The sequence below is a fragment of the Patella vulgata genome, chromosome 4, assembly GCF_932274485.2.
Source record: "Patella vulgata chromosome 4, xgPatVulg1.2, whole genome shotgun sequence".
Lineage (NCBI taxonomy): Eukaryota > Metazoa > Mollusca > Gastropoda > Patellidae > Patella > Patella vulgata.
In genome coordinates, this window is record NC_065882.2 from 71,048,709 (window position 1) to 71,191,807 (window position 143,099).

Here is a 143,099-nt window from a genome sequence, read left to right on the forward strand (position 1 = left end):
CAGTTTAATCTCTGGTAGTTCAGGTAGGCTTAATCAATGGCCACATGTCTGCGTTCAGTTTGCAAAAAATAAGCTAGCTTAACACAACTGGTGTCACACTGATCCGCGGTGAATATTCGCTAGGCCGCAACAATCATTGATAAGGATGACATCGATGCGACTTAATGAGCAACAAATATTAACTTTTTTCCTCCGACAAATTAAATTCTAAAACATTTTTTTTATGTATTAGAAAAATAAATGAAGACGTTTGAAGTATTTGTAGGTAAAAATTATTTCCTATTTTAGTGTAAATGGGTATTAAAATGAGTAAAAGGGGCCAGTCTGCTCGAATCTGTAACGTCTTATGTAAAAAAAAATGCACGCGCCATTGAGCCTATGGTTGACGCCGCGTGATATGACGTCAAGTGTTGAAGACAATCATCTTTTACAGATATATTAGAAGACTTTCGTAATACTCTGTAAAACATATTGAACTGATGTGTGAAACTAGCTTAACTCAGCTGATGTTTATGAGCTAGCGTAATTAAGGTATTTTTGCAATCATTTGAAAGGCAGATAAACAACACTGAAAGGTTTCTGGTCGAACTAGCTCTTTAAATTACTCATCCTGTTACTGTTGATATGCCGATCATGTTATGTAGCGGAATGTATTAAACAGTTTCCATGGGTTTTTTTTTCTATTATGTACATGTATTAATAAATATATCTGTAGCATTTTAGTTTTGTTGTCTTGAATCCTCTACAACCTTATGCTTGATTTCTGAAACTATTTACCTTTGCAGGAAAGTATCTTTAACCCTTGCTCGCTTGTGACGCTTTCGCGCCAAACTAGTGGAAATTTATTGTTTAGAGCAATCTACCTTTGTTTGTGCGATACTCAAGCGTTAATTCCAGGATTCTCTATCAAATACCATTCGTTATCTGGCAAAGGTAAATTTTGTCTAACTGTGCTCGAAACGCATATTTTACAATGACCATTCATAAAGTTGTGATGTCACCTATGAGCCACCGTAGCTGACCGTTACAATGACATAAAACTGCGTACATTAATTACAAACCTGAAAGTTCAAAAATTTGAATATCGGTCACGTGATATTAAAACTATATATGAACGTTCATTACTTAAATGTAATCATTATTTCATTTATAAAGGTGCAAGATTTTACAGTTTTATCGTATCTTTACCTTTGATATATTTTATGTCAAATTTTGTATCCCGCAAACTTTATCGTAAATGGGCGATAATAACGACAAAATCACTGGAAATGTATAATTATTTGGGGATTCCTAATAATTTATTAATTATACATTCAAAATGAAATAACGGTGTGTGTGGGGGGGGGGGGCATTAAATTGCGTCCCATATACACCCCACTAATATGAATTTAGGTAATCTGGAGGTCATGGGGTTCATACCGGTGTTGGCTGCGGTGTCGTGCAGGACGAAGGGTCTGGCAAGGAAGAGCATAGTAGTTCGCATGGGACGAAACCCCGAAGTCAGTATGCTATATAGATATATTTATTTGTCAGAAACATGTACAACATAATAAATGACATATTTCTTTATGGTACAAAAAATTGTTTTTATAACTAAATTGGATTTCCCTTTAATATTGGGGACCCTGGCTGCAGCCCGGTCGATACCCCTTTAATCCGGCCCTGCCCAGATGCAGCAGAAACATGTACAACATAATAAATGACATATTAATTTATGGTACAAAAAAAAATGTTTTTAAAACTAAATTGGATGTCCCTTTAATATTGAGGTTGAGGCCCCTGTCTGCATCCCGGTCAGTACCCCTTTAATCCAACCCTACCCAGATGGAGCTGAAAGTAGGACGATATACCCCATTTTATTTCTTACCATTTTCATCCCCGTTTGGAAATCCAGCATACGTCACTAAATTGATGGCATGTCAATTCTGATTTGAATACATCGCGGGGAGGGGTTGTGGGATTTACAGTGTCACGCTCAGGGGCCTCTGGCACACAGTCCGCTCTACTTGACAGATCCACGAATGAACCGTATGCAAAGACACATTAAGAACAGAACCGAGATTCAGTGTTCGCCACGTTCCTCCTGTAGATCCGAGATTGGTTGTTCACACCCGTTCTCCCTAATGACCTCAGATTTACTAGTTGGAACCACACGATTTATTGACTCTAAATTCATTTCTAACAGCGTCCTCCTTATTGACCCTTGAGTCACTGTTCACGCTGTAAACACCGTTCTACTTACTGACCTTGGAATTAAAATTAGAACCGCCCCTTGTATTGACACTAAAAATCAGTTCTCCTTGTTGATTTTAAATTTCTTGATCGATTGCAGGTTTATAAAAGGCAACGCAGATTATGAATCATTGAAAAGGGTGACGTGCCACAAAGGTGAATCGCAAAGTGGCCTAAACAGATCACCGTACACAGAAAGTTCTATAGTACAAATAAATAATAGCCACTAGATATCGACAGACTAAAGTCTGTGCTGAATCTTATGTTAAAAGGGTGACTGTACAGACTACTGATAAAGGTATGTACTTTATTTAATCAGTTTGTTGAGGAGTTGTGGATGTTTGTTGGAGATGGGGGGGGGGGGGGGCGTGATATGTTATCTGGTCAGTAATACCGTCCAAAACGTATTCTGAACTAAAATCATGATGTTTAAGTATCGTTGGAGTACCATGGGTATAGAATAAACCTGACATGCTGAGGCTAAACCGTTTTCCTACCCAGTGGTGAAAAAAACAACTAGACGGGGGAGGGCAGATGGGTAGACGAGTAAAGTGGGCCCCCCCCCCCAAAAAAAAAATACAGTTTTCATATTCACGAAACGGAGAATCCCATTGACAACGATTTTGGATAATTACTGTCGGTGTTTTCGCCCTTGCTTTAATTGAAAAACTCTTGTGGACTCTCTAGAAGGTGAAGTTATCCGAATCATTTGAAATTTATACACAATGTTTATGTTCATGAGACGTCTCAGCTGTTGTAGACATGTGTTTCGTTTCCTGGCAACCTCTCTATATAATTATTTGATATATAAGACTCATTTGATTTATGATCGGTGTACATTGGTTACACGGATCATAAATCAAGCTACTACAGTATTTGCCCTCACCCCCCACACCCAAAGAGTCGACAGAGGGAGGAAGACTCTATTTTGTTTCAAGATGGTGGCATTACGTTGGGTCAGGGGCGGATTGGGCCATCGGGCGATCGGGCGATCGCCCGATGGGCCGGTCGGACAAAAAACTGAAAAAAATAATTTTGTCCAATTCGTCTAAAAAACCTTAATTAATTGATTTATGAGATATACTATTTGACAGAGATTATAATCAGATATGCCACCAAATCGCATATTTGGGGTTCATTTTTCAAAATTTTCCCGGCCCCAATCCGCCCCTGCGTTGGGTCTGAAGTGTACACGCAAACGAAACTTTGAAAGGTGGAATTCGGTGAGGAGTAGGCGCAAACGCCGCTGTCCGGACAATATTTACCCTCATAGTATACTGCGTGCGTAGAAAATTAGGACGTGACACCCCATTTCATTTCTCTTTCAATTTACATTATCAAGGGATACTAATGATTGGATATCACATATCAGTCTTCTTTATCCCAGTCGGAGCAGAACCGTAAGACGTTAAACCCAATCTGATTAAAATACAAATCAATATTTCGTTTCGTTTTTTATACCTTCGATGGCCTACACTACATGAAGATCTGACAAGTTATAGCGATAGGTCATGTCAGGGGTCAAAAGACCGACTTATGACCCGATGATGTCAGACATTTGATTAACCAATCAGCATTGATGTTACTAGTGGATTACACACAATTCACTGCAAAACACGCCTAAAGCTCGCCGTGACAGACCGTTTCATTGGCTTATCCCTGACACCATTCAGAACACGAGTTAAATAACAACTCTTTCAGATCCAAGTGTAGTAAAGACAAGTAAGATGAAATTTTGAACTATAAAAACGAAACGAAATAGGATCTGTGTTTTAACCAGATTGACGTTAAACCACGTTAAATTCCATTTCGTTTCTTGCAGATATGGTAGCTTACTAGACCAAGCAAATACCTAAAATGGAGAATCTTTCCAGGAAGTTAACGATATGCTGGCGGGTAACAAAGGCACTTTTAGGTTTCATCATTAGTGTGACCCTAATGACCATTGCCTACTTTATTCCACCAATACAACGTCTCCTTAAAAAACAAATGACTTCCATGATGGACGGGGCTAATAAAAAGGATATTACACTGGACTCCTTTTTCGGCTGGAAAATGTTCACAAATGCCTTTCATACAAATATTTTGGAAGCTTTCAAGACAGCAGAACTGAACAAAATGGCTCCAAACGTTGCTCTAGTGTCGTCAGATGGGTCAAAGAAACACTTCCTATTGGATTTCATGAAGAAAGGGCGACCTCTTGTGTTGAACTTTGGTAGCTGTACCTGACCCCCGTTCATGGCAAAGTTACGGAAATTCAACGAATTAGTACGAAACTTTGCTGATGATATTGACTTTTTGACAATTTACATCGAGGAAGCTCATCCTAATGATGGATGGCGTGTAACTTCGGATACAGAATATGACTACAAACAACACGTGACATTACAAGACCGGATACAGGCAGCAGGTCTTTTGTTGGAAGCTGGTGTAGAATCTCCCGTTGTCTTGGATACAATGGAAAACGAGGCTAATGCAGCCTATGCGGCTTTGCCCGAGAGACTTTTTATCATTCTTAACGGGGTTGTCGTTTATGAGGGAGGTCGAGGTCCATTTTGGTATAACCTTGGCGAAGTCGAGAACTGGTTATTAAAATTTAAGGGCTGTTAATTCCGAATGATGAAATTGATATTTTTACTCACTAGATACCCCAATGGATGTATTTAAACAGACCAAACACGCCGAAAGTGGTACATTTTTAAGACTGTTCATAACTAATAATGATAAAGTATTTCCCAGAATTGCATTGACTCTATAAATTAGCTTACTTTAGCATGGCCTATGTTGAGGGACCTGTAAATCTCTAGGGCCAAACGGCTATGTATAACCTCTAGCCTGTGTAAAACCGCAAAATGACAAACACTTATAGATATATTTGTAACACCGTTAGATGTATTGGTAACACTTATATAATAGATAAATTTATAACACCTATATAGTAGATATATTTATGAAGATATTTTAGTAAAAAACGAAACTAATTTATCTGATGACGTGATATCTATATATAGATGTTATATAATTAGGTCATTTAGGATATTTTGATGTAAGTTTTAAATAAATATATTTATATATTAATAAAACACTGATAACTTCGTAGCTTCCAAAATATATTAAAATCAGGGGCTTGTTTCACGAAATTTTAACTAAGATAAAATACAAATTTTAGTAATTTGATTGGATAATATTAGATTGATTTTAGTGCTTAGCCAATCAAAATTGAAGTATTTACTAAAATTTAGATTTTATCTTTAGATAAAATTTCGTGAAACAGGCCCCAGATTTCGTTTTCTTTCAATTTGTTTCCAGATTGTATAGTTTAATGTTAACTCACACCTTTCGATCGATCAGTTAGGGCTAAAAGCTAAGGACCATTGCAGATTTCGTCATAGGTGACGAGATGTACAAAGGGTGAGGACTATATAGGACTAACCCTCACCCTAGCGTACAATCTTGTCAACAATCGCGTGTCCTAACCCTAAGCACATCTCGTGACCAATCTAATTAAAATATAGATCTATATTTCGTTTCGTATTTTATACTTTCGATGGCCTACAAGTTATAGCGGGAGTTCACGGTCTATGACGTCAGGTACCAAGCAAGCGACATTTGACCCGATTACGTCAGTCATTCTATTAACTAATTAGCGACCGCCATGTATTTTTTTTTTATCTACTTTTGCTTTGTTTTCATTTCTATTGCCGCTAGTGTCTACCCACAGTTCCGCGCAAAAAAGGTCAAACGCTCCAGATCCAAGTGTAGTAAAGACAAGTAAAATCGAAATTTTGAACTATAAAAACGAAACGAAATTGGATCTGTGTTTTAATCAGATTGTCTCGTGTGGCGAAATCTGCTATGGGCCTTAGGTTTTAGCCTTTACCCCTGTCGATCACAATTATTTTACCAATGTTTTTACCCAAATTGATCCACATCGAATTTACGACCTACAAGCGTTTAATTTCACGTGTACGCTAACGTGCAGACGGGACCTCTGCCCACTAAAACGACTAGGTGGAGCTTCTTGCAGTTGCATGCCCCCCCCCCCCACCAATGCACCACAGTAGAAACATAGCTCGACAATCCCAAAGAAGAACGTCTTTGGCCAATGCCGTGATTCAACCCGGGAACTCCATAGCTAGTTAGCCAGCGCCTATTCATCAAGCCGCCATGACTGCTAAAAATCGCTTCTATCAAGGACAAATAAAGGAACATAACCAAATAATATTAAATATATTTTTTGATTTGTTACTTTTCAAATATATCCCTTTTCTTTTTGTGTCAGTTACTAATATAATAGTAATAAAACAAAATGTTGCCATGCAAGATACGCCCACATTGTGGAATAAATGTACAGACAAAGTACAGTTTAATCGGAGTGGGGCCCTGGACCTGACTAGAATCGCGCGGCCTCTAACGCGACGAAAAGATTATTTCATATCCTTTTGAATGGCACGCATGTGTAACACAAAATTAAACGGTCTGTAATACAAGAATAATCACATAATATGTGATCACATACGAAATCTATTCAGTCCCGAATGGCATACAATGACGACGGGGAACTATTTATAACAAATGAAATCCCCGATAACCGAGAAGGTTGAGGAATAGTACAGTTTCCGCCCTCGCGCCGCTAGATGGATTTAATTTTATTTTTTTCTCTTTTTTCCCTGAACCGCGGGGCCCTGGGCCTGGGCCCCTCAAGCCCATGCCTAAGCTGGGCTATGTACAGAGAATAAGGTAAATCAATACGGCTCATTCTCTCGTTGTCCTGATTCTTCACATCGAATTAGAAAAAAAATCTGTTAAAGTCTTAGGAACGGAATGTCACAGAACGGTTCATCCCCTCATGACCACAATGCTACACACCAAATTTGAAATAGGGGCCACGATGACTCGGTGGGTAAGACTTTGGCCCGCTAACCTAGAGGTCCCGTGTTCGATCTCCGCGATGACCTATTAAGTTCATCGGGATTTTCCAGCGTGGCCCCCCTTGTCAGTGGTGCAGGACCGAGGGTCTGGCAAGGGACAGCGTATAGTCATTCGGATTGTACGAAAAACCAAGGTCCCGTATACACATTGGCTTTCCGTTAAAGATCCCTTGGCAGTTGGAATTTGATATAAGAGTAGGCCGTAGTGCCGCAAAAGTTCCCCGATAGCGTATGGTCGTCTTCATTAGCCAGTTGGAGCAAAACACTAGGACGTTAAATCACATTTCATTTCATTTCATTTCCAAATCTAAAATTAATCCAATAAAAACTGTTGCCTCTCTCTCTTCAGTAGGTTTTCGGGAAATGACGTAACTCCGGAACGGAAGTTTGCAATATAAGCTCAATATCGATAGGGTTCTTCTTTTGATGAACCAAATGCTTCACATTAAATCTGAAAAAAAAAACATCTGTTACAAACTGTTGCCTCCATTGTATTCACAAGGTTTTCGAAGAAGGGGGCATAATTCTGGAACGAAAGGTTGCGGAACGCTGTTTATCAATATGGTTCGTCCCCTTATGGTCCCGAAAATATAGCCTGTACTGCATCCACAAAGTTTTGGGGAAAAATCCGATTCGATGCGTATTAAAATCAGACTCATCCGAGATCTGTGATCCTTAACACATATGTTCAGTTTTATCTGAATCGGTGAAAAATAGTGGCCTCTGAAAGCCTACAACATTTATACATATTTCACGATTTTCGTAAAAGGCAGGGCTATAGCTCATGCACGGAATGTCCGATGCGTACTAAAATCGAGCTCATTTAAGTACGTTCGATCATTAACATATATTTTAAGTTTTATCTAAATCATATGGCATAGGGCATAACTTGTGCACGGGATTCCGATGCGCCAAGGCAAAGGATCCACAAAATTGGTACGTATTTCACATTTTAAGTAAACGCCAGGGGCCATAACTCTGGCACGGAATTTCCGATCAGTACCAATATTAAACCCATCTTATAAGTTTCGTCTAAATCTGAAAAAATGAGGCCTCTAGAGGGTCCACGACCTTGGTATACGTTTTACATGCTTTTCCGCTATTCGCGTAATGGGGAGCGGAAATTTTGACAGGAGGTTTCGGTCCGATGTTCAAGATATTCGTACTCTACGTGCCAATATCGAAACATATAGAATTGAATTGAATTATATTCATTTAGGATGACACATTGCCCTTGCCCACTGTTTTGATACCCAACACGAAATCCAGCGTTAGTAACCCAAATGAACTGTTTTGATATCCCACAATACATTCTGAAACATACAGAAGCGATAAATAGGCTATTTCGTCTCATTTTGACATTTCATTTGGATTAGCGGAGCCAGTGAAATCGGTAACCTCTCCTTCCATTAAATAAAACAGAAAATCTTTATTTAACCTTTGTGTGTATATATGAAAAAAAAAACCGACTAGGACCGCATAACAAAACAATATCTAATGTTTGAATATGATGGCCGTTCAAGGCAAAGATCTATTCTCAGAGTAGATTGTTCTGTGTGCAGAATCGTAATGCACACGTGGCCATTTGGTCCCAAAATATTATTGTATTTACGTTAAACTCCATTGATCTGCGGGGGGGTGGATGGCTGAATGGTTAGCATGCGCGCGCTGTATCATAAAGTCTGTCATTGAGTCGACTGGCGTGGTTTCGAATCCCCGGTTGTACGTGGCAAGGAGTAGGGTTGCCTGTCCAGCCTCGTGGGTTTTCTCCGGGTCCTCCGGTTTCCTCCCACTGCTAAAGACCCCTACGCGCAAGCGAATTATTGAAATAAAATTAAACAACCATATGTTAGTCCCGAAATGACCTAGTTTGTGTCGAGTGGACGTTAAACCCCATTTCTCTCTCTCTCTCCATTCTTCCTACTTTGACCTTCCTGTGTTTCCATACTTGCTTTAAGTTCGCGTAGGGTCAAAATGTAGGCTTGTTTTGTTTTGTATAGTTATTTGTAAAGGTGATAAATGCCCGAGTGAGCTGTAACAGTTGGCACTTCATGACTTGACAGTACATGAAGACTAGAAGGTTTATAACATAAATTATTAGTACACTAAGGAGATATATGATGTAATGGGTTAAAAATGAGAACGCGGGTATTTGTTTATACGAGTTAGTTGTCCTGTACTTTAGCAGATCCGACCAAGAGGACTGTCCTATTTAACACGTAAGTTTAATTTTATTCTGTAATTCTGTAGATTAAACATACTCTATGCAAGAGCAAAATCTGCCTATTACAGGCCTTTCTTTAGGCCTGAAATGTTATATAAACTATTAAAGATACATTATGGGAGATAAGATAAAGAGATGGCAGTTCTCGCTATAATAGTTAAAAACTAGATAGTGTAAAGGTTATTTGCTGAAAATTTCAGTCAAATTGATCCACTATGAGGCGAGAAAGAAGCGGATGAAATTTTTGCATAGTCTCGGTCATCATTACTCAAATCATTAATTTAAACAGCATAGTCTCGATTATCCACTTTTTCTGATTTAATTATCTTTGGCCGTTAGCGGCATATAGGAATCTAATCCAGCCTACATCGAAGGCTAGCCTTGACATCGAGAGTTTATTATGGTCTGGATAAGTTAATTAATGTCTAATTGATAATTTAGATAACATTTCAGGCCTAAAGAAAGACTTGTAATAAGCAGATTTTGCTCTTGCATAATGCATGTTTAATTAGACATTTATTAACAAAACAAGACCATAATCGACTCTCGATGGCATCGGATACTCGAGATTTTAACTAGATTAAAACTGTTCGCCATTTAAAAATTTAATTTAAAAATGGGAAAGCGAGGCTAAGTCCCGATTATACCAGTGCCCTGGTTACCACTGTTCACACATCTTGTCAAAAATACAAACAATGATAACTTGGCTGTGAATCAAATAATTTGAATGAAATTTTCAATATTTTCTTTTTTCATCATCTATTTTTGAATTATTATAGCAAGAATGACCAACTCTTTATTAAACTCTTAACTAATGTATCTTTAACATTAATGATGCAAGAAAAAAGAAAATATAGGTTTGCAACATAGGCGGATATTAGTCGACGCGAGAACATTTTGGTAAAAACTGGCTGTAAATGGTGCTTACTATGACTGTAGCCTAATTCATACGCGTAATAATAATATGTATTTTTAGAGTTCTTTTATTTGATGGGTGTATCAAGAATACTATGTGTATAAATATATAAAGGTATGCAAGTTGCTGCTGTTAATGCACGTTCACTGGGGCTATTTTGTAATCATATTAGAAATTGTTAATTTTGCTTGAGGAGGGAGGGAAATGGGGCTTCACATCCACCCGACACAAACTAGGTCATTTCGGGACTAACATATGGTTTAATTTTATTTCAATATTTCGCTTGCGCGTAGGGGTCTTTAGCAGTGGGGGGAAACCGGAGGACCCCGAGAAGACCCACGAGGTTGGACAGGCGACCCTACTCCTTGTCACGTACAACCGGGGAATCGAAACCACGCCAGTTGACTCAATGACAGACTTTATGATACAACGCGCACGCGCTAACCATTCAGCCATCCAACCCCCCTAATTTTGGTTGAACATTCACAGAAGTATATTTTTAATTCATATTTTTTCAGAGCCCATTTCTGGTAGTGTGGGACACCCGTCATATACATGATCTTATATAATGGAGCGAACAGTAACGTTATATTTACTCCTGAATTTGATTATCTCCCTTATACGAATTCAATATGAACATAATAGAGGCATAATGTTTATTTTGTTTCATTAAGAAAATTTTAAAGTTTACAAGCGCCTGAAGCGCCTGTGCGCACTATGTTACTTCTCATAATGAAATCTTCAGCTCCACCGAAGTATTTATTTTAAAACGTGTAATAGGGCGTCGGATAATTATTTGGGTTCTCAGAGTCTTCGACATACAATTAACCATTTTGTTTCACTTAAATATATCTGGCATTTCTCTTTCAATTTATTTTTTCAGGTGATGAGTTAAATCAAATCTAAAACTTTAAATGGAGAGTATTTACCGGAAGTTGGCGATATGTTGGCGAGTGACAGTGGCTGTGATTTTTTTGTTCGGTCAAGTGATATTCTTGGCTGTTTCGTGGCTTTTTCCACCGATTAGACGATCCGCCGAAAAACGTATATCAAAATTCCTGGGCAGAGATCCCGATGTTTCAAAATACATTTATTATGACGGCTTTAGGTCTTTGTCTCAGCTTAAAACTCAATACCGAGGCTATATTTTAGATGCTTTTAAGACAGCCGAAAAAAACAAAATGTGCCCCAACACTGTCATCGTGTCATCAGACGGTTTGAAGAAGCACTTTCTGTTGGATTACATGAGAAAAGGGCGACCACTGGTGTTGAACTTTGGTAGTTGCACCTGACCCCCGTTTATGGTAGAGTTACGGAAATTCAATGAATTAGTACGAGACTTTACCAAGTATGTTGACTTTTTAACAATTTACATTGAAGAAGCTCATCCTATTGATGGCTGGCGACTTTCTACAGATCCAAAACTTGAATACAAGCAACACGTGACTTTGAAAGATCGGGTAACAGCTGCAGGTCTTCTTTTGGATGCTGGGATCGAATCCCCGGTTGTCCTAGATAACATGGAAAACGAGGCTAATATAGCTTACGGCGGTTTCCCGGAGAGGCTCTATATTATTTTAGACGGTGTTATTCTCTATCAGGGGAAATGGGGACCAGTTAAATACAGCGTCGATGAAGTACGAACCTGGCTGACGAAATATAAGGGATAATAAAAATAGAAAAAAATACTGACATTACTTGAGATTTTTAACATGCGCGTTTTTTTTTAGATAGAAGTTTGTTGAAATTCTGAGACGCTTTTTATTAATTATGTATGTAACTAATGCTTATATTTGGCTGCTATTCCGACCTCAATTTATTTACATATTTACAGATAATACAAAAATGCAACAAAAATAAAAATACAAAAAATATAAAAACCCCTGGCGAATTCAGATCCCGGGCGAAGCTCATATTCCTGAAGCAATGGCCCGAGAAATCCCTCTCTGTCCATTGCTGGATTGGCTTTTGATACTTGAGCTTTTAAGGGAGTGTGTCTATTCTTCCCGTTCAATCAAATTTATCCCAAGTACAGCAACACGACAGCGCTTCGTTTAATCTGGGGTCTTCCCTAAAACTTTGGACAGTGATTTAAGCTATTAAAAGCGGAGAAGGTCTTGTTCGTCTACATACAATACTTTTTACATTGTATCTGTTTCGATAGCCTCGTTTGTCACACAATTAGTTTTTTCTGCAATATTCTGCTATGCATATTCGTGAGCCATGACGTTATGTAAACATATTTGGTCCAATTTGGGGCTTTGTTTAATGCGTAATTATATTGTTACGCAGTTAGCGATTGGTTGTTAATCTGACTATTGACCAGTCATAATTTGGAACAGAAATCAAACGAAACACTGCGGGGAGTATGGGCGAAGCCACGTATCTTGCTAGTATTACATATACTAGTAGCTGTTTTCCATAATTTCGTGCAAATAGTATTACAATTAGTTGGAGTTCTGTTTCTGGTATTGAAATATCTGTACCATCTAATAATTACTATATTTGAATGAAAATATTGCGATAGCATTTCTATATAGAGAGAGGGAGAGCTTTAGCGTCTATTCCACACAAACTAGGTCATTTCGGGACTAAAGCAGAGAGATGGATGGCAGTTTAAATTTGTTATATAGAAGATATATTTATGACGATATTTTAGTAAAAAACACGAAACTAATTTATCTGATGACGAAATATCATTTATAAATAAATTTATTTACGTTTGTCATCGAGATGGACAGCGTTATCCAATAACAGTTCCTTGATATAACTATTGTACAGATTGTCTCAAACTTGCATTTGGTTTCTTTTTTGTTTTTCAATAAAGATATTTTTACAGAATCTGTTTTAGTCAAGGAAAGTATCAGCATTAATAGCCTATTGCAACAGTACCAACGGCCCCAGAAGCTGATTTCACTACTGTCAGCGGGGTCTAAGAAGGCTTGCCATTTCATTCAGTAAATGCTATCCACTCCATGCATTATTCAACATGCATTATGCAAGAGCTAAATCTGATTATTGCAAGTCTTAATTTAGGCTTCAGATGTTATAGAAATTATAAATTAGATCTTTATTTAAACAACAAGACCAAAATCAACTCTGTAGACCCACCGATGGCTCGGCTACAGCTCGGATTTAAATAGGATTTCACTAATTGATTAAATCAAATAAGGGGTAACCTGATGAAAATACGTCAGTTAGATCGAGGCTAAATGATAGAGTGTACTTAGCGAGGCCGCTGTAAAGCGTTTCCGTATGCCATTGAAAACTTTACTTGATAATCGAGATATGTAGGTGAAGTTAACGCCTGTCAATCAAACGATCGGCGAAGGTGAAGACACATTTCGCTACCATTTCTAGGCAAATATTACAACGATGATAACTATGTTCAGAATAAAGTAATTTGACTGAATTTTTCAATATATTCTTCTTTCATCATCTACTTTTGAACTGTTATAGCAAGAATGGCCAGCTCTCTATAAAAATCTCCCATATAATGTATCTTTCAGTGCCCAGTTGTATTGTGATAAGCAGGTCTGTGGGTATATATATATATCAAAAACAGGACCAAACATCCACAATCAGAGATAATTCGTATTGGCATACTATATTCGCAATTTTCTTTCGAGGAAGGGGGTGGGGGCGCATTTTATTTTCAATAAAATACCATGTCAGTATTGTGCTTCCGTAGATATCTTTAACAATCAAAATAGTTACAGTTTTTACATTCGTGACCTGTTTGTACTCGTCAGTGGGTCTATGGTAAACAGAGCCTAACAAGCATAGTCGAAGATAATTCGTCCTGGTTGTGTTGTACTTAGAAACAAGGTGAGTGTAATTCTTTTATTAATGCCTGTTAATGTCTCCTCGGTACTGTCAGTAGAAGACCTCTTTAACTTCAAGTCGATTGGCCACCTGCTTTCTCCTCCATAACAACAATATATCGTGTTCTATTTCAGCCACTAATTCAGGGTAGCTTTTTTTCAATGTTAACCTGTCCACAAAAAATGCGATGTCAAGGTTTTAACACGAATCAAACAAAAATGAAATTAATTAAGGTTTAACGTCCTACTGTTTTGCATCGACTGGGCTAACGTAGACAGGTATAGAGTATGCAGTGAGGAAGATTTTGCCCGAACAGCGGCACTACGACCTACTTTTATACCGAATTTCAACCGTCAAAGGTTTTTTTACTGGCACGCCAATGTGTACACGGGACCTCGGGTTTTTGTCCCATCCGAACGAGTATACGTTCTACCTTGCCAGGCCCTCTGTCCTGCACCTGTGACAAGGGGGAACCACGCCGAAAAATCGAGATGAGGTTTATAGGTCAACACCGGGGTCGAACACGGGACATCCAGGTTTATGGAAGACCAAATGGGACAGTATTCATGATTCTTGTTTCTACATTCCAGTTTGAACATTTTAGACACGAACGCAACATTCTAAACTAATGATTCTTGTTTCTATATTCTTATGTCAATATTTTATGCACAAAATCAACATTTTAAACAAAAAATTGACTTTATGTTTCATTTTCGGCGTTTTATCTGTAACTTTTATTTTAATCATTAAATATTAAAATTAAAAAAATAATTTCTTAATTTTACACGACAAAGAAATCAATTCATTGGTTTCTGAAAGTTTCTAAAAAAAATCTGGAATTTGAACTCTTATGAAAATATTTTCTACGTTTCAAAAAGTCTTGAAGTTAAAGTCTTGAAATGAAAATGTCCAGAAAAATATAATGAATTATCAACATTATTACACCATACAGGTTAGCGAGTCAACGTCTTACACAATGAGCTACCGCGGCTCCACGAAATAAACAAATACAACAACAACAAAACCAAAACACCGATGAATATCGCTCCTACGCCCCTGAAATATTTATTCTGCCATGAAATTGTTCGAATTATAATTCACTTTCTAGAACACCAAGTAAGGCTCTGGTGCATGGTGTCTATACTACTTTATCCAATTCTATATAAAGTATGTCAGTTACATCTGAAAACAACCATATACCCGAGCTTTATCTCTACCATATACATAATATATATATTAGCCATTGTAACCTACATACACTAATCAAATAAACATTGGTTAAAAGTACATGGTTAGTTGTGTATGTAACCTAATAACTTTATTCTCTTCGATTTCCTTTGACACGCGTACACCATTAAAGGCGCAGCGAACAGGGAGGCGTTTATTTTGTTTAAAAGGTCAACTTTTTCCTCTGTAGTTTAACACTGAAAAAAACGACGTCACTCTTTACGTCCTGCGTCGATCTTTACAAAGGAGCTGCACGCGCGAAGTGGCTGAAATACAACAGGGTAACAACAATTTTTCTCCATCATCTTTACTGATCAAAAATTATTTTATAAATGTAAAATCAATATCCATAAACACTGACAAGTTGTGATCAGTATCTCTATATTTGGTCGATATTTTTCTAAGGGGCCTGTTTTATTATCCTGCATCGATAGTATTTCGGTTGAGGGATATCGAAATGGACTAATTGCATCCTGTTTTTTTTTTATCTGACCGACAACTGTACTCTTTCACGTTATCGTATTTTCTGTTTTAAATAGATTTCATCTGAAAACGGGTTCCAAATAGATACGTAACAGACGATGTTTTCACTCGAATGATTGCGTTTGTGATCCAGGGCCTTGAAAACACTATAATATAGTCTAAGTTGTTATTTCTCAAGACCATTTACAGAACTTAAAAGCATACATACTGCGGAAGTCTGTGCTCTTGATGAACGCATGTAACTGAATTTAAAACCATACATACTGCGGACGCCTGTACTCCTGGTGTGCGTATGTAACAAAACTTAAAAGCAAACAGAGCATTCAAATAATGAGTCCTGGTGGGGTATGTTTTATTATCTGGAAAACAATCTTCTAGTGGGTATGGGTTTTAATATGGTGAGGCCATGCCTGCACTTACTACATTGATAACAATTTGGGGTACTTTTTCAAACTTTTATCGAACAGGACCTTAAAGCACCCCTCGTAGACTAAGGTTATCACCATTTATTTTAACAGTGGTATGCGGTACAAGTAATATAAATGACAGGCAAATAATGGTATCTGTGGCAGTTTAAAAACTCTTACCGTTTTGTACATTTCAGATGAGATAACTCTGAATAAACATGGAGTCCATTATCAGAATTGCGAAACGCTGTTGGAAGATTGCAGCTTTCATTTTTCGTATGGTCTTCCTTGTTATCGTTACGGCACTGGTATGGTTAATTCCTCCATTGGGGAGAATGATAAATCGTAAAATGAGCCACAATGTGGAAGGCAGTCGAGTGAAAAGAGGAGATTTTGAAAGTTCAATGTTTTCTTGGGGAATGCTTACGCATATTTTCCGTGCCAGTTATCTAGACGCCTTCAAAACGACTGAACTTCATGGAAAGGCGACAAATACGACAGTATATTCATCAGATGGACTGAAGAAACACTTCCTGTTTGATTACATGAAAAAGGGTCGACCTCTGGTGTTGAACTTTGGTAGTTGTACCTGACCCCCGTTTATGGTAGAGTTACGGAATTTCAACGAATTAGTACGTAACTTTTCCAAGGAAGCAGATTTTTTGACGATTTATATCGAAGAAGCCCACCCAAATGATGAATGGCGATTTGATAACAACTATGACATTTACCAGCACGTGACATTAGAAGACCGAGTCAAGGCTGCAAGGAATTTACTGGAAGCTGGTGTGGAATCCCCCGTCGTTTTGGACAACGTTAAAAACGAGTCAAGTGTAGTATATGGTGGCTTACCAGAGCGATTGTATATTATTTTGGACAGTGTTATTGTATATGAAGGAGGTCCGGGTCCTTTTGGGTACCATATTAATGAGGTGGAAGACTGGTTGACGAAATACAAGGGAGAAGAAAGTAATGTCCGTGCATAGTTATTGTTACTAGGGGTTACTGATGTTTATTAATAGACGTACTCCCGAATGACGTCAACTGGGTTTTTTTCCAAATTGAAAGTCACGTGACGTGGTACAAACACCGAATCTCGTTATTGCTATTGCACTACGCGCGGCCCCTTTCTTTCAAGTTTAGACTAACAAGTGGCGGCGCCAGCCGTCAGTGATTGGAGGGGCAAAGCTGGGGCAAAGTCCAAGGTTACGGGGGCAAAGGCACGAGCTTCAACTAGGGGTAGGGGGCCTCCCCCAGAAAGTTTTGAAAAACAGGTTGCCGGAAATGCAGCCTGGCAGTATTTCAGACACTGATCGATGAGGGAAAGTGTCAAACGAACGGACTTGCGAATCACGACGAAGCCCACTCACGAGCGTCAAAGTAGGGAGTCCCCCCCCCCCAGAAAATTTTGAAAAATAGACTGCCGGAAATGCTGTCTTACAGCATTCCCAGGGACCGATCGTCGAGATAAATAGATCTGACCAGATACCGTTCGTCGCCTGATCACTATATAGTTTATCCGACTAGAGAACAAAATGTCAAACGAACGGACTTGCGAACCTCAACGAATTCCCCTTGTGAGCGCCAAAGTAGCGAGTCCATTGGGGACCTCGCCAAGAAAATTTTGAAAAATAGACTGTCGGAAATGCTCTACAACATGCAAGTTTATGACTGAGTGGGGATGTGGGATTTATTCACCGTAGAAGGTATTGATTACCGAAACGTATCACGAATACTTTTTTTTTATTTTCTAAAATTATTGGGGGGGGGGGGCAAACAGAGGGCAGACCAGATTAATGGGGGGGCAAATGCACCCCCTTGCCCCCCCCCCCCCTGGCGCCTCCACTGAGACTAACGAATAACGAAAATTAGTAATTATGCCTACTAAATGATGTTTGAGGGGGGCACTGTTTCAAGTTCCCCCACGAATATCGTTTAGTCGGCGTAGTTACCAACTTACGTTTTTCATTAGTCTTAGTATACTTGAAACTGACCGTAATAGCCTACAATCAAAAGCGAACGGTGGTGTTTGTTCCCTTTACTATGGAAGCCTATAACTACCATTCATAATTTCTACTTTTCGCCTCTTCAAAACACGAAAGTCGAAAAGTCGAAGTTACGACAAAATGCCCCGGTTGTACGTGACAAGGAGTAGGGTCGCCTGTCCAACCTCGTGGGTTTTCTCCGGGTTCTCCGGTTTCCTCCCACTGCTAAAGACCCCTACACGCAAGCGAATTATTGAAATAAAATTAAAAACCATATGTTAGTCCCGAAATGACCTAGTTTGTGTCGAATGGACGTTAAACCCCATCTCTCTCTCTCTCTCTACGACAAAATGTGAGGCGACAACACGCTATACAAGCCAAAATCAACTCGAAAATAGAAAATTAAGAAATAACACACAGCGATAATAGAAATTAGGAGAAAACGAGGGGCGCTATTATACAAGCCAAAATGCAAGTCGAAAATAAGAAATTAGGAAAAAAACGAGGGGCACTATTATCGCTGTGTGTTATTTCTTAATTTCCTATTTTCGAGTTGATTTTGGCTTGTATAGCGTGTTGTCGCCTCACATTTTGTCGTAACTTCTACTTTTCGACTTTCGTGTTTTGAAGAGACGTAAAGTAGAAATTATGAATGGTAGTTATAGGCTTCGATACTTTACCCCACTTTGACGTCATTCCGAAGTAGGTTTGTTGTGTACAAGATACTGTATATTTAGACATTTTAGCAAAACGGATATTTTGTATGCATTATATTGTTTTGTATGTATTATAATCTTCGTAGCCGAATATTTACAATTTTTTTCGTGGCGGAGACATTACAATGTGGAAATTGTATAAAAGTTATATAGTAGATATATTAATGAAGGTATTTTAGTAAAAACACGAAACTAATTTATCTGATGACGTCATAATATCTATATATATATATAAGTGTTATAGAATAACTCACTTGTTCAGTGTCCAAGTTAAATTTAAGTAGTGCTTTTTCTAACACCTTATAATGTGTAAATTGATAAATGCGAATTGTATAACTTTTATATAGTAGATATATTTATGAAGATATTTTAGTAAAAATACGAAACTAATTTATTTGATGACGTCATAGCTATATATAAAAGTTATAGAATAACTCACATGTTCAATCTTCAAGTAAAATAAGGTAGGTCAAGACTAAGTAAACAAAACACGAAATAAAAGAATTTTTAACCTTGTAATATTATTATACTTCTTTTTGTTTTCGGAATCGTACAAAAGAAAAAGGGTAAAGCAGGTGGTGGAGCACTGAATATCAACAGAGGTCGTCCTCTCATGTCCGCAGCAATGCTTCACACCAAATTTCAAAAGAGTCTGTTTAAAACTGTAGCCTCTATCGCGTTCACAAGGTTTTCAGCAAAGGGGAGATAACTCTAGAACGGAAAGTCGCGGAACGCTGAATATCGATTGGCTTCTTCTTTTCATGACCACAATGTTTTAAATTTGAAAAAGGTCAGCAAAAAAAAAAACTGTAGCATCTATCGCGTCAACAGGCCCGACGGACAGGGTTACGACAATATACACCCAAACTACATGTGGGCGTATTAAAGGAAACTTTTCGATGGCCGATGCCGTGTTTTAAAATAAAGGCGACGTCGACGTTCTTCCCCATAGCATAACATTGTGAGAGGCGAAGCACGGAGTGGCAGAAACAGATCACCATAGTTTCGTTATGCAGCCAGTTGTAATTGACATACTCACTATATGTCATTGGAGGGGTTAATAAATGGAACGCTCGAGACATTTGTTGCGGGCATAATAAATACTTATATATACCTATTCCCTGATTCGGCTATATACAGCAGCCAAACTAAATCAGCAAATGGAGCCTCTTCACCGGAAGTTCTTGACATATTTGGTATGTTCCGTCGGGTTATATTTATGAAAATAACTTATTTTCTACCGGGGGGTTGGATGGCCGAATGGTTAGCACGTGCGCGCTGCATAATAAGGTCTGTTATTGATTCAACTGGCGTGGTTTCGATTCCCCGGTTGTATGTGACAAAGAGTAGGGTCGCCTGTCCAACCTCATAGGTTTTCTCCGCGTCCTTTAACGCGCAAGCGAATTATTGAAATAAAATTGAGCCATATGTTAGTCCCGAAATGGCCTAGTTTGTGTCTAGTGGACGTTAAACCCCATTTCTCCCTCCTCTCCCTCTCTCTTTCTCTCTCTCTCAATATCATGGATACTATTAGTTAGTTAACCCCCTTAATTGAGTTGAATACCCCCCCCCCTCCTTCAGGCCCTAACATTGCAAATGTGACCATGTACTCTGAAAATGATCGTACAATTGTATTTACGAGACGTTCCACTTAATTCAACCCCACTGTTCAAATTTCTGACTCCCCTGTGCTTCCATACTTGTTCTAAAACGGCCCAAGGTCAAAACATCGACTTGTTGATATGGGTTACAGCTTTTGATGTTATGGTCCTTCAGCACTTGACAATAATCAGAAAACAATTACGAAGTTTTATTAAAAATAGCATATTATGTTGTTCCAAATAATAATGGATTAAAAATGAGAAAGCAGATCACGTGATGCTGCACGTGTTCGTCATAATACATATCAGTTAATAATCTTTGAGAGACATTTAGTAACTGGATAGAGCAGTAAACTATAACACATACTTATAGAAAAACAGCTACGTGTTTATCTGGGCGACGTTTAGAAGAGTATTCTCTCAATGTTATCAAACTAATATCAATTCATGTGTGTTTTTGCACCCGAGATCAAGACAACTAAGCTATTCAGCTACCGTAAGTTTAATTTTATTTTGCAGACTAACATGAATCATATAAGGGCAAGTACAAAATGGGTTTGCAATATAGGCGGGCATGTATTTGGGAGTGGGGGCACAAACAAATAATAACAAAATCAATAATAATCATGAACTTTATGTCCACTTGAATAATGAACAAAACTGTTTAATGGCGAGATAACGATCGGCGAACAACTGTATATAGGAAATGTTTTTGAACCAGCTTACGCATTTTGTTGCGTATTTTGTGGGGTGGGGTTGTGGATGGTGCCCTAGATGTGGACACCCCTATTCACAGCATTTAGATCCACTACTGAACATAGGCGGATTATACCGGAGGTCACAAAATCCGATCATGGTCATTTTTCTCGCTTTGCTTCATTAAGCCTCAGGTGGTGAAAAGTGGAACAAGAACGAGTATAATAGCGCCCGTTTTATCATTTACGTAACGATATACTGGACCGTAAATGATAACACGAACATTATCATACGTGTAGCTCAAAAATAGCTTCAGGCCGTCAAATGTTGGCCAGCCTGGTATTATGAGGACTCCAAGTAACGTGACTTCGTCAAACCTGTGTTACGTTGGACCTTTTATTTACGTGTTTAGTTATGCTATAGCTCAAAAATAGCGTTTTCTATGCGTCAAATTTCGAAAGAAATTTCAGACTCACTCCCCCTAACATTGGGTACTGTAAGTAGACCAACCTAACGATCTGTGCTTTTACGATCTGAGTCTAGTTTGGAAAATAGTGACTGTGTAACAGAGTGATTTATACCTGAAGTTGACGTTTATATTATGTTCGTTATTTATTTTTAATAAGTAACCTTGTGTGACAAAACTGATCTATAACTGAAGTTGACGTTTAAACTCTCAACAACTTCTGTGAAGACACGTTCTTAATAAACATCTAGTTTATTCAAGATGTTCTTTAACAAGCTACACATGATCCGCATGTAACACCAGACTGAACTTCAAAGAGAATGTATTAGTGGTCAGTTCATTATACCTTGACCTGACAATGACTTTCAAAGAAATATGCAGTTTAATTACAAACACCATAATTAATGATAAACAATACCATTATGATTATCACTCTTGTCCACCTCAGCTAATTGTTAGAGGCTTTATAAGCAGACGTTTACTGACAGCAAGTCAGATTTGGAATAGAGCTTCCCCCGATTTATGTCTATTTCATGTTCTCAATAAAGGTCTTATATCCATTATGATCTTCTGTTATCTGTAAGATCAGCTAATTGTTAGAGGCTTTATAAGCAGACGTTTACTTACAGCAAGTCAGACTTGGAATAGAGCTTCCCCCGATTTATGTCTATTTCATGTTCTGAATAAAGGTCTTATATACATTATGATCTTCTGTTATCTGTAAGATAGTGTTACAACTGTTAAATTATCCAGCTGATCGATTTTACGTGGGGATTGTGCTTTTTACATAGGTTTAGCTAGATATTTCAGTTTATAAGTTATAATCTGCTATTTCATATAAACCCGTTGTCTGTATACATATTAAAGATACATTAGTTAAGATATTCTCGGTTGTCAGTCCTTTCGTCTCCGGGAGTAACATCGGTGATTAAACGGTATATGCTAGCTTAGCCTGCCATTTAATGATTTAACTATTAAATGGACAACTGTTTAAATCCAAGCTGTACCCAAGCCATCCGAGGGTCTACAGAGTTGATTTTGGGCTTGTTATGTCAATAAAGATCTAATTAATAAATTCAATTCTATAATATTTGAAGCCTATAGAAAGACTTGCAATAGGTATATTTAGCTCTGTACTAATGTAGCTTTAAACATTTGAAATGAAATGAAATGATATCAAATGAAATGAGGTTTAACGCCCTACTGTTCTGCTCTGATTGGGCCAATGAAGACGGGCATCCGCTATACAGTGTACTATGATGGAAATTAGGCCCGAAAGCTGCGATACGGCCTGCCTTTATATCGAATTCCAGCGGTCAAGGGATCTTTTACGTGCACGCCAATGTGTAGGTACACGAGTTAAACATTTGAAACATGTCAGATGATTGCGTGGGTCTAGAATAAAGGGTTTTCGGAGTCTTCGGTATAGTATGAATCATTTTTATTTGCCAAAAGATATCTGACATTTCTCCTTTAATTTGTTATTTCAGAAGACTGAAGACCAAATTTAAACTTTTAAATGGCGATTTTTTACCGGAAGTTGACGATATGCTGGCGAGTGATGATAGCTACACTTTCTTTGTTCGGTCAAGCGATCCTCGTGGCTGTTTTGTGGCTTTTCCCACCAGTTAGGCGATACGTTGAGCAGAGATTCAAAACAATGACAGAAAAAGAGCCCGAAGTTTCAAAATACCTCATTACCGACGCTGCTATATCTTTGTCGCAGTTTAAAACTCGATATCGAGCCTATATTTTAGATGCTTTTAAAACAGCCGAAGTAAACAAAATGGCCCCCAACACTGTCATCGTTTCATCAGACGGTTTGAAGAAGCACTTTCTGTTGGATTACATGAAAAAAGGGCGACCACTGGTGTTGAACTTTGGTAGTTGCACCTGACCCCCGTTTATGGTAGAGTTACGGAAATTCAATGAATTAGTACGAGACTTTACCAAGTATGTTGACTTTTTAACAATTTACATTGAAGAAGCTCATCCTATTGATGGTTGGCGAGCTTCTACAGACCCAAAACTTGAATACAAGCAACACGTGACTTTGAAAGATCGAGTAAAAGCTGCAGGTCTTCTTTTGGATGCTGGGATCGAATCCCCGGTTGTCCTCGATAACATGGAAAACGAGGCTAATATAGCTTACGGTGGTTTCCCGGAGAGGCTCTATATTATTTTAGACGGTGTTATTCTCTATCAGGGGAAATGGGGTCCAATTAAATACAGCGTCGATGAAGTAAGAAATTGGCTGGTGAAATATAAGGGAGAGTAAAAACTACTGACAAACTACTGGCATTACTAGAGATGTTAGACGTGCGCATTGTTTGTAGGCCCATATCTTCCTTATTATTGAAGTAAGTGAAAGTTTGTCGAAATAGCCTCGTCGTTATTAATTATGCATGTAACTAATGCTTGTATAGGGCTGCTATTCCGGTCCAGTTTACTCATATATGTATGTACATTTTTTTATTGATAATATTAGATACAACAATAATTAATATCCGTTATAATTAGTGGAAGTTCAGTTTCTTGAAGTGAAAATATTATAAACACATTTCGATACCATCTAATATTTGAATGGAAATATTGTTACAGGATTAGAAAATACGACGAGAAGTAGTCAAAAACTTCCAACACAAGTCATTTGAATGGTTTAATTCGAGATAAGAAAGATTCACACTATAAGAATTTAGGAAAATGTAAGCAAAGAGATAAATGGCAGTTTATAATTTTTATATAGAAGATATATTTATGACGATATTTTAGTAAAAAACACGAAACTAATTTATCTGATGACGTGGTATCTGTTTATATAAAGTTTATATAGATGCCAAATTACGTGTGTTTTCGAGTTCCACGTTATTATCCCATAAAAATTCATTTAATTGTTTACTGATTGTTTCAGACTTACTTTTGTTTTTTTTTATGCTGTCGAATAAAAAAGATTTTTTTTTACAGAATGTGTTTCAGTCATGGGTGGTGGAGGTGGGGGGGGGGTATTAATAGCCTATTATACTGGTAATACTGGCTTGATTTCATTCTCCAGACGGCGACTTCTGCGAGACCGAAAAACAGTCAATTCCAAAACTAGCAGTTCATATGAATTTTCCAAATTCCATGAAGACTTAGCGGAAAAGCCGCTTCCAGGGAAACATTCCGCCATAGCACACTGCACGGCGTATGTCCGACATCCCTCTTCTTTTAGCCCAGTTGGTCGAGAAAGGTATTTTCATCATTGCTAAACAATAATAAACATACCGAAAGATATTCCAATCCCTCGCTTAATCCCCCACAGTCGCTCCACTTCCAAACGCTGGTCCTGACGCACATAATGGGTTTCAGATATAAGGACCGTATTTCGACGTGCACTGGCAGCTTACAACGTCAGCAATAGACCTGTGGCAAACTGCATCTTTAACAGGGCAGATTCTGAAAATATTCCTTTAAGGAAATCACATAAGCATTTTTATACGCCCACATTTTCATGTGGACGTATATTGTCGTCGTCCACAATTGTTTGTGAACAGTCTACAGGTCACAATTTTTATCCGATTTCAATGAAACTTGAAATATAGGTCTATCACTCTGAGATCTCGGTTCCTTTCGATATTGGCATGTATGGAGGCAGACCACCATTAAATTTAACCATCTCGGTACCCACGAATTGTAGTTTGTCTATTTATAGCAATTCTCTCTCTCGCTCTCTTTTCTTCCCTTTTGCATGCTCATTTTTGTTGATTGTTTGGTCTAGAATGGACGAAGAGGGTTTGAATTAACATTTTCTGCCAGGTTTTGGTAAATATTCATGATTTTGAGGCGGAAGGATAACAGCGTTATCAGGTTGGGTACGGCGATATGTACGGCAACTAGTTATTTGTTTTTAGTATGCTTTTTCAAGTTTGTGTATCTCAAAATTTTGGTGTTCAACCTCATACAAATTTTAGTGCAAAGACATGACCATTTGTTCCCCTGTCTGTAGTGAAAAGCATTAAGCCCAACGAAAATTTGGGGAAAAGTTGGAGGTGGGCAAAGAGGCCAGAATTAACATTGAAGTCAATGGGGAAATTAATGGTTGTCTGCCTCCTGTATCGGACCGTAACTTCATGGATTATGGCCCCTGATTGTACGAAAAATCACGTTTTTAGCCTGTGAACACCGTAGAGGTCACAAATTTTATCCGATTTGGTTTAAACTTGAAATGTATGCTTATAACCCAAAGATCTCGGTTCCTGTCGATATTTGTGCATATCGGAACGTAACTTCCTGAATTATGGCCCCTGATTGTACGAAAAATCGCGTTTTTAGCTTGTGGACCCTATAGAGGTCATAATTGATAATATTAGATACAACAATAATTAATATCCGTTATAATTAGTGGAAGTTCAGTTTCTTGAAGTGAAAATATTATAAACACATTTCGATACCATCTATTATTTGAATGGAAATATTGTTACAGGATTAGAAAATACGACTAGAAGTAGTCAAAAACTTCCAACACAAGTCATTTGAACGGTTTAATTCGAGATAAGAAAGATTCACACTATAAGAATTTATGAAAATGTAAGCAAAGAGATCAATGGCAGTTTATAATTTTTATATAGAAGATATATTTATGACGATATTTTAGTAAAAAACACGAAACTAATTTATCTGATGACGTAGTAGATCTGTTTATATAAAGTTTATATAGATGCCAAATTACGTGTGTTTTCGAGTTCCACACTATTATCTCTTAAAAATTCTTTTAATTGTTTACTTATTGTTTCAAACTTACTTTTGTTTTTTTATGCTATCAAATAAAAAAGATTTTTTTTACATAATGTGTTTCAGTCATGGGGGGGGGGGGGGTATATCAATAGCCTATTATACTGGTAATACCGGCCTGCGAGAAATCAGGAACTAAAAGAACACCACGTCAGATGAATATTACACACACACAAAAAAAGAAGTAATTGTACCACAAAAGATGATATCACAACAAAATAAGAAATATACATAACAAAAATAATACAGACAAGGAAACATGTCCTTAATTCTGGTTGCTTAGTCATATCCTGAATATATACATTTGTACACCGATTCGACATTTGTTTAATTATATTATTACCTAGTTGCGCTTTTTTTTCTTTTTTTTTTTAAAAATCCATAATGTTTTCCAATGTCTTCTACTTTTTTTTGAAAATGCACATTATTATTTTAGTAACATCAGATGTATAATATATCTAGCAGAACAAATTGTTCAAATACAACTCTTATCAAACAAATTTCTAAATTTCTTCTAAAGAAATACAGCTATATAAAATAATGAAGTGAAAGTATATATAGTCTTTATTTATTTACCGTAAACATAGCAGAATTTTTACTTTTTCTAAACTATATAACTAATAGAGGCAGACGGTGACAACATCTGAACGAATCTGACAGAAGGGTAATTATTGTACAAATGACTGTTGTTCATAATATAAAAACAACAAATATAACCTTGAGCTATGATTACTCTTGGGGTGGGTGGGGTGGGGGGGGGTAAGCGTCCTCATACTTGGTAAACTCATTAATAACTCATAGAAGTTTAATGTTTATTAATGGATCAATGTTGGCCAAAGCCTGTCTGCCAGAACAGTGAAATGTACAAGCCAAGTGTAACAGAGTTCATATGATAAACATATTAATTTCTATCCGAGTAACTCATTATACTCTGAGTAATAATATACCACCCGAGTAACTCATTATACTATAGTAGTGTGAATTTGGACTCAATAGTAAATGTTTAATACATCGTGCTAATCCGCACAGTATTGCTTATTTCAGTAAATTATATTTTAATGGATTTTAATCCACCTTAATTACCCACTATTTATATCTACTTCATATTGTCTTATATATTTCACTAATCACCTGTCTCCAGTATTCTTTGTTTTAAACTTTAAATTGAGCTTATAAATTATAATTAACGTCTACGGGCTATAGCGTTTAGTTACCAAGGTTTCTAGATTGATAGGATTAATGCCCAAGGTTATGCATGGGGATATATAGACCCAAATGACAGAATTTGGAGAGAGCTGGCTACACACGTGTCTTGGGAGATCAACTTAGATCACATACCTAAGAACAGACCTTACTTACCTGTATTTGGATATTTGGAGACATAAGTTTATGTCAATTCCCATATCCACATTGGAGCTTATTTACTATTAAGCATTGGACCAATAATTGTTATATTAATTGTCTGCTGTGATTACTGTTTACCAAAAGAATATAGAGAACAAGCCAACAGTGAGGCTGATGTCCCCCGCCGAAATCCAAAAATAAATAGATGACACATATTTATTAATCGCACATTTATTTTTTTCAAAAGTATCGAGCAATCAAACTATACACTAAGTTTCAGCACTCTCCATCAGATAGAATCAAAGTTATCTTGTCCCAAAGCATCGACTAATGTAAATCATTGAACTCAGCCATGACATGACAGCAGAGAATATTCATTATCGAACTAAGTCAAGGTATTGATGTAATAAAGCTATACACCAAGTGTCCTCACTCTCACTTAATTCGAACTAAAGTTATCGTGTCCCAAAGCATCAACCAATCAAATTGCTTATCCCTGCTTACCCTAAGCAGAAAATTCTCATCTTCAATCTCCATCAAGGCATTCACCTATCAGACACCTACGCCAAGTGTGAACATTCTAACTCAACTAGAATGAGAGTTATTGTGTTCCAAAATCTTGACCAAACAAATTGCTTATCTCTGCTTAACCTAAGCACAAAATGCTCATGTTCGAACTCCATCAAGACATTGACCTAATTAACACCTACACCAAGTTTGAACATTCTACCTCAATTAGAAGGGGAGTTATTGTGTTCCAAAGTCTCGGCCAATCAAATTGCTTATCGCTCTGCTTACCCTAAGCAGAAAATGCTCATTATCGAACTTAGTCAAGGTATTGATGTAATGAAGCTATACACCAAGTTTCATCACTCTCACTTAATTAGAACTAAAGTTATCGTGTCCCAAAGCATCAACCAATCAAATTGCTTATCTCTGCTTACACTAAGCAGAAAATGCTCATCTTTGAACTCCATCAAGGCATTGACCTAATAAACACCTACACCAAGTTTGAACATTCTGGCTCAGTTAGAGAGAGTTATTGTGTCCCAAAAAGTGTGACGGACGGACAGACACACCGATTTTAATAGTCCCCTGCTTTCTTCGAAAGGCGGGGGACAAAAATACAAATATTATATAATAAAGAAGTTAAATAACATTTGCAGGAAAACGGAATATGAAAATCGATTCCCTCCTTCCACTACTTATTTATGAGGGCTATCCAGTTATATATCAGCTAAATTGCGATAAAATAATATTTTATATCAATAATTAGTATAGCTTGTGCCATCGTGTATTCTATGCCGTTGATTGTGTGTCAACCGAATAATTATTATCTAGTTTATATGCTAAAAACTGTATCACCAAAGGGGGATAATTTAGATAACAAGGTATTACTGTAATGAAACTATACACCAAGTTTCATCAATCTCACTTAATTAGAACTAAAGTTATCGTGTCCCAAAGCATCAACCAATCAAATTGCTTATCTCTGCTTACCCTAAGCGGAAAATGCTCATCTTCGAACTCCATCAAGGCATTGACCTAATCAACACATACACCAAGTTTGAACATTCTAGCTCAATTAGGAAGAGAGTTATCGTGCCCCAAAGTATCAACCAATCAAATTGCTTATCTCTGCTTACCCTAAGCGGAAAATGCTCATCTTCGAACTCCATCAAGGCATTGACCTAATAAACACATACACCAAGTTTGAACATTCTAGCTCAATTAGGAAGAGAGTTATTGTGTCCCAAAAAGTGTGACGGACAGACAGACAGACATACGGACGGACGAACCCATTTTAATAGTCCCCTGCTTTCTTCGAAAGGCGGGGGACAAATATTAACAACCATCAACAGTCTTGTCTTCATTTCATCAACGCAACGAATATTCCAGAAAATACACAAGAATCGCACTTGTACAATACTATGAGTGACAATATACATATTATGACAGAGGGAAACTTACAAGTTGAACTATAACCTTTTGAGAAGAGCAACCAATCATTTTATTATTGTTGTTTTTAAAATTATTTTACCCCCAAGGAATAGGAAACAAAATCTTAACAGGTGGTTCTCAAGAAATAACCATTTCCAAGGGATAATCATCTCGATACACTGGACTATACTCATACATATGCATGAATGTGATATGGGATCTTAATTTATTTTTAGTTAATAGTGACATGTGGAGTAAGATATGCCTGGTTGAACAACAGAATTAAATATTCATTTCACACACAATATGTTTGAGTAAATCAATAGAAATGAAGACTACAATATTCGATCAACATGAACGACATGGTCCACTTCATTCATTCCTTAACATATCTAAATAATACCCGAATGGAGGTATTGTTAACAGTGACCATGCTAGTAATTGAGCTGTAAGAAAAACTGTCCGCCAACTGAAGGCACTGTTCGGTATTTCTTTGCATAAAGCGGGTATTATTCCATTTCATTAAAAATTTCACAGCTAATTAACCTCCTGATATGTTCAAAAATAACAGGACATTAACGACAGACATAACAGAAGCATTAATCGGAAAGAAATTCAAAGGGTCACAAGTGAAGTTTGGGTTGTTTTAACCATTGTATTGTCGACATCCGGAAGGCATTGATTTAATCACTATTATTCTAAGGGAGTTTTCAGGGCGACAGCCTTCGGAAGCAGTCGTAGAATTCGGAGCAGGGAAGTGCAGGGGACTATATGAAGGTACGGAAAAACTATTATTCTTTTATCTTGAAATGGGCATTGCTATCAAGTCCAGCAAAATTCTGCTGTCCATTTATAGGCGATGGTGTAGAGCGATGGGGGCTGGGGCAAAATAAGTTATTTTCGAGCTAAAATCAATTGTTTGAGTCATTTAACAGCGATATTTCAGGCAATTTGGCGTTATTCAGTCAAATGCATAGGTGCCTTTGCATGCGCGTAATTATTCGACTTGGTGTTACAGCAAATGCGGTTATCCTTCGAAAAGTGGCCAAGAGTATAAGAATTGGAATCGCAAGGCAAGAAACTCATCCTTATAAGGTCCCTTCAAGACAATCGAGAAACCCTGGACGATATAACTGTGCTTTGTTTTGTTTTTTTCACATACATGTATATTCAGTTGAATCTATATTTCGTTTACATAAAAATGTAGGTGTGTGTTTACATTAAAATAATCTTAGAAACGCTAGACAATCTGGTGGGTTATCATTTAAAGCAGTGGTTCCCAACCTTTTTTGGGTTGCGACCCCATTCAAGAAACAATTAAGCAACTGATCGCGATCCCTCAAAGAACAAAATCATCTTTTACTATGAAACAACATCATTATTTACATTAGTGTTTCACGTATTTGACAACTTATTGTTTTAAATTTTTACACCGTTATAAATATTGAGGAAATATGATTGGCAATGAAATGAAATGAAATGGGGTTTAAAATCCTACTGTTCTGCTCCGATTGGGATAATGAAGACGGGCATATGCCATTCAATGTGCTATGGTGGAAATTTAGCCCGGGCAACGGCACTATGGCCTACTTTTATATCGAATTCCAACTGCCAAGGGATCTCTTACGTGGACGCCGGTGTTTACACGGGGTCCCATTTTTCTGACCATCCAAAAGACTAGACAGCTGTCCTTGTTAGACTTTCCGTCCTGCACCACTGACAAGAGTAAACCACGCCGGAAAATCCCGATTATTGACAGGGATGATTGGCAATGTGGCAATAGATAAGAGATGTGTATGCTTTTCATGAACCCAGGATTTAAAGGGAATTTGTAGTTTCAAATGGAATCATACATATAGGTTCGATTTAAATAAATCATCCTTGTTCTTATTAAGCTGCAGGATCAACCATACCAATACAGTATTAAATATAATCCAAAGTCTGTTTTCAGGATAGTTGCGATGGGGGATTCAGTTGGAGAATTTCCCTTTAACTTCTCCTGGGTGATTGAAGATGAGTTATGTGCCCTTGGTTTTCCTGATACCCCAGGAAATATGCAGTATTTAGTCAACAATAATGTTGGTTATCTCGTTTCCTTGACAGCAGAACGACGTCCAGATATACAAGGATATGAAAAGGGTATTTGTAAATTCTTGTCTTAATTTCGTCCTGTTGATTTGGTTGGTAGCTCTGTAGTTTGTTAAAACGTTTCGGCCCGCAAATTGGGCGTCTCGATAATATTAATCCTCGAAAAAATTTCTCCGAATTTTCTGCATCACCGATTTTGATTGGTATAGGCTGATTAGGAGTCAACCAGTCATAAACTTCATAAAGGGTTTTGATTATCGAGTCGCCAGATTCACTGCCTTGCCACTGTTAAGGACCAAAACGCTTCAGATGTTAATAGCTCTATAGGAACCAAATAAACAGAACAGACATTGCCTTTTTACGCAAAATGTTAATTGTACCGACACATTTTGTGGACCCTCTAGAGCCCACAATTTCTGTCCAGTATAGATGAAACTTCAAATATTTGTTTAGGATCATTTAAATTTGGACAATCTGGTGTGATTGTATTTCAACAAATTATTTTGATATTGCTGATATTGAAGAGAGATTTTTTAGAGATGAAGTGTTGTCAACAAGCGATAAATAAAACCGAACAGAAATGAAATGAAATTTAACGTCCTACTGGGCTAATGAAGACGGCCATACGCCATATGGTGTGCTATGAGGGAAATTGTGCCCGGACAGCGGCAATATGGCCTACTCTTAATTCGAATTTCAACTGTCAAAGGATCTTTTACGTGCACACCAATGTGTACACGGGACCTCGGTTTTTCGTCCCATCCAAACGACTAGACAGCTGTCCTTCTCAGGCCATCCGTCCTGCATCATTGACCAGGGGAGACCACGCTGGAAAATCTGGATGAACTTTCTCGACCAATGCAGGGATCGAACACCCGACCTCCAGGCTAGCGAGCCAGCATCTTACCAAGTTAGCCACAGCGATCCCCTAATACGGAACAAATTCTTGATTGGTCAAAAATATAACTGTTGGAATAGTAAAGTTAATGTACATACACCTTTTGATTTGTTTGTTTGCCATGCTGTCAATCAGAATCAATTGTAAGAATAACTATTTGATATATCATAGATTTACATCTGACGTGTATAAAGATAGTAGACTTTACACCACCTACATTACAACAAGCTGAGGTCTTTCTACAAATGATGGAGAAGGCTAGAAGAAATAAAAAGGTAATAAATTGTTCTGGAGCTAGGTCAAGTGTCATCTCAGACTTGCACAAACTAAGTCTGAGATGAAACTTAGCTTAGCTCCCACACTCTACCCCCCCAAGTAGTTTTGGCGTTTATGATGGTTTGGAAATCGAATGCCAACCTCCATCAATAGTATTTGACCTCATTTCAGAGTTATGTATAACCTCTGCTCTTTGTAAGCAATGTCCCTTAAGAAAATCTTCAGACACTGTTCAATCAAACCGCGGTAGCAAATTTTTTGTTTTAAAAAATGAAAGGTATATGCTGCTAAACATTGGAACAACTGGTGCAATTTGAGAAAGCTGTTTATATCGATGTCTCTTTCAGCAAGTAATTTGTAAGGCCGCAGCAATAAGTTTCTATTATTATTCCAGGCTGTGGCTATACACTGTGCTCATGGAAAAGGAAGGACTGGAACAATGGCGGCCTGTTATTTAATAAAAGAATATGGTTATACAACTCGACAGGCTATAGACAAAATACGTCAAATAAGACCAGGGTCTATAGAGACTAGAGATCAGGAATTATTCGTTCACCAATTCGAGGAATACCAAAATACTTGCTAGAAAATAACGTATATAGTCCATACCAATATCATGAGTATAGGCTCCTGGACCTGTCTACCACTTGGTACAAGAGATAGTCCGAATGATTAACGGGGTGGGTTCTTGGACTATTGCATGGAATTTGTCAGATTTAGTACCGAATTGATCAACAAAATAAAACAACTAAGGGTATAAATTGTTTAAATATAGAACATCACACGACCTAGTTACATATAGCTCCGATACTGGAAATTTGGTGACCCCGCTTGCTATGAGGTCATCATAGGCTCAGATTGTGCATTTAAGCGTAGCCACCTTTCCAACCTTAAAGATACATTATTGGAGATAAAGGCCGGCAGTTCTCACTATAATAGTTAAAAACTAGATAATGTAAAGGGAATTTGCTGAAATTTTCAGTCAAATTGATCCACTATGAACCGAGAATTTAGTGATTGAATTTTCGGCCTAGCCTCGATCATCATTACTAAAGTCGGTGCGATAAAAAAAACAACATAGTCTCGATTATCCACTTCATGATTTAATCTGAATCAGGAATAAAGTTGAACAGCAAATCGGATCCTAATCCAGTAAATATCGCAGACTAGCGTTGACATCAAGAGTTGATTATGGTCTGGATAAGTTAATTAATGTCTAATTAATAATGTTTTTAATATATAGATTGCGTGCACTTAAGACTTTAAAAAGCTGATATTATAGAAATTATAAAATTTGGAACACATGTACATTTATCCAGTTATAATATAATGTAAAGATATTGACCATTACTATAATGGTTGTTGTCCGGGAAGATTCCTTGGTATTTCCTGGCAGTGACTATTAACCTTTACAATGCATCATTATTATGGTTAATTTATCAAGCTATACCTTAGTCTGTACAATATGTTCCAACAGTTTTTATTTCACATTCCAAATAATTTAAATCGGACATTTTTAGCACCAGAAAATAGTATGTGATTATCTAGAGTGTGCAGCTTGTTGTAATCTTCCAGTATATTTAAACACATAGCCTCTTTTTAACAATTCTATCACAATATTAGCTATATTCTTACAATCATCTAAAATAAACAAAAAACATCAAATATTATATCTATTGTATAAAACTGTCACAAATTAAAGAACTTGAAAATCGTCCAACAAAAAATATTTGACAATCTGCAGTTTGCAATCTTCACTGAATTGTATATAGCAGGTGATTTCGCTGTTGCTGGCTATACCATTGCTGGTTATATTTCATCAAACGGTAGTTTCTTTGCTTTGGGTCGAACCAAATTGTCGAATGGGGCTGATACTGCATGTTATATCATATTTTCCAATCGCGTGGGTTTTCTCTGGGTCCTTCGGTTTCCTCCCACTGCTAAAGACCCCTACTCGCAAGCGAATTATTGAAATAAAATTAAACCATAAGTTAGTCCCGAAATGACCTAGTCTGTGTCGAGTGGACGTTAAACTTCATTTTTCTCTCTATCTCATATTTTGTGATGGCGCAAAATCCTTTCCATTCAATTTTTATTTCGGCAGAGTAATAAAAAGGATTATTTCTTAACTAAATAGTTTCATTTCTTACTTAAACAAAATAGGTTATTTCTCGATCTGACAACCCCCAAATAAGATATGGGCTTATCAAAATGATATTCAAGAAGTAAGAGATTAATTTTGTGCGCCGAACCCCACCATCATTAAAGAAATGAAATGAAATGAGGTTTAACGTCCTACTGTTTTGCGCCGAACTGGGCTAATGAAGACGGGCATACGCCATACAGTGTGCTATGAGGGTAATTTCAAGAAGTAAGAGATTAATTTTGTGCGCCGAACCCCGAAACCCACCATCATTAAAGAAATGAAATGAAATGAGGTTTAACGTCCTACTGTTTTGCGCCGAACTGGGCTAATGAAGACGGGCATACGCCATACAGTGTGCTATGAGGGTAATTTTGCCTGGACAGCGGCACTACGGCCTACTCTTATATCGAATTCCAACTGTCAAGGGATCTTTTACGTGCACGCCAATGTGTACACGGGACCTCGATTTTTCGTCTCATCCGAATGACTAGACAGCTGTCCTTTTCAGGCCCTCCGTCCTGCATCACTGACAAGGGGGAACCACGCCGGAAAATCTGGATGAACTTTCTCGGCCAATGCAGGGAACGAACACCCGACCTCCAGGCTAGCGAGCCAGCGCCTTACCCACTTAGCCACCGTGATCCCCCCATCATTAAATAGCAAAATCTTAGGTTCGCCACTGCTGAAAATTAGGTTTTCTTAACAATATTAACCATGAACGAACGGGCACAGGCGTACAGGCTCGATGGCTGTTAGGGGGCAGAACTCGAAATGCACCCCCCACCCCAGGCCCCACAAACCCCACCCCCCAAAAAAGAAAAAAAAATCGGAAAATTTGACAACCGCAAACGCGTTTTCCTACCACTCAAGCCCGTTAATACAATAATTTCAAAGTGGTCTAACAAGCCTAGCTGGCTGACTCGAATTCATATCAACCAATCAATCGTTTACAGTTCACTGAGGCGGGGGTGATCGGGGGAAAATTTTGAAAATTTAACTGCCGTAAACGCGTTTTCCTGCCATTTCTGCCCTTGAATACAGGAACTACAGTGTGGTCCAATATAGCCTACCTGAGGTGGCTGACCCGAATCACAAACAAACAACCAATCGTTGCGGGCCTCGCCCTCCAGAAAATTTTTCTGCTATTCTATCCCGTGAGTTAAGCAACTCCAAAGTTGTCTGATGGTTTTGTAACCGAAATCCCACTCAATGCTGACCTGAATTCCAACCATCCAATCAGATTGGTGCAGCTGCATTCACAAATAATAATCGATGCCCGAAAATGTCGCACAAAGTAGAGCGACTCCAGACAAAATGTTTTAACCCATAGTCAATTCAGTACAAATTCGTGGTATTTAATAAAAAGAAAAGTAAAATTGGTGTTTTATTAGATTTCGGGCACTTTATTTTGCCAACTAGATGAAATAATAATTTTTGTTTTCACTTTACCCGCGAAAAGTCAGATTGCCCGAAAGTTAGGGGCAGCGCCCCTCCCCCCACCCCCTGGCTTGTACGCCAATGCGAATGGGAGGCTCATTAACTTCAACAAGCAAATAGAAATGAAACAGGATTTAACGTCTTGTTTTTGTTAATCTTTTGACCAACATGGGCAATGGGAGCGAGCAAGCAAATAGGGAATTGTTTTAATATATAAACCACAGGAAATATTTAAAGAACCTACCAATACCACTGTGATGTCGTCCTTGGTGTTTTAACTTTAACTGACTTAACATGGGCATCATACCCTGCGGAAATACACTCATCACATCTGAAAAAGACTAATATATAAACAAGATAAAATATGAGTTATCCTTATATCACGTTTATAGTAATTATAATAAATATGGTTTCTGTACAACAATAGCAATCAAATCATAAACTGATAATCCACAATTATTGTTATATAAAAAGGACAATTAAATTCCGCCCATGCCCCACTCGCGACCAACATTAAGCAGTATTCCAATCTATGTTCATGATCGACAATTGTAAATGCGAGGAAGTAAATTCGACGACTAAAGGCACCAAAAACAAACAATCGGCATTGTAAGTAGGACAAACGGAGATTCTTTTAAAAATGAAATTAAATGAGGTTAAACATCCTACTTTTCTGAGATTCGTATACAAAACCAGCAATGGCTTTCTGTGCAATACTAAGAGAAGTCCAGCTTAACGGACCGACTATCCGCATTATAAAGCCATCCATCTATAGAACATAAATGAGCAACTTTTTAGATGTAATCTAACTTAGTCTGCAATGTAAATGTATAGTCAAATCGCGGAAAATCGAAAGGTATTTTTGACAGACAGGATGTTTCTTAATGACCAGCCTGTTGGGTATAGTTAGAGATACCTACGACTGTTAATCTCATATAAATTCACTATCACATTCACCTTTACCTGAAACTGTAATTATATTCGCGTACAGTGGTGTTTTTTTTTTTAACCATAGATATGCGGCAAAAATAATCCAGATTATATTATTTCATCAGACCGATCAGTTTCGTTTAACGTATAGCAAGGAATGTCGTTTCTGTAACTAAATTATAATAAATTGTTCTGGGTCCTGTTTCTCGAAATCTTAACAAAAGATAAAATCAAAATTTTAGTAGATACTTCAATTTTAAATGGCTAAGCTCTAAAATCAATCTAATATTATCCAATTAAATTACTAAAATTTGGATTTTATCTTAGTTAAAATTTCGTAAAATGGTCCCCTGGCAGGGACGCTTGTTTACCAAGACTTCAGTCGGGTCTTTAATCAGGGCCTTTTGATATAGAAGAAAGAGGAGGCTTTCCAGATTTATTTAAATGGTACTGGATTGAAAATTTATACCTTGTACGTGTAAACCAAGGGTGAAACTCTGAAAAGGCCAAAGCAATTTATCCCTTTTGAAAAAAAAAATCATTGTAGGTTTTATATATGAATCTTTGTTTTTCGTTGTCGTTAATGTTGTTGTTACCGGTTGTGATTAAAATAGAAGATTCGGAACTTACTCTTTTAAGATTGATCCATTGGTTGAAATAATCTTCAGGCTTTATATGGAAATAGTCACACTGTTTAGGTAACCTGATAAACAATTATTTATACATTAAACAGTAAAATGGTGGTTTAAACGGTAATCTACATTAGTGGGATTTCAAAGAACCATGCATGGTATTTCTGTACCAAAAGTTCCAAAAGAGAAACATTTTTTGTCCCCGACACTGTAATAACTAATACAAAGGTAACTGTATTTTTCATAGTTTGCTACATATGTATACCTCATCCCATATTAACAAATAGAATAGATGTACAGACTAACCAAAACAAAGAATCTATTTAGATGTGACTAGAAACTTTATTTGTGACAAAAGGCCACCCATTAGATTACTAGACAAGCTTATTTCAATGGGTACAATATATTTATTTCTTATACCGGAAAATGGTTATATGTGGGACCTATTGCAATCTGATTAAAATACAGATCTATATTTCGTTTTGTTTTTTTATACTTTGGATGACCTCTAGTCTCCTGCATAAAAATTTGTCTAGTTGTAACAGGATCCTGTCAGAGGTCATACGAGCGAGTGGCTTTTGACCCTATGACGTTAGACATTTGATTAACCGATCAGCTTTGGTGCTTCTAGTGGGTTATCCACAGTTCCATGCAACTCTTCCAAAAATTCGCCCTAACAGACTGTTTCATTGGCTAATCCCTCACATCCATAGGAATATCGGTTATACAACAACTCTTCCAGATCCTAGTGTAGTAAAGACAAGTAAAATGAAATTTTGAACTATAAAAATGAGACGAAATAGGATCTGTGTTTTAACCAGATTGGAACTATTGTGTTAACTTTCCAGTTATTTTATATATTATTTCAAGCAATTTTGGTTTAAAGGGCATTCACATCTACACTGTACAAAGGTCAATTCACAGATATATCATCATCCTTATGCAACCTTTTTGGTTGCTTTTTTATTTTCTTCCTAGCATTTTATTATTCTAGAGACTTATAATTATCAATTTCAAATACATTTTCCTTCTGGTTAGGCTTAAGGGACAGGTCTCTTTCATGCATATAAAGCTTAAAGTGCAGTCTCAGATATTAGTATTTTCTGTTTAAAAAAGGATTCTGAAAATCTGTTCCTACACTTGCTGAAATCTTAGCCGTAAGTGTAGTTCAAGATTGTTAAGTCACTAAAGCAACTGAAAAAACACAGATAATATTGTAATAATAGAGTAGTGGTTACCAGCTTGCCCACACAATAATTCATTAATATTGAGACTAACAAGAGAGAGAGAGAGAGAGGGGGTTTATCGTCCACATGACACAAACTAGGTCATTTCGGAATTAACATGGTTTAATTTTATTATTTCAAAAATTCGCTTGCGCTTACAGGTCTTTAGCAGTGGGAGGACCCGGAGAAAACCCACGAAGTTGGACAGGCGACCCTACTCCTTGTCACTTACATCCGGGGATTTGAAACCACGCCAGTTGACTCAATGACAGGCCTTATGATACAGCGCACGTGCTAACCGTTCAGCCATCCAACCCCCTGAGACTAACAAACAGGAATGTTCATTTCCATGGACATATACGTAATGCAAGGAGGAATTTTGCCTGGGCAGCAGGTTTCTGCCCAGGTAACTTCGAATTACAACAACCATGGGTTCTTTAACATTGGAAGACTAGGCACACTTTGTCAGCCCCATTGGTGCCCCCCCCCCCCCCCTGAAAAGTAACAATTGGTTTTAAGCATTTTATAGCATCTATAATAAATCTTACATTAGTTTTAAATCCCAATCACCACAAGTTACAAAAGCAAACTTCACTCCTTCATTTAGTAGACCCTCTTGTTTCATCCAATCATCAAATTCCTGATAATAAAATAAAAGATAGGTTGCCAGGCAACGAAACATACGCCCACAGCAACTAAATCGTCCGGGCAGTCAACAAGGGTTGTCGCATATTTTTACTTTTTTCGGTAATTAAACATTTATAATACACTAAAATCTGATTAAGAGCAACAACTCACGAAGTAATTATCAGAAAACTATTAAAATTTGTTTGGTTTTTATAAAGTTCTGCCCCATGCTAACGTTTTGTATGCAAAGCTTTTAATATCATGGATTTAACTGTTCAAGTCATAAAAATTCATTGAAAATCAATATACTTGTTCGTCTCAAGATCTTAAACTCTGTGTATCAATCTGAAGTCAATCGGATGATAACTTTAGCCTTTAGAGCATCACAAGATTTTGCAAAGTGATCAAGGGCCATAACTTTGGCAGTAATTATCGGAAATCGTTGAAAATCAATAGGAATCTGTGTATAAATTTAAACTCAATCGGATATTAACTTTAGCCTCTAGAGCATCCACAAGATTTTTTTAAGTGATCAAGGGCCATAACTCTGGCAGTAATTATCGGAAATCGCTGAAAATCAATAGGCTTCTTCGTCTCATGACCTTAAACACTGTGTATAAATTGAAAGTCAATCGGATATTAACTTTGGCCTCTAGAGCATCCACAAGATTTTCAAAGTGATCAAGGGCCATAACTCTGGCAGTAATTATCGGAAATCGTTGAAAATCAATAGGCTTCTTCGTCTCATGACCTCAAACACTGTGTATAAATTTAAGGTCAATGGGATATTAACTTTGGCCTCTAGAGCGTCCACAAGATTTTTCAAAGTGATCAAGGACCATAACTCTGGCAGTAATTATTGGAAATCGCTGAAAATCAATAGGCTTCTTCGTCTCAAGACCTTAAACACTGTGTATAAATTTAAAGTCAATCAGATATTAACTTTAGCCTCTTTGTGGACGCCGGACCGATGGACGGACGGACGGGGGCAACGACAATATACGACCACATTTCAATGTGGGCGTATAAAAATGATTTTATAAAATAATGCAATTAAGTTTGTTTTTCTCAAAATTTATTTAGTAATACCTTAAAGGAAAGGTTCATGAAATCAAGCAATTCTCTGGAAAATAAATTAATGTATAAAATTCTGAAAAACTTTAATATTACATATAATTATGAAGATAAACAATTTTAAAATAGGTTACATTCCAAGTTTACAGACCTTATTTAAACACCCAAAAGCTGCACATGTAGGCATAACATCTGTGAAGCTAGTGCACTCATGACGTCAACAATTTCACGACATAACTATTAATCTTAATTTTGATTGGTTGAGAAATATCGATGAACGGGAACATGGCAGCATCCAATGTATTTAGATTTAATAAAGTCTTTTGATCAATAAAATTTTATATTTTTTTAATTCTTCAACATAAAAGTATACAGGTCACAATTCTATGGAATACAATTACTGCTTTTTACTGAGCGACGTTTCGACTAGGCTTCTCTAGTCATTATCAAGCTATGATAAAAACTGAAAATATGACAGGACAATATAAGTAGTTTTAATAGTGTATTTATTCTGACTAAGCAATAAGTAAAATAATCTGCCTGGATGAACTTTTCCTTTAAAGACCTGTGATTGTGAGTTGAAATCTGTTCTTTAAAAAATTCTGAATACAAAGTCATCATGTCATAAACTATCTTATATTATAATAACTGATGTTCTTGATGTACCATGTCATGTTTTGGTACTGATCATAATCTATAATCCTTTTTCAGGTTTTAAGTTTAGTTTTTTATATAAAACAGCAATCAATTCCACATGAACAACAACAGGCCAATTATTATCTAAATATTTAAATTTAACAAACAGAAAGGGCTGAAAAGTGTTCTGTAGGTAGTAATTTAGACAGTTGAAACAAAAAAGCTAGATTAGAATCTATATTGAGTTTGATACAGTAACAAAATAATGATGCCCCAATGAAACTAATAGAATGAATGAATATTGTTTAATGGCATGTCAGCTCTAACCGGGCTATATTGTGCCAAATATATAGTGATATTTACGAGACACATTAAATGAAATCACAAAATATTAATATAAATTAATAAAAAAAACCAATAGAAACTAATATGAACTTTAGATGGTCAACACTTAGATTAAGACCTAATCAATTTCAGTAATCTTGGACCACTGTGTATGTTGTTTGGTAAGACTACTTTTATTATGCATTGTAAGAAAATCTATATTTCCTTTTTATTCTGGAATATTATCCCTTTAGAGGGACAATAACACTCTAAGTACTCTAAGTACTAGATGTTTAAGTGTCCTACCTGTTGTGTAAATTATCCATTACATCCTATTTTACTTGTCCAGAGGGTTCGAAAATATTTTAAAATCCAAGTCACATTTGAAAAGGTTTACGTTAGGCTTTTCAAATCATTTAGTTGAATTTTCCCAAATTTTTAAATTAGGTGTGTTAAGATGAAATTTGTATCACCAATTAATTGGAATATTGTAAAATAGTACAATTTGTTGACCAGAATAAAGATTGGGACAGATTATTCAGTTAAAACAAGAGGGGTATTGAGCCTTTAAAAGAAATAATTTAAAAACTATATTATTTTCTTCTTTGTTTACAAAATAAAAGACTACCTGTAAAACTTTTTGAAGCTTTGGTTGTCCATCCACCATATCTTGTATTATACCAGTCAGCTACAAAATACAAGAGTCTTTTTTTTTTGTTTCTCTCAAACAAATTGAAATCAATTCAATTTCAATTGGCACACCCACGTCTGAACTGTACAAATAAGGCAACTGACTTTGTAAGTGATGTGTGTGTTGACAACAGGGCAAACAGTTTTTGATAAGAAAAGGCATCAAAGGATTGTACGGTAGGGAAGACAGGTATGATAACCAACTCTTTTAAAGGCCTAATTCAAGTTTGTTGGCGAGAAAGAAACAACACAGTATATCATAATTTCAGCAAATAAATGTGCCTGTATCAAATATCTAAACAATAAAAAACATGTTAATATTAATTATGATTTTATGCTGATATGGTATTCGATTTATCAGGGTTTGCCCCAAGCCCTTTAATTTGATATGGTATTCAATTTTGAATTAATTTTAACTTTCATTGTTGGATAGCATATCATAATATGTGATAGAGCCTTTTATGTTTGTCTCACTGAATAGACTATTTTGTGTTTATTACAGCGGACATAGGCTAAATAGTGGAGAAGTCAAAATTTGATATCAATTTAAAATCCAATTCCACTCCCACTCCCTCACCCGTTAATGCATGAACATATATTAAAAAAAAATCAATATTTGACTTTATTGCAAATGATAACATATTAATCCAAGAGGTTTTGGGGATAACACCTTTTATGTTGGACTCTCCTTATAGAAATTAAGATTTCCTTTATCTGTATTTATAGGTGTTTCATACATGTACCTCTATACAAAAGGGAGTCAACTCTTTGTGGACTTCAGGACACACATAACGATGAAATGTGGATTCAACATTCAATGTCACAGGATTTACTTTTAAAACTGGAAACTCAATAATTTCCTATGAAAAAATAAAAGGTATTTATTAGTATTATATGGGGAAGTCACTGTTACATGAAACTAAATATATAAATTCTGTGTATATAAATAATTATATATATTGCTATGTATAACTAGCAATAGTTTTTAAGATTTTGTTTTAGTGAGGGGCACATTTACTAAATACTCTGTACTCTGCAAAGCATGGGCTGGCAGACGAATAGTTCAGCTCTGAACGTAGGTCTCATTACACTCGCCCTGTACATTCAGGAACCAGTCTATTGATTCCTTGTTGAAAAAATTTCAGTTCCCAGTAAATCTTACTGGGCAACTTTTACTGCTCAACGGTAGCGTGTCAGTCCCTGTAAATGCCTGTACAATAAAAGGAACATTTTAGTGAGAAAAAAAGACTTTGATTACCTCGCTCAAGTTAGTATGTGTGAAACAACATGCCGTTAAAAATACGTCCCTTCTGCTAAACAGCTTTGCTGACGCCACTGAAATCTAAATATAGGGTAACGCATAAATTTACCCAACTCGGTCATATATGACAAAACGAAATTTAGGTAAGCAGGGGGGAAAACAATTGGAATCTTTGAAAAATTGAGAATCTTCAGTCATTTATTGTTTTGCCTAGCCCAATTACAGTCAAATTTTTTCACAAATTCCAATTTTGATTCACCTGCTTACCTAAATTTCGTTTCCTCCTATATGCCCGAGATATATAAATATTTGTGTGTTACCCTATATTTAGATTTCAATGACTTCTGCCAAGATGTTTAGCAGAAGGGGACGTATTTTTAATGGCATACTGTGTCACACATACTGACTACATGTATAGCGAGGTAAGCAACATCTTATTTTCTCACTAAAATGACCATTTAGCAGTAAAAAGTTACCCAGTAAGATTTTTTTGACAAGGAGTCAATAGCCCGGTTCCTGAACATACAGGGCAAGTGTAATGAGACCTACGTTCAGAGCTGAACTAGCAGATGGATAGTTAGTAGAAATGGTTCAACTACTGATGTCTTCCGCCTTACTCCAGCCACAGTAGTGGTTCGTCCTACAGAGTTCCTTTGCGTAAGTTTTTTTAGTCAAATGACTACAAAAGGTTACTGACCTACATGTATAGCTCCCTTAATTTACACATAAACTGACCCAAAACAGTACTGCACATAGCTTAACATATAATAAAATCAATTCCCATTGAAATAAAGGTGAAGCCTTAACCGCATAATTATATGATTTGATGAAACCCAACTGCTACGCAAAATTTCAACTGGCCGGTGTCATGGCGGCTTGCGTAATACGTCATTACAAGAAACATCGCTATGCAAATGTAGAACGCATAACCTCAAAGAAAAACTGTTCGGTAACTATTTTAGTGGTCCAGTCTTCACTATTTGTCATAGACTTACTTATTTCAATACAAACTGTAATGATATGTGTTGACAATTGTGCATTTGAACCTATTTGAACTTGCGTAAGGAGTCTTAGACTGTATCAATTGTAACGTTACAAGTATAGTAACTAGGATAGTTAGGTGTGATAACAATATATGCTGTAAGGTAGGTGTATAAAATTGATAATGATAAGATTGGTGTACCTGTGGTGTTAATTTAGTTTGGTTATCACATGTGGCTTCAAAATCTAACACTAATAAATAATCAAATATCTGTGGCTTCAACAGTGTAGCAGACGACTCCGCCATGTTTGCCATACTTTTCTTTGACTTCTTGGAATATAATCGTCTCTGGTACGTGAAGATTCGTTCAACAGGTCGAATGTCACATAGTTTGTTTCTAAGAATAGAAAGTAAAACCTGTTTCCTCAACACGTTCATAATTGTCATAATTTACGTTTGTTTACAAACACACATGCAACTTCCGGTTTGCAATGACCTTGACCGAACCCGACTCATCTTCACGCTTCCTTGATATAAGAAGGCTGAATTATTACATAATAAGGGAATAATACGCAATTGCCTTTCTAAAAATACAGAACAGATGTTTCGGTAGTTAAAATTAAAATATATTTGGTCTCGAATCGTGATTACTAATACCTATTTCCGGTCTCGGCTAACCTAAAAATGAAAATGGCGACTGCTAAAATTGTGTAAAAGTTGATCTTAGCCAAATAATCAATATTTCGAGTCTAGATATGGTTTTAATAGGACCTATCCTATTTATATTATAATTTTCGTTTAAGGTGAGTGTTTAAGTAGTAAATTAAAAAGAAAATATGCTGGTAAATAGAATAAGATCGAGTGAATCTGAATGTCAACAAACATTTTTTTTTTTTGTTACTTCAATACTTCTTGTCACTGACGCTGCCTTCTGGTTGCAGTTGCACTGTCTTGATAGTCCATCTGATAGGCCTAAACGACAATGCCAAATGGTTTCAGTTGTAAAGTATGGTTCCTTGTTTTCTATTAAATATTTGTGTCATGATGAAGACCTTGTGAGAGCCAAAGTAACAGGTAGACTTGCACACAAGTCAAAGTCAAGTCCTGTTTTTTGATAATCGACTCATCTGCAATGTGGTCATGATTAAGGGAATTTTCAGGGTCAAGCCATCTATTAAAGTGTGTTCATTCATCCTGGTTTTTTCCTTCATCATTTATACCAGCAAGAAGTTAAAACAAACCTGCAAATAAATAGACTAATTTTTATAAGAATAATTTAGTTATTACAATAAGAAGAATACGTGTAGTTAAGTTTTACAATATAATAAGCAATTAACTGAACTAAATGTGTAGGCTACTGGTATTTGTTATAAAAGTTATCATTAATAAGTGCATTATTAATCATTATTTTGATTATAATAATTTATTGAACTGTACAATGTATAGCAGCTTTAAAATCCAGCTTGTATCTACTATCTACATGTAGCAGTACCAAAATGAAAATCCAGCTTGTAAAGTTGCTCTGTGGCGCTTGTATAAAAAAAGAATACACATGATTATAAAAAATCACACAATACCGGTGTAAGAAATATAGAAATTAAATCTAAAAAATAACTATACTTTATCACAATACAGGAAGAAAAAAAAAACAGTGCTCAAGCAAAGAGTTGCAATAAAGGTTTTATTGGGGTTTTTTTTTTAGAGTGCTCGATCAAGCGCGATCAAGCTCCTGAATCTCAGTCAAGGAGAATTTATTTTAAGCACCTTACAGCTGCTCACCATAATTTCAATATTTTATTTTGTGTCGTTGACAAATGCACAAAAGTCAATGTATGATTGAATACAGAAGATTTATGCTCTATATAGGCAGGACTACAGCCAGGCTCGGATTTAAGGCAGGGGGGGGGGGGTGGCCTACACACACATACACATAAGATCAAATGAGCACCCATGTGAGACTAAGCCGCGGTCCATGGCGACAGCTCTCCCTCAGGCCCAGGCCCAGTCCCAATAAATTAAAAGTTCAGTAACATATTATATTTTCTTGCCAATAGATGGTGTTCAATTCCATTATGTCATCATTATGCATCATTTCTGATCTTCTTGTTCACAAGAATTTGCTCCTAGTAATGACCCCAAATGCCAGGATATTGACTAAAATTTTCAAAATTTTCTGTTCTTCCATTATGCTAGTAAAGTTGCTTTTATTTGTTTGTGTGTTTTGCAACTAAAAAAAAGCTTTCAAAGGCTGTAAACGTATCTATTCTAAAATTGACAGGCAGGTCTCGAGATTCTGTCCCATTTATTATTCTCTCGTTCATAAGAATTTGCTCCCATCAATGAACTCAAATGCCAGGAAATCGATTAAAAATTTCAGACCCAGTCCCCCAAAATTAAAAGCTCATTTACATATTTTATGCATCACTATCTGTCTGTGGTAAAGGGAGATAATGTACCTAAAAGTTTGGGAAATTCAGACTAATCTGCATGTATTCACAGCTTGTAGATCTGCTACTGACAATCATATTAATTTAAGTGTATGGATCCCAGAATAATTTGTCGTCGTCATTTAAATCATACTAATTGTTGAATATACATATCTATTTAGAAACTCTAAGAGTTTAAGCTCCGTTACTTTAAATTTTCATGAATTTATTAAGCCCCCAGTTTAAATCTCGATAACTTAATGTACATATATTATAAGTGGACATTATTTTGATTACAAACTAATTTAGGAGTTTTCAAACATTTTGCAGGTATTTGAGAATATGGATTACTAGCAGGATACCCGGCTTTGCTCGGGGGGGTCATAACTCCAAAACCGGAAGTGGTAGACTAACGCCACCTGGCCTATGCTACTCCCCGGTCCGAGCTACCCCTATACCTAAAATTTCAGACTCGGGGCAGACCTAGTGTAGCCGCCAACCCGAATAGACCGGCTTCGCTCGGGGGTCATAACTCCGAAACCGGAAGTGGTAGACTAATGCCACCTGGCCTATGTTACTCCCCGGTCTGAGCTACCCCTATACCCCAAATTTCAGACTCGGGTCAGACCTAGTGTAGCCGCCAACCCCGAACAGACAGACTTCGCTCGGGGGTCATAACTCCAGAAGTGGTAGACTAACGCCACCTGGCCTATGTTACTCCTCGATCCGAGGTACCCCTATACCCCAAATTTCAGACTCGGGGCAGACCTAGTGTAGCTGCCAACCCCGAACAGACCGTCGCTTTGCTCGGGGGTCATAACTCCGAAACTGGAAGTGGTAGACTAACGCCACCTGGCCTATGTAACTCCCCGGTCCGAGCTACCCCTATACCCCAAATTTCAGACTCGGGGCAGATGTAGCCGCCAACCCCGAACAGACAGATTTCGCTCGGGGGTCATAACTCCGAAACCGGAAGTGGTAGACTAACGCCACCTGGCCTATGTTACTCCCCGGTCCGAGTTACCCCTATACCCCAAATTTCAGACTCGGGGCAGATCTGGTGTAGCCGCCAACCCCGAACAGACAGACAGACAGACAGACAAACGACAGTCTCAAATATATATATATAGATTGTAAGATTCCTCAATAAGTTTGTAGATGGCTATAACATACCAGTAGTAGTATGTTTTAATTTAACTCCATTCAAAGGCTGGACATGATTGGCTTTTATGAATTAATGACAATATTGTCATTAGTATCATCAACATGTAAACTTACTGCATCTATAAATAGCACTTTATAATACAAAAGTAAACAATAGTCCTTTTTTACAAGTCAAAAGTTTAAATCATATTCATCTGGTACAGGAGTGTGTTCATTGTATTGGTTTGTATATCATGTAAATATTTCCTCAACTTTGAGACACAATGTTTCTGCTAGGCTTCTTATGTATGTAAAATTGAGATAAAATGTTAAAACTTTACAAACATGTAGATGTTCATGTGAATGTCTTGACTGAGTTTGGTGATGACATTTTTCTGTTTGTGATAAGCAGACATCTGTCGTTCCTTCACATCTTTTGGATCACAATCACTCTGCTTCTAATTGAGGTGGAGTGATGAAACTTGGTGTATAGTTTCATTACATGTACAGTAGTAAGTACATGTACATCACTACCTTGATTAATATAAGTTAAACAATGAAGAATTTCTGCTTTGGTTATATGAATAGAGTGATAAACAACTTGATTGTTATACTATACATGTAGTTAAATGCTTTATGCAATGATAAATGTGCAAGTAATAAATGAGTGACTGTGATGTACAATAATGTAACTACGGTACTTAAACTTATTCAAGTCAAGGCATTCTTGATAATACAATGAGAGGCATGATAGAGCTGTACAAGTACATGTAGCCTACACTAATAAAAATTACTCAATTATGCTATTATTTTATTACAGTTTATTCCAATGGATTTTGTTGATTTGGATAAAGTTTTAGATGAGTTTGAAGAAGAAGGTTTGTATTTGTCTATACTTGTAGATCTACCCATACATGAATATATTCCATCTGGAGAGTGGATTTTTTGTTACCTCTGTCTCCCTATCCGCCCTTCTTGTAAATGTACATATATTCACAGCCTTGTGCATGATGAAATATATAAGTATGCATGCTCAGTCTTGTGCTTGATGACACATGTTAGCACAAGATTTGGAGTGATATTATTTGGCTTTTGATTATGGACTACATGTATGTCCCAACTTGTTTTTTTGATGCATTTAAAATCTACAACTATTTCAAATGAATACTTTGAATGAGTTATATAGTTATATCTACTAGAGCCCCCAATACCTGCCTTGTCTCATTTTAGGTGTTTAATTATATGTTGTCATCTTATCACTTATTTCCATTGGTGCATCCATCTTCTCTTGTGACCACTCTGCACACTACTGTTCTTGTCAGATCTTTTACAAATTCACAGGGATTATTCATTTTGTCATAAGGAAGGACCTTTTTTAAAAGTTTTTGATTTCACCATTAACATATAACAATATTAAAGCTTGCATTATTATAAAAATTGGGGAAATGAACAATTTCTGTTAAATCTTTTAATGAAAAATAGCCCTTGCTCACATCGTACTATGTAGATACTGGGAATGCTTTAACAGTTGAAGCTGTAACGAGATCTACAAAAGCAGTTTGGTGGCTAAAGTATCAGTGCTGCTTCACATCACCTTTGGAATCAGAAATTATCAGTTGCCTGTACTTTAGTAAACATTAGAGAATCTCAAATTTTCTAGGCGCAGCTAAAAACTTCTTTATTAAAACTCTCTTATCCAGATTATAAAGGGTTGTTTTGTGTGTGTTTTGATTGACAAAGAGACTCTTTAAGCATGCGTAAATGTATGGATCATTGTTAGGGTAACCCACCATAAATAAATATCTCCAAATATCTCGACAATTACGCCACAATATTTATATATATGCCAAGCCTCAAATCAGTTTCACACAATTATAGTCACTAAATAAACGATCATGTTGTACTTAATAAGCTATGACCATTAATCATCTATAAATAATAGACTGAAAATTGGTTCCAAGTTGCGTCCATAACATCCAGACACTTTTGAGTAAAAGATAGGTTACGTGCCCTTGTTTTGAAATTAGTCTCACTTAACCAGTCTATCGACCATTCTACGTCTGATTGACAGGTCGGGATAATCAAGACTACTTTTTTACGAAACATAACAGAAAGCTAGAACAAGAAATTGAATTTAGAAATAAGCACTTTAGACAACTCAACAATTGTTTTAAGAAACTTGTAAAAGTAAAATGAAACTACTGCTGGTATCATGTTCCTGCTAAAGAAAGTGATTCAGAGATAGTATTTGTACTAAACCAAAAGATGCCGCTCTTAACGGTACAGTTAATGATAAAGCAATTTAAAAAATAAAACAAACGTAATTACTAAAGCTGCTGTAATAACCAAGAAGCTAAATTTTACTGCTATTCAAAATCGTCAACAATAGATTTTTTACGGCTGTAATAGTTGATATATTTGTAGAGAATTGCACGTGCCATGGCTATTTATCGACTCAAAGCGAGTGCGGGGTAGTCAGAAATCAGTTCGAGACACGCAACTGAAGCGTGCACATTTAGCCATGTCGAGACCAACTTTCTGTAAAGTGCACGGGTCACCCTATCATTGTGTGCTTTATAAATATACATTATTATAGCTTTAAATTTATGAATAACTATTGCAAGAACTTCTGATACTTATTGCCCTTGATTATGTTATATAATCTTGTGAACACACCAGTGGGTTTGTACAGAATAAAGATTTTGCTTTTTTTCCCCATAGAGTTTCACAATATGACAAACTTTATATGGACTGCTACATGTATAAGACAACTTAGCTGCTATGGCCTTATGTTTTGTTGCCTGTTAGTATATCTTTTTCTTTTGATAAAATAATGTTGAGTCATCAGTTGACATACATGTAGGATACTATAACCTTTTTTAGGTATTATTTTCATGTTAAATAAATAGCTTGTTTTTATGTCAATAGAATAAGACTGGGTAATAAAGAATGGTCTCTGTTTTTCTTCATGTACTGATACTGTTTAAATGTACATGAATTGAGATTGCTGTCAAAGTAACCATCCCTTGCTAATAAATGGACATTTGTATGTATGTTTGCATGAATACTACTCATATAAAACAATAATATTTTACATGCACCTATTTTTATACCAAATATATCTAACTTGGGATTGTGTAAAGTTAGTGAGTGCAACAGTCTATATAATATGATGTATTCAATGTGAAATTAAATGACGCAATAAATAACTCCTTGCTACATGTACAATATCAACATTTTAATTGCTCATAATGGTAGACAATATAGAAAGAATTGACTTGTGAAATTAATATAATTAAGGTGTAACGTAATACCATACAATCTGTTGTTTTCTCTACACCTACATGTACATTTAAATGTGTACTGTACATATATTGTCATGGTGTTTTTCTAGATAAGTGAAATTTGAACAATTTCCGTTACATGTAATTACTTCTTCTAAAGTTATTACCCTTGCTCATTTTGTATGCTGTGGTGCCAATAGTTAGGATAAAATCCAGTGTTGGTCAAATATGTTCCTTGGGATGTACCTACCTAGTTCCCCTTTGTCATGGGTGCAGGATGGAGGGCCAGGCAGGGAAAGCAAATCTAGTTGTTATAATAAGTCAAATAACTAAGGTACAAAGTAGTACTACTTGATGTACATGCAAATGAACCCTTGGCAGTTGGAATTCAAAGAAGAGTAGATTGAACCCTACTGCTCAGGCAAAATTTCTCTCAGTATTGTATACTGCATGACGTGTGCCCATCTGTATTAGCTTGATTGGTGCAGCAACCTCTGATGTTAACCTATTTCATTTGTTAACATAGAGTTATGGCCTTTGTTTACTTTGTAGATTCTCATGAATGCTCAAACTCGACTTCCCACCTCCGCCCCATTCTTGAAGGCCATCAACAGCAACCATTAATGAAAGCATTACCCAGGTGCATGACATGGTGATGACTGATCGACATTTAACCACTCGACATGTTGTGGGTATCTCTCATGAGAGGGTTGAGCACATTATCGCCAACGAGTTAGGAATGACAAAAGTTTCTGCAATCTACACCGTTTTTACTCTCACACACTCCTCCCTAGGTATTCTCCTGATTTTGGCATGAACAATGGTTCCAGCAGGATGGGGCAACGCCCCACACTTCGAATGAATCACTGGAATGGCTTCGGGAGCGCTTTGCTGACCATCTCATCAGTAGAAGGTGTGATCCTGAATTGGCCTCACACTCGCCGGACCTAACCCCACAGATTTTTATCTGTGGGGCTATCTCAAAGATAATGTGTACCAGGACAATCCCCAGACTATCCCTGAACTGTAGACAGCCATTACTGCCAAAATCAGGAGAATCCCTAGGGAGGAGTGTGTGAGAGTAATTGACAATTTTGCACGTTGGATTCAGGTCTGCTTGGAGCGCAGAGGTGGACATTTAGAGCATATCTTGGAACGGACATAAATAAATGATGATCAAACCAAAATCTTTGAAGCTGGGTAGAAATGTCAGGCATAGACTAATGCTTATTTGTACCAATATGAATAAAATGCAAAAAGGGCTTTGCATGTAATTGACGTTTTCATGAGTGGCATTTTTGGGGGGTCACCCGTACATGTACTTGATTTTTTAAAATGGTTCTTTTCTCCTGGCTTTGTGCTCCTCTTTGATACATATACTTGCACCTAATGCATTTACATCTAGATAGTGTAAATTTAAGAAGATTTGATAAAAAGGTTAGTCAGTTCTAGTTAGTCAATAGTCAATATTAGATTATATCATCATCAGTCACTATTGGTATTATTACAGATCAATAGTATTAGTAATAGACTAAATTCAAAGTACATGTACTATAGTAACACATTGATTTAGTCTTTAACAGAATAAATACATTACTGGTACTGATGAGCATGGATTAATAACAATAGTAATATCTGATCATTTATTTGAACTTTTATATAGGTAAAGTAATGTGTTACATATCTGCTTAATAACAATCTTACATAAATAGATGGTCACCTGACACAATTGCTGTAACTCCAAAATAATAGTTTTTATACGCCCAAATTTTCGTCTGGACGTATATTGTCGAATATACAGGTATCACCTTTATACCATAATGACTGTTGAGTTCGAATTTTGTGAAAATCAAATCAAAACTGCCCGACAAAATGGTCGCTCCTTGTAAGCAAATTATGTAAAAGTATGGTATATCAATGTTAACTCTCTAGAGGTCACAATTTTGGCCCAATTTTGATGAAAGTTTAAATTTATGTTTGTATCACAAAGATCTGCGTTTGTTTTGATAATCGCGCATATCGGAAAGGGATTTCCTGGATTTTGGCCCCTGATTGTACAAAGAATCACATTTTTTTGTTAGCTTGTTCTCTGTCCTTCTCTTGTAAAATGTGGGCATATCTTGCATGGCAACCACTTGTTTAATATAATAATAACTTTTCCCTCCCATTTTATATGTATATATACATGTACATGTATATGCACTTATTATCCAGCATGATGTAGACTTCCGGTAATAATCTTACATCTGGAGAAATTGCCTTTATTTTTCCATGTCGTCATATTTAGCAAATTATAGACTAACATGAACAGTTTTAGTGTTACTTTTGACCTCAGTGTGCATTGTTTTGTTTATATTTGCTTTAATTGTACTCAGTCCTGAAGATATGTACCACGTAGTGTACATGTATTAACAATATTAAGATCTGGGAGTATTGGGGGGGTTGGATGGCCGAATGGTAAGCACGTGCGCACAGTATCATGTGGCCTGTCATTGAGTCAACTGGCGTGGTTTTGAATCCCAGGTTGTACGTGACAAGGAGTAGGGTTGCCTGTCCAACCCCGTGGGTTTTCTCAGGGTCTTCCGGTGTCCTCCCACTGCTAAAGACCCCTATGCGCAAGCGAATTATTGAAATAAAATTAAAACCATAAGTTAGTCCCAAAATGACCTAGTCTGAGTCGAGTGGACATTAAACCCCATTTCTCTCTCTCTCTCTCTCTGGAAGTATTGTTATAGAGCTATAGGATGTTTTATGGCAATAGATTGGACACAACATGCTTAAAGATGGGTTCCTGCGTACAAACAGGGTGATTTAATGGTATATATGGACCAAAAACATATTCAAACTAATTAATTCGTCATAATTATGCTTCAGATCCTTCTCAAACATTGTAATTGCAAAGGAATGCCCTGCAATTAAAATTCGATCAAACCAGGTCATGTTTACGTCACGTCTTGGGAGTCCGAGGAGAATTCATTGCATGCAGAAGTTCCTAATCATCGGACTGTTGATTAGGGGAACCCTTACATTTTTGTCCTGTATACGCTCCATGAATGTTTTTCGGGGAATCCAGTATTTTTCTAGTAAGACTGGATATCTCTACTTTTCATATATACCAAAATTGCCATACTTTTATTGGAAATAACCACCCGATAAATACTTTTCTGGGAACCCATCTTTAATATATATACTTGTACATGTAAATCAAAATTGAATATTAATATGATATACCCTAAAATATAGACATCATTAATTATAACTGACAAGTAACAACAGTCACATGATAATGTTTTATTAAATACTGTAAGTAACTAATGTATTAACAATAACATGAATAAGGTACATGCATGTACATGAAACTTAATGTGCACAACAAACTTATAATATAATGCAGCTAGGTAATGTTATTGTTATATTTAAAACAGATTAATTGTCATTTTAAGAGCTAGTAGTATGATGATTTCGGCATGTCTTTTCAGTGTGTATTTCATAAATTTCAACAAAAAGTATTATAATTTAAAATTTTCAAATCTGAGCCCCACTTTAAAAAAATAATACAAATACATACTTTTACATGTTTGTTTTATTTATTTTTTGGTATTTTACTGGAATCTACAAGTTTTATCATTGTGTGGAGCCACGGTGGTTAAGTGAGTAAGATTCGATCCCTGCATTGGCCGAGGAAGTTCAGAAGGATTTCCCAGCGTGGTTTCCCCTTGTCAGTGGTGCAGGACGGAGGACTTGACAAGGACAACTGTCAGTTATTTGAATGTATACATTGTCGTGCACGTAAAAGATCCCTTGGCAGTTGGAAATCAATATAAGAGTAGGCCATAGTGCTGCTGCCTGGGCAAAATTGCCCTCTTAACACAGCACACTGTATGGCATATGCCCGTCTTCATTAGCCCAGTCGGAGTATAACAGTAGGAAGTTAAAACCCCATTTCATTTCATTCATTTTATCATTGTGTCATCTGCTTACTTGTGTAAAACACAACTATTCTAATCACTGATCTATTTATGAACTCACATAAGTCATGGGCATAATACATCTTACTGCAGACATTACATCTTATCAAGTGTTATATACATGTAGAAAATCTGAACAATAGGGACGAAACGGAAACAATGTATAATTTTAATGAGATTAAAAAAATTACAGTTTTATTGACAGATGGTGAAAGCCATTATCTTATTTTATGGTTTTTATACGCCCACATTGAAATGTGGTCGTATATTGTCGTCGCCCCCGTCTGTCCGTCCGTCGGTCCGGTGTCCACAATTGCTTGTGGACGCTCTAGAGGCTAAAGTTAATATCCGATTGACTTTAAATTTATATACAGTGTTTAAGGCCATGAGACGAAGAAGCCTATTGATTTTCAGCGATTTCCGATAATTACTGCCAGAGTTATGGCCCTTGATCACTTCAAAAAATCTTGTGAACTCTCTAGAGGCCAAAGTTAATATCCGATTGACTTTAAATTTATACACAGTGTCTAAGGTCATGAGTCGAAGAAGCCTATTGATTTTCAGCGATTTCCGATAATTACTGCAAGAGTTATGGCCTTTGATCACTTCAAAAAATCTTGTGGACGCTCTAGAGGCCAAAGTTAATATCCGATTGACTTTAAATTTATACACAGTGTTTAAGGTCATGAGACGAAGAAGCCTATTGATTTTCAGCGATTTCTGATAATTACTGCCAGAGTTATGGCCCTTGATCACTTCAAAAAATCTTGTGGACGCTCTAGAGGCCAAAGTTATTACATGTATATCCTATTGACTTTAAATTTATACACAGTGCTTAAGGTCATGAGACGAAGAATCCTGTTGATTTTCAGCATTTTACAATAATTACTGCCAGAGTTATGGCCCTTGATCATTTTGAAAAATCTTGTTGACGCTCTCGAGTCTAAAGTTAATATCCGATTGACTTTAAATTTTATACACAGTGTTTAAGGTCATGAGATGAAGAAGTCTATTCATTTTCAGTGACTTTCGATAATTACTGCCAGAGTTATGGCCCTTGATCACTTCAAAAAACCTTGTGGATGCTCTAAAGGCTAAAGTTAATATCTGATTGACTTTAAATTTATACACAGTGTTTGAGGTCACGAGGCGAATAATCCTATTGATTTTCAAAGATTTCTGATAATTACTGCCAAAGTTATGGCCCTTGATCACTTTGAAAAATCTTGTGGACGCTCTAGAGGCCAAAGTTAATATCCGATTGACTTCAGATTGATACACAGAGTTTAAGATCTTGAGACAAACAAGTATATTGATTTTCAATGAATTTTTATGACTTGGAACAGCTAAATCCATGATACAGTATTAAAAGTTTTGTATACAAAACGTTAGCATGGGGCAGAACTTTATAAAAACCAAACAAATTCTAATGGTTTTCTGAGTTGTTGCTCTTAATCAGATTTTAGTGTATTGTAAATGTTTATTACCGAAAAAAGTAAAAATATGCGACAACTCTTGTTGACTGCCCGGACGATTTAGCTGCTTTGGTCGTATGTTTCGTTGCCTGGCAACCTATCTTTGTAAAAGAAAATGTATTCAGATTCAATATCTTATAATTATTACAACCTGATTTTCCTGAATACTCAGGCTGATACATAAACATGACATTAAAAAATATCAATTTACATCCTGAAAGGTCAGAATACTGAATATGGTATTAAATGGTTAGAATAGTTCCAGTCATAAATAATGGGTGTGCATCATGATGATACATTACTACAGCTTGTACTCTTACTTTTTCATATTAACAAATACCAACATGACTTTCCTGGTTAGATTGCCACACCTTAATTCCTAATATCTGATACATTACCTTTCCTTATAACATCATTACATGTATATTGATGTAGGAATAACAATAAAATACTTTCACTGGATTATGTATACAGTTTTTAACTCTAAGGTACATATACAACTAGAATTTTGAATTCAATTTGCTGTAATTGAAATGTCAATAATTGTCGGGGTGTAAATCTATTTTGAATTTCTGCAGTACTGGAACATGTTACTGAATGTATTATCATTTTATCAGGGTGACATGTTATACATAATGTATGTACTTGTAATTATATAATATTTTAGAGGAAAAAACATTTAACAATAAAACTCATTTAATAAAAACTAAGCAACCAAACCTATGCTATTATATGTAATCTTGGCATTTGCAGTACACTATTAATTTGTAATGCAATCTTAGAGGCCCTTGAATTTTTGGATGTTTTATAATGCAAGCTTGGAGGCCCTTGAATTTTGGATGTTTTATAATGCAAGCTTGGAGGCCCTTGAAGTTTGGATTATTTATAATCCAAGCTTGGAGTCCCTTGAATTTTGGATGTTTTATAATGCAAGCTTGGAAGCCCATGAATTTTAGATGCTGTATCACTAAATTTAACCTGAATTTCACCAAATCCATAATCATCTTATCATTGAATTTCATGTATTTTTATTTTAAGAAATTGTTCAAAAATTTACTTTTATTTATTTATTTTATAGTGGCTAGATCAATTGACCATTAAACAATAATCAACAAAATGCTTATATATGCTTATGAATTTTGTCAAAATTTTTTATTTATATTTCAGAGAAAGCGGCCAGTGATATAAATCCAGGACAGGAGATAAAACCCACAGGTTACGCAGAGTTTGTAGAATCACACCTTGATAAGCCATGGGAGAATTTATCAAAAGCTCCAGTTGGAAATACAACAATAATTACATCAATTGTGGATCAAAATAATGGATTTATTAATTACGATGATCCGTACCATGGTGAGAAACTCAACAAAGTGGACTATATTACATCTAACGAAGTTCCTCCCATGAAACAACTTGAAAAGTTGGGTATTGATAACAAGGATTTCAGTTTTAACAATACAGAACAAAAAATTGCAGATGTGATTGTGTCCAACTACCAGGTTTCTAATTCTCATGGCTACGTTATTAGTGATCATTTAAATTATAGCAAAGATGTTGATTTACAGCCGATGAAAGATGAGGATAAATCAGGACCCAATTCTTTAAAGTTACAAATTAACGGAAGTGTTAAAAGTGAAACAGGCAGTCGTCTTCAGGCATCCCAAGTTACAGCCGTTCAAACGGATGCCCTGTCACCGAATAGCGAACAAGAACTTTCTTCATACGAATATCCGAAATCAGATATTATTGTCGAGGGTCATGAAACTAGTAACTCTTCGTCAGATAATTTGACTGAACCAGTTAATGGTTATTCAATTGTGAAAGACAGTTTAAAATTAAACCCTGAACAGAATTCTAAAGGAGCATTAATGCAAGAAGCTGATAATAAATCTTCTGGAATTACGAATGGATATTTAGAAGGGGAAAAGTCCGCAAACCAAATAGAACAAACTGTAAAAAGTGTATCAGAGTCAGAAAATCTTATTGTTGATAAGGCTGAACAAAAATCCCAAACTGCTGTTGGCTTTGTCGATGAAGATGCTGACATGTCTCTTGGAGATATTGATGATTATCTCAACATGTCCGGTCAAGTGTCAAGCATGCCAACGCAAACATTAGATTCAGCAACTTCCCAAAGTTTGAGTTCTGAGCTTCAGCAGGCGTCAAAGAGTATAGGCTCAGAGTTAGAACAGATAGAAAACCATGAGAATAATGTGCAATTAGATCAAAGTCCGCGACGAGATTTTGGAGATGGACCAGACCTTGTAGCTGATGTGCCGAATGAGGAGATTTACTCAAGTATGGAAGGCGCTGTTGGTCATTCTCCAGAAGCGGCTAGTCTCGAACATCCAAATTTCATCAGAAAAACAGAAAGCAATTTCTTAGACCCAAATTTGAACCGAAAAGGCATTGTGTCAGATATAAACATTTCCTTAAGTCAAGATGGAGATTGCTTGGAAATAGAGCAGATTATAAATGATCCACAGCCTTATGAGGAAAGTCATTCATTTGAGGAGACACTAAGTTATCCTTCAAATGCATCCATCACTTCAGCAAACATAACAAATATGGAGAATAGCTCATCACTTGATTCAAATTTCAGTGGACAGTTTTCTCCTCCAGTCGTAATGAGAACACCAGAGCAGCAGGTTATTGGACAAGGTGCACGACCAAAAGATCCATCACACTTGAAGAAAAGTCGACCGAATAGTCTGCTTGGACTTTCTAAAGTTAATCTGGAGGCACCGTTTCCAGGTACACATGTAATAGAAGATGGTGCCATGGATCCCATAAACCAAAACCAATGGCAAACAGAAATAAATGGAGAAAGAACACAGATGATACCAGCTTCAGAGCAGTTTCAGAAGATGAATGAACCAGCCCTGAATATGCAAAACTCAGATTTGACTCAAAACAGAAACTTGATGGAAGATCAGTTGAACCACAACTTGCAAGATACAGGAGTTTGTCCACCAGTAACAGATAGTTTAACAAATGATCAAGTGGTTAATGGTGATAATGTCGGCGAATTGCCAGTTTTACGCAGAAATTTTGAGGCATCTGCCCAAGGAGGATTATTGGGGTCAGGAGGACAAACAAATCTCCGTCCTCATTCCTGGTCCCCAGCAGGGTCTGCCAGTCCTCAGATGAACAAATCCAAACGACCATCAAGTTTAAATATACCTCCTCGTGGGGAATTTAATCCAGATGAACCGGGACAGAGAACTAGAGGAATGTTGACACCATATTCAACCGAGATCCAGGAAGAATCAGATTCTGCAGGTAAATAATTCGCTTATACATGTAATGCACATAAGGGTCCACTTTGTTTTTCCATATCTCCATTTTCATATAGGGCTGGATTCCTCATGCTTTTGTATGTATTTTCTAAAAGATCAGTTTACTAGCTAAAGGGAGCTGTTAACTCTCCCTGACTCCCTTTCCCAGTACCCTTCTTCACTCCAGCATTAACTGTTATCATACCAACCAAAATACATGGATACTGTCTATCATTGTATGCCTGGTCACGCCATGCATCAATAATGTACTTGTACAAAGATGTATTTTTTTTATTAGTTGCAGAAGAACCGTCAGAAGGTAATGAGGATCTGGATGCTGTAGGAGCTGCTGCAGCTGAAAGTGTTGATGATCCATCATTGCTTCCACCCGATGCTCCCCCACCATCCATTATCCATACAAATCTGGGTAAAGTAGCGCCGTCATGGTTACCAGATGGCCAGGCTATAAATTGTATGCAGTGTCACGCCAAATTCACATTCACCAAACGAAGACATCATTGTAGGGCATGTGGAAAGGTACGTTGTTCCTAGAAGATCTGTGAAAGAATGGTTCCATGTTTAATTCTCAGTCTGGCTTTGTTTCAAGTTGTGTTGAAAAAGGCATTTGATCTATTGATTCGAGGTCTAACCATCAGTACTTCTAAAAGATATTAATGTGACATGGGAAATGAACTATTAACTATGTTGTTTTGTGTTGAGATTAAATTTGTTTTAATTCTAATTTTTGAACATGTAATTTGATTGACAGATATAAGTTTGTGAATTTCACTGCCAGTCACTTAAATATGACTGAACCAAGCAAGGGGTAATAATATGTAATTTACATGTACATGTACATGTAGCTCGATGTGAGGCTCCTCCTTCATTCCAATGGTACAACCATACATCTACATGTATACAGTGATACGAAGTCAATGTATGTACATATAATAAACAGTCTATCTATATGTAAGCATTTTGTTCCAAACAATCTAAATACTCTGAAACCCCTTTTAAATTTTTTTTTTCTTCAGATATTTTGTTCACTGTGCTGTAGTATGAAGAGTCGTCTTGGTTACATGGATCAGAAAGAGGCTAGAGTTTGTTTATCATGTCATCAGATTTTACAAGCAGGTATGTATAAACAAAAGGAGGCTTTCCTACAAGCTAAGGTTACAGTACAAATCTGAGGCATTAATCTAATTTTGCCTGCACTGATAAATACTTGTAGAAAAGAAATGCCACAAAATAGGGGTTAAGATGCTAAGAACTTAGCAAGCGTAACTCCACATTTTTCCATGTTGGGAAATCGCTAGCTCTTCTCTAGATTATTCACCTTAGCCTGTCTCATTCTTGCAGTTCATAAGGTCTGTCATTGACCAATGAGTCAAATGGCGTAGTTTCAATCCCAAGCTTGTATATGACAAGGTGTAGGGTCTGGTAACCTGTCCAATCTCGTGTGTTTTCTCTGAGTCCTCTTGTTTCCCCCCACTGCTAAAGAACCTTATGTGCAAGCGAATTATTGAAATAAAATTGTACCATATGTTATACTCGAGTGGACGTTTAAACCCCATTTCTTCCTCTCTCAGTGTTCTTATTGACTGCCATGAGAATACAGAAATAGCCTAAACCCAGGCTACGTTTCATTTGGAACTAATTTATAGTATTTGTAATGATTTGTCAAAATAGTCTGCTTGAATAATGACTAAAGATCCTGATATACATGTAGAATGCATGAATGAAAAATGCTTATTTTACTGTTTATTTTGAGCATGATTTTATAATACCAGATTTTAACATGATACCAAAAAGACAGCCAAATCAAATTGACTTCCTGAAACAAAAACAAATCTATGAGAGCAAATGGCCTCCAATCATCCAAACATAAACTAGAATTTGAGAAATCTTTTGATCAGGCTATTTTTGGGGTTTTAAATAATATGTATTTTACATGTAAATCTGAAATTATTTCATTTTCATTTAACTTTATTTAAATTTTGATTCATACATGAATGACTGAATGTTACATCTATTGGCCTATCAGTTATCTTTGTAGTTGATTGAGGCAAGCTTTCAGATTGACCTATAAAGAATATTTCTGGCTTTGACTTGTCATATGATACATTTTTATCATTCCTTTCTAAAGTTTTGCCGCTTCATTTTTTTGATCATGAATGGTCATTATTTTTCAACAAAAAAAACTATGCCATACATTATTAAAAATCTTTAGATTGAGACAAAAGAAATTGAAGCAACAAAATTTGTAAACTCTTTAATTCTATCAGTGTTTTTATTGGCTGTTTGTTTAACCTGCTTTTTGCTTGCTCTCCCTAGCAGAGAATAGTGCGGCCCGGGTACCACACCCTAACAACCCCAGCGACTACTGCACAACCATCCCACCATCGCAACAAGTTCATTCACGTACCTCTGTACCGACGGTCCTTGTTCCCTCCGGAGTTCTCAGGCGAGATGGTGAGTTCTTAGTTCATACGCTTAAACTTAGCTTTACAGTTAAAAAATTCCACGTGCTTTGTTTTTACCATTAAATAAGCCTCTCATTAGCTTATTCAAATCTGAGAAATCAATAAGTAAACTTCTTTTCAAAAAGTAAGAATCAGTTTTTCTTATATAAAGCTAATTATAGCATCTTATTTATTTGCATGTTGGACATTTTATTAATTAAACTAACAGTGTAATTAAAATTAGGTCATCTTACACTGATATATTAAAAGCAGGGTGCCTAAAGGTACATGTAACAGCATCAAGACGTCTACAATCGGCAAGTCATCCGTCTGTTACCATAGTGATTATGTCTGTGTCTGACCAACAAAAAAGACTGGCTATTGAACTACCCTTTTTTATGGATATGGATATAGCTGAATTGATAGAATGCTGGACTGTTGTGGGCTACAGTTAGGTGGTGTAGGTCAGGGTGTTGAATTCCATCGAGCGCAAACCCAATACTTTCTCTCTCTATACATGTAAGCAGAAAAAATTAGATTGTGTGATGTAAGTTCAAGTATACAGGTTTATATAGAGAAATACTTTGAGTTTTGTCTGCATAGCCTACGATATATCAGCGATTTCTGACTGAGCTACCTGTACATCCTTATCAGTTAAAATGAAGGGGTAGTTGTCAGCCAGTCTGATTAAAATACAGATCTATATTTCGTTTCGTTTTTTTATACTTTCGATGGCCTACACTACATGAAGATCTGACAAGTTATAGCAATAGGTCACGTCAGGGGTCAAAAGACCGGCTTTTGAACCTATGGCGTCAGACATTTGATTAACCAATCAGCATTGATGTTACTAGTGAATTACCCTCAGTTCTGTGCAAAACACGCCTAAAGCTCGCCGTAACAGACCGTTTCATTGGCTTATCCCTGACATCATCCTGAACATATCAATGATAACAACTCTTCCAGATCCTTGTGTAGTAAAGACAAGTTAAACGAAATTTTGAACTATAAAAACGAAATGAAATAGGATCTTTGTTTTAGCCAGATTGGTTGTCAGCGTATAAAAATTGAACGTAAGATGACCTAATTCATTTACATGTATGTATAAAGATATATTATTAGTGTATACAATAAAACAAGAAATGAATGCATTGTGAAATTAATACGACTGGAAGAGGGAACTAACATAATTGTACAAATATTCTGTTCTGATCCATTTAAACATGCATTATGCAAGAGCTAAATCTGCCTATTTCAGGTCTTTCTTTAGGCCTGAAATGTTATCTAAATTATTAATTAGACATTAATTAACCTATCCAGGCCATAATCAACTCTAGATGGCTGCGCTATCCTGCGATCTTTAGTGGATTGTAAGCCAATTTACTGCATAACTTTCCTTCTCATTAAACGATTAAATGGATAATCGAGACTATGCTGTTTATCGTATTGACTTTAGTAATGATGACCGAGGCTTATGGGAATTTCAGTTGCTTAGTTCTCGGTTCATAGTGGATCAATTTGAATGACATTTTCACCAATTTGCCTTCTACCTTATCTAGTTTTTATACGCCTACATTGAAATGTGGTCGTATATTGTCGTCGCCCCCATCCGACGGTCCGGCGTCCACAATTGCTTGTGGACGCTCTAGAGGCTAAAGTTAATATCTGATTGACTTTAAATTTATACACAGTGTTTAAGGTCTTGAGACGAAGAAGCCTATTGATTTTCAGCGATTTCCAATAATTACTGCCAGAGTTATGGCCCTTGATCTCTTCAAAACATCTTGTGGACGCTCTAAAGGCCAAAGTTATTATCTGATTGACTTTAAATTTATACACAGTGTTTAAGGTCATGAGACGAAGAGGCCTATTGATTTTCAGCGATTTCCGATAATTACTGCCAGAGTTATGGCTCTTGATCACTTCAAAAAATCTTGTGGATGCTCTAAAGGCCAAAGTTAATATCCGATTGACTTTAAATTTATACACAATGTTTAAGGTCATGAGACGAAGAAACCTATTGATTTTCAACGGTTTCGATAATTACTGCCAGAGTTATGGCCTTTGATCACTTCAAAAAATCTTGTGGATGCTCTAGAGGCTAAAGTTAACATCCGATTGACATTAAATTGATACACAGTGTTTAAGGTCATAAGATGATGAAGCCTATTGGTTTTCAGCGATTTCTGATAATTACTGCCAGAGTTATGGCCCTTGATCACTTCAAAAAATCTTGTGGATGCTCTAGAAGCGAAAGTTAATATTCGATTGACTTTGAATTTATACACAGTGTTTAAGGTCATGAGACGAAGAAGCCTATTGATTTTCAGCGATTTCCAATATTTGCTGCCAGAGTTATGGCCCTTGATCACTTTGAAAAATCTTGTGGACGCTCTATTGGCCAAAGTTAATATCCGATTGACTTTAAATTTATACACATGAGACGAAGAAGCCTATTGATTTTCAGCGATTTCCGATAATTACTGCCAGAGTTATGGCCCTTGATCACTTCAAAAAAATTTTGTGGATGCTCTAGAGGCTAAAGTTAATATCCGATGGAGTTTAAATTTATACACAGTGTTTGAAGTCATGAGACGAAGATTCCTATTGATTTTCAACGATTTCCGATAATTACTGCCAAAGTTATGGCCCTTGATCACTTTGCAAAATCTTGTGACGCTCTAAAGGCTAAAGTTATCATCCGATTGACTTCAGATTGATACACAGAGTTTAAGATCTTGAGACGAACAAGTATATTGATTTTCAATGAATTTTTATGATTTGAACAGTTAAATCCATGATATTAAAAGCTTTGCATACAAAACGTTAGCATGGGGCAGAACTTTATAAAAACCAAACAAATTCTAATAGTTTTCTGATAATTACTTCGTGAGTTGTTGCTCTTAATCAGATTTTAGTGTATTATAAATGTTTAATTACCGAAAAAAGTAAAAATATGCGACAACCCTTGTTGACTGCCCGGACGATTTAGTTGCTGTGGGCGTATGTTTCATTGCCTGGCAACCTATCTTTAACTATTATAGTGAGAACTGCCAACTCGTTACCGAATCTCCCATAATGTATCTTTAATGTTATGAATAACTGGGACATGGATAGTAAACAATGAGCTATACTAAACTGTAGAACATTATGTTGGGCCAGTTTGTTGTAGTAGGCTCAAACAATCCACTAAGACCTAGAAAACAGTGTGCTAGACCCTGAAATTATTGAGTTTGGGAAGATGTGAATAACTTCAAGATCACCTCATTAGCGAAATTCTGGATATGCTACTGAACTGTTTATATATTAATAAATAATCTAAAACTGACTTTAGTTAAAGTGTTATGTCTTGATCTCTTATGCTTAACTCTTGCTTCTAACCCTTTCTTAGTTTGTATGCTTTAGCTACTTCTAGTAATAATATTAAACACAGTTTTTGCTCATTTCTATGAATTTGGGGTTTAAGCCCCATACTGATACAGGGCTGTGGATACTTTTGTTTTGTTCTTCTGGAGGGAAGGGATAATAGATGAATGAAAGAAATAAAAAGACCCCAACAACTAATGTCACAGTAATGTAACTTAATAAGCATTTACACAAATTTTGATATTTTGATCTGATCTTTGTGCTAAATGAAATTTAACTTGTTTCAATTAAGAGCTTCAAACAATACATGCAAGGATTAATGATTTAATCACAGGGAACACACCACATTATGTCTACAAATTGTTAATTTGGAACTTATAAATAAACTAAGAATATTTTTGAACATGTATGTTTACGTTTCCAGGTTCACAAAGAAGAAGTGGCGAACCGAAACAAGTGATGTTCTCTGATGGAATTCGTCCTGGTGGAGATTTAACTGAACTCGATGGTTCCAGTGACACTTCCCTTCCTTTCCGACGCACCGGTAGAATACAGAAAAAGGTGGAAAAAACACAAAGTAAAGACTTTTTGTTTTTAGAATAATAGTTTCTTTAATCCTGATCTGGGTTAAAAATAAAATTTTCATTTCATTGAATTTTGTTATATTAATTTATTTTTTGTGGTGATGACAATCTGTTATCGTTCAAATTTTTATTGTGAGATAAAATCGATTGTGTGTTACACTGTTGACACAGTAAGTCAAATTAGTAAACAAATCTTTCAAAACAGAAACAGATCTTATAGAGCTTGTGTCAAAGATATTTGGCTGAAATGTTTAGTTAATATTAATATGAAAAACACATGAACACCAGTCATATAGGTATGAACTAGTTATCTCTTGCATGTACAGTAATTAAAAATAAACCACTTTATTTCTTGCAGCTGGTGAATCTTCACCTAAAACAAGAAGATTAAAAACAAAAGAAAATAATCATCGAAATTTACTGCCGGAAGTTGGATTACCTCCCCTGTTTTTAGCTGGTGAAACCCCATCAGGTAACTATAAAACTGAACTCTACGGATATAAAATTACTGCCATGACCCTGGACCATTTCATTGATGTAATTTAATTCATTTCCTATTCTACTTGAAATCAACACATGTAGCTACTTCAATTTCTACATAGCTGTTATTTGATAAATTATACCATCTTTTGAGATATTTATTTGTCATTGCATACTATGCCCTATTTCTAACAAAACTTTTTTCCTTTTAGAAAATCAATTAGTTGAGAATCCAGATCCTCCATCATATTTGTCAAAAATCAAAGGTATAGACATTTATATTGTTTCTTATAATATCTAACCCCTTTTTATCAGTTATTAGTTCTGGATCTTACATTCTGGTTTATCCTTTTAATTGGTGCAGGACGGAGTGCTTGGCAAGTAAAAACTTATTGTCTGATTCACTTGCTTATTCAGCACCAATCGCTAAAATTTTCTACTATTAAAACTTGTAGTCAACCATAGGTAAAGGAGACTGACGAGAACAGAGAACCTGTTTAATCAGTGACTGATCTGAACTCAATAAATGTAAAAATATGGTCTTATAATATAATTGTTGTTTATTTTTCAGATGAAGAAGCTGAACCTGTGATATTTGCTGTGAATAAAAATCTCCTGGTCTGTGTTAAAATATTAAATTGTAAGTCACAGTCTTATTCCATTTCCTTTTGATCATTTGTTTTCACGTCAGAATGGGAGGGAGCACATTATTGGTTTTCAGAGAACCCTAGGATGTTCACAAGAATGAAGTTTGTTGTCAAGAAATAGGGTTTAACTTTGCTTGTGATCATAGAAGTCCCCAAAAGAAGAATTATTCTAATTCATGTAGATAATTCACACAGACAAAAGAAGAACATTCAATAATGTATTACTCATGATATTTCAATATTATATACATTATTGTTGCTATACATTATTTGCCCCTTTCTTAACATGAATATTCATTATCCTGTTTGTATATGAATAATAATGAGTCGTTGTGAACTTTAGTTATCATGGAAAGTGTGCAGTTATCTTCTATACATCCATAGTGATAACATTTATTGTAATAGATGAGGGACTCTGGTAGGCGATTATAGTTGTGAATAATTAGGTATATATATATTATCTAACATTATTTTAATGTATTATGTTTAAAATGTTTTGTTAATACAGTGGAGTGTTGTCTGAAGAGGAATGCATGGTGTTTTACAACAAAAGGAATGTGTACAGTTGGACAGAGTGAGATAATTATTTTGTTAGAAGTTGAGGACGAGGAAACAGAGCCACCTAGGGACATATTTCAACATTTTATTAATATTTACGAAGACGCTAATAAAGGTTGGTAATATTTAATATTGTGATATTGTTTGTTAATAGAATTAGACTATTCTACACAATGTTGTTTAAGGCACAACAAACAGATTGTTCCCATATCTAAAATCTCATGAATATGCACCATTTGATGTAAAGGTTGTTGTTGTTGTGTAATTCAGCACATAGAAGTAAACTTTAAAGGTCCTAACATAAGTTTGTATTGATCGATTTGAATAATTTTGATTCTATTTGGGTCCTATATTGAACTTATATTCTGGCATATTGTGGCATATTGTGGGTTAAGTAAAAACCCAATATGGCAATTATTTGGAGAACAAATGAGATGAATGGATGAATATAACACTAAGATAACTTCTGTCATGTAAGCAAGAGTTGCAAATGGTGAATGCCACTCTTAATAAATAATCTATCAAAATAGGAACAGGAATTTTACAAAATTAAACTGTTTTGTTCTTTAAGTCATTTAATTGATTGTTTTTCAGCTGTAAATTTATATCATATTTCATGTTTCAGGCAATGTGATAACAGATTTGGGTCACACAATTTTTCATCAAAGTTTTTTGGGCAGTCGAGAACATGGTGGATTTCTCTACATCTCCCCCACATTCCAGTGTTTACAGAAATTGATTTTACCGGAACCACCATATTTATTTGGAATATTATTACAGAAGTGGGAAACTCCATGGGCGAAAGTATTTCCATTAAGGTTGTTATTACGTCTTGGTGCTGAATATCGATGTAAGTTTAAAAAAAACCAGCAATTATAACAAAAATTTCCGTAGGCTATGTAAAGGAAACAAAGTGTGCTGAATCGCTCAGATGAAAGACTTTAACTATTTACAGTACATGTATTAAGTCGCTTATCGTAGTCGACACAAAGGCTATGTTTGAAAAGTAAAGAAATGAAATGTGGTTTAACATCCTACTGTTCTGCTCCAGCTGGGATAATGAAGACGGGCATACACCATACAGTGTGCTATGAGGGAATTTTGCCCAGACAGCAGCACTATGGCCTACTCTTATATCGAATTCCAACTGCCAAGGGATCTTTTACGTGCATACCAATGTATACATACGCCAAAAGAACACGGGGGCCTCTATTTTTGCATCATTCAAACGACTAGACACTATTCCTTTAACAACTGCAGTCCTGCACCTCTGACAAAGGGAAAATCCTGATGAACCTTCTCAAACAACACCAGGATTGAACCCAGGACCTCCTGGTCAGTGAGACAGTACAAAGTTATGTCAAGAGAAATAAACTGCTTATTGAATATCGCAGGAATATAAAAATAAAATTCTTTGTGAGTTTCTTAAAATGGCTGTATACTAGTGGCAATAAGCATCATCAATTTATATTTTCCTTTTTGTTTTTGTTTTTTTCAGATTATCCATGTCCGTTAGTGAGTATTCGAAATCGTAAACCAGTGTTTTTTGAGATTGGTCATACCATCATGAATTTATTAGCTGATTTCCGTAACTATCAGTATATGTTACCACAGAATAAAGGTGTTTATATACATATGGAGGACAAGAAAACCATCATCAACTTTCCTAGAAACAGATATGATGATGTGAGTAACAGGGATTTTAATTATAATACGCAAAATGATCACATTATTGCTTGCATGTTTTTTTGTAACAATAATATCAATCTCCAAAAGTTTGAATTTTCCTTGATCAGATAAAATTGTGACCACCAAAGTTCACTTCTAATATCAGTCTTAGAATTTTCATTGATCAGATAAAACCACCAAAGTTCACGTCTAAGGCATCAAAAAGAAAATCCAACCAGATGTTGATATCAGAGTAATATTAAAACTATGATCTTTGTGTTATTAATGTATTATATAATGTTTTATTTAATTAGTTGATGAAAGTTGTGAATAACAGTAATGAACATGTGATGGCTTTAGGTGCAAGTTTTTCTACAGAAGCTGATTCACATTTAGTTTGTATTCAGAGTGACGAGGGCAATTATCAAACACAGGCTATTAATATTCAAAATAAACAACGAAAAGGTGAGTGACGACACTGGTATTAACCATTCTTTTTCTTTAATTAAAGGAATATAATATTTTGGTGCTTGCTCATATTAACCCTTTCATTTCTGATCACCAGCTTACTGCCTACTTCTGTTATAAGCTATTCTCATATAAAATTGGACCTGGTAACTGTACCTATGGAAAGTTTAAGTAGTCGGTGAAGACCCGGTGTCAGAGCCCCGCATAGAGACAATTCGCTATTGGTCATTGTGGTCTCTTGTTTTTACTGTGCTTGCAGCTATCCTTGGCATAGAATAGGCCTGGGCACTGTGTCACACTGCAAGTTTTAATGTGTGTGGTAAACTAGTAATGAAAAGGTTAAGTGAATTTGCACAAAAAGTAAATTAGTTTGTAAATTAACTAAATATTAAATCCTGATGAAAACTTTCACAAAGATTAATTGAATGAAATAATTGTCTTAAAATATTATTGTTTTTTTGTTTCTTTTTCAGTGACTGGTGCGAGTTTTGTGGTGTTCAATGGTGCATTAAAATCTAGTTCTGGTCTAACGGCTAAATCTAGTATTGTGGAGGATGGCCTGATGGTGCAGATTACTCTTGAATCAATGAATTCATTAAAACAAGCAATAAAAGATATGATCGATTATACAATAGGATGTGGTAGTATCACAGCCCCGCAACCAGAAGAAATGGTCTGCATTCAGTGGGTTGAAGAGGACCGATTGGTTAATATTGGGTAAGAAATATTGAATATTTTCATTGGCTGAACATCTTTTGGGACGAAGGGTTAAGTTTCTACACTAACCTTGCCAACTATCTACATGTACTTCTTGTTTTCTTTTTTTAATCCTGCAAATAAGTCAGCTTTTAACCTTGTATCGTGAATTTTCACTTTATAAGGTTTAATTTAATACATCAAATATAGTATTGAACTTAATTGAAGGCTTTCATTGGCTAGCACACAGGCTCACAAGCCAATCAGTAGATAGAATCTAAATAAATTTCTCTATCCCGCTGCATTCTAATGCCACACTAAATGTGGATCTTTAACATGCTTTAAATGGTATACAATGTACCTTGTTTTTTTAAGTCCAGACTGAATGACTACCGTAGATGCTTTTCCTTGCCAGGATATCCACCTTGCATCTCTAATAATGGAAACCAGGAACTTTCTCGGCCAACATCGAGATCAAACCTGGGGTACAATATAAAATGAATTTATTACAATACTGATACTCAGAGAACTGAAATCTGACAAGAAATGAAATGGGGTTTAACGTCCTACTATTCTGCTCCGACTTGGTTAATGAGGATGAAGACAGGCATATGCCATACTGTGTGCTATGAGGGAAATTTTGCCTGGACAGTGAAACCATGGCCCACTGTTATATTAAATACCTATTGCCAAGTGTACTTTACAATGTAAGCACAGGACCTTCGTTTTTAGTCCCATCAAAACGACTATACATTGTCCCTAGCCAGGCCCTCTGTCCTGCACTATTGACACGTCGGAAAATCCAAATGAACTTTCTCAGTCCACACCACACCGGGTTGGAACATAAGATCTCCAGGTTAGAGAGCAAATTGACCTTAGAGAGCAAATAAGATGTATGTAGTTTGATGTGAGAAAATTACGATGTATTATTTATATTACAGTGTAAAGAGCCCTATTGATGGTATGGCCATGGATAATATAGAAAGTATTAGAATACATAAAGGCACAGATTATGTCGGAGAGAATAGATCCATCAGATGGACAGAGGTGTTTTTTATTCAGAATGAAGATGCAAGTTCTCGTTGGGAACCTGTTGATTTAAGCCGTCTTGGGGAAATGTTGGCGTCTGCTTTCTGTATCGCTATGACACCTCATCTAGATCGTTTAAAAGAAGCTTCATTATCGAAACTTGGTCTGCGAGTGACACTGGATTCTGAAAGGGTATGTTTTGACATGTTGGATAAGGGTGCATAGGTGGGGTGAAGGAGGAGGGGGTACAAGGAATGTTGTGTACAACATTCCATACATATATTTAGTCCGACTGTGATATGTCTGTGATCACCCCCCCCCCCCCCCCCCACACACACACACACACACACACTCCTTTATGGGCCAATGTGTAGGGTCACCCTCACATGGTTTACCTCAAGGCTTTTCTTCCTGTCCTCCTGCTGATCAGTTGATAATTAAAAGTTTTGTGAAAGTTAAACTCCATCTCCCCTGTCTTTCTGATGAATTTGTGCATTGTTGAGAGCACTTGGTTAATTTTAACAAGAGTGATGTCTATGTAATGACTGGAGTGTTCAAGGCTACCTCCCCTTGTACCTTTGATAGGGTGACCCGTGCACTCTACAGAAAGTTGGTCTCGACACGGTTAAATGTGCACGCTTCAGTTGCGTGTCTCGAACTGATTTCTGACTACCCCGCACTCTCTTTGAGTCGATAAATAGCCATGGCACGTGCAATTCTCTACAAATATATCAACTATTACAGCCGTAAAAAATCTATTGTTGACGATTTTGAATAGCAGTAAAATTTAGCTTCTTGGTTATTACAGCAGCTTTAGAAATTACGTTTGTTTTATTTTTTAAATTGCTTTATCATTAACTGTACCGTTAAGAGCGGCATCTTTTGGTTTAGTACAAATAATATCTCTGAATCACATTCGTTAGCAGGAACATGATACTAGCAGTAGTTTCATTTTACTTTTACAAGTTTCTTAAAACAATTATTGAGTTGGCTAAAGTGCTTATTTCTAAATTCAATTTCTTGTTCTAGCTTTCTGTTATGTTTCGTAAAAAAGTAGTCTTGATTATCCCGACCTGTCAATCAGACGTAGAATGGTCGATAGACTGGTTTAGCGAGACTAATTTCAAAACAAGGGCACGTAACCTATCTTTTACTCAAAAAAGTCTGGATGTTATGGACGACACTTGGGACCAGTTTTCAGTCTATTATTTATAGATGATTAATGGTCATAGCTTATTTAGTACAACATGATCGTTTATTTAGTGACTATAATTGTGTGAAACTGATTTGAGGCTTGGCATATATATAAATATTGTAGCGTAATTGTCGAGATATTTGGAGATATTTATTTATGGTGGGTCACCCTACCTTTGATTAACTAACCAATAGTTTAATCGATCTTGACCTTGAAACTGAATTCATTTTATTTTGTTTTCAACAGGTTGGATATGAAATTGGTGGAAATAACGAAAAGATACCAGATTTTTATATGAATGATTTAGACAATGCATTGATACCTGTTATTCATAGTGCAGCCTCACAGAATCAAGAAGGACCAATCATAATGGAGCTTATATTTTATGTCCTAGAATGAAACTGATTGATTGGATACCAGGTCTCTTGACCATCCAATGAACAATACCAGGTTTCTTAACCATCCAATGAAACAAAACCAGGTTTCTTAACCAGACAGTGAGGTGTTGTATCGGAACAAGAATGCATTCAGATGTATATTCATGTTAAAGATCAATTTCATCAACTCCATCAATGGACCAATAGAAATACTTGTTGCTGACATGATGTTTTAGTTAAATTTGAGATCCGCTGAGATTACTACAGGAAAAAATATTAACTTATAAAAATATTAAGCTTATAAAAATTTATTGTTCTAAACTATTTCAGATATTATTATTAAAATTATTGACTTATACTAAATTTCATTTAATTTTATAAAAAGGGTTTAAAGCCATAGCTTATTGGTGGTTATAAATAATACGTTATTACGTCACAAAATGTCTCGGTTTTGGCATTGTAAATGATGACAAGACCTAACTTGACCATTTAACAGACAAATACTCCATTTTGAGCACCCTTGATAATTAGATTACATAACTGCTAAAATGGTAGGGTGCTGACCTAACACAAAATGGAGGATGAGATGGCAAACTAATGTATTATCATACTTTTCATGAAATGTGAAAGAGATATTGTTATACTGATGACTGGAAACCCTAAACTTATAAATGATGATTTGCAGAAGTTGTTTGCCTTGGGCATGAAACATGGACAGTTCTAAATGGTTGATTTTATTCATCATTCAAAAATATATATTATACCCCTTTATTACTATTATATATAATGTGTATATTAATATAACCACAATGTTTTAATTTGAAATATACTAGAGGGCATCACTATAACATGACCTGCTATAAAATGGGGATATGCTGGTATATATATGGCTTCCAACAGCCCTTGTGTATCACATACATGTACAGTAATTATATTGGTCTAGAAATCAATCTGATTAAAACACAGATTGTTTTTTTATAGTTCAAAATTTCATTATTTGTCCGTACTACACTAGGATCTGGAAGAGTTGTTATATAACAGGCGTTCTGGATGGCGTGAGGTATTAGCCAATGAAACCATCTGTTACAGCGACTTCTTGGCATGCCATGCATGGAACTGTGGGTAAACTACTAGAAACGTCAACGCTGATTAATTAATCATAGGGTCAAAAGCCGCTCGTACTACCCCCGACGGGACCTTCCAGTATAACTTGTCACATCTTCATGTAGTGAAGGCAATCGAAAGTATAAAAAAATGAAACGAAATATAGTTCTGTATTTTAATCAGCTTGTCTAGAAATAACACTGGTGAAGTTAGTGCACCCGAGTATCATGTGTTAAAGTGTAACCCTAATACATACATAAACTTAACATGTACAGTTATTTATATATATAAATTTATTACATATTATTAACATGAACAATGGAATTTTACAAAAATGTACAGTGTTATGTGAAAAAATAGTCAAATTTCATACAAATGATTGCCAATAGATTTGACAGAATGTTACCCAGGCCAGGGTAAGTCCAATGATGCGAATATTTTTAAGATGAAGTTTCCCACCTTAAAGGTTGTTTAATAATTAACAATACTGTGGAACCCCACTATAGGTTTGATAAGTGTCAGTATGATTCCCATCATCATTATGCAGCAGTGTATATTATTCCATAACAATATACCTTCTGTTCTTTCTCACATACCTGCCCCTGTGACCCCCACTTTTCTTATTTGGGGAAGGGGGGGGGGCGGCGATGGGGGGAGAGAAGAAAATAATATCCATTGTCATAGTTGAAGGATGAAGAAACTTTTTTTTTCAAAATATTTTTTCCTCAATATTTATTGCCACAAATGGAATAATATATACCTCTGCGTTTTAGTGAAACCCGTCTCTAAAAAGAGTCTCACTAAAACACACATTTAGTCATTGGACACCCAACATCATTATTTTAGTGATGGTTTGGTATTAAATGTATCATATAAAATAATATACCTCTAAATCACTGTAGTATATGTGTATATATACATAACTCACGGGAGACTATATTGTACATTATTCAAATAATTATATGTATATTAGTGTAACGATTGACGTTACTTGCCGATTGAAAGAAAGTCTGGTGATGTATATTGTTTTTGATATTGTTATTTCTAATGTTTTAATGTTTCTTTTGATAAGAGAGTTTAGTCTAAGAGAAGAAGATAAATTACTTCCAGTTTTAGGATAGCATTGATAACTTTCTTGTGAAATTACTATTTATATCATTTAGTGAAAGGGATTGTGATTTGTTTGTGTATGAAGTTGATATTTTAAGTTTTAAGTAGCATATTTAATATTTTCCGAACATCAAATTAGTAAAACACTTATGTTCACTATTACCGTGCATACATAGTAAACAGTTTATTACTTAAAATATTATGAAGAAATATTCTGCAATTGGGACACAACAAGAATAATTCATAATTTCAAGTGCAGCTGTATACATATTCGTTGACATAGTAGTGGTTGGATAGTTGGAAGATATTTATTTTATTTTAAATGGATGGATTAGACATTGGTTTGTTTTATTGTTTGTTTATGAAAAGATCTGTTAGTAATATACTGGTTTGATGTGTTATTTTCTAGTCATTGAGGAAAAGTAAAAATACTATATACTATACAATTAACCACAAAGATTTGAGTTATTATGAAAAAAATATTAGGGCACCATCTGTATTTTAATAGATGTTTTTTAAAAATTCCTTGGATATGTGCATTATTTTAGCCAATATTTATTCAAATATAGACATCGTATATAAATAGAAATGAAATGAAATAGGGTTAAATCTCCTACTGTTCTGCTCCGACTAGGCTAATGAAGACAGAACATCAATATAGACCATCTGTGGGAGAGAATAAAATATTCATTGTATTTCCTATAATTGTCTATATAATAATATAGAATTAAAATCAAAAAGGATTAACATTTCTATACATATATATTCCTGTATATTAAGCCAATATAAATTGATATATCAATATAAATACAAGAATGTGGATTCTTAACATGCTCATAAAAAAAATCATCAACAATGGCATCCTGAACATATACCATTTGGATTTGTAAATGCTCCTAGCACACACCAACGTTTCATATTTTCAATTGTACCTCTATAAAAATGTGACCTTAGTTGATTTGGGGTTTTATTTGGAGAAATAAGTAAAATAGATATCTCTGCTCATAATAAAAACATAGACATGGAATTTTACATGTTCCATGCAAAGTTTAGAAGTTCGTTATATTATTTCAACTGTATCTGTGTAAAAAGAAAATGTGAAAACACTATTCTTTTACATATATGGTTGAATATTGAGGTAGTTTTATTACCTTATAACTGATAAAAAAAAAAATATTCTATTGTTATTGTTAGATTTTTATATAAATATTATTATTATAAGTGTGTGTGAATGATTTCTGTATACCCCCGATTCATATACCATTGTATAAATATATCATTATTTGTTGATTTTGTAAATATAGCCCAGGACCTTGGAAACTTAAAAATATTTTCAAGACTCATTGTTCATTAACTCACATCAGACTGAATTGGAAATAAAATATTTATTATATTCAAATGTGATCTTTTTTTTTTCATTCAAAAAAAAACCGGGTGTATTTGTACAAAACCATGGGTATACCTAATCTGATAAAAATTAGTGCAAATCTTTATAATAAATTTGTATTCAGCTGAATCTTGGAAATAACCTGACAAATGAAATGGGGTTTAAGGGGCTAATGCAGACAGATGTACACCATACAATGTGCTATGAGGGCTGTGTATTGTAAGCTATATGTACTCAGGAGTTTGTAAGAACTTCCAACCAGAATGTAATAGATTTAAATCTTGCAATAGACCTAAAAGAAACTTCAGAATGTTTCAAACTGAGTTATCAGTGATAACAATAATGGGACAAGGATTGTACTCGATCTAATCATTTGGTTCTCTCTAAAACAAGCATTCTTGAGTTAACCGTACTGGCATAGGTTTGAATCCTTTCATGAACCACATTTAATTTATATGTAGCTCTCAACCGTGTTGCAAATTACCAATATTTATAGTTGCTATACTAATTAAATTTTCCAGTTCATCAATTTCATTTTATTTGTCAGAAATATCAGGACAAAAACTTGGGACCTAGTAATATGGTCTGTGTGATAAAGACGAGCCCCATAAGCACCTTATATAATAATCCAGTTACGGTAGATGATATTATGCCAAACTGTTAATTTCCAATTAACAGCGGAGAGAAATGATATTTAAGGTCCATAAACTAGGTTAAACTATGGTATATCTTTATTTTGACAGTGAGGGGAAACCCGGCAATGAAACGTCATACCTAAACCATGACACAGATCCTATGATCAAAGGGGCAAACATTACACCACTTGATCACCCAGTCCTCTTCCAAGTTAAAGCAATGGAAAGTCTACCAGAATGTCCCTGGATTAGCCAAAAACAACTTTCATATTTCCCTGCCACATCCCTGATTCCCATTCTATTTTCGTTTTAAATAAATCTACATAGCTTCAGACATTTAAATAACACAATTTATTTACATATCTACAATAATATAACAAATAGTTTTAGATGGAGCACAATTTGTTTTCCTTTACAAACAAATGCCTTTAGGCGAAATGGAATCCCTCTTTATTGAAAGCATTCATCAATCTGAAAAACAACAAAAAAGACAAGATTCTAGTATAATTTCTATACATCATAGTAAGACCAAAGACAGTAAAAAATTATACCACCAAAAAAGAATTTATAACATGCCTAATATTTGTATTGTTTAGTGGTGTATTATTTTATATGTATTTATGAGAATTGCACAAATATCTCATGCAAATTACCATAACACAATCAAAATTGTCTACCCATAATATTGTCAATAAAAACTATCCAAGCAGTAAGACGAATCACAACATCAAGAGGTGTGTATCTGTACCAGACATCTGATTAATTATGATCAATATCACAATTCTTCAATGAGTTAAATAGTATATTACAGAAAGTTAATATCAACAGTCATCTTATCTTGAATATAAAGATTTAAATAAATGAATAATATAAAAGATCAAAATATCAATCATCTTACTCTAAGAATTCATCGATATCCATAAATCTTGCTCTTTTTTTCTCTAATCCAGTAGCTTCTATTATTTCATTAACCTTTTCTTTTATATCAAAATCAGCTGCCAAAGTCTGTAAAAATATTTTAAAATAAAAGTAATGTACGGTAACTTAAATCTCTTTCGTCAAGCTCAGGGAGTAGCTTAAAGACTTGTGTGTCTCTCTCGGGCAGTTTAAGGTGCTAGAATGAGCAGTAGTTTTTGACAGTACAGGTGTTAAAGGGATGAACACCAAACTTGATTGGGGATCCAAACCATGGATGCTGTTTTCCCTGTAGATGCCGAACAGCATCCCTGTTCCAAACTAAAGTAAAAGCAATGATTAATAAATTTGTCTTGATGCTATTAAAATCTATTTCCATGTATACTGAAACTGGATCAATAATGATAGAATGTAACAATTTAATACATGTCAAAGCATAAAACAAATCATTATAATACAAAGATAACATAATTATACATCAAATTGAACAGATCGTTTTACCAATATTTAAATTATATTACCTTATTATGAAGAGAGCAGTGAATTTTATAATTTTTTTCTAATAAAGCTAAAATCTTTGAGAACCTAAAAATAAAAAATATATTCTGAATTATAACCTTTAGTGTAACATAAGTTTTCCCCAATTTAAATGAGAATTTGATCGCTTTACAAAGGGTATACATATACTGCTCTGTGAATGACAACTATAGCCATAGTCAACTTAACCAAATTTGAATATTGTTGGTGATGGCTTCACAAGTACTGAAATATGTTGGCCAATTAAAAAATCTAAAATACAGGCTATTTATACTGTGGGGTTGGTATGTGGATAGCCAAATGGCCCAAGGGTAAGTCTTCTCTCTGATCCATTTTATTAGGATTCAATTGAGAGTTGAATCCTTGAACAGCAACTTGATTTGACAATTTTGGTTACACAAATCTGTGAATTTGTCTCGCTAAATGCAATATCAATAAATTGAACCCTTCATAATACATGACAAGTATTATTATAAGTTTTTTTCCCCTCACTTCTCCACTCTCTCTAAAATATGAACATTAAATATTTCACCTGAATGAAGCACCAATAGTTTTATTCTTTCTGGAGAAACAGATTCTTATCAAACCATCCCATTCCTTCAATTACAAACACACATTATTTAATAGACACCAAAACGTGAACAGTTTATTTGGATCTATTTATAAGAAAATAGAAATTTCTCAAATAATCTTTTCAAACAAGCCAACAGTGAGGCTGATGTCCCCCGCCGAAATTGCAAAATAAATAGATGACACATATTAATTAATCGCACATTTATTTTTTTCACTAAGTTTCATCACTCTCTATCAGATAGAATCAAGATTATGTTGTCCCAAACCATCGACAAATGAAATCGATTAGCTCTGCTTAGCTTCAGCTCGAAATGTTAATTATTGAACTCAGTCAAGACATTCACCTAATGAACATCTACATATACATCAAGTTTAAACATTCACCTAATAGACACCTATGCCAAGTTTGAACATTCTACCTCAATTAGAAGGAGAGTTATTGTGTTCCAAAGTTTCTACCAATCAAATTGCTTATCACTCTGCTTACCCTCAGCAAAAAATGTTCATTATCGAACTTAGTTAAGGTATTCATATAATAAATCTATACACCAAGTTTCATCAATCTCACTTAATTAGAACTAAAGTTATCGTGTCCCAAAGCATCAACCAATCAAATTGCTTATCTCTGCTTACCCTAAGCGGAAAATGCTCATCTTCGAACTCCATCAAGGCATTGACCTAATCAACACATACACCAAGTTTGAACATTCTAGCTCAATTAGGAAGAGAGTTATCGTGCCCCAAAGTATCAACCAATCAAATTGCTTATCTCTGCTTACCCTAAGCGGAAAATGCTCATCTTCGAACTCCATCAAGGCATTGACCTAATAAACACATACACCAAGTTTGAACATTCTAGCTCAATTAAAAGTTATCGTGTCCCAAAGCATCAACCAATCAAATTGCTTATCTCTGCTTACCCTAAGCGGAAAATGCTCATCTTCGAACTCCATCAAGGCATTGACCTAATCAACACATACACCAAGTTTGAACATTCTAGCCCAATTAGGAAGAGAGTTATCGTGTCCCAAAGCATCAACCAATCAAATTGCTTATCTCTGCTTACCCTAAGCGGAAAATGCTCATCTTCGAACTCCATCAAGGCATTGACCTAATAAACACATACACCAAGTTTGAACATTCTAGCTCAATTAGGAAGAGAGTTATTGTGTCCCAAAAAGTGTGACGGACAGACAGACGGACGGACAGACAGACGGACAGACAGACGGACAGACAGACAGACAGACGGACGAACCCATTTTAATAGTCCCCTGCTTTCTTCGAAAGGCGGGGGACAATTAAAGATATGAAAAATGTTTCTGTTTTCTTTAAAAGAACATACAATACTATTTTTCACTGTCAAGAAACCACCATTTGTTAGAAAATCATTAAAAATATCGCGAAGACAAACAGAATGAACCCACCTGAAAATTGACTGGTGGAGGAGGATTTCTTGGTTCTATTCTTACAACACTTGATTCAACTTTTGGTGGTGGACGAAAATTATTTTTTCCAACCTGAAAAAACAATTGTTTAAACCATGAAAAATCTACAATTCATTTGTGTAAATAGGCCTATTGCTAAAGAGTATCTACGGTAAACATGTACATAATAGGAAACAAATTCAGTGTTGCAGATTGTTACCTTTTGAATACAGAGTTGCTGAGTCGTAACAGGATCCTTTCATGTCAAATCAACTAAAATCAAATGCCTTATTAAACATAGGCCTACATTATGCAAGAGCTAAATCTGCCTATTGTAGGTCTTTCTTTAGGCCTGAAATGTTATCTAAATTATTAATTAGACATTAATTAACGTATCCAGACCATAATTAACTCTCTATGTCAACGCTAGCCTGCGATGTTTAATGGATTAGGATACCATTTGCTGCTCCACTTTTATTCTTAATTTAATCATGATATGGAAAATCGAGACTATGTTCTTTATCGTACCGACTTGATGATCGAGGTTAGGCCGAAAATTCAATCGCTAAAATCTTGGTTCAGAGTGGATCAATTTGACTGAAATTTTTAGCAAATTCCCTTTACATTATCTAGTTTTTAACTATTATAGTGAGAACTTCCAGCTCTTTATCTAATCTCCCATAATGTATCCTTAAAAGTTTGTTGACTTGTATTTCAACAAATTATCTTTGAGTAAATATTTTTAGATGTGTCCTTGTTTATGTTACATAGCTAAATCATCAAAATTTCAATAAATTTAACATGGATACACTTTTGACTTATTTGCCATGAAATGATATAATACTTTTCAAAATTTTAAACATCACAATTTATTATTAAACAATATGGGTTTAACATACACGTACTGGGTTATTTTCATAAATAAAATAAATATTTATTTACCTTCATTAAATGGCTGACTCGTGATAATAATTGTGTATTCATTGACAGACGACAGTATAACTTTTCTCCTGGTTTTGCAACCAATCTCTGGGCAAATTCTTGTTGAAACATGAGAACAGCACACCTGTAATTATTCCCAAACAAGTAACATAATTATAACATTTCAGCTGGTTCCTCAGAGTTAGGCCACACCAATCTGATTTTTTGTTTTCCAGAACACCTGTTAAAATTATTTGTTCGGCATAATGACTTGTTTAAAACCAAAAGTAACTGGTTGTGCTGTTCAAAAGGTTTTAGTTCAAATTTTTAAAGTTTTGAAATTTGAAAAGAATCATCTTTCACCTGATTGGTTATATTAATCAAGTAATAGTATTTATCCATATGATTTTTCCAACTTCATTCTAATCACATTTATTCATAAAAACCTACCTGAAGAATGGTCTGTGTAGTAACAGTTTAAACACAAATGGTGATGAAATCTTTAAAATAAAAGTATCAATATGAGAAAATAAAATAAAAACATATATGTGTCTGTTTTATCTAAATATATTTCTAATCAAAAACGATAAAGATAACCTATTAACACCTATACATAATAATAAGATTAACTCATAAATGCGAAATATCAACTTTTCAAAAAAAGCATATTATACCCTTGTATTTTAATAAAATTGTAATATTATGTCAGGGGCTTTATCATGAATTTAAAATGGATTTTGGTTTAGAGAATGCCATATCATACTGTACTGTAATTGATATGGTAAACTTACCTGATATGGTAAATTAGCTACACAAACATCAAAGAAAGGTAAAGGTGTTTTTAGTACATCACCAACAATCAACTGTAATTTGTTAGCTAATGGTCTGAAATATTATTTATACAGTATAAATAGTCATGTAATTAATAGTGATGAACTGATTAAGGCATACATGCCAATTGTCTGCCTTTCATGAGTCTAGATATGGGTGATAGGATGATTTCAAATATATCGATACCAAGGCAGTTGATCCATGATATTACAGAAGGTTGTGAGAATACAGAAGTGACAGCAAAGACATCAACTGCTGTCTACCATTTATATATATTGACACTTACCTGCAGTAAGATTTATCAATATTAAAAATCAGAGTGGTAAAGATATACTATTCAAAAAAAGTAGGGGATATTTGATTTTTAAGTGTTATTAAAGTCACCTAATGAAACTGACGAAGAAACAAATGACAAAATGAAATGAAGTTCACATTCATCGACTTATTCCAAATGATCGTTAGACTAAGTAAGGCACAGACTGACCATTATAAGGGTAAAATGATACCCGGGGTCAAACAGCAAAGTTACCACAGCATCACAACCAAGTCAGTAACGGGTAAATCCTCCTCTGTTTGCCAAACAAGCATTGATCCGACGTGGCATACTCCTAATGAGACGTCTAAGGTCATTTTGGTCCAGATTGTCCCATTCCTGTTGCAACGCAGCAGCAAGTTCTTGGACATTGGCAGGACGTTGTTGACGTTGACGTAACCTCTGTCCAAGCATGTCCCAGACATGCTCGATGGGGGAGAGGTCGGGACTCAGTGCTGGCCAAGGTAATGTGATGATGTTCTGTTGTTGGAGGTGACCTGTAACGATCCTGGCCCTGTGACATCTTGCGTTGTCATCCTGGAAGATGAAACGGCGGCCATGACGTCTTGCGAACGGCACAACATGGACTGCCAAGATGTTGTCCCGGTAGTACTGGCCTGTAACACGCCCTGCAACAACATGTAAAGCCGTTCTTCCAGCAACAGTGATGCCTCCCCACACCATAACAGAACCACCCCCAAATCGATCATGTCTGATGACGTTAACGTCTTGGAAGCGCTCGTTTTGACGACGCCACACCCTCCTACGTCTGTCAAAAAAATCAACAGTGAACCTTGACTCATCTGAAAACATCACATTGCTCCAGCGTCGATTATCCCAGTGTTGACGATCCCTACACCAACAACGTCTTGCTTGAACGTGATGATCTCTCAAACAAGGGATCACGCGAGGACGTCGGGCGCGAAGGTGACCCCTATGCAGTCGATTCCGATTCGTCTGGCCACTAACTCTCACACCAGTGTCTGTTTGAAGACGAGCGCTTATCTGATTTGCTGTGATGACACGATTTCTCAAGGCCAAGGTACGGATAAATCGATCCTGGGCTTGAGTTGTCGCCCTTGGTCGACCTGAGCGTGGTCTGTCCTGTACAGATTGTGTATCACGGTATCTGGACCATAGCCTGCTTATGACAGACTGAGAAACATTCATCGTCCGCGCCACAACCGCCTGTGTTGTGCCGATCTGTAGCATGCCAAGGGCACGTAACCTTTCATTTTGGGTAAGCCGACGCATATCAAAATTTGTTTTCTGGTCACTAAAACAATTAAACTGATGTTTCCACCCTGGAATTCAATGCCACAATGACTGTAACATTCAAAGTCAGAGTCGTGCAAATCTTGGGTTGGACCCCCATGATGATCCCAAGCATCACCTGCATTCCATGCGGTAGCTATTGGTGCGTTTGGGCGTCACATGTAACTGGAAATGTTTCTTCTGTTAGGTTCTATAGTGACTTTTTTCGTAGTCATTTGCATATTTTAGTATTATGCCCCCAAAATCAAATATCCCCTACTTTTATTGAATAGTATACATATGCAAATGATATTTATGATGAATATTGTAAACTCAATATCCCAATATACCAGTTTGGGTATTTCTGAATTATTATCAACCTCTATTGAGTCCTATTTGATTAAGAAACGTAAAAAGAATAAAACTTACGTTCCTTGAACTCTTTTATGTAGTTCTGCTGCTAATCTTGGGTCAACTTCACAGGCTATAACCTAAATTAAATAATCACAATTAACTGTAATATCATAACAGCCATATATTACAGATATTTAGTCTCAATACAATAGACAACCAATAAAAACTTCAAATAGACCAGAATATTATTGAAACCTCTAAGTTGCTAATAAGATTTCCCAGCAAAGGTGAATATCTATTATTGAAATCAATGATAATCTATGGGGTTATTCATGTCAATAGGATAGACAACCAGTATAAGTTCATAAAAATGGTACACTGGTCTATATAAAAGTGTTCAAAAGGTTTTGTAGCGAAGGGGAATAACTACCGCAGTGATTATCTAAACAAAATGGTGAAAATCAACACTACAATAGTTTTTTTCTCAATTCAATTAGATAGCAAACCCATACCAATTTCAGAAAAATATATGGCTTATGTGAATAACAGACCGAAGGACAGGTTAAGGTGATACCATGTGTGTATAAAAATTAATTCAACGTTTAATCCAAATATTACATACAGAAAAATGAACAGGACATGAATTTCGACAAAACATGGACATTATAAGACATCAAACCAACTGAATGGAACGTGGCATCACTACTGCTTCTTACCTTTTTAACTTTTTCAAGTAATTTGACTGTCATATTTCCTGTACCAGGTCCAACTTCTAACACAGTATCTGTTGGCCTTAAAGCAGCCTGTAAAGTATAAGTTTAGGCTATATAATATTCTCTATGCAATCAAATAATTAGTTTGATGTCCAATCAATTGCAAACCAGGGCATTTCAAGAATAATATCTAGTCTATTTTTATATCAGTAATCTGCTTGTACAAAGGGTTGTTAGCAGTGTGAAGAAACTAGAGAACAAAGATAAAACCCAAAAGGTTAGATAGATAACAATGCCAGCTACCAGAATCAACATTTTAAAAAAGTTTCTAAATATATCCACATGCCACACTAAAAAATAGATTGCATTATAAAAAATTTAGTAAAACAAGTAGCGTAACCCATAGTTTTCGATGCTTAAAAAATTTGATATAAAGTTGGGTGTTAGGTAGACTTAGGCCCAAAGAGACATTACCACTTGCACTAAGAAAATTAATGTAATTAATTCTGAATATTAGGACTGTAACAATATACTGTGATGTGGTATATGTGCCACGGATCAGTTCAGGGTACTTTACATTCTGTACCACGGTTTGTTAAACATGGTACAGATTTTTCAACCTTCTGTTTTTTTCCAATACTTAACCATCGTACAGAGTTATTTCCTCTGTAGTTCATGTAACAAGGAGGAAAGATGGTTTTCGGCAATGAAATTACATTTGCCTCCAGCTAACCACAAATCACAGATACATGTATATGGGAACATTTTGGATTAAAATGCCAGATGGAAAAGCTGTGGCTAATGGAGTGACAACTTGTCGCCATTGTTTTGTCGACGTTTATTAAAGACAATTTAAATATCATGTAATTGTTTTTATTTTTCTCAAGTAAATTTGGAAAGAAAACATATCCCAATGTGTATCGTAACGTGAGGTCCATCCCATGATACGTATTGTATTATATCGTGAGGTTAGCATATCATTGCAGCCCTACTGAATATCATATTCAAAATAAGCTTAGGCTCTCCAAATTATCCAATTATAAATAATAAAATTATTATTATTATTATTAGTTCACCTTTTCTATCATTGTGTTAACAATGAGTGGATTCTTTAAAATGTGCTGACCAAATGTCTTATTGAAGGTTATCCCTGGAAATAAAAACAAATTTACATTAGTTTATTTACCATTAATACCATAGGTCAACATTTTAAAAGACAGAAATGAAATCATTATTGAACAATTTGAAGGACTAATTGTTCACAGAGTCGTACTAAGATTTTGCAGGCTCCTGAACTATTTATACCCATCTATTAACACACCCCTAGGTTTGGTGGGGGGGGGGGGGGTGCCATAGTTTGTATACTACACATATAAATTATCATTTGAACCCTTTTTTAATGAGAAAATTTAGAGTTATTATAATTTGTTTCAGCATTCACAAATGAGAGAGAGAGAAATAGGGTTTAACGTCTACTCGACACAGACTAGGTCATTTTGTGACTAACATATGGTTTAATTTTATTTCAATAATTCGCTTGCGCGTAGGGGTCTTTAGCAGAGGGAGGAAACCAGAGGACCCGGAGAAAACCCACGAGGTTGGACAGGCAACCCTACTCCTTGTCACGTACAACCGGGGATTCGAAACCACGCCAGTTGACTCAATGACAGGCCTTATGATACAGCGCGCAAGTGCTAACTATTCGGCCATCCAACCCCCCCCCCCATTCACAAATGACATAACTTTCCACCTGATCTGTGGAGGCCGACCAACAGGAGGAAATCCCTGCGCTATAGTACAGTCCCTAAAGCTCATGCCTTAATCTGGCCCTGTATTCCTTTTATAATGACCTTCCTTTATTCCCATATCAGTCCGAATATATTAAGATTATTTGTGGGGATATGTACATGTATGGTTGACATTCGAGGCTATTTTGACTAACTTTCCTTTTACATTTTTGCCAGTTTTTGTTTGAGCCAATCTAAAAAAGTGTTTTCATCCCATACAAACAAACTTCTTAAAAATGGCTTCTTCTTAAAAGTTATTTATATGTTACTGGCAATCACTCCTGTGTAAGCTGCGTTGACCACCACTGCCACCAGTAAAATAAAATCCACTGTACAAAATATTTGCTCATATGTTGACTGAACATGACACAAGATGATGTGGGGAGGGTGGAATAAGTAGTGACAACCACGTGTTTCAATAAAAACAAACACTATTACCGCGATTTTTTTGATCGATTGATATCATGATGTCAAAGTCTGGCTTATCACACTCACAGGAGTAGGCCTAAAAGGGATCTTATTTTGTGCTTTGGAATTATTTTACTGGAGGTGACATAATTATTGCAAACACAGGTATAATTTTTAATAACTATAATTAAGTAGTTTGTTCACAATGGAAGAAGACACTTCATCCTTTAACTAGCATGGATCTATTCTGTATCACTATCAGTCCATGTTGAACTTATTTTCAATTTATCATAGTTGGACATGTTTTGTTTATAATATAACCTTGTTTGGTAATCTGTTGGTGTTGTCTGGATTTCTTTGCTACTCTTTCTTTTGGCATATTGTACGGTTTTCAGACCTAAAAAGGGATAAATGTTAATAATAAATATTGTCAATGAATGACTTCTTCCACCACGTGTTGTTGACAAAATGACGTCACGGAGTAAAGGGGGCTTAACTCAATCAAACTTTTTAAGAATACAAATTTACAAATGCAGAACTACAAAGCCCGAAACGAAACTTGATAATAACATTAAATTTTCCAATCCTATTCTTTAAACAGTAGAGCACTATCACCAATCATTTGATCCGATTGTATTAATTAACAAACCAATGGACATTTTCGAACAAAACAAGAGAATATCACCTGGATTCGCAATCTTGTAAGATTTCGTTCCGACAAGATAAATTTTTTCGGTCCAAAATTTGCCAATCGACAACATGCAATTTCCCGCCGTGACCCACCATAAATAAATATCTCCAAATATCTCAACAATTACGCCAAAATATTTATATATATGCCAAGCCTCAAATCAGTTTCACACAATTATAGTCACTAAATAAACGATTATGTTGTACTTAATAAGCTATGACCATTAATCATCTATAAATAATAGACTGAAAACTGGTTCCAAGTGTCGTCCATAACATCCAGACACTTTTGAGTAAAAGATAGGTTACGTGCCCTTGTTTTGAAATTAGTCTCGCTTAACCAGTCTATCGACCATTCTACGTCTGATTGACAGGTCGGGATAATCAAGACTACTTTTTTACGAAACAAAACAGAAAGCTAGAACAAGGAAATTGAATTTAGAAATAAGCACTTTAGACAACTCAACAATTGTTTTAAGAAACTTGTGAAAGTAAAATGAAACTACTTCTAGTATCATGTTCCTGCTAAAGAAAGTGATTCCGAGAGAGTATTTGTACTAAACCAAAAGAAGCCGCTCTTAACGGTACAGTTAATGATAAAGCAATTTAAAAAATAAAACAAACGTAATTTCTAAAGCTGCTGTAATAACCAAGACGCTAAATTTTACTGCTATTCAAAATCGTCAACAATAGATTTTTTACGGCTGTAATAGTTGATATATTTGTAGAGAATTGCACGTGCGGTGGCTATTTATCGACTCAAAGAGAGTGCGGGGTAGTCAGAAATCAGTTCGAGACACGCAACTGAAGCGTGCACATTTAGCCGTGTCGAGACCAACTTTCTCTAGAGTGCACGGGTCACTCTATAACTTGAACTTGAAGAAAAATGTCGGATCATCACGATTTACCGTTTAAGGCCGAATATGCTAAAAGCGATCGATCTAGCTGTAAAGCATGCAAATCAAACATTTCAAAAGATTTACTGAGATTGGCAATTATGGTCCAGTCACCCCATTTCGATGGAAAGGTATGTCATAATCATTTATCATGTAAATTCACTCCCACCGGCTCCGCTTGGGTGGTGCACATAATCATAATACGTCGATTGGCATACTAAATTACCATCCATTGACTCAGTCACTATTTTTGGATCCAGGTCTTTTCCCCCCATATACCAGTTCATCCTGAGTAGTTTCATAATTAGATACCATTATATTATATAAATGACTTATAATTTTTACAGGTAACCAAGTGGTTTTAAATTAATTGCAAATAAAAAAACCCACTGCAAAAGTGCAATAAGAATAAGTAGTAGATCTAGTATTAAATTAAATGGTCTGTGTCAGTCTCTGTGAACGGCTTAACAATGTAAAGGAACATTTCAATGAGAAAATAAGACCTTGCTTATCTCGCTAGTGTCAGTGTGCAACACAACATGGTGTTAAAAATATGTCCCCTTCTGCTAAACGGCTGGGCTAATACTACATTAATACAGGAAAACAACGGAAAACTACCGGAAAACGCCATGTTATACTGAATACCGGAAAAAAACGAAAAACACACTAAATACCGGAAACCACCCTAAATATAGGGGTTTCAGGTCACGTGACTTTAGCGTGAAATCGGACAGCCAGAGGCTGAAATATACCCCACTTCAATCTACGATTCTGAATTACTATTTCATGTAAATGCATTACTAGCAATTGTATTGCAATAGTTTAATATCAATCTCAATATATGCAAAGATTCAGGCTAAAAAATTATCGAAATGTAAGCGAAATTACCGTTTGTTTACATGAGACGCTCGCGGAAAAATACCGCTCTGACGTCACGCGGCCTGAGATTTTCCATTGCTACGACTCACTACATTGGTGAATCCACACCTTAGTTACCGGGGGATTTTGATATAGAACCAATCAAACGATAGTTAACATTTTTGTGATTATTATGCTTGTTGATACCACGTGGTCGGACAATTAGACCCGGTGTGATAGTTTGAGTTGACTCCTGGTGTGTATTTTCTCCTGGGCACTTGCGCATGTCCGAAACTGATGTTTGCCTTAACAACGAAACTATATCTACTTCCTGCAGTGTGATTTGGTTCCTGACCACTGGTCAGTACAGGAAAAAATATATCATGTACTTGATTAGAGTTTTGTCATTAATAAAATACTTGTTGACGTGATAATTAGCTGTTGTTTTAGCGATCAGTAGTTACACGATCAACGGATCTAAGTTGATTGGCTTGAAATTGATACTTCGTTCGTTATTTGTTGCCGTTGTTTTTTTTAGTGATTAGTCGTTCTACACACGTACGATCAGTGAAAACCATACAAATTGATGATTGGCTTGAAATTATCAATTAATTCACCTCCAAGGGAAGATTAAGGCCTTTGATATTTCGTGGCTTCATTTAACACAAATATAAAAGTATGGAATTTCTTATTCCGATTTCTTTAACATAAATATAGATTTATTACACCATCCCATACGTACATTCAAACATGCATGTAGACAGCCCAAATACAAGAGAGAATGTTCGCATTGTGGACGGGTATATAAACTAAATAATAATAATAAAGATCGTCAATTTGCATCCTCTCTTAGTGGTAATATTGTAAATATATAATAGTCTATAATATATTGATTTGACCGTAAGAACATCTTAGGGGAAATCCTATCACGAGGAGTCAATGCACACCGCGTCTGTAACGGTGTGAGGTGACTCCTTCAACTGCGCATGCGCCAAACGGTAATCACACACCAGGGACCATCTGAAACTGCCACACCGGAGAAAATGTGATTTATCTGTTTTGATGACTGAAAATTGCTAAATTTCGACTAAATATAACAAGCCAACAGTGAGGCTGATGTCCCCCGCCGAAATCCCAAAATAAATAGATGACACACATTAATTAATCGCACATTTATTTCTTTTTTCAAAAGTATCAAGCAATCAATCTACACACTAAGTTTCATCACTCTCTATCAGATAGAATCATGAATATCTTGTCCCAAAGCATCGACCAATGAAATTGAATAGCTCTGCTTAGCTGTAACTCGAAATGTTAATCAAGACATTCACCTAATGAACATCTACATCAAGTCTAAGCATTCTACCTCAATTAAAAGCAAAGTTGTTATGTTCCAAAGTCTTGACCAATCAAATTGCTTATCGCTCATTAGCCTAAGCAGAAAATTCTCACCATCTAAATTAGTCAAGGTAATGATATAATGAATCTATATTCGGGAGTTCCATCTCTCTCACTTCGTAATAACCAAAGTTATCGTGCCTCAAAGCATCAACTAATCAGATTGCTTATTTCTGCGTACCGCAAGCAGACAATGTTCATCATAGAACTCCGTCAAGGCATTCACCTATTGAACGCCTACACCAAGTTTAAACATTCTACCTCAATTCGACGTAGAGTTATTGGGTTCCAAAGTCTCGACCAATCAAATTGCTTATCACTCTGCTTACCCTCAGCAGAAACAAGGCATTGACCTAATAAACACATACACCAAGTTTGAACATTCTAGCTCAATTAAAAGTTATCGTGTCCCAAAGCATCAACCAATCAAATTGCTTATCTCTGCTTACCCTAAGCGGAAAATGCTCATCTTCGAACTCCATCAAGGCAATGACCTAATCAACACATACACCAAGTTTGAACATTCTAGCCCAATTAGGAAGAGAGTTATCGTGTCCCAAAGCATCAACCAATCAAATTGCTTATCTCTGCTTACCCTAAGCGGAAAATGCTCATCTTCGAACTCCATCAAGGCATTGACCTAATAAACACATACACCAAGTTTGAACATTCTAGCTCAATTAGGAAGAGAGTTATTGTGTCCCAAAAAGTGTGACGGACGGACAGACAGACAGACGGACGAACCCATTTTAATAGTCCCCTGCTTTCTTCGAAAGGCGGGGGACAAAAAAACTTTCTTGAGGTATCATCCAGATTATAAATATTTGACATATTATCATTCAAATTATTACGATTTTAATAAATTTTAGCTGACAATAACGTGCGGATTTCAGTTTGAAAATTGGTACTATAGATTCTGAAGGGAAAATACCGCTTATGACGTCACTCAAATATGACTGAAAAGCACTCACTTTTGTGCCATGCCACGCATTGACTGGTATAGAGCATTTTAATTAAATTATTGACGTCGATCTCGGATTTTAAAATTCCATCACTTTGGATCTAATTAGAATATTTTGATGAAATAAACAAATTTGGGTAGCAAATATTTTTAATTTTTTTTTTTCTGTCATTTGAAACTTTGACCTGAAACCCCTACTAAATACATGTAGGTAACCCGGAGAAGGGCTATACTATAAACCGGAAACTAACCCTAACCCTAACCCAGGCACACAGAGGACCAGGCTCCAGATTTCCTATTTAGGGTGCCAGTCTCCAAGTTACCTATTTAGGGTATTTTCCGGTATTTAGTGTGTTTTCCGGTATTTAGTGTGTTTTCCGGTATTTAGTGTTTTTCCGGTGTTTTCTGGTATTCAGTATAAAATGGTGATTTCCGGTGTTTTCCGGTATATAGTATTGCCGTAAACGGCTAGACAGACACCATTGAAATCTAAATATAGGGTAACGCACAAATTTACGTAACTCGGCCATATATAAGACGAAATGAAATTTAGGTTAGCTGGGTGAAAAATGGAATTTGTCGATTTTGCCTAGCCGAATTAAAATCGAATTTTTTCAAAAATTCCAAATTCATTTCTTCTTATACATGTATGGCCGAGTTACGTAAATTTGTGCGTGTTGAGTTGCACATACTGACACTAGCGAGGTAAGCAAGGTCTTATTTTCTCACTGAAATGTTCCTTTACATTGTTCAGCTGTTCACAGAGACTGACTGACACACGACCGTATAGCAGTAAAAAGTTGCCCAGTAAAATTGACATGGGGCCGATTTATTTTCGACAAGGATTCAATAGGACGGTTTCTGAACGTACATTGCGAGTGTAATGAGACCTACATCCAGAGCTGAACTAAATTTATACCAACATTGATGTTGTCTTACCTTGAAAAGATGGGCTTCTGTCGTTACGATATCCAATATTTGCGACACGAATCATATGTGCCAGAATGCTTTCGAGCACCATTTGTAATGAAGCGACTTGATGAACAAGGCTAACCGCATCCTATTAGAGAATACTAATGGTGTAGACTGGAATAACCAGATGCCAAAGACTGCCATTCAATCTGGACTCTTCCCTGAGCATACACTGTAACTTATTAAAAACTTACTGTAAAAACAGAAATGATTGAATGTAAATCAGTTAATATACTTTCATTTTACATTATGATACGGATTGCGACCCATTTGTGTCAATTTTACATGTAGGTTCCAAATAATACAGATTTTATAATAGCTCCTTTAATTGACTCAGAAAAAAACAGCAACATATATGCCAGTCTGCAGAGTATATCCAATTTTGACAAGATCATGTTCGTGCAATGGAATTGCTTACTAAATTCCAGCGTGCAACCTAAAACTAGCGTGAAGGAAATAAAACCATTCATGCTTGATGAAATACGCTATTTTGTCAGGCTTGCAATTTCAAAATTGTAGTAACCACTGCACCTGTACACGTAAATTAGCCATACACAACTCGATTGGGTCAGTTTTACCAGCTCGCTACATATAAGTCACTACTTACTATTATGGTAGTTGTCTCCCTTGACACAACGAAAACGTTGAATTAAAATTTGAAATTCTTGCGCTTCTGCCAGGATCTTGCATGTCAGGAATTATCACTATCATCTATTGTGTATCAATTACGTATTAAGAACAACGTGACAATTAGTACAGATCGCTAGGTGAAAATGTCGTGCAACAACTGGCGTGTACTGATCCCTGAAAAATTTACTTGTGCGGACATACTCTAAAGACTGGTACATATTTCCGTTGCGGGGACAAGATATTTGGTTGGGAGGAACGAAGAAATGTCACTTGTGATTTGTGGGCATACGTATGTATCTACACCCGGCGTGATTCCGAAACTATTGATTGTAGCGAATTTCATCGCCAGCAGGTCGGTTTAGAAAATTCAGGACCAAATTCTTTATAGTGTTAGGCCTCACTACCTACCGTTTTTAGCCCAGCAAATTAAGGCACGTGTAACTTTTAAGATGAAATATGTCACATTAAAAATGGTTGTTTATTTTGAGGTTCCCAACTGGTTTCATTTTGCTTGTTTCTGGAAGAGAGCAAAAGTTGCCCAGCCTGATGATATTCATGGTTACCATTCCTTGCGTTGGGAAGACCAGCAGAAGGTGAAGGGAAAGATTGGTGGTGGTGGTGGCGGCGGAGGGGATGGAGATGCAACAGATGGAGGGGATTCAGATCCAAAAATGTTTACAACAGAATATGCTAAATCAAATCGTAGCACCTGTCGTGGTTGTGAAGATAAAATTGACAAAGGCTTGATTCGAATTTCCAAAAAAGAATTTGACAGTCAGCAAGCCAAAATATATGGTCCCCAAGAACTCTGGCACCATGTTGATTGTTTTGTAGATAAAAAAGACGATCTGGAATTTAATGTAGATATAAAACAAATAACAGGATTCGAAAGTTTAAAGAAAGAAGATCAAGAAGAACTGATTAAAAAGCTGGGAGGAGCAGGACCTGCAATAAAAGTTAAAATTGAGGAAACAGAAGAAGAAAAGCAGCTCCGTGACCAAAGCGCCTTAATCTGGAAATATCGCGACCTGTTGATAAAGAATGTGTCGAAGAAAGCCATGAAACTAATGCTCGAGTTGAACGAACAAAATGTTCCACCTGGTGAAAGCAAACTTTTAGATGCCATGTCTGATTGCTTGACATTTGGTGCTTTGGAACGATGTCCCGAATGTAAGGAAGGGCAGTTTTATTATACTACTGAAGGTTATAAATGTTCAGGCAATATGACTGCCTGGACAAAATGTATGAACATTATCAAGAATCCTAAACGTAAGGCCTTTAAAGTCCCTAAGGAATTTCATGACGTTGAATTTTTAAAAAAATACAAATATAATGCTAACACTAGAATATTTCCGGTTGTAAAAGTCTCGGCTATTGAAGGTCCAGTGAGGGATTCGGTTGATGGTGTCCTAGCAACAGATAAGCCATTAGATCAAATGAAATTTGTCATCATTGGAAAAACGAAGAAATCCAAAGCTGTCCTCACTAAAGAGATATCCAATTTGGGTGGTACAGTTATCTCTAAACCCGATGGAAGTGTTGCTGCATGCATTTCAACCAAAAACGAAGTTGATAAAAAATCAAAAGGTATTGAAGAAGCGGAAAAGGCAGATGTCCATGTGGTAAGCGAGGATTTTTTGGAAGATTTAAAAGCTGGAGAAGTGGTAGCCCATATTTTGAAGCACAATTTGTCAACATGGGGCTCAGATCCTGCTACACGAATTGGTGACATTAAACCTAAAACCCTGCCAAAAAAGAGTGCTTACAAGAGTGGTATGACCGCAAAGGAAGAAGCCATGTTCACCAAAAGCGTCCCAACCAAAAAGAAAATGACGGTTAAGGGTGGTGCAGCAGTTGATCCTGATTCTGAATTAGAAGATGTTGCTCATGTTATCGAAGAACGAGGCTCGGTTTACAGTGCTGTGTTGGGAACGGTTGATATAGTCAAGGGAACTAACTCTTATTATAAATTACAGGCGCTTGAGAAAGATAAGGGCAGTGGTTGGTATCTATTTCGATCCTGGGGTCGAGTTGGTACAACGATTGGTGGCAACAAATGTGAAAAACAAGGCTCAAGAGCTGCAGCTATTAACAGCTTTAAAACCATGTATGTAGAAAAAACAAATAATGACTGGGACAACAGAGCAAATTTTGAAAAATTTCCCAACAAATATTATCCACTGGAAATCGATTATGGCCAAGATGATGAAAACCTTGAAAACTTAGATGGTTCCAGAGCTGGTTCAAAACTTCCTAAAAATGTTCAAGATGTTATTTGTGCTATCTTTGATATCGACAAAATGAAGAAAGCCATGGTGGAATTTGAAATCGATTTGAAAAAAATGCCGCTGGGGAAACTTTCTAGGAGACAGATTGAAACAGCTTATTCTGTGTTGACAGAACTAAATACGCTCATTGAAACAAAAGGTTCACAAAACAAATTCTTGGATGCATCAAATCGATTTTACACCCTCATTCCACATGATTTTGGAATGAAAAAACCTCCATTGCTTGATACACCTGAAGTTATAAAAATGAAAACTGAGATGTTGGACAATCTACTGGACATTGAAGTGGCGTACAGTTTATTGAAAGGCGGTGATGAAGGAGCCAATCCTATTTATGCGCATTACAAGAAACTCAAATGTTCCATGGATCCAATGAAGAAAAAGAGCGACATGTATGATAGATTGGTGAAATACGTTGAAAATACCCATGCTGCAACCCACAATCAGTACTCACTTCAAGTTGAAGATATATTTGAAATCAAAAGAGAAGGCGAAGAAGAAAAATACCAACCATTTGAAGATCTTCACAATCGACAGTTATTATGGCATGGTTCACGAACGACGAATTACGCTGGTATTTTATCACAAGGGTTGCGTATCGCCCCGCCAGAAGCTCCTGTCACAGGTTATATGTTCGGTAAAGGTGTTTATTTTGCCGATATGGTTTCAAAAAGTGCCAATTATTGTCGGGCTAGTAAAACTGATAGTACAGCCTACATGCTGTTATGTGAGGTGGCTCTGGGTAATCCCCACGAACTTCTCGCCAGTAGCTATGTTACATCACTACCAAAAGGAAAGCATTCAACTAAAGGTTGTGGTATGACAGTACCTGATGAGAAGGGGGCGTACATTACCGAGGATGGTGTGAAAATTCCCATGGGTAAAGGAACAAATGCTACGATTGGTCGATCTAGTTTGCTATATAATGAATATATTGTCTATGACACGGCACAGATTAAAATGAAGTACATGCTAAAGATGAAATTTAACTTTAAATGGTGAAATTGAGGGTAGGAAATAAATACATGTAAAAACCTACATGTAAATGTTATGTTAGTGAGCAATTTTATATCATTTGTTAGGATTTATTGTCAATCTTGTAATACAATATCATTTGAGACCTAAAATTTAATATTGTATTTGAATCTATGTCAGTATTTTATATATTTTTCATTCTTTCCTTATTTTGGACATTCTAATAGACAGATTAATTACAAGTTTAATCTTATGTAACATCTGATAGGTGGTACTCACTTGTATGCTCGGAGTACCTATATGAGATAAGATTTAAGCACAACAGATATTGACACCTATTGTTTAAAGTTAGAATGGGTGACCATTAATAATTAGTTTCATTGTTAATTACCTGCGTTGTATAAACTTCTAAATTCCGCACGACTTTTATCTGTATCAGTCGTAGACTTAAGACATAATATTATGTAAGACGTGATAGCTTGTACAAACGTGTATCAGTCAGAATCCATGACAGGTGTTAACATTGTTGCTTTAGAGCTTAGAGGTGCGAATTCTAGTAATTAGTTTATGTTGGATTATCTTACTGTCAATCAAACTCAATGTGACTACGAGTTAGCCAATCAGTTTAATTGTTTATGTAACCTGTAAACCAATCAGGATTCAGGCGGCAGAGATGACACTACGTTATTTAAGAGTGGTTTTGAGAGTCAAAGGGCAGTTGGGTTTTCTGTGACCTAGGGAGAACATCTTTGGTTAGATATCTCCTGATCCAACCACCATATGTATATATATTATGCAGTAATAAAACATCTGTTTAATAAAAAGAGTATGTGTTATGTTACATACTCTTAAGTGGTGCGCATACTTGCCAATATTACTCAAGAGATTAGGAAAGTCAAAAGTTTTTTACGATTGTCATATAAAATTAGGTACATTTTATCGGAATTGCAAACGCTTATGGATAAGGGATTAGATTACTTCGCGCATTTAACATTACAACTCAACATGCTTTCACTCGGTCACATATCTCCAAGTACAATCTCTCCAAAAGACCTAAATTTCCACGACCCATAGTAAATAAATGGTGAACAATATATGCTGACATGATGATACATACATGGTGGACATTTATGGTGGAAAATATATGCTGACACAATGATACATACATAGTGGATATAAATGGTGAAAAATATATGCTGACACAATGATACATACATGGTGGATACTATATGTGCCTAATTGGTGGAAGATATCCATCTATGTTGTGTGTTTCCTTTAACATTTATACAGCATTAATTTGTGACTATTTTTCCCGCATAATGTGGAAGATATCCATCTACGTTTGTGTTTCATTTACCATTTATACAGCATTAATTTGTAACGATTTTTCCCGCATAATGTGGAAGATATCCATCTATGTTTGTGTGTTTCATTTAACATTTATACAGCATTAATTTGTGACGATTTTTCCCGCATAACGTGGAAGATATCCATCTATGTCTGTGTGTTTTATTTAACATTTATACAGCATTCATTTGTGACGATTTTTCCCACATATTGTGGAAGACAGTGACTTTTATACTTTGTGAATATTTTTAGTTTTGATGTTGTGCTTTTCTTTTATATATCTTTTAATGCTTCCATTATTGTATTTTGCTTTAATCTTTTTAAAATCGTTCCATATTATTTTATAATCTGCCTGCTTCGCAAAAAGTAGGGGACTTTTGAAATTGGTTTCTCTGCCTGTCATACCTTTTTGGAAGACAAATGAATCTGCTTCTGTTCGAGGTAGAATTTTAAAATTTGTTGAAGTTCAGTACATGTAGATGTATGGCTGGACTGGGCATGATGTATTTTAACTTGTGTTACATTGATTGGTCAATGCTTTATTTTCGAATTAGGGGGTTGGTTGGTCTAATGGTTTATCGTGAGCGTGAAATAATAATGTCTGTCATTGTATCAAGTGGCGTGGTTTTGATTCTCCGCTTAAATGTGACAGGAGTAGGGTTGCATGTCCAATCTTGTTGCTTTACCCCCCCCCCCCCACTACTAAAGACCCCTACGTGCAAGCGAATTATTGAAATAAAGTTGAACCATATATGTATCTTAGTCCCGAAATGACCTTCGGATTAAGTAAGGGGGACTTCTAATATACATGTACTGTTTTCTAACTAATTTTTTAATGTCAGGTAGATCACAGAAAAACTACTTTTATTAACTTGGGGTACATTGGAAAATAAATGTTTTGTGTGTGGTAAAATTCATAAATTGTGAAGTACATGTAGATACATGTATTCCATAATAACTAGTCTTAGTTCGTTTAAATAATGACTTGTATTGTACATTGTATCATTATTTGACAGTCAGGATGTAAAGATAGATAATAGTTGTTCGCACAGTCATCAACAACATTCGTGATATATCATTGTTATTTTTATACGCCCACATTTTCATGTGGACGTATATTGTCGTCGCCCCTGTCCGTCCGTACGAAAAATCACGTTTTTAGCTTGTGGACCCTATAGAGGTCACAATTTTAATCCTATTTTGATGAAACTTGAAATGTAAGTTTATAACCCAAAGATCTCGGTTCCTTTCAATATTCACGCATATAGGATCGTAACTTCCTGAATTATGGCACCTGATTGTACGAAAAATCGCATTTTTAGCTTGTGGACCATATAGAGGTAATAATTTTTATCCGATTTAAAAAAACGTATTATTATATCACCGTTACTTACACCTTGAGGACGACGGAGTTCGAATTTCATGAAAATCAGCCCAAAACTGACAGACAAAATGGCCGCCCTTCGTTCTCAAATAATGTAAAAATATGGTATATCAAGGTTGTGGACCCTATATAGGTCACAATTTTAATCCTATTTTGATGAAACTTAAAATTTAATTTTATAACTCAAAGATCTGGGTTCCTTTCAATATTCGCGCATATCGGACCGTAACGCCCTGAATTATGGCCCCTGATTGTACGAAAAATCGGGTGTTTAGCTTGTCGACCCTATAGAGGTCATAATTTTTATCCGATTTAAAAAAACGATTTAAGAAAACTTTCGAATATATCACCATTACACCCTAAGGTTAGTTGAGTTCGAATTTCGTAAATATCGGATTAAAACTGAGAGACAAAACGGCCGCCCCTCGTACTCAAATAGTGTAAAAAATATGGTATATCAGTGTTGTGGACCCTCTACAGACCACAATTTTCTTTTGATTTTGACGAAACTTGAAATGTAAGTTAATAACCCAAAGATCTTGGTTCTTTTCGATATTCGGCATATCGGATAGTAACTTCCTGAATTATGGCCCTTGATTGTACGAAAAATCGCGTTTTTAGCTTGTGGTCCTTGTAGAGGTCACAATTTTTATCTGATTTATAAAAAAAGAATGTGTGAATATATCACCATTACACACTAAGATCATGGATCCTTTTGATAATCGCGGATACCCGAACTTAACTTACTGGATTATGGCCCCTGATTGTTCGAAAAATGGCATTTGTAGCTTGCGGATTCTCTAGAGGTCACAATTTTTTTCCGATTTTAAAAACCAGATAAATATTTCACCATTGCACCATAATGAAGGTTGAATTCAAATTTCTGGAAAATCAAAATGAAACTGCCCAACAAAATGGCTGCTCATCTCTTGCAAAATGTGGGCGTATCCTGCCTGGCAGTCGCTGGTTAGTTACCGGTATTACAATCTTTTGATTTTGTTATATTATGATTTTGATACAGTATTTAGTAAAATATTGAACCTCATTAATACACATTGAATGTGTGCCGGCATGTGTCCAGGGTGGAGGGTCTGCTCAGGTGGAGCCTATACAACAGGGAGCCTAGGAGAGAGCCTATACCTAGCCCCCACCCCTGATCATTTTCCCCGCACACACCCATGGTGTGGTTAATTTAGCTTTAGTTTTATTCATGTGATTTTACTCTGTTTCCTGCATGTACAGTATACAGAATCCTGCACAAATTGAATATTTATCAAGATAGTGGTGTACTAGAGGGATAAAACAAAGATGCAGGTATTATTAACTTGGGAGATTTTAATATTTGTCATACATCATTCTACATGTATGGGGTTCTCCAAATATTATGAAGTAGAATTTCCAGTTTACAAGTGACTGTGAGTATACATGTACATGATCAAAAGTAATGGTCACTTTCAAATATTCAGTGTTACTCAGGATATTCTTAAGAATTATCCACACATAATTTATGTCTCTGAGTGTTAAATATATACACTTTAAAAAAAAGTAGGGGATATTGAAATGCAAATACCTATGCAGGTTGTCATATGATAAATAGTCATGGACACTTGACATGCTTTGATGAAGAACTTATCGCCCCAACAGAACCACTGAGCTGCACATGCGACACGCAATAGCTCCATACACGTGGGAGGGGTTCATTGTCAAATTTGACACTTAAAGGAAGGGTGGATGAAAACTGCCGCTTGCTGGTTTATTCTATCCATGTTTGCTTTCCTATCGGTTCTTGAATAAGATTTACTTGATTAGCGTATCTTTGCTTTAGTGTGTTACGTTTAATTTGATCGGGAGACGTGTATGTCAACGTCGACCGACAACACTGCAAGAACTGACCGTGGCCCTGCAAGAGGAGTGGGTCAGATTGCCCCAAATCGTGATTGGACGGTTGATTAGGAGCATGCCACGATGAATTGCTGAATGTCTGAGGATTGGTGGATGAAAACTGTCGCTTGCTGGTTTATCCTATCCATGTTAGCTTTCCTATCGGTTCTTGCATAAGATTTACTTGATTAGCGTATCTTTGCTTTAGTGTGTTACGTTTAATTTGATTGGGAGACGTGTTCGTCAACGTCGACCGACAACACTGCAAGAATTGACTGTGGCCCTGCAAGAGGAGTGGGTCAGATTGCCCCAAATCGTGATTGGCCGGTTGATTAGAAGCATGCCACGACGAATTGCTGAATGTCTGAGGATTGGTAGAGCAATTACTCATTATTAAGACAAAAATCAAAAACGTCCATTTTCACTTTTGACAGTGTATCTCTTTGCGAGTGAAATGGGGCCGTCAGATAAGCCGCCCATATGAAATGTTTATGTTCATGTGTAGGCAATTGGCCTGTTATTAACATACACTGGTTACCTCTAATAAAAACAGCAGTGCATTTCCGCAGTTTTGTATTGCTTCTGAATATCCCCTACTCTTTTTTTTGAAGAGTATACATGTATATTTGAAAAGTAAAAACTGCTTCTTTTCTTTAATCCACAAATGAATGATAAATGAATACTGTCATTATTTTAGATATTGATTAATGAACGCTTTTTTCACTCACAGGCTACTGACCAATATCAGAGTTTTTATGAGAATGCTAAATTAGATGATCTTTGTGATGATTGTGCTGAATAATTTGCTTGTACCATGTATGTGATTACTTTATAAAAGATTCCAACCTGATTAAAATATTTTGTTTAGTTATTTTTTATACATGGATGGCCTACACTACAAGAAGATCTTGGGCCAGTTGTTAACTTTTGACTCTTTTACATGGACTTAATGGATCGTTTTCTTTAACGGAGAAAAATTCTGTTGATGGAAGCCGCGTTAACTTTAATATGTCGTTAACATGCCCTTGCATATACCGATGGTATTAGTCGGCTGTTAGTCGAAGTATTACACCCTTAGCAAAAAGTCATAGATTACCAGTGTAATTTTCTACAGAACATTCTAGAGGGCTTTCTCGGCCAACACCGCTGGAGTGAACCCGCTAGCTCCAACATAGCGAACCGGCGTTCTACCCATTTAGCCACCGTGGCTCCATTACTACTTTTGAAATGCACATGCTATCTGGTGATGTCATTGCGCCCTGTACACATTTAGAAACATCGGGCAAGAATGTTACCCCACTCACCCGAAAAATCGGCCCGTATGCCATATTTGCGCAAATTAACATAGCTTCAAACGCACAACTCTCAAAACATTGCATCACAGTTTAAATTGAAATACATGTAAGTAAATATTGGATCACGAAAATATTTACTGAAAAGTATTTCTTTGTAATAATTCGTTCTAAATGTGTACTGGAACCAAGGTGAGTAAGAGTAAGACGCTGGCTGGCTAGTCTGGAGGTATCGCTCCAGATGTTGCAGCCTTGGCTTTAACGCAACTTTTTGTATTAGTGTACATATCACCGTAAACTGAATTGATATGGTTTTGTAAGTGCCTTTTATACGTCGACTTGGAAATGAGGTCGTATATTGCAATCCCGTCCATCGTTCACAATTTCTTGCGAACTCCATAGGCTACATTTATCATCCAAGAGTTTTGAAATTTATATATTTTGTTTACATTAGTGAGATGAAGAAGACTTTACGTCATTTCAACAAGTTATCGCCCCATCTTTATTACATTTATGCATTGTTAAAATAAGTAGTTCGTAAGTTATGGTCCTTGTTTCACTTTGTAGATTCCACTGAACACTGAACGACAAAAGTTATCACCCAATCAGTATTATATTGCTTACGACACAACCTACAAAAGAATAAATATGCATCAACTCTTGTCGACTGTCCGCACGAATTAGCATGTAATGACCTTGTTTCGTTTTTTTTTTCATTTCAACCATTTCCTTTTCTAAGTGCTCAAGAAGTGTTGTGGGTAAACAGGAGCGAAACCCGACAACGACAAAATTCTACAGTACGAAGGACTAAAAACTCTACTCTAATATTAAGTGCTGGGGGACTGCACTGCACATAATTTACATAATGATGATAAAAAAATGTGTAGTGAGTTAACAAGAGCGAAAACAATGCAACAATCCTGGGCCCTGTTTCTCGAAATCTTAACTACAGATAAAATCCAAATTTTAGTAGATTCTTCAATTTTATTTGGCTAAGCACTAAAATCAATCTAATATTATCAAATATAATTACTAAAATTTGAATTTTATCTTAGTTAAAATTTCGTGAAACAGGCCCCAGGACTTAGATGACGTGGACGTATGTTTTGTAGACAGCTCTGATCTTCCGTCTTAGTGTTACCGTACTTTGAAAAGTAGCCAGCTCCGACAAAAGTGATATTGGTATCGGCTAAACAACCGATAGAGTGGACATTAGGATGTTATAAACGCACGTTTTGCTGTTTCCATGATAAGATAAGATTGCAGCCACATGTGGGCTGTGACAAAATATCTATATTTACCTATTTGTATATATTACTACCATGACTACGTGGCCACAATAACTGTACACATACCCTGGGCTCGATTGAGTTACATGGTATTTATATTGTTGATAGTCGCCCACAGTCCTTCGTCTTTGTGATTGACATTGACATTGCCATGGTAGGCCTTAAAATTTAAGCAACCTCGCTGCTGTTTCGGGGGATGTTACCTTTCAAGGCCGAGTACGCTAAAAGCGACCGATCAAACTGTAAAGCATGTTACTTGAAGATTACAAAAGATTCATTGCGGTTGGCAGTTATGGTCCGATCACACAACTTCGACGGAAAGGTTTGTCACAATCAATTATGTAAAACTAGCAGGATACTCGGCTTCGCTCGGGGGGTCATAACTCCGAAACCGGAAGTGGTAGACTGACGCCACCTGGCCTATGTTACTCCCCGGTCCGAGCTACCCCTATACCCCAAATTTCAGACCTAGTGTAGCCGCCAACCACGAACAGACCGGCTTCGTTCGGGGGTCATAACTCCGAAACCGGAAGTGGTAGACTAACGCCACCTGGCCTATGTTACTCCCTGGTCCGAGCTACCCCTATACCCCAAATTTCATGTATATATAAGGGGTTTCAGTTATATGTAGTGAACACCAAATTTGATTTAGCTCTCTTATCAAAAGCCAAAAACATATAAAGCCACTGCCTTGGCAGTCGATTTTGATGGGTTAAAGAGATTAAGAAAATTGTAGGAAATCTCACGATTTGCTGCGAAGGCTGGGTATAAATGGGCTTGACGTATTTCTTCATACTTTCTACAGTATAGCAAATAAATGTTGCTCGTTTTCGATCGAGTTTAAATCGTAAAATTTGCATAGACGCTGGTCAGCAGGAATTTATTTGTACAATAGATCACCTCAACAGACAAGTTTGTTTATTTAAATATCCCCCAGAACTCTGTTCTGTCTCATCTTGAAGATGAGAGTGACACTAAAATGTTATGATTTGTCCTATCCTAAAAATATGAATATTTACTTCCAGGTTCCTAAATGGTACCATTTTGATTGTTTTTGGAAGAGAGCAAATGTTACACAGCCAGATAATATCCATGGCTACCACCCGTTACGCTGGGATGATCAGCAGAAGGTGAAGAAAAAGACTGATGGTGGGGGCTGGAGATGTCAAAGATGGAGGAGATTTAGATGCAACCATGTTCGCAATAGAATATGCAAAATCAAATCGTAGCACCTGTCGTGGTTGTGAAGATAAGATTGATAAAGGCTTGGTTCGCATTTCGAAAAAAGAATTTACTAGTCAGCGATCCAATAACTATGGCCCCCAGGATCTATGGCATCACGTTGATTGTTTTGTAGATAAAAAAGATCAGCTACATTTCAACGTAGATGTAAAGAAAATAAATGGTTTCACGAGTTTAAAGAAGGAAGATCAAGAGGACCTGATTAAAAAACTAAGAGGAACAGTCAAAAAAAGGAAGAACCACACCGAATCTGAAGTACCCACAAAAAAGGTTAAACAAATGAAGAAAAACAGCTTCGCGAACAAAATGCTTCTTGTTTTTTTCAATACTTAACCATCGTACAGAGTTATTTCCCCCTGTAGTTCATGTAACAAGGAGGAAAGATGGCTTTCGGCAATGAAATTACATTTTCCTCCAGCTAACCACAAATCACAGATACATGTATATGGGAACATTTTGGATTAAAATGCCAGATGGAAAAGCTGTGGCTAATGGAGTGACAACTTGTCGCCACTGATTTGTCGGCGTTAATTAAAGACAATTTAAATATCTTGTACTTGTTTATATTTTTTAAGTAAATTTGGAAAGAAAAAATATCACGATCCTGTGATATGTATTGTATCATGAGGTTAGAGTATCATTGCCACCCTACTGAATATCATATTCAAAATAAGCTTAGGCTCCCCAATTATTCAAAACCCCAAAGCAATAATTTCTCTTTAAGCTTTATCAAGACCGGTCCACCGTCAATTAGTTCAACTTTTCTATCATTGTGTTCACAATGAGTGGATTCTTTAAAATGTGCTGACCAAATGTCTTATTGAAGGTTATCCCTGGAAATAAAAACAAATTACATTAGTATATTAATTGTTCACAGAGTCGTACTAAGATTTTGCAGGCTACTGAACTACAGTTATCATCTATTAAGACACCCCTCGGTTTTTGGGGGCTTTTGCCGTAGTTTGTTTACTACACATATAAATTATCATTTGAACTCTTTTTTTTAATCAGAAAATATTGAATTATTATACTCTGTTTCAGCATTCACAAATGACATAAGTTTCCACCTGATCTGTGGAGGTCGACCAATAGGAGGAAATCCCTGCGCTATAGTACAGTCCCTAAAGCTCATGCCAATCAGGCCCCGTGTTCCTCTGTTTAATGACCTTCCTTTATTCCCATATCAGTCCGAAAATATTAAGATCATTTGTTTCGGCATGTACTGTTCGGTTGACATTTGAGGCTGTTTTGACTTACTTTTCTTGTACATTTTTGCCAGTTTTTGTTTGAGTCAATCTAAAAAGTGTTTTCGTACCATACAAACAAACTTCTTAAAAATGGCTTCTTAAAAGTTATTTATATGTAACTGGCAATTAATCACTCCTGTGTTGACCACCGGTAAAATAAAATCCATTGTACAATTAATGTTTACTCATATTTTGACAGAACATGGCACAAGAATAAGTAGTGACATCCATGTGTTTCAATAAAAACAAACACTATCGTGATTTTTTTGATCGATTGATTTCCTGATGTCAAAGTCTGGCTTATCACACTCACAGGACTAAGCCTACAAGAGATCTTATTTTGTGCTTTGGAATTATGTTATTGGAGGTGACAAATTATTGCAAACACAGGTATAATTTTTAATAACTATAATTAAGTAGTTTTTTCACAATGGAGGAAGACACTTTATCCTTTAAAGCGAGAGTTTCATATTTTCTAAGAAAGTCAAAACATAATTATTCCTATGCCTTTTGCTCAATAGGATGTCAACTCACTTAGAAATCACTGACCCCGGAAATAATAACATAATTACATCCCTTGTTTTTCTATCCCCCCCCCCCCACCATGGAATAGCTATCTTCAAACGTTCCAATTTGAATTTGAAAATTATATTTTTGTCAATTTCTCAACGGGCAAAAGTGAATTATAGGATTAATAAGATTATTCTTTAACAAGGTAGGACTGTTTATAGATACCATCTATTTTAAGGCTTTGTTTTAATACATTTTAAAAATATCTATTTTAAGGCTTTATTTTAATACATTTTAAAAATATAACTTAAAAATATGAAACTATCGCTTTAAGAGCATGGCCCATCTAATACTAATATCATGTATCAGTCCATGTTGAACTTATTTTCAATTTATCATGTTGGAGATGTTTTGTTTATAATATAACCCATGAAATAACCTTGTTTGGTAATCTGTTGATGTTGTCTGGATTTCTTTGCTACCATTTCTTTTGGCATATTGTACGGTTTTCAGACCTAAAAAGGGATAAATGTTAATAATAAATATTGTCAATGAATGACTTCTTCCACCATGTGTTGTTGACAAAATGACGTCACGAAGTAAAGGGGACTTAACTCAAATCAAACTTTTTAAGAATAAAAATTTACAAATGCAGAACTACAAAGCCCGAAACGAAACTTGATAATAACATTAAATTTCCCGATCCTATCCTTTAAACAGTAGAGCACTATCACCAGTCATTTGATCTGATTGTATTAACTAACATACCAATGAACATTTTCGAACAAAACAAGAGAATATCATCTGGATTCGCAATCTTTTAAGATTTCGTTCCGACAAGATAAATTTCTTCGGTCCAAAATTTGCCAATCGACAACATGCAATTTCCCGCCATTTGAAGAAAAATGTCGGATCATCACGATTTACCGTTCAAGGCCGAATATGCTAAAAGCGATCGATCTAGCTGTAAAGCATGCAAATCAAACATTTCAAAAGATTCACTGAGATTGGCAATTATGGTCCAGTCACCCCATTTCGATGGAAAGGTATGTCATAATGATTTATCATGTAAATTCACTCCCACCGGCTCCGTTTGGGTCGTGCATATAATCATAATGCATACCGGTACTAAATTACCATCCATTGACTCAGTCACTATTTTTGGATCCAGGTCTTTTCCCCCCATATACCAGTTCATCCTGAGTAGTTTCATAATTAGATACCATTATATTATATAAATGACTTATAATTTTTACAGGTAACCAAGTCGGTGGTTTTAAATTATTTAATTAATTACAAATAAAAACACCCACTGCAAAAGTGCAATAAGAATAAGTAATCTAGTATTAAATTAAATAAATGTTCTGTGTCAGTCTCTGTGAACGGCTGAACAATGTAAAGAAACATTTCAGTGAGAAAATAAGACCTTGCTTATCTCGCTAGTGTCGTGTGCAACACAACATCATGGTGTTAAAGATCATCCCAAACTTAGGCTGCCTATCTAAAGCTAGCTCCGGCTGAGAATAGGCCCTAAGCTAATTAACCGACATTTTAATTCCTACATCGACGATTTTAGTCGAAAACACTGAGTATGCTTTTAGAAATTTTTAAAAGTATTTATTTCTCTTCTATTGTCATATTGAATGAAATTAAATATGTTTATTTAGCCGCTGTGTGTATGAAAGATGACAAACTAATCTAAGCCGAATCACAAAATAGTCCTCTAATTATTCAATATGGCGGCGCCCATGAAACATAATTTCACAGAGGCGGTTTTGTTTGCGAAAACAAATTTAGGAGTATCTACCTTGTTTTGAAAGATTAACAGATTGAAACTCTAAAGACAGTTTACAATGGTAAAGAATTTATTGCAATATTACCCATAGCACATATTATATATCGCTTTTACGCGAGTGTCAGCGACATGGCGTGTTTACATAAAACACACGTGCGTGGGTTATTTTTACTCTGTTGTCTAAACAAATGGGTGTTTAGTCGATAAGTCCCGCCCCAAAATGATCACGTGGGCGTTTTAAATGGCGGCTAATCGGGGCAGTGTCACATTCTGGGAAATATGACGTAGAGGAGTATGGTTAAAGATATGTCCCCTTCTGCTAAACGGAAGACACCATTGAAATCTAAATATAGGGTAACGCACAAATTTACGAAATTCAGCCATATAAGACGAAATGAAATTTAGGTTAGCTGGGTGAAAAATGGAATTTTTCGATTTTGCCTAGCCGAATTAAAAGCAAATTTTTTCAAAAATTCCAATTTCATTTCTTCTTATATGGCCGAGTTATGTAAATTTGTGCGTGTTGAGTTGCACATACTGACACTAGCGAGGTAAGCAAGGTCTTATTTTCTTATAGAAATGTTCCTTTACATTGTTCAGCTGTTCACAGAGACTGACACATGATTATTTAGCAGTAAAAAGTTGCCCAGTAAAATTGACTGGGGCCGATTTATTTTCGACAAGGATTCAATAGGACGGTTCCGGAATGTACAATGCGAGTGTAATGAGACCTACTTCCAGAGCTGAACTAAATTTATACCAACATTGATGTTGTTGTCTTACCTTGAAAAGATAGGCTTCTGTCGTTACGATATCCAATATTTGCAACAAAATGAAGATTTTAAAATTGGCAGAATGCTTTCGAGCACCATTTGTAATGAAGCGACTCGATGAATGAGGCTAACCACATCCCATTAGAGAATAATAATGGTTTAGACTGGAATAACCAGATGCCAAAGACTGCCATTCAATTTGGACTCTTCCCTGAGCATACACTGTAACTTATTAAAAACTTACTGTAAAAACAGAAATGATTGAATGTAAATTAGTTAATATACTTTCAATTTACATTATGATACGGATTGCGACCCATTTGTGTCAATTTTACATGTACATGTAGGTTCCAAATAATACAGATTTAGCTCCTTTAATTGACTCAGAAAAAACAGCAACATATGCCAGTCTGATCCAATTTTGACGAGATCATGTGGGTCCAATGGAATTGCTTACTAAATACCAGCATGCAACCTAAAACTAACGTGAAGTAAATAAGACCATTCATGCTTGATGAAATACGCTATTTTGTCAGGCTTGCAATTTCAAAAGCACGTGTGAAATTCAAAATTGTAGTAACCACTGCACCTGTACGCGTAAATTAGCCATACACAACTCGATTGGGTAGTTTTACTTGCTTACTACATGTAAGTCACTACACTTACTATTATGGCAGTTGTCTCCCTTGACACAACGAAAACGTTGAATTAAAATTTGAAATTTGAAATTCTTGCGCTTCTGCGAGGATCTTGCATGTCAGGAATTATCACTGTTATCTACTGTGTATCAATTAGGTATCAAGAACAACATGACAATTAGTACAGATTGCTAGGTGAAAATGTCGTGCAACAACTGGCGTGCACGGATTCCTGAAAAATTTACGGACATACTCTAAAGACTGGTACATATTTCTATTGCGGGAACAAGATATTTGGTTGGGAGGAGGGAAGAAATGTCAGTTGTGATTTGTGGGCATACGTATGTATCTACACCCGGCGTGATTCCGAAACTATTGATTGTAGCGAACTTCATCACCAGCAGGTCGGTTAAGAAAATTCAGGACCAAAATCTTTATAGTGTTAGGCCTCACTGCCTACCGTTTTTAGCCCAGCAAATTAAGGCATGTGTAACTTTTAAGATGAAATATGTCAAATTAAAAATGGTTGTTTATTTTCAGGTTCCCAACTGGTTTCATTTTGCTTGTTTTTGGAAGAGAGCAAAAGTTGCCCAGCCTGATGATATTCATGGTTACCATTCCTTGCGATGGGAAGACCAGCAGAAGGTGAAGGGAAAGATTGGTGGTGGTGGTGGTGGTGGCGGCGGAGGGGATGGAGATGCAACAGATGGAGGGGATTCAGATCCAAAAATGTTTACAACAGAATATGCTAAATCAAATCGTAGCACCTGTCGTGGTTGTGAAGATAAAATTGACAAAGGCTTGATTCGAATTTCCAAAAAAGAATTTGACAGTCAGCGAGCCAAAATGTATGGTCCCCAAGAACTCTGGCACCATGTTGATTGTTTTGTAGATAAAAAAGACGATCTGGAATTTAATGTAGATATAAAACAAATAACAGGATTCAAAAGTTTAAAGAAAGAAGATCAAGAAGAACTGATTAAAAAACTGGGAGGAGCAGGACCTGCCAAAAAGAGAAAAGGGGACACAAAATCTGAAGCACCTGCAAAAAAAGTTAAAATAGAGGAAACAGAAGAAGAAAAGCAGCTCCGTGACCAAAGCGCCTTAATCTGGAAATATCGCGACCTGTTGATAAAGAATGTGTCGAACCAAGCCATGAAACTAATGCTCGAGTTGAACGAACAAAATGTTCCACCTGGTGAAAGCAAACTTTTAGATGCCATGTCTGATTGCTTGACATTCGGTGCTTTGGAACGATGTCCAGAATGTAAGGAAGGGCAGTTTTATTATACCACCGAGGGTTATAAATGTTCAGGCAATATGACTGCCTGGACAAAATGTATGAACATTATCAAGAATCCTAAACGTAAGGCCTTTAAAGTCCCTAAGGAATTTCATGACGTTGAATTTTTAAAAAAATACAAATATAAAGCTAACACTAGAATATTTCCGGTTGTAAAAGTCTCGGCTATTGAAGGTCCAGTGAGGGATTCGGTTGATGGTGTCCTAGCAACAGATAAGCCATTAGATCAAATGAAATTTGTCATCATTGGAAAAACGAAGAAATCCAAAGCTGTCCTCACTAAAGAGATATCCAATTTGGGTGGTACAGTTATCTCTAAACCCGATGGAAGTGTTGCTGCATGCATTTCAACCAAAAACGAAGTTGATAAAAAATCAAAAGGTATTAAAGAAGCGGAAAAGGCAGATGTCCATGTGGTAAGCGAGGATTTTTTGGAAGATTTAAAAGCTGGAGAAGTGGTAGCCCATATTTTGAAACACAGTTTGTCAACATGGGGCTCAGATCCTGCTACACGAATTGGTGACATTAAACCTAAAACCCTGCCAAAAAAGAGTGCTTACAAGAGTGGTATGACCGCAAAGGAAGAAGCCATGTTCACCAAAAGCGTCCCAACCAAAAAGAAAATGACGGTTAAGGGTGGTGCAGCAGTTGATCCTGATTCTGAATTAGAAGATGTTGCTCATGTTATCGAAGAACGAGGCTCGGTTTACAGTGCCGTTTTGGGAATGGTTGATATAGTCAAAGGAACTAACTCTTATTATAAATTACAGGCGCTTGAGAAAGATAAGGGCAGTGGTTGGTATCTATTTCGATCCTGGGGTCGAGTTGGTACAACGATTGGTGGCAACAAATGTGAAAAACAAGGCTCAAGAGCTGCAGCTATTAACAGCTTTAAAACCATGTATGCAGAAAAAACAAATAATGACTGGGACAACCGAGCAAATTTTGAAAAATTTCCCAACAAGTTTTATCCACTGGAAATCGATTATGGTCAAGATGATGAAAATATTAAAAACTTAGATGATTCCAGAGCTGGTTCAAAACTTCCTAGAAATGTTCAAGATGTCATTTGTGCTATCTTTGATATCGACCAAATGAAGAAAGCCATGGTGGAATTTGAAATCGATTTGAAAAAAATGCCGCTGGGGAAACTTTCTAGGAGACAGATTGAAACAGCTTATTCTGTGTTGACAGAACTAAATACGCTCATTGAAACAAAAGGTTCACAAAACAAATTCTTGGATGCATCAAATCGATTTTACACCCTCATTCCACATGATTTTGGAATGAAAAAACCTCCATTGCTTGATACACCTGAAGTTATAAAAATGAAAACTGAGATGTTGGACAATCTACTGGACATTGAAGTGGCGTACAGTTTATTGAAAGGCGGTGATGAAGGAGCCAATCCTATTGATGCGCATTACAAGAAACTCAAATGTTCCATGGATCCAATGGAGAAAAAGAGCGACATGTATGATAGATTGGTGAAATACGTTGAAAATACCCATGCTGCAACCCACAATCAGTACTCACTTCAAGTTGAAGACATATTTGAAATCAAAAGAGAAGGCGAAGAAGAAAAATACCAACCATTTGAAGATCTTCACAATCGACAGTTATTATGGCATGGTTCACGAACGACGAATTACGCTGGTATTTTATCACAAGGGTTGCGTATCGCCCCGCCAGAAGCTCCTGTCACGGGTTATATGTTCGGTAAAGGTGTTTATTTTGCCGATATGGTTTCAAAAAGTGCCAATTATTGTCGGGCTAGTAAAACTGATAGTACAGCCTACATGCTGTTATGTGAGGTGGCTCTGGGTAATCCCCACGAACTTCTCGCCAGTAGCTATGTTACATCACTACCAAAAGGAAAGCATTCAACTAAAGGTTGTGGTATGACAGTACCTGATGAGAAGGGGGCGTACATTACCGAGGATGGTGTGAAAATTCCCATGGGTAAAGGAACAAATGCTACGATTGGTCGATCTAGTTTGCTATATAATGAATATATTGTCTATGACACGGCACAGATTAAAATGAAGTACATGCTAAAGATGAAATTTAACTTTAAATGGTGAAATTGAGGGTAGGAAATAAATACATGTAAAAACCTACATGTAAATGTTATGTTAGTGAGCAATTTTATATCATTTGTAAGGATTTATTGTCAATCTGCCTGCTTCGCAAAAAGTAGGGGACTTTTGAAATTGGTTTCTCTGCCTGTCATACCTTTTGGAAGACCAATGAATCTGCTTCTGTTCGAGGTAGAATTTTAAAACTTGTTGAAGTTCAGTACATGTAGATGTATGGCTGGACTGGGTATGATGTATTTTAACTTGTGTTACATTGATTGGTCAATGCTTTATTTTCGAATTAGGGGGTTGGTTGGTCTAATGGTTTATCATGAGCGTGAAATCATAATGTCTGTCATTGTATCAAGTGGCGTGGTTTTGATTCTCCGCTTAAACGTGAAAGGAGTAGGGTTGCATGTCCAATCTTGTTGCTTTACCCCCCACACTAATAAAGACCCCAACGTGCAAGCGAATTATTGAAATAAAGTTGAACCATATATGTATCTTAGTCCGGAAATGACCTTCGGATTAAGTAAGGGGGACTTCTAATATACATGTACTGTTTTCTATCTAATTTGTTAATGTCAGGTAGATCACAGAAAAACTTACTTTTATTAACTTGGGGTACATTGGAAAATAAATGTTTTGTGTGTGGTAAAATTCATAGATTTTGAAGTACATGTAGATACATGTATTCCATAATAACTAGTCTTATTTGACAGTCTCAGTATTTAAAGATAACAGTTGTTTGCAGTCATTAACATGCGTGATATATCATTGTTATTTTTAGTTATCATTACAATGTTTGTGATTTTGTTATATTATGATTCGTTACAGTATTTAGTAAAATATTGTAACCTCATTAATACACATTGAATGTGTGCCGGCATGTGTCCAGGGTGGAGGGTCTGCTCACATGGAGCCTATACAACAGGGAGCCTAGGAGAGAGCCTATACATTTAAAAGAGTAAATTGCCTTCAGAAACAACCTATTTCGAAGAAATCAAATTAAAAATTTCAGCGGTCAGTCACGCAAGAACAGCCTTCCCCCCCCCCCCCCCCCCCCTGATCATTTTTCTGCACAGGTCCATGGTGTGGTTAATTTTTGTAGTTTAGCTTTATTCATGTGATTTTACACTGTACAGTATATTAAGAATCCTACACAAATCTACCCTTAAATTGAATATTGATCAAGTTAGTAGTGTACTAGAGGGATAAAACAAAGATACAGGTATTATTAACTTGGGAGATTTTAATATTTGTCATGCATCATTCTACATGTATGGGGTTCTCCAAATATTATGAAGTAGAATTTCCAGTTTACAAGTGACTGTGAGTATACATGTACATGATCAAGAGTAATGGTCACTTTCAAATATTCAGTGTTACTCAGGATATTCTTAAGAATTATCCACATATTAATTAATGTCTCTGAGTGTTAAATATATACTCTTCAAAAAGGTAGGGGATATTGAAATGCAAATACCTATGCAGGTTGTGATATGATAAATAGTCATGGACACTTATCACCCCAACAGAACCACTGAGCTGCACATGCGACACGCAATAGCCCCATACACGTGGGAGCGGTTCATTGTCAAATTTTACACTTCAAGGAAGGGTTGAAGAAAACTGCCGTTTGCTGGTTTATCCTATCCATGTTTGCTTTCATATCGGTTTTTGCATAAGATTTGCTGTTTAGCCTATCTTTGCTTTAGTTTTCGTCGACCGACAACACTGCATGAATTGACCGTGGCCCTGCAAGAGGAGTGGGTCAGATTGCCCCAAATCGTGATTGGACGGTTGATTAGGAGCATCCCACGACAAATTGCTGAATGTCTGAGGATTGGTGGAGCAATTACTCATTATTAAGACAAAAATCAAAAACGTCCATTTTCACTTTTGACAGTGTATCTCTTTGCAAGTGAAATGGGACCGTCAGATAAGCCGCCCATATGAACTGTTTATGTTCATGTGTAGGCAATTGGCCTGTTATTAACATACACTGGTTACCTCTAATAAAAATAGCAGTGCATTTCCGCATTTTTGTATTGTTTCTGAATATCTCCTACGTTTTTTTTGAAGATTATACATGTATATTTGAAAAGTAAAAACTGCTTCTTTTCTTTAATCCACAAATGAATGGTAATGAATACTGTCATTATTTCAGATATTGATTAATGAACGCTTTTTTCACAGGCTACTGACCAATATCAGAGTTTTTATGAGAATGCTAAACTGGATTGTTTCTTGTTATTAGAAATTTGTTAAGACAAGCTGATCTTTGTGATGATTGTGCTGAATAATTTGCTTGTACCATGTGATTATTTTATAAAAGATTCCAACCTGATTAAAATACAGATCTATATTTTGTTTAGTTATTTTTTATACATGCAATGGCCTACACTACAAGAAGATCTTGGGCCAGTTGTTCAAAGCTCCATTAACTTTTAACGACTCGTTAACATGGACTTAATGGATCGTTTTCTTTAACGGGGAACAATTCTGTTGATGGAAGCCGCGTTAACTTGAACATGTCGTTAATTTGCCTTTGCATTTAACGAAGGTGTTGGGCTCCGTTATCTTTTGAACGATGGTATTAGTCAGCTGTCGAAGTATTATACCCTCAGCAAAAAGTCATAGATTACCAGTGTAATTAACTGTAGAACATCCTAGAGGGTTGGGCGATGAGGGTCTATTCCATTTTCTATAGAATGAAGTTATATAGTATTCTTCAGAATTGGGGGGGGGGGGGCTGTAGGATATAATGACCCCAAATATTCTGCTGTTCTGTAGTGCAAATCCCGTAATTTCCCCTACAGATGTATACTAAAATTTCTAAAGGAAAAAAATCTAGTTTTCTATAGGTTTTTTTTTATAGTGTTTTCTGTATATATAGTAAATGCTACAGTTATCTTTTTGTCTTTAACCAAGTTGTCCCACCATCTACAGTTTCTTGTTAATACTAACTTCAATGGAGTTATTATAAATGTACTTTGAATTTAAAATTCAGCCAATGTACAAATAGTCTTCTCTTTGATTAACTTTAATCAGTCCGTTTGCTTACAGATAATAAAATTGACTTTCACGGAACAGAAATTTAACGGACCGTTAACAAACGACACGTTAGCAAGATAACGATCCGTTAAGAGTTTAATGGATCGTTAAAATAACTTATTTTTGAACAACCGGTTGTAGTGGAAGATCGCGTAGGGGTCGTACAAACTGCTTTTGACCCTATGACGTCACAATTGATTAACCAATCAGCGTTGATATATCTAGTGGAATACCCACAGTTCCGTGCACCATACGCCAAGAACTCACCGTAACAGACATTTCATTGGCTAACCCCTAACATCAACCAAAACGCGGGTTATATAACAACTCTTTCAATTCCTGGTGTAGTAAAGTGAATAAAACAAAATTTTGAACTATAAAAAAAACGAAATGAAATAGGATCTGTGTTTTAACCAGATTGGAATGATTCAATGATATAAAATGTCTCAAGTACGGTTGAATAATGCTGTCATCCTGGGTTTACTCAAAGATTATATTATCCATGATGTGTTTATAAATCTAGGTTGCAGTCAACACAATAAAAGTTATCAACCGATTGACTTGAAATTTATTCAGAGTTTATGCCCATAAAATATTGTCAGCTGTTAATATAGACCATTTCAAAATTATCAGTCTGTGTCTTCCGTTTTCCTCCAGGACTTCTTTTGAGCACGTTTTGTAAAAAATTACTGGCCTATAGCCCAGTTCACACTTGGACGCTTAAAATTTTGTAATGTAAACGGGGTTTATAACTCCTTTAATTGTCCCCCGCCTTTCGAAGAAAGCAGTAGACTATTAAAATGAGTATGTCCGTCACACTCTTTGAATTGAGCTAGAATGTTCAAATTTGGGTGTAGGAGAAATCCAACCATCATGTCCATATTTAGATGCTAATAGTATTTGATTATATTAAAGTTACAATTTCATATTTTATAAGAAAGTCAAAACATAATTATTTCTATGTCTTTTGCTCAATAGGTTGTCAACTCACTATTATACGATCATAGGTGTCATTCTCACACTTAAAACTCATTTACACCGGAAATAATAACACAATTACCTCCCTTGTTTTCTATTCTCCACGGAGTAGTTACCTTCAAACGTTTGAATTTGGATATGGAAATGATATTTTTGCCAATTTCTCAACTGGCAATAGTGAATTATAGGATTATTCTTTAACAAGGTAGGACTGTTTATAGATACCATCTATTTTAGGGCTATATTTTAATAAATATTAAAAATATAACTTAAAAATATGAAATTGCAACTTTAAACAAATCCTTGTAAGGAAAGCTACGGAAGGGCTAGTTCCTTTAGGAACGGTGTCTAGTCGGACTCTATTGCAAATTATTATAAATTTGTGTTGGATGGGGCGAGAAATGATTCCTTTTGGCGAACAAAGAAGAATCACGGTGAAAATAGACGGTAAAGATTCCAAAACAGTCTTAGAACAGAACAGACACCGTTCCTAAAGGGACTATGGGCTGGCTAATGCACATGCTATCTGGGTGATGTCATGGCGCCCTGTACACCTTTAGAAACATCGGGCAAGAATGATATCCCCCGGAAAATCGGTCCGTACGCCATATTTGCGCAAATTAACATAGCTTCAAACGCACAATTCTCAAAACATCGCATCACAGTTTGAATTGAAATAAGTAAATATTGGATCACGAAAATATTTACTGAAAAGTATTTCTTTGTAATAATTCGTTCTAAAGGTGTACTGAAACCACGGTGAGTAAGACGCTGGCTCGCTAGTTTGGAGGTCGTGGTATCGCTCCAGATGTTGTAGCCTTGGCTTTAACGCAACTTCTTGCTATAGTGTACATATCACCGTCAACTGAATTGATATATTTTTAGAAGATGCGTATTATTTGGTAGTGCCTTTTATCCGCCGACTTGGAAAAGAGGTCGTATATTGCAATCCCGCTAATCGTTCACTATTTCTTGCAAACTCCATTGGCTGCATTTATCATCCAAGAGTTTTGAAATTTATATATTTTGTTTACATAAGTGTGATGAAGAAGACTATACATGTCATTTCAACAAGTTCCGTTCAGTTATGATCCTTGTTTCATTTTGTAGAACCTTGTGGACGCTCTGCGACACAAGTTATCGTCCCATCTTTATTAAATTAATTATGCATTGCTAAAATAAGTAAATTGAAGATGACTAGTTCATAAGTTATGGCCCTTGTTTCACTTTGTAGCTTCCAGTGAACACTGAACGACAAAAGTTATCACCCAATCGGTATCATATTGCTTACGACACAACCTACAAAAGAATAAATATACATCAACTCTTGTCGACTGTCCGCACGAATTAGCTGCAATGGCCTTGTTTCGTTTGGGTTTTTTTTTTCATTTCAACCATTTCCTTTAACTTCTTCTTGTGTTATTTATTGCATTTTCTAAGTGCTCAAGAAGTGTTGTGGGTAAACAGGAGCGAAACCCGACAACGACAACATTCTACAGTACGAAGGGCTAAAAACTCTACTCTAATATTAAGTGAGAGGGGTTTAACGTCCACTCGACACAAACTATGTCATTTCGGGACTAACATATGGTTTAAGTTTATTTCAATAATTCCCACGAGGTTGGACAGGCGACCCCACTCCTTGTCACATACAACCAGTGATTCGAAACCACGCCAGTCGACTCAATGGCAGACTTTATGATACAGCGCGCGCACGCTAACCATTCAGCCATCCACCCCCCCACCCCTAATATTAAGTGCTGGGGGACTGCACCGCACATAATTTACATAATGATGATAACAAATGTGTAGTAAGTTAACAGGAGCGAAAACAATGCAACAATCCTGAGTCCTGTTTCTCGAAATCTTAACTACAGATAAAATCCAAATTTTAGTAGATTCTTCAATTTTATTTGGCTAAGCACTAAAATCCATCTAATATTATCCAATCTAATTACTAAAATTTAGATTTTATCTTTGTTAAAATTTCGTGAAACAGGCCCCAGGACTTAGATGACGTGGACGTATGTTTGTAGACAGCTCTGATCTTCCGTCTTGAAAAGTAGCCAGCTCCGACAAAAGTGATATCACCTTCCGTGGAAGCGGACGTTAAACACTAATAACAACAACACACAAATGTGATATTGTATCGGCTAAACAACCGAAAGGTGATAATGTCAAAGAATTAAATATACGCTCGATAGAGTGGACATTAGGATGTTATAAACGCACGTTTCGATGTTTCCATGATAAGATAAGATTGCAGCCACATGTGGGCTTTGACAAAATATCTATATTTACCTATTTGTATATATACTATTCAAAAAAAAGTAGGGGATATTTGATTTTTAAGTGTTATTAAAGTCACCTAATGAAACTGACGAAGAAACAAATGACAAAATGAAATGAAGTTCACATTCTTCGATTTATTCCAAATGATCGTTAGACTAAGTAAGGCACAGACTGACCATTATAAGGGTAAAATGATACCCGGGGTCAAACAGCAAAGTTACCACAGCATCACAACCAAGTCAGTAACGGGTAAATCCTCCTCTGTTTGCCAAACAAGCATTGATCCGACGTAACATACTCTTAATGAGACGTCTAAGGTCATTTTGGTCCAGATTGTCCCATTACTGTTGCAACGCAGCAGCAAGTTCTTGGACATTGGCAGGACGTTGTTGACGTTGACGTAACCTCTGTCCAAGCATGTCCCAGACATGCTCGATGGGGGAGAGGTCGGGACTCAGTGCTGGCCAAGGTAATGTGGTGATGTTCTGTTGTTGGAGGTAACCTGTAACGATCCTGGCCCTGTGACATCTTGCGTTGTCATCCTGGAAGATGAAACGGCGGCCATGACGTCGTGCGAACGGCACAACATGGACTGCCAAGATGTTGTCCCGGTAGTACTGGCCTGTAACACGCCCTGCAACAACATGTAAAGCCGTTCTTCCAGCAACAGTGATGCCTCCCCACACCATAACAGAACCACCCCCAAATCGATCATGTCTGATGACGTTAACGTCTTGGAAGCGCTCGTTTCGACGACGCCACACCCTCCTACGTCTGTCCAAAAAATCAACAGTGAACCGTGACTCATCTGAAAACATCACATTGCTCCAGCGTCGATTATCCCAGTGTTGACGATCCCTACACCAACGACGTCTTGCCTGAATGTGATGATCTCTCAAACAAGGGATCACGCGAGGACGTCGGGCGCGAAGGTGACCCCTATGCAGTCGATTCCGAATCGTCTGGCCACTCACTCTCACACCAGTGTCTGTTTGAAGACGAGCGCTGATCTGATTTGCTGTGATGACACGATTTCTCAAGGCCAAGGTACGGATAAATCGATCCTGGGCTTGAGTTGTCGCCCTTGGTCGACCTGAGCGTGGTCTGTCCTGTACAGATTGTGTATCACGGTATCTGGACCATAGCCTGCTTATGACAGACTGAGAAACATTCATCGTACGCGCCACAACCGCCTGTGTTGTGCCGATCTGTAGCATGCCAAGGGCACGTAACCTTTCATTTTGGGTAAGCCGACGCATATCAAAATTTGTTTTCTGGTCACTAAAACAATTAAACTGATGTTTCCACCCTGGAATTCAATGCCACAATGACTGTAACATTCAAAGTCAGAGTCGTGCAAATCTTGGGTTGGACCCCCATGATGATCCCAAGCATCACCTGCATTCCATGCGGTAGCTATTGGTGCGTTTGGGCGTCACATGTAACTGGAAATGTTTCTTCTGTTAGGTTCTATAGTGACTTTTTTCGTAGTCATTTGCATATTTTAGTATTATGCCCACAAAATCAAATATCCCCTACTTTTTTTGAATAGTATATTACTACCATGACTACGTGGCCCCAATAACCGTGTAACCATACTCCACGCTCGATTGAGTTATTTATATTGTGGATAGTCGCCCACAGTCCTTCGTTTCGTGATTGACATTGCCATGGTAGGCCTTTAAGCAACCTCGCTGCTGTTTCGGGGGATGTTACCTTTCAAGGCCGAGTACGCTAAAAGCGACCGATCAAACTGTAAAGCATGCTACTTGAAGATTTCAAAAGATTCACTGCGGTTGGCAGTTATGATCCGATTACACAACTTCGACGGAAAGGTTCGTCACGATCAAATATGTAAAATAGCACACGAATTGGGTTTATAAATAGATCATTGGATGAAAACGACACAGTGCGATACAAAATGAAAACGAAACTCGGGTAAAATATGGAATACAAAACGGAGAAAATGACCGTAAATCGAAGCTTTTTGTTTCAAAAGTACATTCTTTGTTAGATGTCGCTAGCCATTCTGTGTATCAATTATAAACAGTACTTTTTTAATTTTAATTACAACAAATCTTAATTTTGATGAGGTGTAGGCTATCCTTTGTTCTAATGAGCCACCCGATAAGATACGATGTTTATTGCATCAAAACGTCCATTATGGTCAGCATGCATACATATACACTTAGACATAGTCATATACATTTAATAATACATATTACCACACAATACATTCATACAAACAGTATACTACATGTATATATAAGGGGTTTCAGTTATATGTAGTGAACACCAAATTTGATTTAGCTCTCTTATCAAAAGCCAAAAACATATAAAGCCACTGCCTTGGCAATCGATTTTGGTTGGTTAAAGAGATTAAGAAAATTGTAGGAAATCTCAGGATTTTGGCATATTTCTTCATACTTTCTACAGTATAGCAAAACATGTTGCTCGTTTTCGATCGAGTTTAAATCGCAAAATTTGCATAGACGCTGATCAGCAGGAATTTATTTGTACAACAGATCACCTCAACAGACAAGTTGTTTCCTTTTTTTTAAATTTAAATATCCCCCAGAACTCTGTTGTGTCTCATCTTAACGATGAGTGTGCCACTTAAAGGTTATGATTTGTCCTATCCTAAAAAATATGAATATTTACTTCCAGGTTCCTAAATGGTACCATTTTGATTGTTTTTGGAAGAGAGCAAATGTTACACAGCCAGATAATATCTATGGCTACCACTCGTTACGCTGGGGTGATCAGCAGAAGGTGAAGGAAAAGATTGAAGGTACGGGCGAAGGGGCTGGAGATGCCAAAGATGGAGGAGATTCAGATGCAACCATGTTCACAATAGAATATGCAAAATCAAATCGTAGCACCTGTCGTGGTTGTGAAGTCGAAAGGTATTAAAGAAGCGGAAAAGGCCGATGTCCATGTGGTAAGTGAGAATTTTCTAGAAGATTTAAAAGCCGGAGAAGTGGTAGCACGTATTTTGAAGCACAGTTTATCAACATGGGGCTCAGATCCTGCTACACGAATTGGTGACATTAAGCCTAAAATACCGAAGACGAAGAAAGCGAAGAGTGTTATGACGGCTAAATACAATGTTCCAAACAAAATGAAACTGACGGTCAAAGGTGGTGCAGCAGTTGATTCAGATTCGAAACTAGAAGATGTTGCTCACGTTATTGAAGAACCTGGGGCAGTTTATAGTGCTGTGTTAGGAATGGTTGATGTAGCCAAGGGAACTAACTCTTATTATAAATTGCAAGCACTAGAGAAAGACACTGGAAGCGAGTGGTATTTCTTTCGATCCTGGGGTCGAGTTGGCACAACAATAGGTGGCACCAAATGTCAAAAACTTAGTTCAAGAGCTGCAGCTATTAACAGCTTTAAAACCATGTATGCAGAAAAAACAAATAATCACTGGGACAACAGAGCAAATTTTGAAAAATTTCCGAACAAGTTTTATCCACTGGAAATCGATTATGGTCAAGATGATGAAAACATTGAAAACTTAGATGGTTCCAGAGCCAGTTCCAAACTTCCTAAAAATGTTCAAGATGTCATTTGTGCTATCTTTGGTATCGACCAAATGAAGAAAGCCATGGTGGAATTTGAAATCGATTTGAAAAAAATGCCGCTGGGGAAACTTTCTAGGAGACAGATTGAAACAGCTTATTCTGTGTTGACAGAACTAAATACGCTCATTGAAACAAAAGGTTCACAAAACAAATTCTTGGATGCATCAAATCGATTTTACACCCTCATTCCACATGATTTTGGAATGAAAAAACCTCCATTGCTTGATACACCTGAAGTTATAAAAATGAAAACTGAGATGTTGGACAATCTACTGGACATTGAAGTGGCGTGCAGTTTATTGAAAGGCGGTGATGAAGGAGCCAATCCTATTTATGCGCATTACAAGAAACTCAAATGTTCCATGGATCCAATGAAGAAAAAGAGCGACATGTATGATAGATTGGTGAAATACGTTGAAAATACCCATGCTGCAACCCACAATCAGTACTCACTTCAAGTTGAAGATATATTTGAAATCAAAAGAGAAGGCGAAGAAGAAAAATACCAACCATTTGAAGATCTTCACAATCGACAGTTATTATGGCATGGTTCACGAACGACGAATTACGCTGGTATTTTATCACAAGGGTTGCGTATCGCCCCGCCAGAAGCTCCTGTCACGGGTTATATGTTCGGTAAAGGTGTTTATTTTGCCGATATGGTTTCAAAAAGTGCCAATTATTGTCAGGCTAGTAAAACTGATAGTACAGCCTACATGCTGTTATGTGAGGTGGCTCTGGGTAATCCCCACGAACTTCTCGCCAGTAGCTATGTTACATCACTACCAAAAGGAAAGCATTCAACTAAAGGTTGTGGTATGACAGTACCTGATGAGAAGGGGGCGTACATTACCGAGGATGGTGTGAAAATTCCCATGGTAAAGGAACAAATGCTACGATTGGTCGATCTAGTTTGCTATATAATGAATATATTGTCTATGACACGGCACAGATTAAAATGAAGTACATGCTAAAGATGAAATTTAATTTTAATTGGTGAAGATATATCGCAGTCCCAGAAGCCTCTACATCGAGGTTCACTTTTAGTCTCTGTGCTGTTCATTTTATATACATCGCCACTGAGGATTTGTTATCGACATGGCTTTGAGTCTATGATATATAATGCTGATGATGAATCTCAGGGGGCCAATTTCTCAGTTGAATCAGGTGTGTGCAAGGAAGAATTTATGGATGAGGCAGAATCAAATAGCGCCCAGTGACGTCAAAACAGACTTCGTTTACTTCTTTTCAAAGTTGGTGAGATTTATGCATATGGTCCAGTTTATCATATCGGAAATAGACTTCTGAAAATCCATTTTTACAGGGATTGAACTTAAAGGAGCTATATTTATACCCCCCCCCCCCCATTCCACATCCCTTGAGAAAATTTGGAGAATGGTAAAATCAAAGGTCCATTTTCTAGTATATCTGAGAATGAGAATATTTCTAAATGGTAGTTCGATGCGCCGTTTCGCCTTGAAGCTATCTAGCAAAATAGTGTAGTTCAATCTTCTAAAATCTTCTGACATCGTTTTCATTGCGTAGGAGTTACTGTCTATTGACAAGACAAACTTCTGTACACGTGAAAACTCCATAAGACATAAGACTTCTGTTCATGAATCATGTATCCCATCCAAACTTCCCGTGACATTCTGAAAACTCCTGAGATTTGTTATGATAGTAAGTAGTGAGGCAAACAATAAGAGTGGCACAAATAATCAAGTAGCGTATGAGTATCTATACTCGCAAAATCACTATCACCATGCCCCGGGTTCAACTTGTCTTGAATATTTGATACACGGAGCCCATATTTTCACAGTAAGATTGGAATCGACCAATAGTGTTTGTAATGTCTGAGATTTTACATTTAATCATATATACTACATTTTATAGGTTTGTTCTAGTTATAAAGCGGGATTTAAACTAGTTTATTGTGTACTGCTCTTTATAATAACTTTTTATTAAAGGGGCGTTTGGAGGATTAAATAAAGAGCTGACAGTTCTCACTATAATAGTTAGAACTAGATAATGTAAAGGGAATATGCTCCACTCTGAACCGAGTGGGTTTTAAACTAATTAATTTATGTAATGCTCTTTAAAATAACTTTTTTATTAAAGAGGAATTATGGAAGATTGGATAAAGAGCTGACAGTTCTCCCTACAATAGTTAGAACTAGATAATGTAAAGAGAATATGCTCCACTCTGAACCGAGATATTAGCGATTGAATTTTAGGCCTAGTCTCGATCATCATTACTAAAGACGGTACGATAAAAAACATAGTCTCGATTATCCATTTTTGGATTTAATCATCGACGAGCGTTGAGCAGCAGATCCGATTCCAATCCAGTGAAAATCCGACATATAAAATGGCATCGAGAGTTGATTATGGTCTTTTCATGTTAATAAATGTCTATTTAATTTCAGTCCTAAAGAAAGACCTGCAATAGGCAGATTTAGCTCTTGCATAATGCATGTTTAATAAGATCAGAAACATGTAATAAAATATTGTTTTACGGTATTTGTAGACCAACGTATTTTAATATTCAGTGTGAGCTATGTGAAATATATATTTCTTAAATTATATTATTGTATTTATATTGTACAGTAGATATAATCGATATCAGAAATATTGTTTTACGGTATTTGTAGACCAACGTATTTTTATATTCACTGTGAGCTATGTGAAATATATATTTCTTAAATTATATTATTGTATTTATATTGTACAGTATTAATAATCGATATCAGGGAATTAGGCGGGTATAGATAACAATACACCTAGAACAAACTGCAACAGAAATCATTTCTTTGGGAACCGTTCAGGTATGGTCTCTAGTACTTCCATAACAAAAGCGACCATTATCGGTCTTGGGGAAATTTGAATAATTAACATAAATCCAAGATGGCCGCCAGTGGACCAGAAAATCGCCAAAATCGCCAAAATCTCCGAATCGGTTGACTTTAGTGCAAATAAATGTATTAACGGCCTATAGGATATCGATACTCGCGAGTTCAAAAATGCCGACATAACCTACGATCTTATTATGACGTCGTAACGTCATTTTGATGGCATTACGTCGTTCTCATTGTGACGTCATTATCAATTGTATTGTAACTACGCTCGGAAAACTGTTGGAAACCATGAACCGCTGCAATCTGTTTCACAGAGAATTACGAAAGTCTTCTAATATCTCTGTAAAAGAATCAAGATGACTGCCTTCAACACATGACGTCACGCGACGTCAATCATTGGCTCAATGGGGCGTGCAATGTTTACATAAGACGTTACTGCTTCGGGCAGAATGCTGCCTTTTACTCATTTTTATACCCATTTACACTAAATAGGAAATAATATTTACCTACAAATACTTCAAACGTCGTTATTTATTTTTCTAATACTTAAAAAAAAATGTTTAAGAATTTAATTTGTCTGAGTAAAAAAGTAAATATTTGGGGCTCATTAAGTCGCATCGATGTCATCCTTATTCACTGCTGATCAGTGTGGAACCGCTGTACAACTCATCAAACTGAAACTCTACATCATCGTTCATCTATAGCTGGGGGACACGGTGGCTTGCTTACCTGGAGGTTCAGTGTTTGATCCCTGCGTTGGCCGAGAAAGTTCATTGGGATTTTACGGCGTGGTACCCCTTGTCAGTGGTGCAGGACAGAAGACCAGGCAAGGGACAACGTATAGTCCTTCGGATATTACGAAAAGCCGTTACGGTTCCCTTGCCAGTTGGAATTCGATATAAGAGTGTGCCGTAGTGCACTGGCGTATGCCAGTCTTCATTATCCCAGTCGGAACAGAACAGTAGGACGTTAAACCCCATTTCTTTTCATCTATAGCCATCTAATAAAAGCCGATAAGAATAGTCTACCTACTTAGAATATGAAAACAGGAACATAGTTAAAGTCAAATCTTACGAAATTATCGCTGGTCTTATTAGTCCATGTGACAGGCAGATATTCATTACCAATTTGATGAATTGGTTTAACTATGATTTTCAGTTAGCCTTAGGTCTAAAGTGTCCAAAATTGGTTGATGGACTTCCGCCGTTTTTTTTCTTATTTGAAATAGTGCGAGTCGGGGAAGCCTTCATAACTCCTCAACAGTTTCACCTATATGGATATGTAATATATCTAAAAATGTTCATAATATAATTCTGCATCTGCTGGTATATGATATATGTTGTTTAATCAATACTATCAGTTTTAAAATAAAAGATTAATCTGAAAAAAAGCAACATTTTCGATTTTTTTTTCATGTCTGTTCGTATGTTTACTAACAAATCGTGTTCAGACCCATATAAGCCAAATTATCTGTTTGGTCAACTTAAGTGATTGAATAGATATCAGAAACATTGATCATAAAAAATAATCTCAAATATGAGTGTCCCAGATCCAAGATGGCGGAAATTCAAAATGGCGACAAAATTTCCTAAAATGGCCAATATGTCAGATAATAGTCATTTCATTGTTTGATATGACATGTACTATCCAATGAGCTTACAATTAAAGATCCATTACGTAAGATTTAGATAAAGAGCTAGCCATTCTTGCTACAATAGTTCGAAAATAGATAATGTAAAATGAATAATTTGACAATTTCATTCAAATTACTCTATTGCAAGCGAAGATATTAGCCTTTGAAGGTTTGACCAGACATGTGCAATAATTTCAACAACTGTACTGGTTGCTCGAAGCTAAGTCTCGCTCCTCCATTTTTAGATTAAATCAAAATATGACTGATACGTTCTAATTTATTTAATATCGGAGAAATCCGATGCCATCGAGAGTTGATTATGGCCTGGGTCAGTTAATTAATGTCTAAATAATAATTTAGAAAACATTTCAGGCCTAAAGAAAGACCTGCAATAGGCAGATTTAGCTCTTGCACAATGTTTGTTTAATCTAAACAAAGAGTTTTAAAAATCCAAGATGGGGAAAATTCAAAATGGCGGTCCGAATTTCCATTACATGAATGACTGTTTTATATAGCTTATAATGTCTCTTTTATAAGGTTTCCAGAGTCACTGAACATGAATAAAAACTCAAAATAATGCTGAAAATGATGTTAATGATACTGCTAAAAATGACACATCCTATGCGCCCCCCCCCCCCCACACACACACACCCCATAAACAATACAATGGGGCATAATATGGAATTGATTATTTTGGATCTCACAGATCACAAGACATTTCACCAAAATAGTGAGTCATTTTAATTTCATCTACTATGCCTTTGCACCATTTTAAGCCGTATTGAGAATTATTTATGATATATCCAGTTGTTAAGAATTTAAGATCTCTTATTCGTTCAGAAATGGTAATGTGGTCCGTTTTTACATTAACGCCTCTATGCCCGGCAACTTTTGTCGTTTAGTCTAGTAGGCCTGCAACTAAAAATTTTAGCTTGCTTAGAAACACAGTTCCACTACAAGGTCCTCCCTATTAAACAAACTATACATATTTGGAAAGCTTATAACACCAGGAACACAAATCCAATTAAAATGTTTTAAGGCCAGATGAAAATTGTGATAATTGTCAAGTAAATGTTATATTTATACTAACAATTGTGAAGTTGACATAAAATTACACATATGATACCTAGGATAGGACAGGCTTATCTTTGCTCCGTGAGGTGAACGACAGGGTTCTCTACAACCAGACTCGAAATTTCTTTTGAAAAAACTGACTGTAATTTAAATGGTACTTTCTAGAGTATATCCTGATGTTTTTAGCTTATGCATATATCTTAATAATTCATCAAAAACGACATAAATTCATAACTACGCGAGAACATTGACTAGTTTAGGGACCCCCGAAACTACCATACTCCTTTTGAGTGTCCATCCCTGAAAAGGGAGGCAAAAGATATGATGTTAAAACGATAATTCATATATTATTTTACAGTTATATATATATAAAAAAATGTCTCCTTTTTATCCAATGGACAATTTATTGTTAGTTCATGTAGAAAGATATGGTGCTTATAAACGTGTTGCAAATTTCCGTATTACATGGTAGACTTCAACGTATCATATACACAATAGGTATTTATTTTACAAGTATAAAAAATGTTTCCGTTTTATCGAATGAACACTTTATTGTTAATTCGCGTGGAAAGATATGATGTTATTTCAATGAAATAACGGCAGCCATCTTTAAAGATGGCCGCCAAAATGCAATTTAGCAAAGTAACCCGGAAGTCCATCAACCAAATTTCAACACTTCAGCCACCAGGCTAACTGAAAATCATGGTTGAATTTATTCATCAAGTTGGTAATGATGTTCCAAAATCCCAGGTCTGTCACATGGACTATATTGGAAAAATGCCATTTTAGTACTAAGTTCTTTTGAGCAAATCTGAATAGGCTAATGGAACAATAGAACAAGCGCACCTTAACGTTGGCAAATACGTAAGACAATATGAACATAACATGATTCAACTGCAGGTTGTGATATCATAAAAAGTCATGGACACTCGACTTGCTTTGGGGGTATGTTGACAGATGAACTTATCGCCCCAATAGAACCACTGAGTTGCACACGCGACTGATACACGCAATAGCGCCATACACGCGGGAGGGGTTTATTGTCAAATTTAACACTTCAAGGAAGGGTTGATGAAAACTGCCGTGTGCTAGTTTATCCTATCCATGTTTGCTTTCCTATCGGTTCTTGCATAAGATTTACTGTGTAGTGTATCGTTGCTTTAGTGTGTTACGTTTAATTTGATCGGGAGACGTGTTCGTCGACGTCAACGTCAACCGACAACACTGCAAGAATTGGCCGTGGCACATGTTTATGTTCATGTGAAGGCAATTGGCCTGTTATTATCATACACTGGTTACCTCTAATAAAAACAGCAGTGCATTTCCGCAGTTTTGTATTGTTTCTGAATATCCCCTACTTTTTTGAAGAGTATATTATAATTTTATTTCTAAAGCGCTACATTATAGCAATAGTTATTTCTAAGCGCTGTGCAGGCATATACATGCAATATAGATGATTAATATCTACATTCAAGTTAAACCAACTGTGTCTATATATTTTTTAAGTCTTACGTCGAGCTGTATAAACTCCAATGGCTGGTTAACAATGCGTAATTAAAGACTATAATTGGATCTTTGTAGAAATAATCATAGTAATTAAATTAAGGTGTCATACGATTGCACATAATATAAACTACGATATCATAACATTCTTTAATTACAATTCTCAGTAGGGGAGGGGTATAATTTATTGTGTAACATTGTGATTATAATCAAAACAATAAATCCCGTCCTATACTCCAAACAAGACATAGCAAGAAATACCTCCTATTGCGAACAGTTTAATATACCTAGAATTTTCTACACCAACTCGGGGGATTGGATGGCCGAATGGTTAGCACGCGCGCTGTATCATACGGTCTGTCATTGAGTCAACTGGCGAGGTTTCGATTCCCCGGTTGTACGTAGGGTCGCCTTTCCAACCTCGTGGGTTTTCTCCGGGTCCTCCGGTTTCCTCCCACAGCTAAAGACCCCTACGCGCAAACGAAGTATTGAAATAAAATTGAACCATGTGTTAGTCCCGAAATGACCTAGTTTGTGTCGAGTGGACGTTATACCCCATTTCTCTCTCTCTCTCTCTCTCTCTCCCTCTGTCTCTCTCTCTCTATACCAACTCTATTACATCCAGATATTTAAAGCGTGTTAACAATATATTCATTTAAGAGAAACTATGCTATTTCGAGATTAACATATCGTACAATTCATATTGATTTGACGATCGACCTCCTATTTACAAAACTACGAACTACAGTATAAACATGGTTTAGAAACTCTATCTGAACTACAGGGTACGTCATGATTAAGATACTACAGGGTACATCATAATTTAGAGACTATATGAACTACATGGTACACCGAAGTACAGGGTACTTCATGGTTTAGACACTCTATCCGAACTACAGGGTACATGATTGTTTAGACTCTCTATCCGAACTACATGATACATCGTGGTTTAGAGAAACTCGACTCCCGGTCCGTCCCTTGTAACACCAAGGCCGATAGTTATTCATTTCACGACCGACACTTGTAATTGCCACAGTAGTACATTTTATCACAAGCACGGGACACTTTGGCCTCACGAGGGATTCACACTCTATTGGAGGTCCGGTGGGGTACTCTCCTTGCTTTTATAAAAATGACCATAATAAAAAGTTTTCTGTAATTTGTCCTGATGTTTCTAACTTACTCACAAATTTGGTGTGTGGCAATCCTATTTGAAGTAAGTTTTGAACCCAACATTGAATTCAGTAACCCTAAAAATCCTTATTTTGGTTTCAGTTTTGGTTGTCGTTTTAAATTTACACCATCTGGACCATTCTTAATTAGTTTTTGTAGATAGAGATTGAACCCAACAATCACCAAACCCATATATAAGACATATACCAAGCCATATCCAACGGAAAAAAATGACAGTTAATTCAAATTCCATCTATTTAGATTTCATTTTGCCGGCCATTTTGAATTTCTACCATCAAGAATACTCGGAATTTATTTTTGAGATCAGAGTTGATCCCAACAACTCCAAAACACATATATAAGATATATTACCAAATTCTGAGACTTTGGACTAAATTTTGCCGGACATTTTGAATTTCTGCCATCATGGATTTATTTTGAGATCAGTATTGAACCCGGCGACACCGAGAACCGTGTAAATGACATGTTACAATAATATCCAACAGGTAAAAATGACGATTAAATTAATATCAGCTGTCGGAGACCGATAACCATATCAAAGACAGCAAAGGTCATATCTTACGAGACTATCGCTGCCCTTTGATTACCATATTTATGGGTTTTTTTAAAATTCCATTATATTACCAAATTTGGCAGGCATTTTGAAAGAAATGCCCGGCGCCATATCAAAAATACATTTTTTAAATTGATGTTTGTCAAATTGAATTTTTCGGCACATTTCGCTCGCATAATCCCTCTGTGTTTGAGGAATTTAAAAATAAATTATTTATCCTCCCACTACTAAAACACACTTATTACGAGATATGTCTCTTCGAAAATTCCTGAAGACCGCCATATTCAATTATGTTGATTACGTCATTTTGTCTGACATATTTATCATTGAACTAAACTGCATTGGTTTCTTTTGCAATTTGTTTAAGGTAAAACGCTATCCCACCCAACATAATAATACTGCAAGAAGTATATAAAGCTGTAAGACGCCATGGTGCGTCATGGTTTTTGTGGCGTCATAGTTGGGACCAAAAATGGCGCCTGGAAATGAGTTGTCTTAACTTTCCCTATACATGGCTTTGGTTACGGTAAGGTCGTAGGGATAAAATGGCAGCATTTTTTAACTCGCGAGTATCGATTTCCTATAGGTCGGTAATACATTTATTTGCACTAAAGTACACGGTTTCAGAGATTTCGTCGATTTTCTGGTCCACTGGCGGCCATCTTGCAATTATGTTAATTATTCAAATTTCCCCAAGACCGATAACGGCCGCTTTTGTTATGGGAGTACTAGAGGCCATACCTGAACGGTTCCCAAAGAAATGATTTCTGTTGCAGTTTGTTCTAGGTCCCCCGACACATATTGTTATCTCTACCCACCTAAATAGGTGCTCTCAATGTACCTGTATTTTGTAGTTATTGTATAAATAATTCAATAAAACAGATCTTTTTGGCAGGGATGGATTATAGTGTGTCCGGCGTGGCTTCTCCTCAGTGATGCAGGACGAAGGGACTAACCAGCAACGGTGTCTAGTCGTTCTGATGGTGTGCACGTAAAACAACCCTTAAAGGGACAATATTGGTGTCAGTCATTATCACATATGTGATAGAACTAATTAAACACGTTCCAAATATAATTTTATCACAGAGATCATTGCTACGATAGCTGAGTAATACAGGTTTCCTGAATCGGAAGTGACGAACGCCAAAGGAAAACACGAGCCATCCCTCTATGTAACCGACTGAAGTGACGAGTGATAACAGATACATGGGCGAATTTCTGCTCACTAATAATTCCTTCCAAGACCAAAAGTTGTTGTTTGAGACTGTGAGAGGATATGTGATAATGACTGATACCAATATTGTCCTTTAATAGTTGGAATTTGAAATAAGAGTAGGCCACTGTGGCGCCGACACTGAAAAACGTCCCTCATAGTACATTGCCAGCCTTCCCTAGCCTGCTTTGTGTAGAAAAGTAGGAGGACGTTAAACACCATTTTGTTTCATTTCCAGACGTTTTAAGAAACCTGTCCATTTACCGCCCCACATCGTGATGTAATGCGACCCCATATTGCTACAGCTCCAGTGCATTCATGCACCTTCCATACTTTTTTGTGGACACTCAAAGTTGAATTCTAAAGATCTCTGATAATTTCTACCAGATTACACTTGCTCTTTTTGTAAAATCAAGTGAACACTACTAGCAACGCTATCCGATCGAATTCCATAGGTTGGAACTGCGCTGGTGCTCTATTCAGGGGGAGTCACGGTGGCTAGGTGGGTAAGGCGCTGGCTCGCTATCCTGGAGGTCGGGTGTTCGATCCCTGCATTGGCCGAGAAAGTTCATCCTGATTTTCCGACGTGGTTTCCCCTTGTCAGTGATGCAGGACGGAGGGCCTGACAAGGACAGCTGTCTAGTCCTTCGGATGAGACGAAAAACCGAGGTCCCGTGTAAACATTGGAATGCACGTAAAAGATCCCTTGGCAGTTGGAATTCGATATAAGAGTAGGCGATAGTGCCGCTGCCCGGGCAAAATTTCCCCCATAGCACATTGTATGGCGTATGCCCGTCTTCATTAGCCCAGTATAGGAGCAGAACAGTAGGACGTTAAACCCCATTTCATTTCATTTCGCTCTATTCAGGACAGGCTAGTGTTGATTTGATTATTGTGTCGCTACCCATGTTTGCCGGATGGTAATAAAATATACGCTACTTTATATTCTCTCTGATTAGTTCTAATTTGAACAGTGTGTGTCCGTCTTTGAGATTAATGCCACTGAGATTGTAGGTTAGGGTAAGCATTGGGGCTAGGTCCAGGGTTAGTGTTAGGGTTGGGATTAGCGCTAGCCCTGTTTACATCTCGTGACCTTTGACCAAACTTGACCAAATGCATGTATAGTCCAACAATTAATTCCCAATTAATGGAATAAAATGAACTATTTAGTCCCGAAATGACCTAGTTTGTCTCGAGTGAACGGTAAATCCTATGGTCTGCGGTATGTGCCAGAGGACAGGGATGTTGTTGGACGTTCATAAAACTGAGTTTACGTTAAACATACATTATGCAAGAGCTAAATTACAGGTCTTTATTAGGCTTCAGAAATTGTTAATTAGACCTTTATTTACATGACAAGCTCAAAATCAACTCTGTAGACCTTCGGATGGCTCGGATACAGCTTGGATTTAAACAGTCGCCCATTTAAAATTAAGCCAATAAATGGCCGACCAAGCTAACGTTTACCGTTAATCACTGTCGGACATCCCTTTAAAGATTCATTCCCACAAAAGTATTTATCGGGTGTTTATTTCCAATAAAAGTATGGCAATTAAAAGTAGAGACACCCAATCTTACTAGAAAAATACTAGATTCCCTGAAAAAACAACCACGGGGAACACTCAGAACAAAAATGAGAGGGTGTCACCAATTGGCAGCCCACCGATTAGGATTGTCTACTTGAGTGACTTCAACGGTTGCCCGCGTAGATGTCTGACCTATTTCCGTTCTATATAAGGGAGAGCTTATTATGTTGATAAACTTAATGGTGAGTGGACATGGAAAAAGTGAGACACTTTTAAAACGTATAACAGTTTCTGAGATAAAACGCGGAAAAAGACTTGGACAGGGGATAATCCGAGAATTTACCCAGGCTTTCATATTTATGGTAAATGGACAGCGATTAAAGACAACGCCATCTTTTATATGCAATAAATTCTGAATTCTCCCCCGGTTTGGCACCTGTAGCTAGTTTCCTAGACCGCCAAGTCACGTAACACAAAAATGACTATTTAAAATAGGGGTATTTCCTGAAAGATTAATTAGTTTGAATATGTTTTTAGTCCAAATATATCATCAGTTTGAACATGGGAAGGTATCTTTAATATCAGAGGATAAATATAAGTTCGAATGATTGGTACAAATTTTTAATTGGTGAATAAAATATCATCGATCGTCCACTATATCAATGTTTCTGACATATTCCCCTTGGTTTGTATCTTTTTTTATGTTGATATCAGGTAACTGTTTTCTATAATTTGGTCTTTAATTTCAATCGCTTCATCTTTGATTTCTATAATATCCTTACCATATTCACTATCACTATCCACAATATTATCTAACTGATCTGTCTCTGTTGGTGTAGCTGTGCCTATAGGAGTAACGTCCCCTGTTTCATTATTAGTACCGGTTATCGCCTCTGGTGACTTTGTAGCGTTGGCCTTTTCTGCGCTATTTATGTGTGAATTATTTAACCAGTTTCTAAAACAGTTAATTCCTTTATCCTGTATATCTTTCCTCCCCTTCAGCGTTACTGTATCACCATCTTCTTTGATGACAACTAATTTTGGTATGGCTGTTATATGGTACTTATTGAGTAGAGTTCTGTGGATAGAAATTGTAGGATAAAATGTCAGGGGCGGGTCCAGGAATTCTTGCAAGAGTGGGGTTTGCCAGGTTCTTGTTAAGGAAATTTGACAGTTGACAATACATGATGCCATCATCGTTTCCAAATTACGTAGGCATACATACACACTGTGATTTTTGAAGAGAGAAATCCAACACCCCGTTAGAGGTCAAATTTTATTATGAATTAATAGGATCACATGGTGACTCAATTTTATTAATGCAAAGCATTAATTTTGATTTTACATATGTCTAAATCATTTTAATAAAAGAAAAGTGGTATGTATCCATCAATATCACTGTACGAAGCTTCAATGTATTAAATTATTAAGTGGATCTTTGTACATGTGTATTTATTGTATATTTAAACGTATTAAATTATGAATTAACTAGGCATTCTAATTGAATAATTTACTTATATCCATTGTGTATATTGTATATATATGTTTACATGATAATTATCAATGATCGATGTAAAAATAGATTTATATTTATTAAATTATTTGCAGTTATATATACATATGCTGTGATAATTGATCATCTTGACATATTTATATTAAATATCTAATATTCTACAATTTATATTTAATATTAAATTCAGACTCGGAATATTATATCTATCTGTCAATCATATTTATATTCCTTGAGTAATTTCTTACGATAATTCGAATTCATCTTGTTTTGTTTTGCTTTTTTTTGGGGGGGGGGGGGGCTAAAAATTGTGATGACAAATTGTTCTATGGACCTTTGGTCTTTCATATATGAAAATAAAGATTATTATTATTATTATATAAAATTATTATCTCGCGCTTTGAATGCCCATCCCATCCCACCATATTTTTCTTTTTAAACAAATACTCACTCTTTAAAAGTGTCATCATAGGGTAACGCCAACCAATCTTCGTGATTTTGAATAAAATATTCCTCCATTGAATCTTTACTATGATCTAAACTTATAAACACGACTTGAAAATCACACCCTTTCTCCTTTAACTCTTTGTAAAATTCATTTAGTACTGACGTAAACTTCTGGCACGGTGGACACCAAGATGCCGAGAAATAAAGGGCAACAACTTGCCCCTTTAAAACTTCCTCACTTGAAATATCGCCTCGGAATTCAGTTCTAATTTCACCGTTTAATTCCACCCGGGTCTTTGAAAAGAGTTTGTGATCTTTGAAAAATTGAGACATCTTTAAAATAAGACTGTTGGGTCAGGAGCAAAGCATGTCTATAATTACAGCGAATCCTTCTTCTCGTTTTTCGTTACACTCTAGAATACAAACAAATAATATTTAATTGCGTACAAATCCTAATTCTATAAGAAGGATAATTCACGTATAACCGTCGGATTGGCGCACTAATCTTAAGATTAAGGAACAGCGTGAATGGAGCCAATGTAGCCAGTATATGTGCGTGTGTATGTGGTGGGGGTGGGGTAAATACATATTAAAGGTGATTAAGAGAAGGGGGTGGGGGGTGATTCTCATTTGTTTGGTATGTCTGGTAAAATTAAATGTTCATAGCGGCTGACGCAGGGACTGGAGGGGGGTGGGGTAGTTATGTGCATAGATATTCTAAGCATTGAAACGAACTGCTATAATATTTTATTATCTCTATATATTATTCCATGTTCCAGCTTTACACTATATTAATTATATTTTACAATCTACCCATTCCCATTTTGGTGCTGTTTATATATGATGTGACATTAAATGAACTAAACTGAAACTTTCTATTTTTACCTAATGCTTGAAAAATTACAGATTTAGATATATTTCTGTGAATGAAGATGAAGATATTAATCTTGTCTGTATAGACGAAGACGAAGATATTAATTATGTCTGTGGAGAAGAAGATATTAATTATGACGGGAGATATTATACGTTCTATGTATTCTAACTTATAAGCTATGTTGACCACATACCATATTATCAATCAGTTGACCTGATAGGATCTATATCTTTCCTTGTTTACATAACGCGACACATCAATAAAACCACACCGACCGTCTCCATTCTCAAAAGTCAGGTTTAAACACGCAGTAGTCTCGATTAAACAGACCCATTAGCGCGGCGGGAATATTTATTCCTTTCAAAATTCTTAACTGGACTGGTCGAATATTGTTATATCGCAAATTCTACGTCGCACATAACAACGGAACATTGACTCTTCTATTGCTCAATATTTGATCATTTATAATTAATTTTATAGACCAACAAATTGTAGAAGCTAATTGACAATCTTCCAAAGAATTTAATACTCCTACCTTTTACGATTGCTAATATTTTGAGTTGTCGGGTCTATCTCTCTGTTTATGTTAAAATACATTTATTAATGACGTTATTATAGATAAGAGGAATCTATCAACGCCAATGCCGCTATGAAAAGAAACAAATGATTTGCTAGCCCTGTCAATTAACCACTGGTTTGTCTACTAGGGAGCTTAGTGTTTAAATCAAATTTTTATCCTCCAGAGACATCAAAAAATAACCAAATATTATTTTAACTCATTTAAATCTGTAATTAAAAAAAAGTGCATTTTCAACAGGTCTATTCTACAGTCACGAAATATTTATCCGTGACATCATAAAACAATAACGTCACGGCCGCTATGACGTTATAACACAATTGTAATGTTGCGATGGTGAAGATTTTGTTATGTTGTCACAAAGAACATAACGATTGTCGCATATTTTAGAAATGGGTTAAACACATATTGTTGCGACAAAATAATATGGGGATGATTTTTGGATTTATTTTCCGAAAAAAGGGAAATTAATGACATGATCCTGGCAAGATGGAAGATATGAGTTTTCTTCAAGGAGGCTTAGAAAATCTAAAACTTATTGCCGACAATGTATGGAATGTTTATGATTATGACACAGAATTTAGAGACATTTTTGCGAATATTTCACGGAGAGAGAGTTTGATAAGCCATCGATTTGAGTCTCTTTCGTCGGCTGATATTTTATCCGATCTTCAATACACTATTCAAGATCCCACACCAACTTCAGGGGAGAATTGTGATAATATATTTGACGGAGAAATGTAAGTTTTTAATAAATTGTGTTGTTTTATTTAAAACAAATTTGTAAACATTAGACTAGATCAACATTGTTCTTGGGTTTGCACCTACTGCCTTGCCGTTCTAATGTACAGTTTACAGCATGTAATATGTAGACTCTTCCTCTAAATCTGCGTTTACCTTTCGGCAAGCGCATTCATTGGGTAGATAGATAGATCTACTAGATCTATTTCCCGTCAAATATAAATCTGCGTTTACTTTTCGACAAGTTTATTTATTTGGTAGATCTAAAGTCTAGGACTATTCCATTTGATTGGTTTGCCGTGAAATATTTCTGAATTTTGACAGAGACATAGCACTCCTTCATATATAATATAGTAACTTTATAAAAAAAATGGATAGGCCTATTTATCACATTTTTTGAACATGATTAGCCCACTAATATTATATAGATCTAGATCTAAAAAGGTTAATAATTATTTTTTGAAAAAAGGCACGGGTGCCCTTATCTCAATTTTGCAAAATTTCACCGAGAATATACCACAAGATGCCTTCACCAACCTTTAGTTTACGTGCATGTACGTACGGGTCGATTTTCTTTCTTTTTGTGTGTGTGGGGGGGGGGCTGCCCGAAAAATAAATCTACATAAAATTTAATTTACCAGTCAGGGCGCCGGATCACCATCAGTGAAATTAGCTAAGAACTAAAATGTTTACATTGACTGATATAGTGTATTATTCATCATCACACCTAGATCTAATTAGTAATTATAATCAACCAAAATTCTGATAAAATTGTATTTTACCATGTGACCTTTATTCTAATTTAAGTCCTTTATCGCCTACTTTTTTTTCAATCTCAGTGTAATTTATTTTACTGCTTCTTAGATTTCAGTTAAAGGATGAATCAGGGGATGGCGTAACGTATCCGTATTTGAATTATGAAGATAGCGATAACAAGGTCAGCTAATCTATTTTTTTTTAAAAAAAACAAACCCAACAAACTACATGTAGTTAATATAATATAGTTCTCAGTTAAGCCTATTTCCCGAAAATCATGGTTTTTCGTCGTGTTGATAGATCATGAATTGTGGATCGACAAAAATACACGTTCTTTTAGTAAGGGTAAAATGCTACGTTTGATCCATCAGCTCAGCGAGCCAGTGGCTCAGTGTGTTCGGAAGATCCCATGTGCTTCAACGTGTTTAAACCCTCCTTTGCCAGTTATAGGACGAAGAGGGGGCAGAAAACCCCAGCGCCTAGTCGCAAAAAACGAACCCCGTGTACATATTGGCAGGTAAATTTCTGCTCGTATGTCCATCTCCATTACCCAACTTGGTCACGTTGGTGCAGAAGTACGTTAAACCAGAGACTATGGTTAAACCCCATTTCATTTCATGCAATTTCATTGCATGCAATTTCATTGCATGCAATTTCTTTTAAAAACATACATTATGTACGAGCTGAATCTGCCTATTATAGGTCTTTCTTTAGGCCTGAAATGTGTTCTAAATTATTAATTAGAAATTAATTAACTGATCCAGGTCATAATCAACTCTCGATTGCATCGGATTTGTCCGATATTAAATAGATTAGAACGGTTCAGTCATATTTTGATTTAATCTAAAAAAGAATGGAGGAGCGAGACTTAGCTTCGAACAACCAGTACGGTAGTTGAAATTATTGCACACGTCTTGTCAAACCTTCAAAGGCTAATATCTTCGCTCGCAATAGAGTAATTTGAATGAAATTTTCAAATTATTCATTTTACATTATCCATTTTCGAACTATTATAGCAAAAATGGCTAGCTCTTTATCTAAATCTTACATAATGTATATTCTGACACTATTTAGTTTCACTTTTCTTCTTAAAAATTCGGGTTTTGATTATGTTTAAACTTATTTTTCAGATTGAGAATGCATACTGGGAAGACTTAAAAACCGTTGGAAGTGGCCGACAAGCAGAAATTAATGTCACCTTTAACAACGCATTTGACCCTAGATTGTAAGTCATGAGTAGTTTTATTGGTGACCGAGTATCAATGATAAACAAGCTATGTAAAAATGTGATTCAAACATACAAATCTCTCGGCGTGGTTCTGGAATTGAGTTCCTCTTTGACATTTCGTCTTTTTTTGCTGAATACGTTCCTAGATAAGCCACTGTCGGAATTAACTTCATATGACCACAAGAAAATAAAAACATTTTTGAGCTATTTTTTTGCGGTACCCTTGAGGAAAGTCTATCCCCAAACTACTTTTAAAGAATAGTTCAACAGCATAAAACATTTGAAGACATTACAGTGTCTGTCCAATCGCTTTTTTTTTTATCAACGAACCCTTTATAATGTGGATAATGAATTTAAACTTTGATATGTTACCAATTATATTAAAAAATTTGATCATGTTTCAACGACATTTGTACTAAATGTAGTTGCGCCAGAGTTAATGTAGTAACTCTACAGTTTCTAGTTTTAATAAAAACATATTCATATTTCTTATTTACTTGCCACACAAGCAGGCGGCTTCCGGGCCGCGTGGCCAAGTATCTACATGTAAAATAACTTTTATAATACGAATGACCGTATGTTTATTTGTTTTCTAGAAGTTTTGCCGGACTTGGTGGAGACTGTTGCTTTTTGGATGATTTGGAACAAGATATAAGTGTTCAACACAATGTGTACATGAATGTAGAAGATGTA

General features: G+C 36.2%; 8 protein-coding genes and 2 long non-coding RNA genes across 22 annotated transcripts; 7 read left to right on the forward strand and 3 right to left on the reverse strand.

Moving 5' to 3' along the window:
• Positions 1 to 1,660: 1,660 nt before the first annotated feature.
• On the forward strand, positions 1,661 to 4,582 carry LOC126818325 (uncharacterized). Its single transcript, XR_007679200.2, has 2 exons — positions 1,661 to 2,530; positions 4,055 to 4,582. It is a non-coding gene; the product is annotated as an uncharacterized LOC126818325 (long non-coding RNA).
• A 9,416-nt stretch (positions 4,583 to 13,998) lies between these two features.
• LOC126818328 (uncharacterized) lies at positions 13,999 to 19,465 on the forward strand. The gene is made up of 2 exons (XR_007679203.2): positions 13,999 to 14,131; positions 16,443 to 19,465. It is a non-coding gene; the product is annotated as an uncharacterized LOC126818328 (long non-coding RNA).
• A 10,718-nt stretch (positions 19,466 to 30,183) lies between these two features.
• On the forward strand, positions 30,184 to 34,063 carry LOC126818323 (dual specificity protein phosphatase 23). The gene is made up of 4 exons (XM_050545661.2): positions 30,184 to 30,541; positions 31,716 to 31,903; positions 32,922 to 33,025; positions 33,421 to 34,063. Exons 2-4 carry the CDS (start codon positions 31,726 to 31,728, stop codon positions 33,610 to 33,612), a joined length of 474 nt encoding a protein of 157 aa, XP_050401618.1. The 5' UTR covers positions 30,184 to 30,541; positions 31,716 to 31,725; the 3' UTR covers positions 33,613 to 34,063.
• A 46-nt stretch (positions 34,064 to 34,109) lies between these two features.
• LOC126818047 (ERI1 exoribonuclease 3) lies at positions 34,110 to 48,700 on the reverse strand. The gene is made up of 8 exons (XM_056100297.1): positions 48,696 to 48,700; positions 44,745 to 44,757; positions 43,492 to 43,608; positions 42,687 to 42,746; positions 39,946 to 40,037; positions 38,170 to 38,242; positions 36,854 to 36,950; positions 34,110 to 34,667 (listed from the first exon to the last, which is right to left on the reverse strand). The coding sequence occupies exons 1-8, from the start codon at positions 48,698 to 48,700 to the stop codon at positions 34,567 to 34,569; spliced, it is 558 nt and encodes a 185-aa protein (XP_055956272.1). The 3' UTR covers positions 34,110 to 34,566.
• On the forward strand, positions 45,655 to 77,708 carry LOC126818309 (zinc finger FYVE domain-containing protein 9). Of its 3 annotated transcripts, none has more exons than XM_050545642.2 (17): positions 45,655 to 45,794; positions 49,381 to 49,438; positions 58,455 to 60,569; positions 60,864 to 61,102; positions 61,600 to 61,699; positions 62,900 to 63,037; positions 66,818 to 66,970; positions 67,336 to 67,449; positions 67,670 to 67,723; positions 68,029 to 68,097; positions 68,613 to 68,777; positions 69,288 to 69,512; positions 70,161 to 70,348; positions 70,645 to 70,795; positions 71,272 to 71,515; positions 72,436 to 72,715; positions 73,965 to 77,708. In XM_050545642.2, the coding sequence occupies exons 2-17, from the start codon at positions 49,390 to 49,392 to the stop codon at positions 74,115 to 74,117; spliced, it is 4,437 nt and encodes a 1,478-aa protein (XP_050401599.2). In that variant the 5' UTR covers positions 45,655 to 45,794; positions 49,381 to 49,389; the 3' UTR covers positions 74,118 to 77,708. The 3 variants fall into 3 exon arrangements, with proteins under 3 accessions (XP_050401599.2, XP_050401600.2, XP_050401601.2); XM_050545643.2 differs by having other exon boundaries at positions 62,903 to 63,037; XM_050545644.2 differs by lacking the exon at positions 62,900 to 63,037.
• Positions 77,709 to 78,663: 955 nt separating this feature from the next.
• Positions 78,664 to 90,900, reverse strand: LOC126818469 (probable dimethyladenosine transferase). Of its 8 annotated transcripts, none has more exons than XM_056100704.1 (13): positions 90,836 to 90,900; positions 88,683 to 88,758; positions 87,243 to 87,316; positions 86,170 to 86,256; positions 85,529 to 85,590; positions 83,493 to 83,586; positions 83,152 to 83,201; positions 82,723 to 82,846; positions 81,781 to 81,873; positions 80,316 to 80,380; positions 79,768 to 79,831; positions 79,230 to 79,336; positions 78,664 to 78,802 (listed from the first exon to the last, which is right to left on the reverse strand). In XM_056100704.1, the coding sequence occupies exons 2-13, from the start codon at positions 88,738 to 88,740 to the stop codon at positions 78,760 to 78,762; spliced, it is 921 nt and encodes a 306-aa protein (XP_055956679.1). In that variant the 5' UTR covers positions 88,741 to 88,758; positions 90,836 to 90,900; the 3' UTR covers positions 78,664 to 78,759. The 8 variants fall into 8 exon arrangements, with proteins under 8 accessions (XP_055956679.1, XP_055956681.1, XP_055956676.1 ...); XM_056100706.1 differs by lacking the exon at positions 90,836 to 90,900 and adding an exon at positions 90,566 to 90,631; XM_056100701.1 differs by lacking the exon at positions 90,836 to 90,900 and adding an exon at positions 90,451 to 90,584.
• Positions 89,478 to 106,379, forward strand: LOC126818464 (poly [ADP-ribose] polymerase 1-like). Of its 4 annotated transcripts, none has more exons than XM_050545889.2 (2): positions 89,478 to 89,635; positions 95,255 to 100,515. In XM_050545889.2, exon 2 carries the CDS (start codon positions 95,438 to 95,440, stop codon positions 98,054 to 98,056), a length of 2,619 nt encoding a protein of 872 aa, XP_050401846.2. In that variant the 5' UTR covers positions 89,478 to 89,635; positions 95,255 to 95,437; the 3' UTR covers positions 98,057 to 100,515. The 4 variants fall into 4 exon arrangements, 2 of the variants coding, with proteins under 2 accessions (XP_050401846.2, XP_055956673.1); XR_008788000.1 differs by lacking the exon at positions 95,255 to 100,515 and adding an exon at positions 106,248 to 106,379 and having other exon boundaries at positions 89,507 to 89,635; XM_056100698.1 differs by lacking the exon at positions 89,478 to 89,635 and adding an exon at positions 89,670 to 90,078.
• A 2,704-nt stretch (positions 106,380 to 109,083) lies between these two features.
• LOC126818462 (poly [ADP-ribose] polymerase 1-like) lies at positions 109,084 to 117,176 on the forward strand. Its single transcript, XM_050545887.2, has 2 exons — positions 109,084 to 109,267; positions 111,968 to 117,176. The coding sequence occupies exons 1-2, from the start codon at positions 109,127 to 109,129 to the stop codon at positions 114,812 to 114,814; spliced, it is 2,988 nt and encodes a 995-aa protein (XP_050401844.2). The 5' UTR covers positions 109,084 to 109,126; the 3' UTR covers positions 114,815 to 117,176.
• Positions 117,177 to 124,169: 6,993 nt separating this feature from the next.
• On the forward strand, positions 124,170 to 125,722 carry LOC126818048 (poly [ADP-ribose] polymerase 1-like). Its single transcript, XM_050545225.2, is given in 2 exon segments — positions 124,170 to 125,595; positions 125,598 to 125,722. Coding segments are annotated over 2 exon segments (1,494 nt in total). The 5' UTR covers positions 124,170 to 124,226.
• A 10,329-nt stretch (positions 125,723 to 136,051) lies between these two features.
• On the reverse strand, positions 136,052 to 139,416 carry LOC126818475 (nucleoredoxin-like protein 2). Its single transcript, XM_050545920.2, has 3 exons — positions 139,298 to 139,416; positions 138,235 to 138,643; positions 136,052 to 137,351 (listed from the first exon to the last, which is right to left on the reverse strand). Exons 2-3 carry the CDS (start codon positions 138,561 to 138,563, stop codon positions 136,973 to 136,975), a joined length of 708 nt encoding a protein of 235 aa, XP_050401877.2. The 5' UTR covers positions 138,564 to 138,643; positions 139,298 to 139,416; the 3' UTR covers positions 136,052 to 136,972.
• Positions 139,417 to 143,099: the final 3,683 nt, after the last annotated feature.

Bases quoted from the DNA above. Each gene is read 5' to 3' on its own strand.
- LOC126818323 (XM_050545661.2), top strand. From the start codon at position 31,726: ATGGGGGATTCAGTTGGAGAATTTCCCTTTAACTTCTCCTGGGTGATT. The intron at 31,904-32,921 runs GTATTTGTAAAT...GATATATCATAG, and splicing joins TATACAAGGATATGAAAAGG to ATTTACATCTGACGTGTATA. The intron at 33,026-33,420 runs GTAATAAATTGT...TTATTATTCCAG, and splicing joins AGGCTAGAAGAAATAAAAAG to GCTGTGGCTATACACTGTGC.
- LOC126818047 (XM_056100297.1), bottom strand. The intron at 38,243-39,945 runs GTAAGATTTATT...ATTGTTTATCAG, and splicing joins GATTGGGATTTAAAACTAAT to GTTACCTAAACAGTGTGACT. The intron at 36,951-38,169 runs GTAAGTTCCGAA...TTTATATATTAG, and splicing joins AATGGATCAATCTTAAAAGA to TCTTTTTCAGATGTGATGAG.
- LOC126818309 (XM_050545642.2), top strand. From the start codon at position 49,390: ATGGATTTTGTTGATTTGGATAAAGTTTTAGATGAGTTTGAAGAAGAA. The intron at 68,778-69,287 runs GTTGGTAATATT...TTCATGTTTCAG, and splicing joins TTACGAAGACGCTAATAAAG to GCAATGTGATAACAGATTTG. The intron at 71,516-72,435 runs GTAAGAAATATT...TTTATATTACAG, and splicing joins GACCGATTGGTTAATATTGG to TGTAAAGAGCCCTATTGATG.
- LOC126818469 (XM_056100704.1), bottom strand. From the start codon at position 88,740: ATGCCAAAAGAAAGAGTAGCAAAGAAATCCAGACAACACCAACAGATT. The intron at 83,202-83,492 runs GTAAGTTTACCA...TTTATTTTAAAG, and splicing joins TAGCTAATTTACCATATCAG to ATTTCATCACCATTTGTGTT. The intron at 79,337-79,767 runs GTAATATAATTT...ATATTTTTACAG, and splicing joins ACTGCTCTCTTCATAATAAG to ACTTTGGCAGCTGATTTTGA.
- LOC126818464 (XM_056100698.1), top strand. From the start codon at position 89,938: ATGTCGGATCATCACGATTTACCGTTTAAGGCCGAATATGCTAAAAGC. The intron at 90,079-95,254 runs GTATGTCATAAT...GTTTATTTTGAG, and splicing joins CACCCCATTTCGATGGAAAG to GTTCCCAACTGGTTTCATTT.
- LOC126818462 (XM_050545887.2), top strand. From the start codon at position 109,127: ATGTCGGATCATCACGATTTACCGTTCAAGGCCGAATATGCTAAAAGC. The intron at 109,268-111,967 runs GTATGTCATAAT...GTTTATTTTCAG, and splicing joins CACCCCATTTCGATGGAAAG to GTTCCCAACTGGTTTCATTT.
- LOC126818475 (XM_050545920.2), bottom strand. From the start codon at position 138,563: ATGTCTCAATTTTTCAAAGATCACAAACTCTTTTCAAAGACCCGGGTG. The intron at 137,352-138,234 runs GTGAGTATTTGT...TTCTATCCACAG, and splicing joins TATGATGACACTTTTAAAGA to AACTCTACTCAATAAGTACC.